The sequence below is a fragment of the Pelobates fuscus genome, chromosome 7, assembly GCF_036172605.1.
Source record: "Pelobates fuscus isolate aPelFus1 chromosome 7, aPelFus1.pri, whole genome shotgun sequence".
Taxonomy (NCBI): Eukaryota; Metazoa; Chordata; class Amphibia; order Anura; family Pelobatidae; genus Pelobates; species Pelobates fuscus.
This window is the reverse complement of record NC_086323.1, coordinates 25,621,347-25,765,525: the sequence shown is the minus strand read 5'-3', so window position 1 is coordinate 25,765,525 and position 144,179 is coordinate 25,621,347. Positions and strand designations below refer to the sequence as shown.

Sequence of the window (144,179 nt, the reverse complement as noted above, 5' to 3'; positions counted from 1 at the left end):
CACCATCCCTAATTGTTGTATCCTGTTGGATAAACAGATTAGGGCATCAGAGTTTTCTAATCTCTGACCCTCCTTTACCTGTAGGGGTAAAAGAAAGTTACTTGTCCCTTGTGGAATGGTTATGTCATCAGGTACTTGGATACTTACCGCATATGGGAGTATTTGTCCTGATTTCAGGGCGTTTTCCTCGTGTAGGTATCCACAAGGATTGCCTTTTAACCTTGTCCACAAGTTGGAATTAATCAGATCAAGGTGTATGGCAAAGCGATGTATGACATCATTGCCAATGTAAACCTGATAGCAGGGTTCGTCTATCACTAGGAATAAATGTTTAACTGTCTTATTTCCGATGGAAATAGTAAACATTTTGCTATCACATTGTGACTCTCTGATTCGCCATCCAGGTTCTGGATCCACCTGTCATGTGGGGAAGCGTACCTGATCATTTTAGGATTAGCGATCTGTTTTAACAGACTTCTGCTAATATAGCTGTTCTCACTCTTTAAGTCCAGCTTTGCATTCCTATTTCTTCCTAAGTCATTTATCTGAATAGGAAAGAATAAGCTGTCATTAACCCTTTCAATTCTGGCAAGGAATTGAGCATGACCTGCCAGATCTACAGATTCAACATAGTCCCTGTGGAGAGAAATGGTTAAAACATCACCTTCCAGAGAGACATTCTGGATTCTCTCTGGAGCAATTCTTACGGAATGCTCATCTACAGGTGCGATTGCGTCATTCACCTGCAGGATAGTCACGTCAGGTGACTGACTATTCCTAAAATGTACCTCTATCGAGTCAGGTCTTTCTTCTATCACATGGCAGTTACGATCAGATTGTACATGTGATTTCTCATAGGTTATAGGAACCTTAGCTTGCGACCATACAATTCCATTCACACAGTCAATAATTGTGTTAAGTCTTCTGAGTATGTCTATACCCAGAATTAGTAGGTTATAGGGGAGATCTACCACTATCACCGGGTGTCTAAAGGTTTTGTTACCTATTTTAAACTTTAACCAAGTATTGCCAATAACATGAAGTGCATTTCCTCCAACACTCAACAGAGCATTGGGGAAATCTCTTAGCTTCGGTTTATCCGTTGCTAAGTCCATTACCTGCTGGAAGTAGGTATTGGATAAGATCGTGGCTTGTGAACCAGTATCTATTAACCCTTTGAAAGGTTGGGGTAGCGAATCCTGTATTTCTGCAGACATGTAGTACCTTCCTTCATGTTCTTCTAATTCACATAAGAATTTAGAATGTGTCAACATATTACTTGTTTTCCATACATTACCGGTCACAGCAGTAGTTTCTACCTGTACTGAGGAATGCTCAGTCTTACCCACAGGCCCATCCTTTGTAGGAATATCTTGAACTGTCAAGCAGGAACTAGTGGTCGGCATCTCATCAGTTAACCCTTTCAGGGCTGGATCCTGGAAACTAGTGGTTGCTGGGGCTATTTTAGCCTTTGGCTGAAATGAAAAAACAGAGGAACACGTTGCGCCTCCTTCACCCAGAAGTGAAGTGACGGGATTGGCAATAGGTTTCCTAACACAACTATTGTTTATTTGACTGTTAGTACCTGGAAAGGAAACAGGGTTAGGCATTACATCTACTGATAACCTAGCCTGTTTAGTCACTGTAGCTATATTTGCTGCGGCACTTGTTGATGCTGTTGCAATTGCACAGGTGTCTCTGCAATTTGAGCTGTCCCTAAAAAAGGATTGATAGCAAAGGCTTTGTTAATCTTTGTTATTTGCTCCATTAATTTGCCCATCTGGTCTGTCAATTGACCAACCTGACGACGCAAATTATTTCCCCCATTGCCGTTTTGTCTTTGCCCATTAGAATTTGGCTGGGATGGCTGAGACTGTTGGGAGTTATTGGAAGCAGATTGGTTGTTTCTGTTTCCATATCTCCTATTTCCCTGAGGATTCCTTCTCCATTGGGAATTGCCTTGGTTTTTATTAACCCAGGGGCGTTTATTCCCATTGGAATTGGATTTTTCAGAGTTATTGTCAGAGGAGTTTGCAGAATTGTTTCTGGTATTTTCCTGTTTCTGAGGCTTTGGTGTTTTCAAAACCTCAGAATAGGTCCTCTTTTTCTGTTGGGTTTCTAAACCTAACTGAATTTTAGTCTCTGACACCATTTTATCACCAGGTTTCTTAACCTTTGGCTGATTTTCGTCATGTGCATGGTGTATGGTATACAATTTCATGCACTGACTGACTAGCCATTCTATTTTTTTTTTTTATAAATCTTTATTTTTGCGGGTAATCAGAAACATATCATGTTACAATGTGTGCCATAAAGGCTTTCAAGATAGGTTACAGTTTGCAGTAAAAACAGCGTCACTTGCATATAACATACCCAAATTTTATAATGAGAATTTGCAGATAGGAATTCCTCTCAACAATACAGCCGGATAGGTCAGTCAGTGACTGGAGGTTGCCGGTATTTAGCGTGTACACCCTCTTTGTAGTCGGGTAAGGCTTTGTCGGGGGTTAGTGTTGTCTAGGGCGCGTGGGTGTGGGGGGTAATGCAATTTGTCAACTGGTAGATAAGGTCTCAGTCTACCGTGGAGGTTAGTCTATGGGAAGTCGTGTCGGCTGGGTTGGCTGTTATACGTGCCCTGGATTCTCTCGCCTGCATACTAAGGGATGGGCACGTGTTCTAAGGGAGGGGGGGAGGGTAGGAGTAAGTAGCTGGTCATGGTGGCTGGCTTGCTGCTTGCAGAGCCAGGTGTAAGGAGCAGTATTCTAGAGGTCATTATAGTCAAACCGCATGAAGATTTAAAGCGGCACTGTCATGCCGAATTCCGTTTTTTTTTTAACCCCCCTCCCGCCTCAACTACATCCAATCGACCCCCTAGTCATCCCCAAATGCCCCTATGCCCCCCACATTACCTATTTTTTTTTCTTTATTTTCTGCCCCGATCTATATTCAGGGCGCCGCCATCTTTGTGTGGGTAGGTGAAGTCCCTGTGGGACACGTCATCTACCCACACTACACAGACTGTGAGATTCCCGCACATGCCCAGTGAAACATCTGGACATGCGAACGGGAATTTCACCTATTCATTCATTCATCAGACAGACGAATGAATGAATAGAAAAAATCAGACGAACAAACTAACACTGTGTATCAGTGTTCGTTTGTTTGTTCGGTTTATTACAAGGAGGGAGCTACCGGCGTGCAGCTCCCTCCTTGCATTATGTAAAGACAGAAGCGGCAGGGAGCAGTGCTCCCCACCACTTCATTAGCCCCCCAGGTCCTCCCCTCACTCTATGGGGGTCAATATGACCCCCATAATAGCACAAGGGAGATTCAAATCTCCCCAATGCCCCTACTCGCTATACCGCTATACCGCTATACCGCGAGTAGGGGCATGTCCACTAAACAGTGAGCAGCCTGTGGCTGCTCACTGTAAAAAAAAAAAAAAAAAAAAAAAAAGAGTAATAAGGGGGGGACGGGGGACCTACTGTCCTCCCCCGCCGGCCCCCACCCCTGGACGGCGGGTGGGGGCCATAATGGGAATGAGGGGGGGACCTACTGTCCTCCCCTCAGGCCTCCACCCCTGGGCGGCGGGTGGGGGCCATAATAGTAATAAGGGGGGGGGACCTACTGTCCTCCCCTCAGGCCCCCACCCCTGGGCGGCGGGTGGGGGCCATAATAGTAATAAGGGGGGGAATTTTCCCACGCTTGTAAAATGACACAGAGCACTGTGATTGGATGGCTTGAAATCCATCCAATCACAGTGCTCTGTGTCATTTTACAAGCGTGGGAAAATTCTTTGGAACTTTCCCACGCTTGTAAAATGACACAGAGCACTGTGATTGGATGGATTTCAAGCCATCCAATCACAGTGCTCTGTGTCATTTTACAAGCGTGGGAAAGTTCTTTGGAACTTTCCCACGCTTGTAAAATGACACAGAGCACTGTGATTGGATGGATTTCAAGCCATCCAATCACAGTGCTCTGTGTCATTTTACAAGCGTGGGAAAGTTCTTTGGAACTTTCCCACGCTTGTAAAATGACACAGAGCACTGTGATTGGATGGATTTCAAGCCATCCAATCACAGTGCTCTGTGTCATTTTTCAAGCCATCCAATCACAGTGCTCTGTGTCATTTTACACTGCTTACTAGACATGCCCCTACTCGCGGTATAGCGAGTAGGGGCATATTATTTACTAATACCAAGTCATTTTTACTTGGTGTTAGTAAATTTGGCTGAAAGACCAATTCAGGTCTTTCAGCCTTTTAGTAGATAGCTCCCTGATACCGTGGGAATTAGGGAGTTATCTACTAAGCGGCTGCAAGATGCAGCCACAGCAATGAATAGGATCGGAGTTTCATTCATTTGAATGAAATTCCGATCCGAACAAAGTACCGAATTGCATCCTAACACCAATGGAGAAACAGTGCTCATTCTGTTAGGATGCAATTCGGCAGTTTTGCCGGCGTTCTGTCTAAGTGACAGGACTTTCGGCAATACTGACAGGAAGCATTGTGGGAACAGGGAGGAAAGCTAGGGATCATGGGAAAATTGCTCTGACCAGCGGAAATGAAGCACACTTTGCTCCTCCGCTGGTCAGAGCTGGTCAAGCGGAGGAATCCTCCATAAGACAGAGTCCCTACTTTGTCTTATGATTTTAAAGAAAACTAAAGAAGACAGGAAGAAATGAATAACAGATCCCGAGAGAGGGGGAGAAGAGGAAGAGATTGAGGAAAGGTAAGTTCGGCATGACAGTGCCGCTTTAAGTGAACTTCTAAACAAAACAAGTTATAAAATACAATAAAATAAAACCAAATAAAATAAAACCAGACCCCGAATGGCAATGTAAACAACAGTAGTTACACAGTTCATGTAGGAGATTCTGGCGCGTCCGTTCTCGACCCCCTAGGCACAAATGGGTTAATGTTTGCGACAGTCCATGAAGGGCGGGTGTGCACCGGGGCCGCCTCCGCTGGTAAGCCTAGTGCTCGGAGGAACGCTGGCGCCTCCGACTTGTGGGTTAGGATGTGCATCCTGCCGTCTTTCTCCGCCATCAGTCGGTGTTGCCCCCATTTGTATGGGATGGTTTTCTCCCGCAGCTGCTGAGTGATCTGTCCAAGGGATCTCCTCCATGCCAGAGTGTGCCTGGAAATGTCCCTGTAAAAGATCAGCTGTGCTCCTTCAAAGGGGACCGTGGGAGAGTCCTTGGTAGCGCCCATGAGGGCCCCCCGGTCAGAGTCCCGGTTAAATTTAACAAGTACATCCCTTGGGGCTTCTAGAGATGCTTTAATGGCTTTGGGGAGCCGAAAGACAGAGTCCACTCCCATCTGCTTCACTTGTTTAGGCATTAGTATTGTTGCTAGCATCCGTCGGCAGTAATGAGGCAACTCAGAATTGGGAACTGATTCAGGGACCCCTCGGATCCGCACATTCCGCGCCTTCGCCCTATCTTCCATATGAGCTAGCTGTGTAGTCAGGGCTTTACATTGTTTTTGCAGCGACCCCAGGGATGCGTCTGTGGCAGTTTGGGCCACCCCGGCACCCCTGAGGGTCTCTTCCACTGTAGCCACGCGGCTTGTGAGTGTCGAGACTTCCTCTCTGACGAGCGCCATATCGGCGTGGAACATCGCCTGTATTTCTTTAATCAGCGCCTTTATATCCGCTTTCGTGGCTGGGGCAGAGTCCCCGAGTTCCAAGGGCGACGGGGGCTTGGCTGGTACCTTCGGTGGAGGTAGGTAAGCTGCTGTCTGGCTCTCATCATCCGATGATGGCGAGGTGGAGGCCTCTGCCGGCGCCATCTTGCTTAGGCCGGGCCGCGGCCGCGAGGTCGTGCATAGAAACGTCCCTATGTCTCTGGTACCGGAGCTGGGGTCGGCTTTATATTTCTTGGCCTTTTTGCCCATGATGTTAGGCACACCGAGAGCGTTGTTTAGCTTGTTATTTATGGCGTTTTTCTCCTAAATTCTGCGGTATGCGGTTTTTCGTAGCGGAGCTACTGCAAGGTGCGTCCTGCTTGCTCGGGTGCTGGCTCCGCCCCCCTCCCCTGATGACTAGCCATTCTAATGGTAGCTTACAATCATAATCTCTTGCGAGATTCATTTGTATGTTTACAGGCATGGCATGAAAATACAGATCTTTGAAATCTGTGCTTTCATACCTGGGTTTTCTTTGGGCCACGGAGTATGCATTTTTAAGAATTACTAAAAATTCTCTGGGGCTTTGATCTGGACGGCACTTTAAGTTATAAAGCGCCTTCTTTGCAGAAGCAACGGTTTTATACTTACCATATTCCATGATTATTTCATATTTCATCTTGGACCAGGACATTAACTGCATAGCTTGAAGACTTTCAAGATGAACACGGCACATTGAATCAAAGGTCCATGTAATGAACCATTTCTTTTGAATGTCATCATACATGCCCAATGAATTCATTGCTCTATCATAATTTTCCAGATGTTCAGATATGTTTCCTGAACCTCTAGAAAATTGTGGGACAGTCTCTTTAAGGAACTTAACAACCTTTGGCGATTCATAAACAGGCATCGTTGATTTGCGACTTCTGTTTCTTTTTAAACGTCTATGCGATCTGTCTGCTGAAGAGGAATTGGACCTGTACAACAGTGCAGATGGCATATCAGTCACATGGCCTTCAGAGTGGACAGTGCAATCACTTTCACTCCCATCACTCTGAGCTTCTTGTTCACTGTCACAATTCTGATCAGCATCAGAATCCTGCCAGTGTACAGAATCATGTCTGTTTTCATTCCTATCACCTTGAACTGGACTCTCCCTCTCAAGTTTGGCCAAGACAGCTTTTTCAAACTGTTCTGCCCAAGATTGCCAAGGTTGTTTGGCAATGCCAGGAGATGGAGAATTCTGTTTCACAGGTGATATTCCTGAATTACTCACCTCATTCCTTACAGACTGTTTTATGAAAACCTGGTCTGGTGTGGGAAAATCATGACAGGTGTATAGTCGCCATTTGGGCAGTCGGAATCCAGGACAAACTACCCCCATAACCTAACCCAATAACACACGGACACTAAGTATTATGGGGAAATTTGTCCACAGCTTTATTAACCAATAATTATAATAATAATAATAATAATTATAATAATAATAATAATAACAATAATAAATTAACATATTAAACATGGGTCATTGCCCCCCATACTCCGCCCCCTCGCATCCTGTTCCTTCGGCTACCATACAAAAGGCAATGACCCCCATATAATAACACATATACATATTTATAACATATTTATAACATACACCAACATTCCAAAGTGCCAACCATCCATTAACCACGGCAGGGGTATACCCGGATACCCCTGCCACACCAGGTTCTGAGTCACCTCCAGGACTCGAAACCTCTCAACCACCGATGACCACAATCTGTTATTCCACCTCACGTTCATCCAGGGGAGCCTATTTCCTCTCCTTCGGCTCCCCGTCCCGCCACAAGCTCAGACCTTGACCCCTTAAGCTGTCTGAGCTCCGCCACCCCGAAGAAACAGAGCCATCCGGATACCATCCTGCCAACCCAAGTTGAGCAGGTCCAAACCCACCTCCGAGAGGTGAACACCATCCGAGCGGTAGTATCCCGGCAACCCTTCCTCCAGCTCAAGGTGCCTTACTACCACACCCCCAACCTTTCGCACAAAGCTTGCCATCAAGCTATTTACCTTCTTCCTGCACCTATCCATAGCTACCGGATCCCGAGCGTGCCGCCACCGGCGCCTCGGGACAATCTCCGACCACACCAACATGACCCCCGGAAGCATGCCCCTCAACTTATTGATGTCCTGCTTCATCCACTTCACCAGCCGTCGTTGCGGCGTAAGGCCCAGGTCATTACCCCCAATATGCAGGACCAGTAAGTCTGGCGTGTATCCCGCCGCCAGCATCCCAAACAGTTTACCACAAACATCCCCCCAGCAGAAACCCCGATACCCAAACCAGCGAATTGCCAACTGGCCTCTCGGAAAACCCAGCTGCTGGCCTTGCGCTCGAGCTGCGGCCCTCCTCTCGGCCCAGAAGACAAAAGAATGTCCCACGATCCATGCTTCACGCCCTGGGGGGAAAAACAAATGATGAGGGAAGTCCGACAGAGACCCCCACCCCAGCCCAAATAACACAGAGAACCGTTACAGTACAGCCAGTTACAAGTCGCTCATCCCCAGCATATATACATTTTTTTTTTTTTTTGCATAAAACGGTCCCCAAACTCATTATTCCAACAGACCCAATCGGACATAGGAACGGAATCTTACTGATTCCCACCTCCCGATCCGTTTCACCACCTCGTCCCCCAATCCCAACCGAGCCGCCTCCGTGGCAGCCCCAATACAGAACGAGTGTGTTCCAAATCGTTCAGCATGAAGCCCTAACTTGCCCAAGCCCAACCGAAAAACTTTCGTGAACTGAAACCGAGAGAGGGAGGATCCGTCGGCATGCACCAACAAGGAACCCCCCATCACTGGCCTCCGTGCCAAGTACTCTGCCGTAGCAGCCAACGGGCACAAAGCCGAGCCCGGCAAGGCCCCCCCAGTGCCACGTCCCGGCCCACGCCGCGGACATCCGTTTTGGAGCTGCCCAGGTGCACCACCACCTTCCCATCCAAGACACGAACCCCCGAAAATTGCAAGCCCCCTTGCACCATCTTATTAGCGCTCACCAATTCCCCAATTCGGAATGCCCCAAAAAACGCCAAAATAAACGCCACCTTAAACAGAGAAGCCTCGAACCCATCGAAACAGATTTCAGGCAACAAACCCACCAAATCCCCCAGTAGTCGAACCGACACCGGGCGCCTGGTATCCGGCGACCTGCGTCCCTTGCGATAGCCCTTCAGGGCCTGCCTGATAATGAAGGTCTTAGTAAAGTCCTCCTTCCCATGCCATCTGAACCAAAACGCCATCGCCGCCATGGACCTGTCCACCATGGCAGGTGACGCCCTTTTTGCCAGCAACTGACAAGTGTACCACAGGAAAGCATCCCGCAGGGCCTCCCCGCTGTCCACGGCCAGCCCGTCCAGCGACCGCTCCCACAGGCCCCAAACCTTACTGTACGAGGCCCAAGTGGCCGGTGCCAGAGAAGCCTTCACAAGTCCTCCAAGCAGGATGTTCCCAGCTGCCAAATCTCGTCCGGGCAAGCCTGCCCGTCCTTCGAAGCCCCCGGCGCCACCAGCCAGAATCGGGACCACTGAAAACGAGATAGAGCATCAGCCACCTCATTCAAATAACCGGGAACATGCCGCGCGCGAAAAACAACATTCCGAGACATACACAGCAATACCAATCGCCTAAGCAGCCTAACCACCGGCCTGGAGGCCGCAGACTGACGATTCACCGCGTGAACCACCGCCATGTTATCCGCGAAAAAGACCACTTTCCGATTACGCAGCCTGTCGCCCCATAGTGCCATCGCAACCACTAACGGGAATAACTCAAGGAAAGCCAAGTTGCGCATAAGAGGGCTCGAACCCCAAGAGTCCGGCCACCTCTCCGCACACCAACAGCCACCAAAGTATGCCCCAAAACCCACACTACCCGAAGCATCCGTGAAAAGCTCAAGCTCGGCCGATGACTGGCCCTCCTGCCTGAACAACACTGTCCCATTAAAATCCCGCAAGAAGGCATCCCAAATGCCCAAATCCTCCTTCATGGCCGCCGACAACCGGATGAAATGGTGCGGAGACCGAACCCCCGCAGTAGCAGCCGACAGGCTGCGACTGAAAACCCTTCCCATCGGGATTACCCGACACGCAAAATTGAGCAGCCCAATCAAAGACTGGAGCTGCCGCAGAGTAACCTTGCGCGCCCCCGCCATAGCGGCCACCGCCCCTCGAAGCCTGTCCAGCTTATCCCGAGGCAGCCTGCATTCACCCAACCCAGAGTCAATCTCCAGACCCAGGAAACTCAGACACGTGGTCGGGCCTTCAGTTTTGTCCGCCGCCAGCGGAACCCCGAAGTGGCCCGCCACCCACTCAACCGTCCGCAGCAGGCGCAGGCATTCCAAGGAATCAGCCGGCCCCACGCACAGAAAATCATCTAAATAATGTACAATAAAACGATTCCCTGCTTCCACCCGTACCACCCATTCGAGAAAAGTGCTAAATTTCTCAAAATAGGAGCACGAGATGGAACAACCCATGGGCAGGCACAAGTCCACGAAGTAGTCCCCTTCGAAGAAACACCCCAGCAGGTGATGACAGTCCCGGTGGACCGGCAGCAGCCGAAACGCGGCCTCAATATCCACCTTCGCCATCAGAGCCCCACGCCCGGCCCGCCGGACCAAATCGACCGCCCGGTCGAAAGACGCATAAGACACCGAGCACAAGTCCTTATGAATACCGTCATTCACCGACTCACCCTTCGGGTACGAGAGATGATGAATGAGCCTAAATTTACCCGGCTCCTTTTTGGGAACCACCCCGAGCGGGGAAATCCGCAGGCCTTCCAGCGGAGGCACTGTGAATGGGCCCGCCATGCGGCCTAGCCCGACTTCCTTGCCCAGCTTCTCCCTAACCACGTCCGGGAAGTCAGCCACAGACTTCAGGTTGCGCAGCCTTCCCGATCCCCCCTCCCGCTCCTGAAATGGAATGAAAAACCCCCTCTCAAAACCCGCCCGGAGCACCGCGGCATCCGCCCTGTTAACGTAGCGGCTTAGCCATGGCTCCATCGCGCTTAGCCTCACTGGGGTTAAGCCCAGGGGAAGCGGATGCTCCCCCTCCACCGGCCGCGGCCGCAGCGCCGGCGCCACCGGACTTCCCTTTCTTGAAGCAGCGGTTGAGCCCATGAGCGCCTCCGCAGCCGGAGCACTCGTGCTTGAAGCGACAGGTGGTCCCCCATTTGCATTGGCCCTCATTATAGAGCCAACATAAGCCCTTTGGTAAGGCGGCCGACGAGGCGGACTGCCCCCTAGCGCCGGCCGAGTTCTGAAAGGGCTGCGCCTTTTGCGCCATCATTAACTTCATCCAGAGCGGCAGGTCCATTTGGTCCCACCGCATACCCGGGTTAGCCGCCAGCCGCTGCCTAAACTGCTCATCGTACCGCCACCACGCCAACCCTCCGTAAGTCCGATACGCTTCCCAAATACCATCCAAATAACAAAACAGCGAGGAGCATAACCCCGGCGATTTCTCGCCGAGCACGCTAGCCAGCACGCAAAAGGCCCTCAGCCAATTCCCGAAGGATTTCGGAATCTTGCGATACCGCTTCCTCTTCTCCTCCTCCTCCTTCTTCTCGTCCTTCTTATCCTCCTCCTTGAGGTCTATAAAGTCCTCCAAGGGGAGGAGGGAGAAGATCTCACAAAACTCCCCCTTCCATATCTTATCCTTCACTTCCTGCTTCAAATGGACCCCCAACGGGCCCGCAAACGACACGTACGCGTGCTGTCTAGCCGCGTCGGGAATGCCCCCAGTCAACTCAGCCCTCTCGCTCCCAATCTCCCCCACGTCCTGCGGCAACACCATATCCCCGCCCGAACTAGGCCCAGTGGAGTTCCCAACCCGCGAGCCCGTAGCCCCAACGCCCGTGGCCCACACCTGACCAATGCCGCTAGTGTCACCCCCCGCCCCCAATGAGTGGAGTAGTGCCTGAAGTGTGGTAATTAATGCGTTAGAGTGTAATGACCCACTGGACTCACCGGCCAAGCCCCCCGAAACCGGGACGGCGGGGGCTGCAGTGCGGATCGCCCGACATCCAGGAAGAGGAACTTCCGCTGCTGTCTCGCCGACCGGGGAGCCCACCCGGTGATCAGCCTGCAGGGAGGCGGAACGGCTCCGAGACCTAGGACAAGGAGAAGAAGTCCTGGGTAGGGTGTAACGGACATCAATACCCCTCCCGTCACGACCCCGGGAGCGCCTGCTCTGTACCGAAGCCTCCCGCTGACCTCTACCACCACGTGGCACCCTGGGACCCCTGGGGCTACGACTCCTCCCGTCTCTACTAGCAGGCCGCCCCTGCCGACCATACCTAGGGGCTGCCGCACATTCCCCTGCAGAGCTGTCCGAGGGGGAGCAGTGCCGACCCGACCTCCCCCACGCCTCCCGGGACCCCTGCGACCTAACGGGTGATGGACTATCGCTACCACTCTCAGAATCCGGGCCCCCCCGCCGCCCAACCACTACCGAGAATCCCGATCCCCGACCTCCTGCATCCTTCCGACTGACCGCTTCCGTAACCCCTTTTCCTGCGCCTATCCCCACCGCCCGTTTACCCTTACCCCCCTTCTGACTAGACCCCGACAGCCCGGACCTACCCACCACCCCTCCGGGGGACCCGCTTTCCGACCTGGCCACCTCTCGAGACCCCCCCCTGCCCCTGGAACTCACCCCTTTCGATCTACGCTTACGCTTAGGGGCTCCGGGACCCTCCCCCCTTAGGACTAAGGCCTGGGCACCCCCCACTGGCCTACTCCCGCCTCTCTCCGTGGCAGAGCTCCCCTTAACAACCTTCCCACCAAGAGGGCCCCGGCCGGAGCCCCCTGCACTTGCCTGCTGCCTCCCAGGCCGGCCATGCGGTCTCCCGGATCTGGCCTCGTCATCCTCGGTACACTCCGATGGGGGGGAAGCCCGCCCCGACCTCCCCTCCGTGGGTCTTGCAACGCCAGGGGGCCGCCCGGCCACGTCCGACCCGACAGCAGCAGCGCCCCCGTCCACGACATCCTTCTGCCTCCGAGTGCTCGTCCGAGGCTCCGTCCGCACGCGGGGAGGCAAGGCCTCGACCACGCGGCTCCCGGGCCTGCTGCCGGTCGCCACCGGAACCCCACTGCTACCAGGGACAACTTCACCGGGCTCCGTGCCCGGGCTCAGCCTCCTCGGGGGCCTCCGGGCCCTGACCGGTCTCCCGCCATCGCCGTCCCGATCCGCCGCCCCCGCCAGGGCAGGGCCGAGCTGTGCCCGTAGCCAGTCCACACCCTGATGCCGTGCTGCCGACCTGATCCCCTCCAGCAATCGCTCCACGTCGTCCATTGGTCCTGCAGAGGAGACAAAGAAAATCCAACCGAGCAAAGTCCGCGCACACCGAGGTGAACACAAACTCAACCGGGTAGAAAGTTAGAATGACTCACCTAAAATGGCTGCTCATTTAAATAGCCAATCCTACTTACCCATAATCCAACCCTTGCTTACTTCCTCCTAAGCCCGCCTCCTAACCCCTGTCAAGGCCTTTTTCCGCTTAGCTGCGCTCTAGCTACATGGGGCTACATGACAAGGAGGGGATTTATAGATAGTCTTTTCTTTCATTTTTGTGCAACTTTTTGGCACAGAATGATGGCTATCAACCTCACTGCCTGATTCCTGGCTTTCCTTTTCATACTCATGCAATTGCATTTTAAGCTGATTTATTTCCTGTGCATATTTATCCATCAAAGCTGTCATTTCTTTTTCATGATCAGCCTGATGAGTTTTATGCTCAGCAAGTAAATCTTGGAGTTTCCCATCTTGAATGCCAAATTGTTCACTGTACGTGTCCAGTTTGGTATTCAATACCTTGTTTTCATCTAACGCCTTAAGAAGTGCTGTCATAAAGAAAGGCCAAGAGTGTATTATGTACCCCATTTTTTTCCTCTATGTTCTTTTGTTCAGCAATTACTTTAAGGTTTCTTAGTACGTGTTCATCAGTTATCATCGTGCATTTAGCATCCCATTCAATACTTTTCAACCAAACATCATAGCTTAAATCATTTTTCATATGTTTATGAATATTGATTAGAGCATTTTTTCTTAGGTCTTCAATTATTTCACAATTATCTGTTACAGATGTATCGCTGCCGCTGGCCATATTTTATACAGTGATTTAATCTCAATACAAAACTCTTTTCTATATTAAGATTAATTGCATGAATTACACAAATATTATTGTATATGGAATATAATTTCAACTTAAACGATCTCCGCAGCGTACCTCCAATTTGTGGGGATATTTATGGGATAATAATTGTAAACAGAGAGAATTGCCCACTATTTCAATTCTCAGATCCCTAATCATTATCGTGTTAAATGAAATTTATATCACATAATTAATATCACAAATTGTTATAAAAATATAATTTTTATTTTTAACAATTTAAATTAATAATGATGAGTAACATGCATGATAATAATCAATGGAATTTTCAGTATAACATGAATATGCAATACAATATGGCAATAATCAATTAATATGCAGTATAAAAACAATATGCAATACAAAGTGGCAGTTTACTTCCTGGTTAGTACAGCATAGACTCCATTAGCTGTCAAGACTGATTTACGATAGGTTTCAGAGAAGGAATGTGAGTTTCACACTGAGCTGCAGTGTAGGGCAATAGAACTTAGCTAGCAGTTAGAAATAACCCTTGCAGTGCTGGCTAGACCTCCTAAGTAGTTAAGATCTACTCTTGTGTGATTTTAATTAAAATAACATTTAACCCGTCATCAACCATTTCCTTGATTTTATCCAATGAGAAAAATCTACTATGTTATATTAGCTGATATTTTAATTAATTTGTCTAAATAGATATTTTATCTTATTTTAGAGCCAATCAATACAGCTGGATAAATGGTCATGATATGCTAACGTGATATTAATCACACAAATACATTAATGGCTATATTAATCCCAGCTGCAGATAGGATGCTATAACCATATATATATTCTTTAATAATTAAGATTTCTAAATATGAAATCTAATCATGATTTATCCAGTCATATATCATGCTATTAATTTTAATTAATTTGAATTAATTAATTAAATGCCTGTATATTTACCAGTTAAGTAGATATTTTCTCATCAGATGTTCTCAGGTAGCTAAGTGTCATGGGTCTCTTTCTCTGCATGGAGTGTAAGAGTTTCTTGGTTACTCTGATTGCCCGATTCTGCCTGGATCTCTCTCAATCCCCAGAGTGTTGTAATGTCTTTCTCTTCAATCTTTGAATTTCCGACTCTTCCCTTGTCTTAACTTTTTAAAGGGGAAATTCCTCTAAGTGATAGCCAATCACAAATGTGGGGTGTGGTTGCCTTCTAGTTAACCATTCTCATATTTGGACTCTAGATGGCAGCCTTGTCCCACTACACATACCTATCCAGGAAAGAGTTAACTTTTCCTGGTGGCTATTTTTGACGTCATTTACGTTATCTTTATGGTGGCTATAACTTTATATTTTCTGTCAGATCACAGGGTCTTTTCTCAGTTTTGTCCAGACTATGCGTCTGCAAATTCTGCTATAATTCCTAAAATTGATAGTTTGTGAACTAAGTTTCACCTTAAACTATAATGGGACGTTGTACAATATCGAAAGAAAAATTTAATTATTTAATCTTCTGTCACCCAGTCTGGGAATAGAATTTATTATATTCCATTTGCAATTAGACAGTCTGTCCACCCCCATTCTCAATGTCTTATCTATTTGGTTTGTTTATATACACATTCCATTCAGCTTGGGCAAAGCAGTCAGTTTTAGAGAAAGGATAGAAATTTTGTGTCTCTTTTGTTAGCTTGAAGATACAAAATGGAGTCTGGTCTGTTTAGCAATGACTTCAGAATATACACTTTGTATTTCTATCATAGCACAAAATGTCTGCCGATATAAATACCCTGACAAGTCCTTAAGGGGTTTAAGGCACATTACTGGGAGTATTATTACTGCGGAGCTCTGTGATACACTCAAACACATTACTGGGAGTATTATTACTGTGGAGCTCTATGGTACACTCAGAAACATTACTGTGGAGCTCTGTTATACACTCAGACACACCACCAATATGGAGTTCCTAGGAAAAAGGGACAGAGGGATTAGGGCCAAAATAGGGCTTGTCCCTCCTAAACTGAGATACTTGGGAGTTATGGTTAGCAGCAATCCTGGTTCATTCAATAACAGTCAGGAACATTTACTAATGTGCTAACTGTCAGAAATTAAAAGTGAAATTAACATGTTAGGCCACAATAGATGAATTGAAGAATCAACTGTGTTATCAGTTTGATCGTAGTTTCCTAAAGTTTTAAATTAAAAATCAATTTCTGCCAATTCATACTTTAGGGAATAACTTTGTTGAGGATATTAACTAAAGTCCACAGTAGCAAACTGAAGCATGAATGGTCATGCTGTGACTATAGCTTTTTATATATTAACATATTTTAATGGCTTAATAAATGGGCCGAGGGGTAGTCCGCTCTAGTTTGGATCATCCCGATAATTACACTTCTTCTTCCATATTACATTTCTCCTGTTTTTGGTCCAAGTATACCAGTTCCCCCCTCCAACAAACACACACACACACAGCTAAAACGTACCTCCGTACCGAGGCAAGGACAAATTGAACTTCTATCACTAACATCACTCTCACCTGCCAGAGGGGGGTGGATGTCATGGAGTGTGGGCTTTAGGGAGGACATGGGTGGCATGGAGTGGGTGCCATGGTGTCAGATGCCAAATTTGCACAGAATTCATATAGGCCAAGCTGGTACTCTTGTTCCGGGCTGACTAACGACGCACCAATGATGCAGCTAGACGTAGAATTACACCTCTGGCAGCCGACGTGTTAAAGTTAACTGTCACCACTTACCTTTGCCTCTGCTACCCACCTGCGATCTCCTTACAGAGGTGGCTGTTACTGTTATATAACACCCACCTCCAGTCCAAGTGGAGAACAGAAGGACCTCCTGTGGGATGTTTCTTCTACTCTCCTGGTCCTTCCTTTCCTCTCCATTGAGTGTATGTTGAGGAATTCAGACGCAGATGGGAGAAAAAAAATATATATTTTTAAATCGGTTTGTCTCCAAATCTATACATTTGCTAGCACAATGTATAGATGGAATTTCAAGCCTTTTCTAAAAGCACTAAAGCAGTTTTGCCTATGACAGGTTCTCTTTAAACTCAAATCCCTGAAGTGGTTATGGTGGTTAGAGTAACGCTTTAACTCTTTACTCAAGTAATATAAGCAAAATATACTGCTTTTTTTTCTGCAATCACTGAAGTCTTTGGGGACTAAGTTATCCTTGGCAAAAGTTGAAACCGTAAAAAGCAAAAACAACATTACCATTGAGATCAGCTGTACATAATAAAAAAAATAATTTGAATAATGTGGTTATTATCTATAATTTGTTGTAATTACGCTGCATGTAGGCTGAGATCTAAATCACTGGCTGAATCCTACATTCGGATCATGAGTGCGGCTGTAAGTAACCCGGCTTCCATCAGCATAACAAACAGGTCGAGAGCAGGCTTGGATCAAAAGAACTGCGCCAAGTACAGGGGGCTTATTCACTAAACACCATATTGGAATGACTTAAATAAACAGTTTGTAAAATTTAAGCTAAAATAGCCACGCTGTGACTCTAGCAGAGTTGGAGAATTTTTACAAATCAACACTTTTTGCCATTTATTTTGCAGTTCAGATTTCAGTTCACTCCCGTTTACGTGTTTAGTAATTAGACCCTCAGCAGAACATGTAAAGCCCTAGATACAGTAACTACCGATTAGAATGTCCGAGCTTGAGGAGGGTGATTACACAGCGCTTCCACCATCAACGGGCTTCTAGCTGGCTGAGAGTGATGGGAGCTTTAACGGTGCTATATTTAAATACATGTCAATAGTAGCATACCGTGAAAACGTAAATAGATTTATTATTTGGTAAAAACCTTTCTCACGCTAAACCGTGTGTTTGTGAGGGTGCTGTTAGTGTGCTGTGTGTGAGGGTGCTGTGTGTGTGTTTGTGAGGGTGCTGTTAGTGTGGGTATCGTGTGTTTGTGAGGGTGCTGTGTGTGTGTGGGTGCTGTTTGTGTGTGTGTGCTGTATGTTTGGAGGGATTGTGGGGGTGGAGGTGGGGGCAGATTAGTAAATATCTCCCCTCCCTTCTTACCTTATGTAGGGAGGGGGGATCCTTGCTGCCATGTGCCATCCCTGGTGGTCCAGTGAAGAGTGAACTCCAGCCTGTGGTGCTAGAGTTCACTCTCACGAGATCTGAGCATTGCCGTTGCAACGCTCAGATCTCGCAAGAGGAACCCGGCGGAGCTGCTGGCTAGAGCTCCCTGGGTCCTCTCCTGCCTCCCTCCATGCTGCTGTGGGCCGGTGAGGGAGCTGTGAACATTTTTACCAAAACTTTTGTGTCTGTAGTTCTTTTAATGGGGTAAGAGGGGTAATATCATGAATATGCCATGAGGGACGACGATGCGCATGTCATGGAAGGGTATGTGTGTAGGACGAAGAGACAATACGGCCAAAGATATGTTTATGTTGCAAACAATGCCATCTGCTTAATAAAGGTTTAGCAATGCCTTAGTGGAAATGTTTTATATATTACATATAAAACCGCATCAGATCATGGGCAGAGATATTATGGAACTTGGCTGTTTTCCGTTTATTCCTACAAGAAAACCTGCATTTATGGAAAAAATTAAAAAAGCATATATATGCATGCAGTGAGCTAATTTACCCACTTGAAAATCAAAGCAGTGTGATGATTGGCTCCTTAGTTTCAGCCAATCAAAATCGAGATATGATACATTTTTGGCTCTGTGAACAAAATATACCCAGATAAGAATAATGTAATGACTGCATCCTGATAGATTTAAATGCAGAATTCCTGGAGCAATAAATGTAAAAATAGGCATGTTCCATACAATGTACATATATTATTCATCATATCTAAATATACTCGTTTCTATAACCTGCATACTGGCTATTTACGTTTCTATTTCAATAACGCCATAGTTAGTCTGTTCATGTTTTTAAACGCAGAATTTTAATTTGATGTGTTGTGTTTCAGGGAATTTACAATGGCTTACTTTGCCCTGGGTTGAAGGAAAACTACACATAGAAATATAAATAACGTTATTTACCTTTATAGGGAAACTGTCACTTCCCAGAATTCTTAATTTTCTGTGTCCGTATCCCCTATATTTAACAAATATTGTATGTGAGGTTTGAAAAATCTAATTAAAAGTAGAAATCAACATATATTTTATCCTGTAAATGCATGCTGTGACACACCAGCAGGTCACGCCGGAATTATGCTGGGATTGTTGTCCCTACCTCATCCCCCCCCAGAGCATCATACAGCTGCAGGAAGGCTCCACAGACACGGCGTGCCTGACCGGGAGCAACCTCTAAAAGCCCTGGAACTCTGTATCAGATTGCAGATCAGTCGCGTTTCGCTAAAACTTTACACAGAGCGCTCTCGGCAGTGGTGTATTGTGGATCTGTGCTGCCCTAGGCATGACAGAACTCAGGCACCCCCCAATTTAAATTTGCCCTACCCCTTCCTATCAAGTCCTCAACACTTCCTGTTCATGACTAGCACACACTTTGACTGACAGACACACACACTCACTGATTTCACACAATCTGACACACAATCACTGACTCACTCACAGACACTCACTGACAGACACGCACAGTCGTATTGACATACACACACAATGACTCACTCACTCACTGACAGACACCAACCCACATTCCCTGACAGACGCACACACACACACTGACAGACATACACACATTCACTGACAGACAGACACACACACACACACACACACTTACAGACATGCACACACACACCATTTCCCCCAATACTCTCAAATAATTTTTTTTAAATTTAAATCTACCCAGGCTCCCTACCCCCTACCTTTGGGAGAGCTGGGTGGATTTTTCACCTGGGGTCCAGTGGGGTTGCTGGCCGGGCTGTTTGGGCTTATGGGCAGGAGTGTGGGTGAATGGGAATGCTAAGCGGGAAACCGCTGAGTGATGCCAGGAGCTGGAGTGACGTCATATTCCGGCTCCCGGCATCACTGTGCGGCGGAACTCGACTGCCTGCCTTCCTCCAGGGGGCCCCAAAAGTGGCCAGCCGACCAGCTCTTGGGCTTCCTTAAAACGAGGCTAATAGGGCATTTGCCTGGGTATTTGGAGGCAGCGTTTTTTGCCGCCCCCTGGAAAGTGCCGTCCAAGGCAAATGCATTGTTAGCCCCGCGGTAAATACATTTCTAACTCTCGGCCTCATGACCATCTAGCAGAACACTTTTTGGAGGGGAGATAGGGGAGAGGGTGAGGCATCCAAAGCTACACTGGACTTGGGGGAACTGTTGCTTCGGGTGACCGTGACTTTCCACTTAGCACCATGAAACGCTGCGCCTGATTGAAGACTAGCCGCAACCCACTGAACCTTTGACTACCATCTATATCCTATCCAGGTGCTTTTTGGACAAAATGGGTGCCCTGACACAAGCTTCCTGGGGACATCGGTTGTGTGGGGATGGGACCATGGGAACCCTTGTTATTGTGTGTTGTATTACCCTAGTCCCGAGGTGCCTGGTGCTAATGAATTGATCTTCTCAGGTACAGACACCAAGGCGCCAGGGATGTCGCAATTCTTTTGTTCTCCCTGGGGACCTCCTATTGTGACCCTATATATAAAAGGTGAAGTGCCAATAAGAATAAGACAGTTCTAGTCCCAGCATTAAGACTCATCTAATGTATGGGGGGGGAAAGCTCTACTGGAAAGCTATAATCACTGAAGCTACTCTGGGGAAACACTAAAGGAAAGGGAATCCTAGGCAGCAACAGTCTGGTGGTCCGCCACACATTCCTCCATTGCTCTACGTTTTGCCCTTTCTGTCATTAAAGGGACACTTCACTGCCCAAATTCAAATAAATCAATGTTTAGTAGATATACCCCTTATGAAAACAAGCAGGCATTTAATTATGCATTTTTTCATTGGTTGTATATTTAAGACCAGCTGCAAAAGCTGCAGTTCTATTATCTGCAGGCTTTGCAAGCCCTCCCCTTCTAATCCCGCCCAGACTCTCTATGGCTGTCCAATCACAGACATCGCAATGCGGCTCAAGGAGAAGTTTAAAAAAAAAATAAAAATTTAATTCTCCACTTACTGAGTTTTACAGAAACACTCCAAACATCTAAAATATTTTAGCTTGCTGAAATGCATTATGTGTAAAGAGTGTTTTTCAAAAAAAATTTAAAATGGTTTGCCCGGACCTACGTAGCTGTATTGGAGAAATAATTTTAGATGGGCTATGTTTGTATTTTTAATTCTAGACAATTCTCACTTACGTGAATAAACCCGTTCGGTTTCATAAAAGATTAGGAAGTCTGGATGCCTACTCATTTTTAAATGTTAAACAGCAACATATACCCTAAGATTGACAGACTATGTATTTCCCTGTTTGATACTATGGTTTTATCTATCCTTTCTTTTTTCTCTCTCCTTTCATTCCCTATTTATATATTGAAATATATCGATCCCATGATATAACGTTACTTGAGAACCTTATCAATTCTCGTACAGGGCCCGTGTAAGCTTTCTACCTCCGTTGAAAAAAAAAAATGATTTCTCCATGTCTGTCTATCCCAGTCGCATGCTGAACTTGCCTCTCTTCCCCAGCCCCTGACAGCTGTATTACCCTAAATTATTTCAGTGTCTGTTCCCTAACTTCCATTTCCCAGTTTCTCTCCCACTGAGCTTAATGGTAGATTCTATTCCTCGCTCCATCTTTTTTATCCTAACCCCAATTATTTCCCCGTTATCATTCCTCCTTGTCAATCTACTTTACCTACCGCTCCTTTTTTGTGATGGGAAATGGGAATGGTGCAAGTATGATGGCTGCATGTGCGTGATGGGAGTTTGGAGGATTGCGTGTGCATGGTGGGAGTTGGGAGGAGTTCATGTGGATGATGGAAGTTGTGATAAGCTGCATGTGATATGAGTGGTGTAGGAAACAGCGAGGACTGCATGTGTGTGATGTGAGTTATGTTCATGACTCTGTGAGTACAGACCAGTCAGGTAGGTCATATTATCTCCTCTCTGGCCCACTTAGACAGTATTCTAGGCAAATGCCTCATTCACCTTACAGAACCACTGGCCCTCATTTAAAAATTGTAAGAAGACTGTTGGTTGTGGATAATTGTTTTCATATCATAATACATCACAACTGTTTTATCACAGTTTTGTTGGTGTGCAAATTTTTATCTAATTCTATTTAATTCTGTTACGAAAACCTGTTTCTCTCTTATCTTACTACTTTTGACTTCTAGACAATTTCAACCTCTGTTAATGCACGTCAAGAGTGCGTATTGTATTTGTGTTACATTAGATTGAAGAGACACATCGATGGTTAGCAAAAAGTACCACCAATCCTAGATCTCCTATTACCATAATCTTTCTCATCCCTGGGAATGATTCAATGATGCAGCTTTGAGGCCCAGTGTAGAGAAGACTCATAAACATTCACCACAGAGCACTTACACATGTACTAACACACACATCTTAAAATTTCAAGTTTTTCTCTACTGGTCAAGCCATGGTTACTCCAACCACCACAACCACTTCTGCTTTATGTGCAGGGTTTAAACTTGAACTGTTGCAAATCCAGTTATGTGCACTTTTGTGCCATGGGTTAGTTGCCCTCACCAGGTCACGTGACATAGACAATCCAGACTGCCTAATAACAATTCTATGAAAAAACACGTGTCGTCAGCGAACACAATGGGATGCTTGTTGTGCGCACCCTCCCACCTCCCTCATGTTAATTAAAGGGACACTATAGTCACCTGAACAACTTCAGCTTAATGAGGTTGTTCAGGTGAGAACTATAGCTCCCGGCAGCCTTTCTCATGTAAACACTGTATTTTCTGAGAAAATACAGTGTTTACATTGAAAGCTAGGAACACCTCCAGTTGCAGTCACTCAGAGCGAACCAGAGGGACTTCAGAGTTGATGGAGGCATACCATGCTTCCATCCACTCAGATCTGCTGTCAGCAGAGCACAGGGCAGCACTTTGCACAGCATCCTGTGATTAAGTATCTCCTCCCTCTGCATGCAGACACTGAACTTTCCTCATAGAGATTCATTGATTCAATTCATCTCTATGAGGAGATGCTGATTGGCCAGGGTTGTGTTTGAATCATGCTGGCTCTGCCCCTGATCTGCCTCTTTGTCAGTCTCAGCCAATCCTATGGGGAAGCACTGTGATTGGATCAGGCTACCACATGTCAGCAGACTGCTTGTTTTTCTGAATTTAACAGCATGCAGATTTACAGCTTCAGGCATGAATACAGTAAGATTTTTACTATATTTATGGAGGCATGAGGGGCCCAGGGGGGCTAGATGGTGGTGTTAACAGTATAGGGTCAGGAATACATGTGTGTTCCTGACCCTATAGTGATCCTTTAAATTAAGAAAACAATTATTCCCCTTCCTCCCCTGTCCACTCACACACCTCCCCTCACTGGTTCAGAGTGCGTGCATAAGCTCTGCGCCAGTGAAATGGCCCCGTTAAATGTTTCTCTGTAAGGTATATTTCATTGAACTGCGCAAGGGAGGTAGTGACGTCAGACGGGGCGTGGAAACCAACGCGGGGAGATTCACTTTATAATGGGGGGTCCTAATTATCAGTGCCCGGTAGAGTGTGCAAAATGTAAAAAAGTGGACATAGGACAGGGTTGGAGTAACTCTTTAAACGTTACTAGGCACTGCAAGCCTGGAGAGTCCAATGTATATTCACCAGGGGTAAATTTCTACAAGCCAGAGCCAAATTTTCCCTCGCCATGTTGGACCCATCCCAGGTGTGTATAACGGTTACCAAAGGTGCAAAATAATGTCCATGTGTAGCTGTCTAGAGAATCCTGTACAGGAGTGAAACTCGTAGAGGTCTTTTTCTAATTTCCAACACATTGCTATATATTTTATGTGTCAAAAAAAACTTCAAAAAAAGAAATTAAAATATGGTCACTTTCTTTGGTAAAAGATCCATGGACACACTGTGAAGGCTACCATAGAAGTCAGAAGCTATTGAAACTTTTAATGAAATTATGAAACTGTTTATTGGCACTGCTCCCGGGAGTTCTGCAGCAAAGTAAAAGTTTAACGCAATTCGGTGTTTAGTGAATAAACCATATTTTACAAGTGTCTTTATATTGCAGGAAATTGGACATGCTGAGCAGAGTTGCTTAATATGTTAGCAGGGAAATCTACTGCAGGCCTTTAAATGTCTGCTTAATGGATTTACAGCAAAATATCCCCTTAGGTCAGTAATTCGTTGTTCACCACAAGCCTCTGTCATGTGTCACAAATTAAACCTCTCTCGTACACTGTATACTCTGTATGGAGCAGGCGGCCACAAGCGCCCCATTTAGTCGCTGCGCCATGGGTCATAAAAGCCAAGCAAATTCAATAATACAGCTTTGGGGCATGGTGAAGATTAATTAATGCTCATCGTAGCACACATACACATGTACTAATACACACTTGTTCTGACCTACTATCTGCACTGCAAATATTAATATAATATATACTCTATTTATAATATATATATGATATATCTGATACAGTTGGTGCTTTGATAAATCTGCAGGTTGCACTAAGCTTTACATTTTGTAGAATGTTTTTGTTTTTTAAATGTCCACAAAAAAAAAAAATAGAATTATAAAAATGCAGTTATAAAAATATTGTACCTGTTATGAGCCAGAGCAAAGTGCATTATGTTAGTCATCTGGCTTTCTAAAGCAGGTGGAGTCAAACAAAGGTTCCCTAGCTTTAATTGAACTACAATTCCTATAATCCTTTCAAAGCCAAAAACCCAGAGAGTGGCTGGCAAAGGTCCCTAGCTAGTAATACAGCCAGGAAACAAGCAGTATTGGATTAGTCATGGGTCAAATAAAAAGAAGTAATAAAGATAATTAAATTGCAAGAACTGTGCATTTATGGAGTGCAATAAACGATCAAACTGTTGGGTTTATCTGCTATTTAATATCCCAAGAGGTTCTGCAGCAGGTGAGTATGTTCAAATCTGTGATTCACAACCCTTCTTCCAGACTTTGTTTCTCTGTTATTGGTCACTGCCAGGGAGAGCCACACTGGTTTTACCTGCAAGGGTTAAAGGGCTGAGAGAGAGCGGCACCCAGGACTCTGTCCCACTGAGCTTGCAATCAAGAGCTCTGCACAAGCCGACGTTATGAGAGGCGTCCAGGAGGCTGGGTGGTGGCTGTTTAAAGGGAACTCCCAATCAGGGAGCTCTGGGAGGGCACAGCCAGCCCTGCCCAGCCTGTGACTATCACTCACTCTTTGCTCAGAGCTCCAGAGAGTTTGTGGATCTCCTGGCTCCCAGCAACAGGTCAGCATGTCCCTGGATCCAGGGGGAGGGTAAGTACCATGATGGGGTAGGCTCCCTGCTATAACAATACACCTGATCTGTGCCACCTCTACCCAGTTGGCACCTTCCCCAGGACCTGGGTGGGCACATTGCTGGAGGGATTCTGACTGCTGCCAACTTGATTTAGCTTGTTTTGTGCTACTCAAGGACTGGTGTCCTCATAGGGTTAAAGAGCTCAGCTTTTTATCTTTGGGACATGGTGCCTTGCAGTCGGTCTGAGCTCCCCTGGGCTGGACACAATGGATATACAGTATTAAAGATTTATTCATAAAAATAGTAGTTAAGCTCATTCTAACTCTGTATATTCAGCTCTAGTCCCTCCTGCACCTATTTTGTTAGCTCTTCTTGTCAGTCATTTTCAACCACTGCATCATCTTGTCTATAACAAAGTGTAAGCTCTGTGGGTCACTTCATCCCAGACAGTCCAAATACCATTAATATTGTCTTTATATTCTATTGGGACATTTTTTATTTGTTGTTTACGGTCCCTGGCACTGAACCAGCCTGTGGGGCTTTTTTTCTATGGCAGATTTTAGTTTTTTGAATTGGGAAAAGTCCCTACAGATACCTTGTGACCCAAGCAGTCTGTGTTTTAGGGACTGTAGTTCTGTACACCAAATTTGAGGGATACTGCCTTGACTTTCCTTGTTCTGGCTGAGGGTGATCGGTGTTGTAGGGGGCTCTGTGGGTATCCTTACTTCACAGAGGCATGTTTATTGGGGGGGGGATAGCTGGTTAATATATTTAATGGAGTGTTTAGTTCAGACAGGATTGTTGCCTTAGGAAGTGAAAGCAGGCAAGTACACAACCCCACTATTGCCCAGAGGGTGTTTTTAGGGAGTCCTCCCAGACTCATGAGGTAATGAAGCCCAGGATTACCCTAAGGCTTGACTAGTGATAAGGTAGACTAGCTTTAGTGAACTACAACTCCTCTCATGCTTTGCCAACCTCAATGCTCTGTTTTGAAATGGATGTAATGTCAGGGTGCACAAGAGAAACATGGCTGCTCTAAACAGTTTAAAAAAGAAAGTGCCTTTTTAAATCCTCAGGATATTGCACTGATCTGATAATAATCTGTGGTTTATAGTCAGGGCCAGATTGAAATCCGGTAGGCCTAGGGGCGACCAGGAGTGATGGGAGTGAGCGCAGGACTTATCTTTCTGTACTAGGGCAAGTCTAGTAATAAGGGGGGGGGGGCTCCAAATGTCCCACCCTGGGAGCTGTGAGATACCATGGGGCGGTGTGATATAAGACCAGATAGTTTTAAAATATTTTTTAATTTTGTGTGTACAAGGTAATCCATGCAGTTTCTAATAATCTGGGCAGCACATTACTAACATTGTATTTATTGTTTTTATAAAGTGACATCATGGCATTTTTTGTGTGACAGGTGTATGTTATTGTACATTTCACAACTATGAGTTCATGAGCTCAGTGTTAGCACGTGTGTCTGTGGCCTCAAATATGAAATAATACAAATTCCCAATAATTCACAATTTTAATGAATAAAAAAAATCAGAAAAAAAAAATCCCAGCCTTGATTAGTTAATTTAATTTTCTTCTGAAACAAGTGAGTTCTATATTGTTCAGGGCAGCCCTTTTCATGACATGACACATGACCAGGAAATGTGATTGATCTGCCTACACCCATCATGGGTTCTTGAGAAACTTCTCAGTTTGTGTAATTATTAATCTACCTCTGCCCAAATGCTGTTTTTGCTATTGGTACGTGGTGACACTACAAATGAGATGGCCTTTTAATGGCGACACTGTATTTTTTATTCACTGAGTATATACAGAACATGACACAGGCGGATCCCATCTGCCTGTTTGATTAGTGAAAACCTACCAACTGTACATGGTAGTAAATCACTGGGGGACTGTGAGGTTGCAGCATATGAATACCTGTCACAAATTGTCTAGTTTAACCTTTTGGTGTTATTTACTAAACTATGAATTCTCAGGAATTGAATGGGGGGGTGGGAGGGGGGGGGGGTTGCAAATTTGACATCAGAAAAGCAGAACCGTAAAAATTCTCCAAGTCAGACACACTTCCAACGCCGTGACTGTCAGGGTTATTCAATAAATTTAAATCCAATTTTCGTGAATAGCCCGTGATTTGCTCTGATTAAAATTTGCCATGACCAACTCATTGATTTGCCCAACCTCTCCTAATATAAATCACGGATAAGCATTCCTGATGACTGGGCTTTATGAGAGTTGCAGCCTCCAGCAACTGGAAAGTTGTGTATACACTGATCAGCCACAACATTAAAACTACTGACTGGTTAAGTGAGTGACATTGATTATATTGTTACAATGGCAACTGTCAAGGGGTGGGATATATATATATAAGGCAGCAAGTGAACAGTCACTTCTTTAACTTCATGTGTTAAATACAGGAAAAACGGGAAAGCAAAAAGACCAAAGTGACTTTGACAAGGCCCAAATATTAATGGCTAGACAACTGGGTCACTGACCCTCTCCAAAACGACAAGTCTTGTGGGGTGTTCCTGTTACGCAATGGTTAGCACCTACCAGAAGTGGTGCAAGTAAGGACAACTGCTGGACCAGCATCAGGAACAACATCAGCTGCCTCGTTCAGCAGGGTAGTGCACCCTGCCACACTTCAAAAATTGTTCAAGAATGGTTTGAGGAACATGACAAAGAGTTCAAGCTGTTGCCTTGTCCTCTAAATTCCCCAGATCTCAGTCCGATTGATCTTCTGTGGGCTGTGCTGGAACAACAAACCCGATCCATGTAGGCCCCACCACGCAACATTTAGGATCTGCTGTTAATGTATTGGTGCCAAATACCACAGGATACGTTCAGAGGTCTTGTGGAGTCCATGCCTCAACAAACCAGAGCTGTTCTGGCAGCACAAGGTGGACCAACACCTCTCCTCCCCTCCTTGCTGAGAATGGCAAAGCAGCCATTGGCTGTCTGGAGGTCGCATGCTGTGCATACTAGCGTCATTTACCAAATTTGCACAAATTTCACATTATCTACCTGGACCTTCTCACTGAGCTGCATTGAGAAGTCTGTGATTGAACAGTCACAGAAAGTGTGAGCGGGGTTAGAAAGGGAGGGCTTGCGACGGCTGCAGGAAAGAGAGGGCTTGAAACCAGTGTAAAATAGTTCTAACTTGAGAAAATATTTGTTCATTTAGGAAATATAGTGACTACTCGCTATTTCATTTAGCAAGTACTGCTAGTAGGAACAACGCAAAAGCAGTAATTAATTGTTAAAGTCTATTTTTTTGTTAAGTGCAGTCAGTGTACTACAGTAGGAGTGTTGGTAATAAATTCTGTAATAACGGAAACCTACAAATGAATGAATAAATCTGTTTTTATGAAGACTTCCCTTTTAAAGCGCTGATGCAGTGAATTTATTTTATGAATTGTGACACTCAGGATGACACATATTTAACCTCTTAAAGCCCAGGAGTATAGGATGCTTAGCAATCATTGGTCCATATAAGTTTAATAACAGCTAAATAGCCAAACGTTCCCAATGATGATGAGATTACGCTTCCGTTTAGAACTGTGAGCTCTGTGTCTTAACGAATCCAAGCCTAATTATTAGCAGAATGTACAGTCACGTGGGCATCCTTCACGACCCACATTATGCCCCATATTAAGTATTGGCACATAGGTGCCATACGAAGTGATTGTTGCAATAAATCATTCATCGGAATCCCGTGCAATGCTATATAGAGCCTATTCATTCTTTGCAGTCATACTACGCTCCATCCCTTGTTGGACTTCCTACCTGTTTACTAGATGAAATAAAATGTTTGTGTTTGTTCAATCTTCCAATTCTTTATTGTAGGTGTCCAACTGATTGTAGATTGTAGCTTTTATAATGAATAGAAATATCTCTTTTGATGGCTGAGTTTTCAATAATTATTTTCTCCTTTTTACTAAAATAAATCCCAGAGCTTGCACCCAAATTGAGTGATCACCCTTGGCATAGCCCTCTGAATGATTTAATCGGTAACACACGCTAAGCATTTTTCCATAGGCATTCCAGCCAGGTTAACTTGGTGACATGGAAAAGATCAGGATTGCAAAATAGCAGATTTGGAAAAATTCTCCAAGTTGGCGACATTAGCATTCCCATCGACTCACACTTTAGTGGAAAGCCATGTCTTCATTACGGTTTACACCTGTCAGTAGGCCTTGTTATATTGATGTACATATTGCATTGTTCTGTAGAAATTCCTCAGTATGTTCAGCACTGTGCAGACACCAGTTATTCTGCTTTCTTATGTAAACCGTGAATACTATGTTTTATTGTATACCGTGTTATGTTTTAGATTGTAAGAGGAGTAATAATACTGCATATTATTCAATAGCCACAATACACTGTGCGTTGTTATACTGGGCACTGCATATTATTCAATAGCCACAATACACTGTGCGTTCTTATACAGGGCACTGCATATTATTAAATAGCCACACTACACTGTGCGTTCTTATACAGGGCACTGCATATTATTAAATAGCCACACTACACTGTGCGTTGTTATACAGGGCACTGCATATTATTAAATAGCCACACTACACTGTGCGTTGTTATACTGGGCACTGCATATTATTCAATAGTCATACTACACTGTGCGTTGTTATACAGGGCACTGCATATTATTAAATAGCCACACTACACTGTGCGTTGTTATACTGGGCACTGCATATTATTAAATAGCCACACTACACTGTGCGTTGTTATACAGGGCACTGCATATTATTAAATAGCCACACTACACTGTGCGTTGTTATACAGGGCACTGCATATTATTAAATAGCCACACTACACTGTGCGTTGTTATACAGGGCACTGCATATTATTAAATAGCCACACTACACTGTGCGTTGTTATACAGGGCACTGCATATTATTAAATAGCCACACTACACTGTGCGTTGTTATACTGGGCACTGCATATTATTAAATAGTCATACTACACTGTCTGTTATTATACAGGATCCTGAATATTATTATATAGCCCTCCTACGCTGTGAATTGTTATACAGGGCCCTGCACTGCATATTATATAGCCTTCCTACACTGTGAATTGTTATACAGGGCCCTGCACTGCATATTATATAGCCTTCCTACGCTGTGAATTGTTATACAGGGCCCTGCACTGCATATTATATAGCCTTCCTACGCTGTGAATTGTTATACAGGGCCCTGCACTGCATATTATATAGCCTTCCTACGCTGTGAATTGTTATACAGGGCCCTGCACTGCATATTATATAGCCTTCCTACGCTGTGAATTGTTATACAGGGCCCTGCACTGCATATTATATAGCCTTCCTACGCTGTGAATTGTTATACAGGGCCCTGCACTGCATATTATATAGCCTTCCTACGCTGTGAATTGTTATACAGGGCCCTGCACTGCATATTATATAGCCTTCCTACGCTGTGAATTGTTATACAGGGCCCTGCACTGCATATTATATAGCCTTCCTACGCTGTGAATTGTTATACAGGGCCCTGCACTGCATATTATATAGCCTTCCTACACTGTGAATTGTTACACAGGGCCCTGCACTGCATATTATATAGCCTTCCTACACTGTGAATTGTTATACAGGGCCCTGCATTGCATATTATATAGCCTTCCTACACTGTGAATTGTTATACAGGGCCCTGCATTGCATATTATATAGCCTTCCTACACTGTGAATTGTTATACAGGGCCCTGCACTGCATATTATATAGCCTTCCTACACTGTGAAATGTATACAGGGCCCTGCATTGCATATTATATAGCCTTCCTACACTGTGAATTGTTATACAGGGCCCTGCATTGCATATTATATAGCCTTCCTACACTGTGAATTGTTATACAGGGCCCTGCATTGCATATTATATAGCCTTCCTACACTGTGAAATGTATACAGGGCCTTGCATTGCATATGTTATACCTTTGGTGACAAGAATATATATAATATATACACACACACCACACCTAGGCACTTTAATCACACATACACATTCTAGGTCACATTATTTGTATGATGTCATTCACATGCACTCTGGTTTAATATTCTATGTTTGATGTATCCCACATGCACATTAGTCATACATTGTGTGAATGCTGTCACCACATGTGCCCTGATGGAAAAGTAGACTTGGTTTACAGAAAAAATATTTTAACCATTTGTATTTTTATTTATTTATATAAAAAAAAATTTGTTACCGCTGCGTAACTATATAATAAGGCCTGGATTTAACAAGTAAATAGAAATTAAAGGTTTAGGTCCCGTTTATTATAAAATAATTTCCATAAGGACTCTTGAGACGGCAGAGGACTTGTATCCTGCGTTGACCTCTGTTTACCGAAGGCAGGAATTGCCATGACGATTGCCCAGTCACATTATATTGTTTTATTTGGTGTCGGAACCCAGCAAAGCTCTCACAGCTTTTCACGTCGAACTGGAAAAACTAGTTTAAGACTTGGACTTTTTTTTGGGCATCAGAGCAAAGCAAGTACGAGGATCTGAACACACAAATCCTTATCACCGGAGGTCACGGCGTGTGCTAGATATGTCCCCAGCAGGCACCAATGGCCTTACCGTTGCCACATAACAACCAGGACAGCCTCAGTCCTTATTTACTAAAGGCAAATACCGCTCTCTCAAGTTAGGTGGAAGGATCCTATTTGATGCAGACCGCAGCTGTTTAATTTCACATACACACACCTCCTCCAGCTGTTACGTTGTTTTCATGTGACGTCCTGTAATAACAGCCACCTTTAAAGGTAAATGTTATGGGTGTGTTACCAACGCCAGCACGGTCACGTGGATTTGCATTTTAACTCTGTGAAAACCGTCTTGAAACATTCAGACCAAAATAGCCGATTTGGGAAAATTATTCAGCTTTACTCCAGACACAAATTGGCTATTTTAGTCTAAGTACTTTAATTTAGTATTCAGTGTTTACTGAATAAATCTCAGTGTATTATGAAAAATAACATTCACCTTTTTGCAATGCTTGTACTAGTTATGGTTGGGGAAATATCTCTAAAATCCTTAAATTTGTGTATTCTGAGTTGTGAAAGAGTATTATCTGTATTGAGCCTATGTAATAAAGTAATTAAAGGGGCAGTCGTGGCACCATAACTACTGTATGCCAATGTATTTATGGTACCACTAGGCTAGTAGTGCCAACCTCATGTGTCACTGTGGCACAAGCGCTTCAGCCCCCTGCTTCACTATTGCTAATAAAGAAGTTGCACTTCCATATGAGCAGTATCCGGTTGGTCCATATTTAAAGGGATACTATAGCTCCCCCTGCCTCCCCGGTGAATAAGGGGTTAAAAACCCTTTACTTACCTGATCCCTCGGCGCTGGGTCAACGGTCCGCTAATTAGAGCACGCGCTTTAGACCTCTAATGCTTTCCTATGGGGGAAAATCTGACGCTGGATGTCCTCATGCGGCCAAGACGTCCAGCGTCAGATAGCGGAAAAAAGGTCCGTTACAATGCAGGAAGCACTGCAGTGGTGGTGGTGGATGTGGCAATACCCAGTGACTATAACATCAACAAGAAGGAACATGAAAAGGTGGGAGCACTCGGGGCTTATGAGTCCTAACTTGGGTGAGGGGCTGCAACAGATTCCAGGGGGGGCATCTGAGATTGCCAAAAGAGGTTCTAGGAACAACTAAGGTACTGCGCAAAAACCTCAGACTCCCAGACCTCTGGTAGAGGACCCGAGAATGAGGAATAAACATACCACCCAGGAGGGGTGATAAAATCAATTTTATATTTTTATTATAATAAAATATCCTGTAACCGGGGGCGTGGCCAACTACGAGACTGAACGGACGTCTCCTAGCGGGGCTCCGGGCTACAGAAAGAATAACGAAACCATTCGGCCGAAATATAAGACTTCCCAGCATCCACACTTCACCCCCCAACAGCAGACATAATGGGGCGAAAAAATAAGAAGGCTCAGCGTCCGGAGGCACCCCGATCCCAAGATATAAGGATCTCCTTTGAAAGGCCTGTGCAGCGGCTGCAATACAAAATGGCGCCGGAAGCAGACAAAGAACAGGGGACGTCGGAGGACTCCAACGAGGAGGATATAATCTCCACGCCACAGTCAGGCGGAGAATCCGACACACCAGAGTCGGACGAAGACTCAGCCCCTGCAACAAAGGGAGACATCAAGAGGCTTCTGCTAGACCTCAGAAAGGTATGGAGGGAGGACTTACAGAAAGTCCAGAAAGAGGTGGGAGAGGTCCAAAACAAAATCCGGGCTATAGAGGCTAAAGAGGTAGCCAGAAGCAGCCAGATGCAGGAGACAAAGGTACAGATGGAGGGCTTAGCATCACAGGTGCAGCAGTTACACCGACACAGTGACAGCACTAGTAACGCGCCACAGGCGCCGAAATATACGCCTAGGGGGGATACCAGAAAACATATGCACAGAGCACCTATTACAATACACACAGACCCTCATAGACTCACTGGGAATCAAGGGGGAGTCCAATCCACCAACGATCTCCTCGGTATTCAGAGTCAGGAAATCCCCGGCGGCACCAGAGGGAACCTCCAGGGACGTCATAGCGGTGACACAGTCAAGAACGCAATAATGACAGCTTCCAGAACGCAGGGGAACGTAACCCATGAAGGGAACACAGTGGCAATCTATAGCGACATCCCGTTCACAGTGCTGGCAGAACGACGCAAATTGGCACCGGTGGCGAGAAACCTAAGAGACCGCTCGATAAAATACCGATGGGGAGTGGAAGGAGCCCTAGAGGTGACAGCCGGCGACACGACCTATACAATGACCTCGGCAGATGACCCCGAAGAGCTGTACAAACTCCTTGAAGCAAGCCCGCAACAAGGACAAGGACAGAGACGCCCGCCACACAATAGAAAGCAGGCAGTAGAGAGACAAGCTCAGAAACTGGCAAAACCATCAGAGGGGGCTACATCCTGGCACTGAGCTACAGCAGCGGCAGCAGTTACAGCTACAGCAACGTTACGGTATGACCTACCTGAAGACCCCATGATAGCGATGTTCAGAGACTCTCAAATCAACCACTAATATCTTACATATAATGGCACAGATGTGTTTTACTAATGTTTATGTTACCCATGCAAAATGCAAATTCTGTCTTACCCTTGAAACTTCAATAAAATACAAATTATAAAAAAAAATATCCTGTAACCATAGATTTGGATAACACATCTTATTGATATTGGACAAACGGGTGTACATTCACTAAACAATGAATTGTATTGGATTTAAAAAAACTTTTACAAAATGTAGGCAAAATAGGAACGCGTTGACTTATTGCTGTGAAATAATATTCGAAATCTGCTAATTTGGAGTAAGATTTGTAATTCTCTCTTCAATTCGCTACAGTTGTGAATATATCCCACCATGAATAAAGAGTTTAATTATCAGGCCAAAAATTAGGGTCACAGACCACTGGGTGTACTTTTTTTGTGTGTGTGTGTGCGCCCCATTTGGGCACGGCCATCTTACTAACTCTTCCCCTTTGCAAATGCCCAGACATACATGTTTCTATGGCAATGACTCCACCTCTCAATCTATAAGCCCCACCCCTTTTTAAAATCAGGCACTCTCTCACTGACACACACGCTTGCATTGACCCCACTCAGACTGAGCACCGCTTTGCATTTCACACACATGTTTATATGAATATTTATATGAAAGCACAACTTATAGATTACAGTAAAAGTATTGATCGCTATTAGAGTGTGCATTTCCCCTGAAATGACAGTTCCTCTTTAACCAAAACACCACACTTTCCTGTAGTGCTATGATCAAATTACCCGGTGTCTCTGAAGATAGTCAGTTTTCATAATTCGAGATTATTAGGTCAGATTCTGGAGAACTCGCACCTGCACAAATGTCCAGCAAATACCTTAACATTAACCTACTATGCTGAATATAACGGCTCCTAAAGCAGTGAATAATAATTTATCCTAATCGCTAATATAAATCATAAACCAAACAAAAGTTACTTACGCACTATCCCAAATCCCTATGCACATTTAAATAACTGTTTTTTTTTTTAGCATCACTCCAGTTTCCAGTTGAGTGTAAGCTCACCTGCCACGTCAAGGCAAACCTCTTAGGTGAGTCCTACAATAACAATTCACCTTACTTACCTTCAGCTTCAGGTAAAAGAATATCTGAGACAAAGGGGGGTATTTTATTAAAGGGAAACTCCAGTGCCAGGAAAACAATCCGTTTTCCTGGAACTGGAGGGTCCCTCTCCCTCTCACCCCCCCCAATCCCCGGTTACTGAAGGGGTGAAAACCCCTTCAGTCACTTACCTGAGGCAGCGACGATGTCCCTCGTTGCTGTCTCCTCCTCCGCGCCGCTCCTCCCTATGATTCCGTCGGCCGGTGGGCGAGACTGCATGCGCATTAGCGCTCCCCATAGGAAAGCATTGAAAAAGATTTTCAATGCTTTCTTATGGGGAAATGAGCGACGCTGGAGGTCCTCACTAGAAATCAGGAAGTGACCTCTAGTGGCTGTCCGGTAGACAGCCACTAGAGGTGGAGTTAACCCTGCAAGGTAATTATTGCAGTTTATAAAAAAACTGCAATAATTACACTTGCAGGGTTAGGAGTAGTGGGAGTTGGCACCCAGACCACTCCAAAGAGCAGAAGTGGTCTGGGTGCCTGGAGTGTCCCTTTAAACTTAATGCTTATTTATACTTAATAGGGAACAAATGGGGTGGGCGGCAGCATTGTAACATGGCTGTGTGTTACAAAAGCATACACAAAAATGTGTCCTGCGCTCCAACTCCCACTACTCTTGGGCAGCCATGGTACACATCAATCCCAATACATACAACAAAGAAAATACTTACTTGCGCATTATCCCAAATCCCTATGTACATTTAAATAACTGGAGGTGGTTAGTATCTAGTATAGCTAATAAATATTTTACTGTATTAGCTGTTTAAAATGTACTCACATTGTACACAATTGTACCGCTCATCCTGTAGTCCTAACTAGCATCATCTCCTGTGTGACTGTCCGTGTATGGGGACACTTCCGCAAGCGGGGCAATCCTCCCCTATGATGCTGACATTCACTGTCCGCACATAAGTCACCCCTCTATCCTGTTTTGCCCCACAGAGAGCAGGAGAACCACCTGTATTTTTTTTGCCTTCTCCTGTCACTCATTCCTTATGGTCTTCAATAAAGCACATGTCCCAGTGGAGTTGTCCACTGGGGTAAGTGTGTCAGTGCCCCTATGTTTTTGTTGAAATGTTGAGGGGGGGAGGGGAATCTATTGGCATTGTTAGAACTACTGAAAAGTGTGTGTTAGAAAAAATGTGTCATGATGTGCGTGATCTGGTGTTTACTTTCTCCTCTTTATCGATGGCTGAAGATGCAGGGCCAGCGCAACCATAAGGCTCACAGCACTCCTCCTCCTGTAAATCAAACCATGTAGTGTGGCCAAACGCACTGCGGTAGAACATATTCTGTATCCTCTACCCGGTCTGACGGGAAGTGCTTGTTTGGAGCAACGAACAGCTTAATGTCAGACCGAGTAGAGGACATAGAAGATCCTCTACCGCGGTCCTCTGGCATGCTAATGAATGGAGGTGAGAAGGCACGCAAAGGGGGTAGAGAAAGACGCACAAAAGGGCCTATGGGAGGGACAATGACACACACAGAATGGTTGGGGAAGGGGAAAACACCATGCAAAGAGGCTGGTTGGAGGAGAAAGAGAGAGACAAAGGTGCTGGAAGAAGAGACACAAACAGGGGTTGAGGAGAGAAACAGACACACAAAAGAGCTGGCGGAAGTAAGCGATACACAAAGGGACTAGGGGAAGTAAGACAGATGCAAAGGGGCTAGAAAGTAAGACATACACAAAGTGGGAAAAGTAAGATACTGAAGTGGATTGCAAGACGCAAATGGGAAAAATGGGTGATAAGATAGACTAAATGGGGATGGAAGACACAAAAGTGAGCAAAGATACACTAAAGGGGGGTAAGACACTCACAAAAGGGAATTAAAAACACAAAATGGGATAAAAAATGAAAAAAGGTTAAGAGACACACAGGTAAAGATGCGTTGTTTTTACTTTTTTTTTTTATTTTTTTTTGGGGGGGGAGGGGGGGGCAGAAAAAGCGTCAGCTAGTGAAGTTTAAAGATTGTGAAACACTTACAAGTGTAATTTGTGAATGCAATGAAAATTGTTATCACAGACCGGAGGCTCATTAGGCTTCTAACTTTCTTTACTACTCACAGCAGCAATGGTATTAAAGGGGCCCTCCATATCCTTAAAGCACTCAGCTTGTTGAAAAGCCTTATGTATGAAGAGTGTCTTTTTTTTTTTTTTTGCAAAAGTGCGGATTTCACTAGAAATTGGCACTTTTATAAATTAAAAATGCCACCCCCTGGATTTTCATTAGATAACCTGTCCTGCTACCTCTTGGTTTGGTTAGCTCAGTGAAGCTAAACTCAAGAGACTGCAATTGCTCAGAGCACCTGCATTAAAAAGACTTCTCATTGAGCTGCATTGGGAAGCCAGTGATTGGACAGCCACAGAAAGTCTGGGCGGGGTTAGAAGGGGAGGGAATGCAAAGGCAGCTGACAAAAAAACAACTGCCATTTTTGCAAGCTGATATTAGATATAACCCCAATGGAAAAAATGCACAATTAAATGCATGCAAGTTTTCAATTGGGCTATATCTACTAAACAGTGATTTATTTTGTATTTGGACAGTGTCCCTTTAATAACAGATGGGTACAACTAAAGGAAAAAAAATATATATCACAACCAAGCATTAACAGGTTAACTCCTTGACCAATCAGCATCAAGCACAGTCTATATAACAGGCAGCCTGCGGCAGTTACTCCTCTATATTTGCTGCTCCTTTGGACAGTTAAGTACTCTGCATGGTTTTCTCCCCTACATAATTCCTGATTCTTAATAAATTGATTTTGATTGTATGTGTTCCCCCTCCTCCCCCCAAATATGTTTCCTTTTAAGATATATTTATATAGTTTTTATATAATTTATATTTTTGAACTTTTATTTTGATCTCTCTCTCTATCTCTATCAGACTTGCCTTTACGTTCCCTTGAATTTCTGTGTAAATCTTGTTGGTTCTGCTACAATGGATTTTATTCTGCACGGTTGACTTTGTCTCTCTTTATATCTGCATACTGAGCTGCTCGCTGTTTGAGCTGTGATTGTGGCGGCCATCTTGGCCGTCTGAGATTGCAGATTTTACTGTTACTGTCCCTCTTAGATAAAAACCAAAGAAAAAAAAAGTTACCTGCGCTCTCTCCTTAATCCCTATGTATATTTAAACAAATGGAGGCCATTTTGTTACTCCAATGGCCATTGGAGAGGAATGCGCGGGCTGATGTGGACTGTGGTCGTTGCTGCCGCCCAGGAGTGATGGGAGTGAGCGCAGGACTTGTCTTTTTGTATTTGTATTCACTTTTTGTATCACACAGCTTTGTTACAATGCTGCTGCCCATCCCATGTGTTCCCTATTATGGGTTAATAAGCAAATAGGGGTGTATATAAAAAATACACCTCTCTGTCTCATTGGAGAGATCCTTGCCAGAAGCTCAAAGAAGCATGGTGAAGGGTCAGCGTAGGACCTGCTTAGGGGGGTTTGCCTTGACGTTGACAGGGGGGCATTCCTTCCAATGGCCATCGGAGTAAATAAATCTCGATTTGTCTAAGCATACATAGGGATTAAGGAGAGAGCGCAGGTAACTTTTTTTTTTTTTTTTTCCTCTTTGGTTTTTTAACTATATATTGGAGCTGATGTGTACTGTGGTCATTGCTGCTGCCCAGGAGTGAGCGCAGGACTTATCTTTTTGTATTTGTATTCACTGTCCCTCTTAGAGTTAGGGCACAGTGCTCTCCCCCCTGGGACTGTTAGGGGGGGACTGAGGCTTGATTCTCTTTTTGGGCAAATCTCGGTTGCGGTGGCCATTTTGGGGGTCCTGTCCTCTGTTCCTACTATCTGTACCCACCGCCATGACATCTCCCCAATGGCTTTTACCTTGGCTGGATTACTCTGATTCAGTCTCTATTCTCAAATTACTTAACTAAGAAACATTTGTTTTATTTTACCTCAAACCTATTTGTTTCCATCCACATCAGGTTATATCATTACAACCTTCGTCAGCTCTTATTTATTTATTTATTCCTTTTATTTATTTATTATGGCTAATAAAGAGCAAGCCAAGAAGGCTATTACTGATGCCACTCTTTCTGAGCAGGCAGGTTATTGTGAAGAACATTGCCAATCTATATTGGATCAACCTGTAAATAAAACTGTATCAAATGCTTTAATGATAGCTATGTGTTCCATGCAAGAATCTTTGTTTAAATCCATGGTTATAGCTTTATCTCATACTTTTACCATAGAATACATTTCTGATCCCACTACACCTTCTGATATTTTTTGGTCAGTAGAGGAATCCCCTAGTAACCAGGGCCACCTTAAAGGACTACTATAGTGCCAGGAAAACATACTCGTTTTCCTGGCACTACAGTGCCCTGAGGGTGCCCCCACCCTCAGGGTCTCCCTCTCGCCGGGCTGGATGGAGAGGAAGAGGTTAAACGTACCTCTTTCTCCAGCGCCGGGCGGGGAGCTCTCCTCCTCCTCTCCGCCTCCTCTCCTCCTCTTCGGCTGAATGCGCATGTGCGGCAAGAGCACACAGTGAGAAGCACGCAAGCGCCTCTAGCGGCTGTCAATGAGAGGCTGCATTAAAATGAAGGTTGTCGTGCACATGAACACTCTGAGTGCAATTTCAACATTGGGAAACACAGATTTCAAGTTGTCTGAAATTATTTCTCTGTACAATGCAGGGAGAATCTCACAATTTTCATCAAAAACCATGTAGTGCTTGAGATGCTGACATTCATTTAAAAGCCCACCTAAACCTTTTAATAAAGAGGGTTTGAATGTTCTGAATAAATCTTTTGGAATAATATACTGGAAAGCTGGCAAGTCTATGGGGCCCCTATGCTCTTAGGGACCCCGGGCAACTGCCCAGCATGCCCATGCTTTAAGACTGCTCTACTCATATCAGAGAGCTGCTATCTCACCATAGCAAGAAACAATTTTGACATTTCTGTCTCGAAAGAGACATAGTATTGGAGGCAGAATACTTACCGGGTTTATAAAATATGATAACAGATTGTAACTCTGAATTCCTAGTTGACCACAGCAATTGGCAATTAGATCCTTGGACTCTTCATCAACTTCTTTCACTTTGGGGCCCTCTGTGTGCATCGCACCTCAGCCTCGAAATTTTGGATTAATTTGCGCATGGAACAGGATCTGGGTCCCGTACATACACTTATCTCCTCCATACAAAATGTTTGTCAACATTTTGGAAACACGTCTTGGCATTGAGGCACTGGACTTAAAAGCACTGTGATAAGTGCACTTTATTATTTTATTATGGTTTTAAATAGTCTTTATTAGGGTTTTCAAAAAAAATAAGATTTTTAAGCACTTTTTAGCAGTCTGTCCACTCCAGATCACTGGGGAGTATCACCCCAGAAATTGGCACCAAGTGTTACCACCTTAGAGCCAAGGATTACAGGGCTGTAAATAAGGTGAGAGAGACTACTTCAATGAGCTGAAGTGGTCTGGGTGCCTATAGTGTCACTTTAATGCCATTAGTGAGACATGCCAATGTTTACATCTGTCTTAACAGCTGTAGTTAACCCATTACTTGTCCCTTGCTAAAGGCTTTTATAACTCTGAAATGGACTATATTTCCCAGTTTTTGGTAATATAAACTCTCTAGCAGCTTGCCATTCACCATTCTAACATTTTATTAACCTGTTTAAATTTGAATGCAAACCACAAACCTTGAGATGTTCTAAAACTTCTGACAAGTAGTGTATGTTTGCTTTATAGGAGGGTTGTTTTCTTAATAAATGATTCTATAGCAATGCTTATCATCTGAGTACCAACCATTAATCTTTCTATGATTTAAAGCCGCTCTGTCACCTTCTGGGGTTTTTGTATATTTTGCCTATAATTTTTTTAATATTAGACTTTTTAATTAATTTAATTAATCTAATATGAAAAACTTCCCTTCTCTTTTAGTGGTCCCCCCTGCTTAATGTTCCTCTCTCCCCCCTTTAGTGTTCCTCTTCCCTTCCTCTTTTTTTAGTGTTTCCCCCCTCCTCTCCAGTTCCATAGTGTTCATTTCTCCCCTCCCCTGTCCCATAGTGCTCTCCCCCCTCTCCCGTCCCATAGTGTTCTCCCCCCCTCTCCTGTCCCATAGTGCTCTTCCCCCCCCTCTCTCCTGTCCCATAGTGCTCTTCCCCCCCCTCTCCTGTCCCATAGTGTTCTCCCCCCCTCTCCTGTCCCATAGTGTTCTCCCCCCCTCTCTCCTGTCCCATAGTGTTCTCCCCCCTCTCTCCTGTCCCATAGTGTTCTCCCCCCTCTCTCCTGTCCCATAGTGTTCTGCCCCCCTCTCTCCTGTCCCATAGTGTTCTGCCCCCCTCTCTCCTGTCCCACAGTGTTCTCCCCCCCCTCTCCTGTCCCACAGTGTTCTCCCCCCCCCTCTCCTGTCCCATAGTGTTCTCCCCCCCTCTCTCCTGTCCCATAGTGTTCTCCCCCCCTCTCTCCTGTCCCATAGTGTTCTCCCCCCCTCTCTCCTGTCCCATAGTGTTCTCCCCCCCCCTCTCCTGTCCCATAGTGTTCTGCCCCCCTCTCTCCTGTCCCATAGTGTTCTTTCCCCCCGTTCCCCCCCCCCCCAAAAAAAAGTATTTTTCATTTCTGCAAATTTGACCCGTTTTCGGCCGAATTTCAGTGCACCCCTAGTTTTGACTTGCCTAAATCTGTCCTCCACAGGCGCCAATATCTTCATAGAAGGTCCTCTTCAGCTCTTGGTGCTTCATCTGCCAGGAGCCAACATTGGCGATGTACTCTCTTGCATGCGAGCGAGTACAACACTGATAATATCTATGTAGAATTCTGCGAGCCTGCAGGATCCCCATAGAAAGAGGATTTTTCCCCTCAGCTTGACAAAAGATCACTTCAAAGTTGTCCCAATTTTGTTAAATTACATTTTTGACTTGGTTGAAGTTTTATCTTTACGAAATGCTTATTTGGGGGCGGGGGGGGGGGGGGGGGTAGGTTGCGACAGAGCCGCTTGAAAGTTGTTGTTTTATATGAACCTTCTATTATGTACTTGTATTACGAAATCATTGGTTTATTGGACAAAGCATATGTTTCCATAATTAGTTTTAGACCTGCTATTAACAGCCAGTTTAATTATATAATTTCTCTACGTGTGTGTATTTCTTTTATTTGTTGAAAACCAATAAAATATTATTCACAAAAAATTACAAAATCTATCTTGTATGTGTACGTATATTGCACTGTGATAATGAAGTCTCTGATATCATTATTTCTTTTTCCAGGCAGCCAATGTCGGACTTGGAGAGTTCTCTTTCTGAATGCATGGTTGCGTTAGATCTGTTCCTCAGCAACAAATTCGAAGAGGCCTTATGTCACCTAAGGGCAAAGTAAGAAATCTTTCCAGTACTCTTCAGGGATTTTCATAAGTCGTGTGACTCTTACTTCTTGCCCAACAAACCGTAACACTGGTGAAGGAACACCCTAAAAGAGGGGTTTTAAAACAATAATTACCCTTTTCTCTTTATGATGTAGATATATCAAAGATTCCTCCAAGTCTTCATAAAACATAGAACACACATCAATATCTACAATAAAAACACTAAAATAGCGTAATACAGTTGGGTATAAACCTCAGGATACAGTTATATATTGCACTCACAAACACTAATTGATAGTAGGCCATAAGCTCCTCAAATACAAACATTCTCACATACATATGGGGAGAGAGAAGTGGACACATAGAGTAGATCTTCACTGGATATAAAAGACTAAATCTATTGTTCACACTTACAAGATTTCCATAAATAGGTGTTGTGACGGACTAAGCCTCGTCACACGTTCTTGGAGGGGCCTGCTGGCTAGCCTCTTACCAAAAGACTATGGGCCCTTTAAAAAAAACAGATCAGTTTCGCACCTGGGCCCCATGGATTGTGTGTACGCCACTGTATGTGGTCGGTCAAATTATGACTTCCAGGAACCCCTGAACTGATCTGGATTTTTGGGATATTTTGGTCACCCAGATCAAGGCATGTAACTTTTGTGGGGATGTTTTGTGTTTTAAAGGTATTATGGGGGTTTTGTAAAAATGTGTGTTTTCTTCTTTTTTTTTCAATTCTTTATTTTTGGTGTATCGTTGCAGTACATCGTAATAACAAAATGAACATTTCACAGTACATTCTTTCTGACATGGGTACAGGCACAGTAGACATTGTATGCCCCTATTGTGTAACTCCCTGTTTCTCATATGGGTTCATTTGCATATTGACGATACCCTTTTTTTTTTTTTAAAACCAAAATGTTAAAACACAATGATTTAAACTACAACCACCGTAAAGCTTGTCTTTCTCTGTAGTCCTCATTATCTCTTATTTAGAGTTGCATGTACCGTTTTGTTTGTGAGCTGAAGACCCTCGCTTCAACAATGGTAGGAAAGGAGAAGATAAATTAGAGTAGAAAGTGTAGGAGAGGGCAAGGAGGGGGAGGGTGTAGGGTGGGGGTTGTTTGCCCCCTCATGGAAGGGATTCGGAGCAGCATCGATGTTTCAATTTGACTTGGTCGGCTTGTTATATGCAGGGTCTGATCCCCTCAGGTCGGTCCGACTGGGGTTTCGCGGTGGCCATGGGATTGTATGTCCTGGGCTGGCTGGTCTTAGGCGAGACTCAGCCCCCCCAATCTCCAGCCTTCCACAACTCCTAGACCTTTTCGGATGTTTTTCTTGTGCCTCTCACTAGTGCCGTGAGATGGTCCATGACATGAGTGTCTTGTATTTTGTTGATTACCCCGAGTTCCCCCCCCCCCCTTTAGTACGCCACTGGGTCCAAGGAGTCACGCAGAGTTTTTTCACTGAAGTATATTTGACATACCGTAATTTATAATTGATGCCATTTTTGTTAACTGGCAAAACAGCCAAATTGTAAATATTCTCCAAATGAGCAATTTTCTTCAGTTTGGTTATTTTGCCATAAAGTTTGAAATGTACTTTTAATCACCACAACATCATTCTCCGCATGTTAACAAACATCTCATCTTACTGAAACATTGTGGGGTGCGTGTTTGGGTATCCCCAGTTATTATTTACAGTTTGACTCCATTTGCAGGCTGTTTGCAGGTTATACATTTTTTCATTTTATTTTTTTTAAATGGGAAAACCGTTGCTTTAGGTGGAGACTTTATTCTTTGGGATTAATAGGAGCTTCTGGGATGTGTAAAACAATTTTCAGTATAAGCCTTACTATGTGCTTGAATTTCCATCCAGCCCTAGTGATCATGGTAAATGGGATGCTTAGGCTCTTCCTGATAAATTGTCCTTATTAGGAAGCATGATACATTGGTATGTGATGCTTTGGGCACCAACCTCTATCTTCTCTTCTAAATGAACATGGTTAGAGCGGAGGTCCTCTCCAAAATATGGATGGTCCCAATATTCTAGCAAGCAGGAGCACAAACAATTTTACCAGGAACAAGGGAATGGCACCTGCAGCTTAGTGGCCCCATAAGCTAACAGCATGAAGTTGTTATGGTGCCTCATCTACCGCTTTAGTGGTAAGGTGGGTGAGGGGATTGATTACATACATGATAAAGACACTTTGAAACTCTAATGTATGAGGTTTCTGCATATTATGCTCCAGGGCCCAGGTGATAATTTCTCACAAATAGACACTTAAAGGCATACTATAGTCACCAAAACAACTTTATCTTCATAAAGCAGATTTTGTGTGTAGGTTGTGCCTCTAAAGTTTACTGCTTAATTCTCTGCCATTTGCCATTTTTGTCTGTTTATGCAGCCCTAACCACACCTCCCCTGCCCGTATGCATGAAAACATAAATGATTTTCAATTAGATGTAACTTACTTTAAAAGTCTTTTATCCCCTACTCTGTAAATTGAACTCTAATTTTATGGAGGAGGCTCCTGTAGGGTGAAGCTCGCTATTAACAGAGCCAGAGATAAGACATTCTAGATTACACAGAATTTGCAATAAAGGAAGTGTAAACATGACATGACTCTTTATAGGAAGTGTTTAGGAATGCTGTGTGATTGACATGCAGGGAGGTGTACCTAGGGCTGCATAAACAAAGTGATTTAACTACTAAATCGCAAAAAATGTACATTATCTATATACCACAACTGTTTCATTAAGCTCAAGTTGTTTCGGTGTCCCTTTAAGGTAGGCTGCATAGTGCGTAAAACAGTCACACAGAATTATTGTTTGGTGATTGATAACTCTGCTTCCCAAAAGAAATTGAAATAGACTCATTGGTTCTGTACTAGACTCAATGTTTTCAGGATCTCCGATCATAAAAACACTAGAGCTTTGGTTAATAATATGTATAACAGAATATGCACAATGATATTTCAAAGGATTTGCTAAACATGTTAAAGAGGGTATTCATTATTTTGCCGTCCTTTGCAAGGTCATTCTCTCCAAATGCCAAGGTCTGAAAGAATGATCTGTAGCTGGGACATACTAACCGTTTCAAGGTTTATATGACACTGTTCGTATTAACCCCTTAAGGACCAAACTTCTGGAATAAAACTGAATTATGACATGTCACACATGTCATGTGTCCTTATGGGGTTAAAAGATACAATTATAGCTTTACCAATACATTTAGATGCTAAACTAACTGAAGAATAATTAAGAGGTTAAAATCATATGAAATTATGGATGAGTATTGTATGATTAAAGGGAAACTATAGTGTTAGGAAAACAAATTTGTTTTCCAGGCACTATCGCTCCCTATATTGCCCCTTCCCTTGTACCCCTCTCCTCCCCCAGCTGGTAAGAGGAGATATAGCACATGCGCGGCAATCGCCTCGCTCGCATTAGGACTTCCCTCCTATAAAAACATTGTAGAATGGTGACGCTAGATGTTTTCATGCATAGCATGAGGACGTCCAGTGTCAGACGACCAAGAGTCGCCTAACATCCTGGAAGTCCCTCTAGTGGCTGTCTGGTACATGGCCACTAGAGGTGGAGTTAAGGGGATAGTTATGTTATCTCCGTATTGTGTCCATCTTTGTGTGTTATTTCTCTGTATTTAACTCCGCTCTACCTGTTGAATAGGGATCTCTGTTGTCTACCCAGCTCTGTGTATTGTATAGGTATCTTAGTATTGTTCCCACCCAGCTCAAAGAAACTGTAGGCCCTGATCTTTTGTTTAGCGGTCATGCATACTTGCCTCATATTTTCCGTGACTCTCAGTTTTGTATTTGCGCTGTCATAAAACCCAATACTCTCCCAAGAAACATTAGACTAAGGTATACAGGCAAGATTCATAAAGCATATCCGAAAAGAAGTTACACAAAGCAATACAATATATCCCAGCATGCAACGTGAATACCTGAGTTATGTGTCGAAAAACTTTAAACAGTCCTCCAAGGGTACAGGCATGTGTCTACCTGCAAATGACATCCTTTGTATCCCATAATGCTTAGCAACTATTACAGCGTCCATCTTGGGGGAAAAGTGATCTTTAGAGAATAATTATATAAACATTTTGGAATAAAATAAACATATTAAAAATCTTTAGATTTTCAGATAAATCCTGGGTTTTAGGTGTAATTAATGACCAAGGTACATTTAATTTATATATTTTCTGCCTGCAGATTACATTGCATTTGTACAGATACCCTGATGAAAAGGCGAATTCAATGAGTGAAGATCATTTTTATTTACAATATCCCCAATTAATTAGAAAAAATCTTGAGGTTTATTATAATGTTAAAGGGAAAGGGTTAAAGCATAGAGAGAAGAGTATTTTTCTAACTTTCTTCAAACCTAATGACGATAACTGATCACTTCCATGATGAAATTATATTATGTGATTGGCCCATTGTTTAATTTATTGATTGTTAAAATGTTATCTTTTGCAAACACTAAGTGCCGGAAGATATATATCGTTCTGGTATACCTAGTGTAATACACAGAGGAGAGGGAGTCTGACTAACACTGTGCCGCTCAAACTGGAAAAAATAGGAATTCACTAAAACCTATATAGAAAATAAAGGAAACACTTGAAAATAGTGTATAAAATCCAGGAGCTGACTTGTGGTAATGGCTCAAATATGATAACTATAGGTGGAAGTTACACTGAAATCACAATGGTGAAATGTAGAATGAAATATAAAATGAAATAAAATATAGGTACTGTGCCTTTAAGAAAAAAAATAATATACTGTATATCTATAATAATCAGATATACTGATGTAAATCACTAGAAGTGGATGTTAGACTGAAATCACAATGGTGTAGTGCAGAGAAAAAAAATATATAAAATAAAAAAGTAGTCAATTGAAATGTCTTATATAAGTACTGTGCCTTTAAGGAATGTGATAAGAGTCAGAGATACACAGCAAATAGAAGATAAAAATAAAATAAAATAGAGAATCTGATAAGATAAAAAGGGAGAAAAATAAGTAGATGGATAAAAATAGATAAAAGATATGGATAAGACAAATAGGTTTAAAGTGAAAAATTTTTAATAGATAGTGATGGGTCCGTATGTAGTAGTACCGGAACTCTATGACCTCCCTTGCTGTATAAATAGTGAATGATTGCTACCACTGCTGTGTTTTTCAATTCTTTTTGCCCTTTTCTTCTGTCATTAAAAAAAAAAAAAAAAAAAAGTGAACTGACTTCATATTACACTCTTCATAGTTTTAGTAAAACACAGCAAATTTCTAATTTCAGGCCAACGTACCCAACATGGAACCATAACAGACTTGCAGAATGTTTCCAATTCAGTTCCTTGGGTCTTAAATTTGAAATTCATGTTGAATTAACATTGAATTTCCAACACCGGTATAGTGAATGAACAGACAATCTGATATAATTGATCAGATTATCCATAAAGTGCACTGCCACCGTCTGGGGATCACCGTCTGATCTTGATCCGGCAGTGTCTCTTCAGAGGCGGTGTCACTAAGCGAGAGTACAGCATTGAGGTCTATGGAGGATCCCACGAGATCCTCCATCACCAGTGACAACTGCAGGAAATTGGCTGTCGGGATTCACAATTAGACTCGGACTCAGTCCTCTGTCGGGTCCGTGAAATTCCAACACAGTCAAAATTAGTATTTCATATCTTAATAAATGACGCTGTATACTGTATATGTACTGTACACTCTGTCCTTGCAAAGTATGGCTCAACAAATACCATTAGGCCGAATTGAGGCTAATGTTGTGGTAAATAAAAGTTACCTTATCTAAAGTAACAGCTGCATTGTGTCTTACTTCCAAAGAATATACCAGTAAGTAGAGTAAGCCGAACACTCTGTGACTAGAACTAGTGAGAGCTGATATATTGAGCAAAGCAATGCAATTTTGAGCCTTTTGCACAATATATACACTGTAACACGCAAATGATCATTTCTCCATAACTAACAGATTATTGCTTAAAGTGGCACTGTGGCCTCAAAATAAATTTCCATAAATCGGTTTATAATAATACACATAGGATATTATTATTTAATGTAACTGCACTCTATGATGAGTTTAACTGAAATTACCACTTCAAGTTTTTTTTTCAATGATTTAGTGTGGAGGTGACCATCTTGGAATTGAACTACAAGCTTAAATCCTCCGTTAAAAACCCCCAAAACAAAACAAGTCTGCAGGGATCACGTGATGTCATCAGCCAATGAGAGTCGGTGATTTGCAGAGTCACTGTGCAGAAAATAAGAAATGTTGCTCACAACTCTCTAATGGGGCTCGCCACCCAACATTCCCACCTCTAGCCGGAATTTTTCTATGTGTTAAAGGGACACTCCATTATAAAATAAATAAAATAGAAATCCCTATTTAGTATATATTCCCTCAATGAAAACAAGCATGCAATTATTATTATTTTCTTTCGGGGTATATCTAAAAATCATCTCCCATGTTTCTCCAGCTTCTCATTTGGAACCGCCATTGCAGCTTTCCAATGCTTCTCAGTGAGACAGGCTCGTGTTAGCCCAGCGCGAGTACCGCTTCTGTTGGCTCTGTGCGGAAGAAAGTATACATTTATACAATGCATTTAACACCTGTATGTTTATATTATTTCATATATTGATCTTTGCAAAGCAGATTGCTTCATTTTGTGAACAATCTAATTTACTGCTGAATGTTTATTTTGTGAATGGTTTAAGACTGAGCTAAAAGCCAAACTGTAAAAATTGTCAAACGTAACAAAAAAGAACTCCACCTGTGTAGAGGGGTCCTGAAGGATTAGGATCCGTCCTACTGGTGGAGGTACACCTAGCTGGACACTCCCTTAGCTGGACTTAACCCCTATTAGAGATAAAGTAAATGTACTCAGAAAGTTGGGAAATCCAACCTCGCTGAGTAGAAACTGGAATATAGATCAGATTAATAATGTTAATAGATATATGTACCAATAAACTGTATATTGATAGGGATTGGCTAGGAATGTGGATAGAGACACTATAATAAAGTGCAATCCAGCCTTGGTGGCTTACCTCCAAAGTATCCCAGTGACGAATACTAAATCACTATGCTCCTAATTGACGACTGACTAGAGACTTTAATAAACTGTATATGGTCAAGTCTAGTCGCTCTGAGCTTGTGAGATAGGTCACTTAGGAGACTGGTCACTACAAGAGCGCCTGATTGGGTTATGCTGTGTGAATGATGATGGCGTAATAAGGGCTTGTAATAAGGGCTTGTCGCCTATAGGTGCACATCATATACCAAAATAGTCAGCCATACCCAAACTTCGGCTAAATGGAACAAGTGGCTGCTTAGTTGCTAGATTAATGTAGATAAGGTATTTGTAAAAAGTGGGTAGTGCCCCTTTAAATGATGGTGCACTGGCTATTCCACTAAACAGTTAGAGCCTCTAGATAATATGCAACTGGCAGTTATTAATTATGTCCCAAACTGAACAATGTCAGAATAAGTCAGTCTAAACAGTAAGATAGTGACCAGTTAGGAGGTACAAAGAAAGAGAGGAAAAGAAAAATTAAAGTGACTCTATGTGCAGAACCATACTTAGGATGTTGGTTACCTGCACATAGTAATAGATAGCCCTAGTGAGAAAGAATAGGGAGAGCTTAGAGCCCGACGCGCGTTTCGGTGCTTTCTATGATGCACCTCCGTCAGGGGATAACGGGAGACTGATTCCTAGTCTCCTTTTAAATATGTATCGGTAACACCTTTAGCTGTTTTGTCCTATCAGAGGCCAGGATTTGTAAATTATTCGGCGCCAAAGTTCCGTGTGTGTGTATTATTCTAATGAGCTGATAGCTACCAATCACGTCAGACCGAAGCTGACGTCATTTTAGGCTCATGTTAACCCTTCGAGTGCCGTGGTTGGTTAAGCACAAATCATTACACTAAATGTTAAACTCTGTATTCTTCACACAGTATCAAGGGACATGTAAAGGATACATTTAGAGTATAAAATAAAAGTATCGGTTATGTCCGAAAGTAAGGTTGTGCCGACAAGTAGATCGTGCTGGAGGGGCAGAACTTGCTAAAAGAAGAATATATATACAGTAGGAGGAACGATGCCTCATTAAGGAAAGTTCATCTGCTCCCAAAGTAACACATCTAGGTTTAAACCAGACAATGTCTGTCTTGCATGCCAAACTTGGAATGAGAACAATTAGCCTACCCTAATATTGTCCCTGTTAATACCGGCCCTCTTAGGTATATTAGGTCTTTCAAGTAATGTGAATCCATTTATATAATGGTATTAGTTTGGTCATCGGAGTGCAGACATATGGTAATGTTAATTTACCTTATCATATGTGGATAACTAATACTAGTAAGATCCGGATGAATTAACATATCGTGTTTTCAGTGGGTCGATCCGTATTGCCAGTATTAAACTGCTATGTCCGTGGGGTGTTTCAACCTAGCGGTTAATACAGGGACGCATATTGTAGACGGAGTGCTCTAAATTGAATTCATTATCGGTTAGATGTTTCAATAGAGGACTGAGAGCATGACCCTTGTAGTAGTTAGGTCTTGTTTAGACGGCACTCTATGTAGTGATATTAATCAATTGTATAGTAATTTGGTTTGATCACTGGGGTGCAGTCCATCAGGTAGTGTTAAATTGTCTTATCGTATATAGATGAAATATAAAGGTAAGGTCCGAATAAATAAACAAGTTATATTTTCTAACCATGAATGGATCCATACTGTCAGTGTTTAGGACCTGCTGTGTCCGTGAAATGTTTAAAACCAGTGGTTAGTACAGGGACACATATTCTGTGCTGTTAATGAGGAGCTAAGAGAGGCATAGTAACAAAGCCAGTGTTAAGGTTTGAGGGTAGACACAACTACCATACATTTTCCGGCTAGAGCAATGTCTCATTCTTTACTAGTTGCAGCGTGCATCTAATATTTGGCATTAACAGAATGCTCTAATTTGAATTCAATAGCGGTAGGATGTTTCAATAAAGGAATCAGAGCATGACCCTCAAAGTCGTTAGGTCTTGTTTCAACGGCACTCTGTGAGTTCTATCCTTATCTAGGATTAGTTGAGAAAGTTTCAAAAGAAAATGCCACCACATAAGGGCCGTTAGAGATAGCCTTATAGGTTGCTGCTAAAGGTGTTACGCAAATTTATCTTACATTTGTGCCAAAGACTACAAACATATTTACAAAATATACAGTATTCGCAAAGGAATAATTATATACAAATTCTTGTATTGTAGTTAATTCGATAGCGTGCTAGAGATAGGCTGGTTAAGGTCTGAGGATTATCTGGAGAAGACTTGGAGAGTTTATGGGACTGAGTGTAGACTCGGAAGGCGTGTAGGGATTAGCCCGTTGGATATTTATCGATTCTCCTTTCTGAGTTGCTCAAATAAAGGATGTGTAAGAAAAACCTTCATTAAGTCCTGAGGGGGACAAAGATTTTAACGTATATATCCAGTAGCTCTCCCTCTGCAACAGTTTGACGTCAATGTCTCCTTTTCTTGGTCCCAGTTTAATCTTCTCTATTCCGTTGAAACGTAGACCCTGTGCTGAGCCCTCATGTTTCAATTTTAGATGTTGTGAAATGACTGTCATTCTGTCTGGAAGGGTTTACGGAGTTGACATGTTCTAAAATTCGATTCTTGAAAGGTCTGAAAGTCTTGCCTACATATTTCAGGTTGCAGCTGCAGGTAAGTAGATAGATTAGTCCTGAGGTTTGACAATTGAAAAAAGATTTGACGGTATGTGTGTAGATATTGGTTGAATTGGAAAAAGTTTTAGATTTTCTCCTAATGTATTTGCATGCCTTGCAGCGGCCGCATTGAAATTTACCCGTTGCTGGAGTTTTAAGCCACATACTTTCTGCTGCTGGAAGTGAGAGGTGGCTAGGTACCAGCAGATCTTTCAGGTTACGGCCTCTTCTAGCCGTAAAGTGACACATGTGGTGTCAAAACCTCTTTAAGATGTTGGTCTTGATAGATTAATGGCCAATCTCTTTCTAGAATGTGTTTTACTGGATTCCACCCTGCATCGTCGGTGCCAATGTATCTGATAGTACTTTGAGTGATGTCGTCTCTAGGGTGATCATCCAGCAGGGTATCTCTCTCAGTCAGCAGTGCTCTTTGGTAGGCTGATTTGAGACATCTGTTCGAGTATCCTTTCGTTTTGAATTGTAATCTTAGTGACTTTGCTTTAACTTTGAATTCGTCGAGAGTGGAGCAATTCCATCTGACACGAAGATATTGACCTATAGGAATCCCTCTTTTGAGTGGGATAGGATGATGACTCTCCCAGTTTAACAGGTTGTTGGTAGCTGTCGGTTTCCTGAAGAGAGTCGTAGAAATGCTATGGTTCTCATGTGTGAATTGCAGGGTTAGATCCAAAAAGTTAATTTTGTCTCCTCCCAACTCGTGCGTCAATTTGAGGTTCAGATCATTATTATTGAGCGCCACTATAAAGTTGTTGAACAATTCATTAGGGCCAGTCCATACAATTAGCACATCATCTATATAGCGCTTCCATAGTTTGATGTACCTATGATATTCCAAGTATCTTTGGCTGAATACAATATTTTGCTCCCACCAACCCAGGTGGAGGTTCGCATAGGAAGGGGCACACGTCGTCCCCATGGCATTCCCCCTCACCTGGTGGTAGTAGGTACCTTCAAATAGGAAATAGTTGTGCGTAAGAATAAATTTGTAGAAGCTGCAGCACAAAATCGTTGTGATCCTTAAGGGACTGGTCTCTTGTCTGGAGGAACCATTGAACGTTCTTAATGCCTATTCTGTGGGGAATAGAACTATATAGACACTCCACGTCAAGGCTACAGAGTTTCGCATCTGTTGGTAACGTCAAGTTATTCAAGATTTTTAAGGTCTGTTTCGTGTCTCTCAGGTGCACATAGAGTCACTTTAATTTTTCTTTTCCTCTCTTTCTTTGTACCTCCTAACTGGTCACTATCTTACTGTTTAGACTGACTTATTCTGACATTGTTCAGTTTGGGACATAATTAATAACTGCCAGTTGCATATTATCTAGAGGCTCTAACTGTTTAGTGGAATAGCCAGTGCACCATCATTTAAAGGGGCACTACCCACTTTTCACAGATACATTATCTACATTAATCTAGCAACTAAGCAGCCACTTGTTCCATTTAGCCGAAGTTTGGGTATGGCTGACTATTGTGGTATATGATGTGCACCTATAGGCGACAAGCCCTTATTACGCCATCATCATTCACACAGCATACGCCAATCAGGCGTTCTTGTAGTGACCAGTTGACCTATCTCACAAGCTCAGAGCGACTAGAGGGAAGTGCTCATGCCATTGTACAGAACACTGGTGAGACCTCACTTGGAGTACTGTACACAGTACTGGAGACCCTATCTTCAGAAGGATATTGATACCTTAGAGAGAGTTCAAAGAAGGGCTACTAAACTGGTTCATGGATTGCAGGATAAAACTTACCAGGAAAGGTTAAAGGATCTTAACATGTATAGCTTGGAGGAAAGACGAGGCAGGGGGGATATGATAGAAACATTTAAATACATAAAGGGAATCAACACAGTAAAGGAGGAGACTATATTTAAAAGAAGAAAAACTACCACAACAAGAGGACATAGTCTTAAATTAGAGGGACAAAGGTTTAAAAATAATATCCGGAAGTATTACTTTACTGAGAGGGTAGTGGATGCATGGAATAGCCTTCCAGCTGAAGTGGTAGAGGTTAACACAGTGAGGGAGTTTAAGCATGCGTGGGATAGGCATAAGGCTATCCTAACTATAAGATGAGGCCAGGGACTAACGAAAGTATTTAGAAAACTGGGCAGACTAGATGGGCCAAATGGTTCTTATCTGCCGTCACATTCTATGTTTCTATGACTAGACTTGACCATATACAGTTTATTAAAGTCTCTAGTCAGTCGTCAATTAGGAGCATAGTGAGTTAGTATTCGTCACTGGGATACTTTGGAGGTAAGCCACCAAGGCTGGATTGCACTTTATTATAGTGTCTCTATCCACATTCCTAGCCAATCCCTATCAATATACAGTTTATTGGTACATATATCTATTAACATTATTAATCTGATCTATATTCCAGTTTCTACTCAGCGAGGTTGGATATCCCAACTTTCTGAGTACATTTACTGTAAAAATTGTCATTCTGAAAATACGTTGCTGGCTGGTTTATCAGTAAAAGTTTTGCAGTCTAGGTTTGAGTTCACTACAATGCAGAGTTTAGGGAAGAAAGCTTTAGAACACTGCACAAGGTGGTAATATGGGCCTTGGTTTAATATTGTTGGATAAGATTTTTATCGACATATTAAAATATAAACATTTTGTACGATTTGTATTTTTTAAATATTATGTAGTATGTTGAAAATAATTATTTTAAAGGTGTAACCAAAAAATATTAAATTAATGCCATTGTCTTTATGTCCATCAACATTATACTCCTCCTTTAACAACTTCTATAAGATGAAGAATGAGGATAACGTGCAAAGTGCAAGTGTGTGTGTATATAAATATATGTAATCTTAAAGGGTCACCAGACATGGATCCCTTGTTCTCTGTGCTTGGATGGATATCTGCCAAATCTAATTGGCAACAGACTTTGTAGCTATTGTCTGGGTGTCTCCTAAAGAAAAGACTAGTCTGGTATATCAAGTCCGCACAGTCTTTATGGGTGCGACCAGTCTGGTATGTTCCCAGTAATGGCACGAGCGAGCTGAAATTCTCCTGAATGGGGACTAACCACTGAACCAGTCATAACGATTGTCTATTCTTAGCGAGTGTCTTCCATGTATTTGTTTAACACTTTTAGCGATTCTAAAAGATTTTTCATGATTGCAGAGCCATATATTAAAGCAAAGTACAACCCACTTTCCTTTTATAAAATGCCAAACCTCTACATGCAGATAATGCAGCAGTCGTGTCTTTCGATGTTGAATCTTTTCGCAGTTTATTTGTGCACATTCCTCCTTACATTCCATGACTGGATGTCACTTTAAAGAGTTTACATTCCATCTTCCAATTGTGCTTGCAGATTCAGATTAAAAAATGTCTTTCTGCTACCCATCTTAAGTCCTATATATCTCTTGTGCATTATATCCCTGTATTTTGAATTGACCAGTTATCCCTGTACTTTCTTTAATGCCTTTTTGCATTTCTCAATAATTTGCACACACAAAAAATAAAATAATAAAGTAATATTCCCTCCCCTCAGCTGGCAATCCGTTCTCAGCACATGGGCTAATGTGAAAATTGATTGACAGGTGAAGTGCAGAAGAGCCCTCCACCAGTAATGGCAATGGACGGTAGCTGCTGTGACCATTCTCTGTGGAGCGAAATCTTACAAGTGCCTCCTGATTAGCCAGGGGAATGTAGAAAAGCGTGACAAGCATCATGTCGATAAACTAGTGATGAGTGATGGTGTATTTTAGCCCTAATTTGAAAATTGTTAATGTGCCTCCCAAGCAAGACCAATTGCCGCAATCTTCTCCTTGGGTTGAGCCTCCTGTATGACGAGCCAATCCAATGCTCCTCATTGTGAAGCATTGGGGAACGTAGGCATATGCTCTGCTTTTGTCGCAATGCACCTACTATTCCTCCATAGATACGCTAGAATAAGTGAAGTCAATGATTCTCTGTTACAGTACGAGAGCTGGGAAGTAAGAAGTACCAGAGGGCTTGGAGACGTAGTTTGAAGAAGCACTTCCAAGCCTTCTGTTTAGTTTTATATAGGGTTTTAGAGAGTAGGACAGTGGGGCAGGACTGCAGGCACCATTAATGTGCCTACAGCGTCCCCTTAATAACTCCTAAAGTACTACGAGATATAATCTATCTTTTATAATCAATGTTGTATTAAGTGGAATCAGTTCTTCATTAACTGTGAGCCAGAAAAGGCAGCCTGCTATGCCATGTTCAATTTACAATGTGTATATATTTGTAACTATATCATGATATTGTACATGCTGACAAGAAAAAAAGGTAAATCTCAACGTATTCTTCCTAGTAAAACCTTTTGTATGTCAATAACTACGTGGAATTCCATTAGAGTTAAAAAACAATTATTCTAGAAATAGCCCATCTAGAGATAATTTAAAGGTTTGATGTGAGTCACCATGAGCATGCAGTATTTACAGTACAATAATGTGCAGGTTAGGTATTGATCGGAAGAAGTCTCTCCCATTAATTGTAACCTTTATTTCTCCTAATGCTTTGTGTTTTGTGACTCATGACTCGTACTCCCAACCCAGTATTGTCACTGATTTACCTAAACCTGATCGAGGAATGTGCAGCTGTCTCTACTACCTCCTCCCTAAGTGGTTTACTCCCTAGGGGCATGGAATTGATAAGAACACATTTAGCTGTTTTAATCAGTGCTGCACAGGGATAGGTTTAAAGGGACACTGCAGGTACCTAAAATGCAACACTGTAAGTAATTGTGTTGCATGGTGACACTCATAGCTTTTGCAAAAAAAAAAGGAAAACGACATTTTTGCAGCATAACTCCACCCACCAAGCCTCTCCTTTCTACCAGGAATTGTTGGGACCCTGGCAGGAAGTGACTATGTTGCAAAACTCCTACACATACGAATAGGATTTTTTAAATAATTTTTTGTTTTTAACAAAGCCCATCTGCTCCCTATAACAGTTACAGACTCTCTTGGATGCAAATGGCAAAGCATCCTTCTTTAAGAATAATCTTAGCAAGATCCAGGCACTACCTATAGCGCTGTCTACTGAAGTGGCCGAAACATTGAAACAGCAGCACCCATTTGATTGGAAGAGTTCCTCCGTCTCCTACCTGGGAACTACATTATCCAAGATGATTCACCTCAACCACACTAAGCTTTTATCCAAGATTCATACCACTGTTTCTCAGTTGTCTCTCAGTAGAGCAAATTAGAGATTTCGGGGTTTGGTAAAATACATTTGTTCAAAATTATGGTTTTACCGGCTATTCTCTATGTATTCAGAACCCTACCTCTCTTCATGCCACAATATATTATTAAGCGTTACCGACCACACTAGGTAGACTGGCTCTACCTGACTTTAAAATGTATTTCATAGATACTTCTCTAGCCAAACGATCTCTGTGCTTCGGTCAGCCGCACCTCCCCTGTGGATGTTGTTTGAGAATGAATGTATTTATCCATTTCAGATTTCTTAACCTCCAAACACTCCATAACTATATGGCGCAGATGGGCTCCTCAACTAATGTCTGTCAGCCTTCCCCTTCCTGTACCTGACTCGAGTGAAAACGTTTCAGCTCCTACCTCCTAAACTGAGTCTTCAGAACTGTACTAAGGCTGGATTGTATAAGACTTCCCAGTTATATGAGCCTATGGGTCTGAGAACATTTCCAGAGATATGGAACCAGTATCCAATCCCATGTAGAGAGATTTTTACATACTTACGAATTAAGCACATACCAAGGGGAGACAACCTTAGCCATACTAGCACTAGTGAGACCAATGACTTTGTCAACATGATCTTACTAGAGACAAATATAGAAATACACCTCTTAACATTCTACAAACAACTAGCTATCTCTTCAGCTACCCATAAACACTCTTATATGCTGCAATGGGAAAAGGAGTTGTGGAAGGGAATACTCTTTCACACCTGGCCTGTGACCCCCAAGCCACCTCCATAACACCTCCAGATGTATTACTCACTGGGAAACCAGCCGCCAGATATTTATGAGAAGGCAAACAAGTTGAGATTAGATGCCATCTATCGAGCCTTCAGAACAGCCAACCTGCTGGATATGTGGATCTGAGAGAGGCACCACACTTCATACACTTTGGTCATGCCCAGTGCTGAAACCCTTCTGGATTTCAGTCTATGATAAAAACATTGCTACTCATCATATCCTTTTGGAAGCAGAGATATACCAATTAAACGTGTTTCTATCAGTAATGGAAGCAATGAGGAGGTCCCTCGCTCATCATTACATCACCGATTGTTCATGCATAGAAATCGAAACATAAAATGCTTCCAAGTAGTGTGGGCAAATTTGGACTTGAGCAAGTTGACAAATGAAGATTGGTCTATATCTCACCCTTTCTCACTCACTATTGCTTTATCTCCTTTTTTCCACTTTTCTCTTTCCTCCCATCTTCCTTCTTAACTAATGGGCCTTTTTTACCTCCATCACTTGGCTGTTCTCTATGTCAATGCGAATGTAATCCGTTTTCAAGGTGTGAAATTTTGTAGCAATAGCATACGTGTAATCCTTGGCCTATGGTTTTTTTGTGTGCAAGTTTCCTACCTTTCCTTTATTAAAGGACCACTATAGGCACCCAGACCACTTTAGCTTAATGAAATGGTCTGGGTGCCAGGTCCATCTAGGATTAACCCTTTCTGCTGTAAACATAGCAGTTCTAGAGAAACTGCTATGTTTACAAATGGGTTAATCCAGCCTCTAGTGGCTGTGTCATTGACAGCCGCTAGAGGCACTTCCGCGCTTCTCACTGTGATTTTCACAGTGAGAAGACACCAGCATCCATTGAGAATGCTTTCCTATGGACTGGCTGAATGTGCGCGCGGCTCATGCCACGCATGCGCATTCAGCCGATGACGGGGAAAGGAGGAGGAGAGTCCCCAGTGCCGAGGGAGCCTGACGCTGGAAAAAAGGTAAGGGATTAACCCCTTCCTCACCCTAGAGCCCGGCGGGAGGGGGGCCCAGAGGGTGAGGGGGACCCAAGGACCCTCAAGCATGTTTTCCTGGCACTATAGTGGTCCTTTAAACCCTTAAGGACACATGACGTGTCTGACACGTCATGATTCCCTTTTATTCCAGAAGTTTGGTCCTTAAGGGGTTAAATAAAAATGACATATGGAAAAACAATTAATGAGCATGCTGGCACGTGGTCTTACACAGATGTATAAATATGCACAGTTATTCACCAGAATAGCAATTAAAGGATAGGCTGAGATATTTTAGCCACATCCGGGATGACCTGAATATATCCATGTAGGAGATGTATGGCATTCCTGAGAAAGAATAGAACAATGTAATGGTATATTCCTAAATGTAAAATTTATACTTATTAATGCTTTAGCTATGTGAACTGTCCTAATCCATGTATATATATATGAGAATGTTAAAAAAAAATAGATGAAATAAAAATAAAAAAATCAGTGAGATCATTTTTTCCATTCCTTGTATGTTTATCAACAGAAATAATGCATAGAACATTCTACTTTGTTTTATCAATGTGGGAATTATAAGGGAACTGGCAAGAAATAGTGAATATAAAGCCAAATTAGCCAAACTGGAAACCCAACTCAATTAGCAATTTGTTCAGTTTGTTTGCTGTAAAACTTTGTTGTCATTGCAGCACATTTCCCATTTTACGGAATAAAGCACATGTCGCTGGTATAATATATATAACATATATAATCTCAGATCTACACCTGTTTGGTCAATGTTTGGCTACATTATTATTATATGAACAGGTGTCCACAGAGATATTTGCCACTTTTTAAATTCTTCATTATTATTTTTAATTTATTATTATTTCATACTCTTTTTATTAATGTTGTTTTGAGAACACAAAGCCAACCAGGGCCAGTGCAGTCATTAGGCCATTAGACATTCAAAAGCGGGGATAGGAAACCCTAAAGTGGATCAGAAATTCAAGAGGGGTGTTTGGAGATACAAGTGAAGATTAATTTCTTTTAGGAGGGGGGTGACTGCAAAATGCACCTTCACCTGTGTAGCCAAAAATCCGTGCATCAACCAGAAGACATCACTTGGAGTGGCACTGAACAAACTGATTTTTACAATCCATTATTAATGGAAGCTTTTTTTTTCTCTCTCTCTTTTTTTGTCAATCACATTTTTTATTGAAATGTCAGCACATAACGTTAGACATAAAATACCAGTACAGTTATTGAGGCGGGTCCAGAACGCTCGGCATATTGCATTGAATCATTCATTAAAGGCTTCAACTTACTACGTCTGGCTCTCTGGGCTCAACAGTGGAGATTCCAGTGTGGCAGCCATCTTGTTCGCACCATGTGGCTTGCGGGGCTTCAGGCTCTGTGCTTTTGTGTACAGGCTTCGGTAGGCAAGGCTAGTGTATGGTGCAAGCCAGTGGGGACCGGGATTACCCCCACCGGTCCAGAGGGGCTGGGGGTAAGCGGGGTTGTGGTATTCTGCTGCGAGTGAGTGCCGCAACACGATGTGGGAGGTCGGCCGCCCCCTCACCCAGCCGTGCAGGCACCAGGCCTTAATTGATTCTCTAGCTAGGGAGGGACACTCCGCCGGGCTCTCAGAGGCACTCCAATTAACTCCGCTGCTCATTAAGACAGGATTTGCACCCGAGTTGCGCTGTATGAGTATCGGACAGGTAAAGCTTAAGTTGCTTGAGGAGCCCTCATGAAATGCGTCCGGCCGCCATGCTGTTCAGGCTCCGCCTCTAATGGAAGCCTTTTTTTTCTTTAAATAAAAAATCTAGCATTAGGAACTTTCTAGCCATTGTTATAAAGGCCAAAAATGTTAATATTCTCTTGTCCTGGTAGATGGTTCTACCTGCTGTCACACCCAAACGGTTTGTCGACTATTTAATCTGAAATTGGAGCCCGTACTGACAGAAATCTGAGTAAAACCTACTCTGTATAGAAATGTTCACTATTGGAGATTTAGCAATAAATTCACCATCATATAATATTGCAAATATTGCCTAGTGTGTCTGTGTACTGGGGACATTGAAGAGATTACCAAACACACATTGATTTCACACTTCTAAAACAATACGTGGCACTGCCCAGCGAGAAGTACTGGACTTTTTGTACCACGTTTGCTCAAAACCAAGTTTAAACTGTGTTTAAAAAAGAAACATTGTTTGATTGTCTCATTATTAATAATCTGTCTCTTTTCATTGTACGCAGATCCAAGGACAGCATGTACCACTCTCTAACCTATGCCACCATGTTGGAAATGCAGGCCATGATGACGTTTGACCCGCAAGACATAACCAATGCTGGGCAAACAATGAAAGAGGCTCAGGCTGTATGCCAGCGGTAAGTAGAGAAGATGCACTAATGGGGTAAAACATTCGAGAGAGGGGATAAAAAAAACAAAAGGATGTAAGAAATTCAAGAGTAGTATTAGGAGCAAACTGTCAGGAAACTATAAAAAAAAAATATATTCCAAATTTTAGGCGTCAATCTCAGTGTTTGAAAAATACTCCAAGTCGGTATTGAAAGTTGTGAAAAAAGGTCACTTTGAATTCTCAATAGTTTACGTTTTAGTAAATACCCGACAGTGATTACTCATCTTAAGATCTGCTGACAGGAAGTGCCATGCAGAAACGCAAAACTGTTTTGCTAATAGCTTTTTAATTAAGAATTTTTGAACACTTATTAATCAGTAAATTGATTATTCATACATTAAATAGTCCATTACATCAACCTTTTACACATCCTTGTATCTGCTAGTAATCCAAAAATGTAACAAAATTCCCAAATATGCAGAAAAATAAAAAGAGAAATGTCTCCTTGGGTCAATAAGATTTTATTATTATTATTTATATAGCGCCAACAAATTCTGCAGCGCAGTACAATGGGTGGACTAACAGACACGTATTTGTTACCAGACGAGTTGGACGCACAGGATCAGAGAGGGGTTAAGGGGTCATGCTCATGCTAGAGGGAGTGGGGTAAAGTGACACAAAAAGGTAAGGATAGTATTAGAGAAGTAGATTGGTAGAATAGTAGACTTAGTGTGTGTGTGTGTTCTTTTATTTTATGACAGTTGCAGGAGAGGAATCAGTTGGGAGCTATTAACAGTTTCATTGATACGCTTTTGTACAGAAGTGAGGTTTTAATTATATATTTTTTGGAGTGGAGACTGGGTGAGCGTCTAACATAGAAGGGAGTTCCACAGGAACGGTGCAGCCCTAGTCTTGAAGGCGAGCATCAGAGGTGGTAGTATGAACCGAGGATAGACGTAGGTCTTCAGCAGAGTGTAGGGGACATACATGTGTATTAGAGAGTATAGATAGGTGGGAGCAGCATTAAGATTTTAAAGCAAGAACCAGAATTTTAAGATGAGCCCTATATCTTACGGGAATCCACTGTAGGGACTGACAGAGGGAGGAGACGTGGGAGGACCGGAAGATGAGTCTCACTGCCACGTTCGTTATAGACTGTAACGGGGCAAGTTGGGAGCGAGCTGAGATGCAGAATATATAAGAGAGCTTGGTCTCTAGCACATATGTTTGAAACAAATCGGCAGCAACAACACACAAATCAGTCTTTCAGTTCTGGTCCAACAATAAATACAAACAGGTGAGAAGAGGGGGTAGCAACATGATGTATTTCTTAGTAGTAGAATTTTTCTCCCTCTGAGAACACCTCTATCTCAAGAAATGCATCAAGACACTACCCCCTTTTCTCATCTGTCCACATTTATTATTATAGCTCTTTATATCCTACTTAACCAAAATCACACCAAGACTACTTTTTAAAAAATATCTACTGAAAAAAATATTAAAAGATATTGACCGAATATGGTAGAACAAACACCATGAGCAGACAATTCCACATTCTGATTGTTCGTAGTGGGGGAAAAAACATCAGTAATTGGTTGGAGCAACCCTTTAATGCAACAAAGAGAAGAATAAGATGCTAAAATGCATGTAGGATCGTATTTATTTGTAAAGCACATTTTCCATATTGATGTGAATGGTGATATGTATTAAATAAACTGAATTTTTCCTGTTTTCGTTTACCCCGTCGCCTGTCCTGTTTAAGATCCTATTTGTCTTTCCCTTTGTGTATTGTGTATTCTATTTGTGTACATCCACGTACTGAGCCCATCACTCTGACACGTTAGCTTTATGTCTTCTCACCAGCTTTCGGAAAAAATCCAGCGTTGCAGACTCTTTCAACAATTTAGTCCATGGACAAAGTCTTGATCAGTTCACTGAAGGTATGTGTCATGTTTACCTACCTGACACTGTTTATTTAAAATATCTGTGAATAACAAATAGAGCGCACTGCCTCAACAGATGTCATTAAAGGAAAACGTTGGAAAAAAACGTTTGACATGAGCCTGCGATATCAACACATACTTTGTAACACTTTGTAATTTAACACAATTTAAAGGGACACTGTAGGCTAGAGCTGACTTATAAAAAAAAAAAAATAATTGTAAAAATGTAACGGTGAGACCAATCTCTATACATAACAGAAACATGTACTATAATAACAGCTGGGTTCAGCCAGAAAGGAGTGTTATGCTTACTGATACCTTAAACATTGCAATGATCTGGGATTCACCATCACCCCCAAATGATCTGGGATTCACCATCACCCCCAAATGATCTGATAGTCGCAGACACTGTTATCATCCATCGGGTGATATTAAAACAACCCCTAGATTAGAAAATGTATTTGAACTAAAATTTACGCGATATCTCATTGCTGTCAGAAAGAAATTGCGATAGAAATTTAGGAGACATAATTGTCTTCTCTACAGGTGAGGCCTTACATAGAGTTAATAGATTTTTATAATTAATAGCCACAGCGTAGGATGGGTAGCATTCAATTAAAGTACTAATTGTTTGTGTGTGTATGAGGTTCATTACACAGTTGAATTCTGGAGTCTGCATTATGGAATCACATTGGTTCTGGAAGGAGGAATTCACGTGTTTTATGAGACCCACCCCCTCCCCAATAAAGTCAACGAGCTCTGTAACTGGGAATTATTGTATGGCAATGTGGCAGTCCCTTCTTCTTCTTGCAGGAGGATCTGCACAGTTCTTGACTGTTCTAAACCTAGTGGGTGGTCTTGACCTACATTGCATCCCTGGGGACCAGAGAACAGAACCTTTTACACTACATGAGTGCATGCTTGAACATTCTTGGGCCTGCAAAAGGCTCTTCCTGAGCTTTTCTGCCCACAATAGCCTTTGGCCGTGCTTGCCACCTCAGCAGTTCTGGTGGAAAGCCTGCCTGTCAGCTTGGCCTATCTCATTCTGGCTGCCAAATGATGCCAGTGGTGTGAACTATGCCATTGTCTTCACCCCCTTTTTACCCCCATCCCAATTTCAGACCACTCACTAGCAGGAGCAACAAAGATGTCAGAGCGTTCTCTTCCAGACTATTTATTTCTACTCTGTCTATCCCATCTTATCCTCCATGTTTTGGGTATGTCAACAGTTTCCAAAAAAAAAAGAAAAGCTGGGGTGTAGGGGCTTATAATGAAGGACAATTTAAACATGGCTGAAACCTTCGATCTGAATGTGTAATTCGGAACCTTGATTTTCTTCTAAGCAAATAATTTTCTATATAAAACAAATGTTGCGTTACTAATACTAACTACTGTTTTTGTTGTGCTTTGTTCCTAGAGGAGATACACGCAGAGGTGTGCTACGCTGAATGTCTTCTTCAAAGAGCTGCTCTTACCTTCTTACAGGTCTGACGTGTTAGTGCTAAACATGGTTAATTAGAGGCTAAGTGTCCACAGGGAGTGATTTTAGAATGAGATATGAAGTAGGCACCATAACCACTACAACTCACCATAAGGGTTAGTGTACTAGAAGTCCATGGGCTAACCCACTCCCAGCACTCTCCGCCTTTCTAATTTAGGCGGATTAAAACTTGTCCACATGGAAGTGTAATTTCTACTTTCTCCGTGTGACTACATTGGTGGTCAGGCTTTTAGTACGGGAGAGAGGATGGAACTTTGTCACACAACTCCAAAAGGATTTGACAGAAAACTGGGGGACAGAGCACCATAACCACTACAAAGACATGTAGCAGCTACCATGCTATACAAAGTGCAGCTGACCCAACACTAAGCAAGTAAAATAATTAGTTCCTTACTGTGGAAAGTCTTGCGTCTCTAATGGCCATTGTTGGCACTGCAGTTGCAAATGAAGAACTACGTCTGATGCACTTGCAATTCCAACAGGGAAATTATAATAATTTGAATTTATATTCAACACACCGAATGCAACTGATAGTTAAAACACAGATTTGGGAATACAGGAACAGGTAAGAGATGATCTTATAATCTAAAGTAAGTGGGCATAATTATACCAAAGATATACATAGAAATGGGATTTATCCCGAGGGATAGCTAGATATAGTGTAATAGTTGAGAAAAGAATAGATTTAGTGAGTGACATAGAGGTGGATTTCTATAGAGGGGAGTTGGTTTGTCACTTGGTATGTTTCTGTAGAAAGACATTGGGGTTTATTTATTCATTTATTTTTTTCAAAGAAATATTTTTTTTTTCCCACTGTATTGATTTATTATATAAATAATATAATAATAAAATAGCTGATGTTTCCAGTTCGACAATTTACCGTATATACTCGAGTATAAGCCGACCCGAATATAAGCCGAGGCCCCTAATTTTACCCCAAAAAACTGGGAACTTATTGACTCGAGTATAAGACTAGGGTGGGAAATGCAGCAGCTACTGTTAAATTTCTAAATAAAATTAGATCCTAAAAAAAATATATTAATTGAATATTTATTTACAGTGTGTGTGTATAATGAATGCAGTGTGTGTATGAGTGCAGCGTGTGTGTATGAGTGCAGCGTGTGTGTATGAGTGCAGCGTGTGTGTATGAGTGCAGCGTGTGTGTATGAGTGCAGCGTGTGTGTATGAGTAGTGTGTGTATGTGTGCAGTGTGTGTGTATGTGTGCAGTGTGTGTATATGAGTGCAGTGTGTGTGTGTATATGAGTGCAGTGTGTGTGTGCAGTGTGTGTGTATATGAATGCAGTGTGTGTGTATGAGTGCAGTGTGTGTGTATGAGTGCAGTGTGTGTGTATGAGTGCAGTGTGTGTGTGTGTATGTGTGCAGTGTGTGTGTATGAATGCAGTGTGTGTATGAATGCAGTGTGTGTATGAGTGCAGTGTGTGTATGAATGCAGTATGTGTATGTGTGCAGTGTGTGTGTATGAATGCAGTGTGTGTGTGTGTGTATGAATGCAGTGTGTGTGTGTGTGTGTGTGTGTGTGATGCAGAGCCTTGGTGGGGGGTGGGCAATTTTATTATTATTTTTTTAATTATGTTAATATTTTTTATTATTATTATTTCTTCCTTATTTTTTTTATTTAATTTCATTATTTTTAAAATGTTATTATTATATTTTTTCGTCCCCCCTCCCTGCTTGATACATGGCAGGGAGGGGGGCTCTCCTTCCCTGGTGGTCCAGCATTGGTAGTTCAGTGGGGGGCTGTGGGGGCTGTCAGAGAGTTTACTTACCTGTCCTGCAGCTCCTGTCAGCTCTCTCCTCCTCTGCGCCGTCCGTTCAGCTCTTCTGCCAGCTCACAGTGTAAGTCTCGCGAGAGCCGCGGCTCTCGCGAGATTTACACTGGGAGCTGACCGAGGTGCTGACCGGACGGCGCAGAGGAGGAGAGAGCTGACAGGTAAGTAAACTCTCTGACAGCCCCAGTCTGTATTATGGCAATGCAAATTGCCATAATACAGACTATTGACTCGAGTATAAGCCGAGTTGGGGTTTTTCAGCACAAAAAATGTGCTGAAAAACTCGGCTTATACTCGAGTATATACGGTATAATTTGTGATTCCCTTCGTCTGAAATCCAGAACTGAATTATAGAAATATGGAAATGGACGCTTGAAATATGGAGCCAAATAATGGCCATCTGTTAGTCCTGAGAGTCAGTTGGCCAGTTGTGTTTTTTCCTGATACCTGTTCATAACCCTATTCAATTATTAGACCTTCCTTATATAAATAATAGATTGAAAATCTGGGAATACGGTTATTTTAACAAACGTGTTTATTTTCTGTATAAATGCCCCTCTGCAAAGCTACCTTGCGTTATTCCTCTAAATCCAATGTGAGACCATAAGCATAGGGCATCTCTGCAACAATAAAAAAATATAATGAAAAACTACATTTTTCACAGGCTAATCACATCATGCAGGAACTACAACTCTTTTAATTGGATGTGCTCCTTAATGTTTTTTTAGACTACTGGGCCCCAAATATTGCAATTAAAAACAAAATAAAAAAAATTATAAATCATTAAAACTCACCTTTTATTCTGATCCTTCAAATCAGCACTTTTATAGAATAAGCAAACACATACATACACTTACTCCCTAAATACTCCATGAACTGCCTGGGGTCCCTTTCATTCCAATACTGATTACAAAATGGTTAAAATGTCCATTTTTATTATGTTTTGGTTTTGATAATGATTTGTTCTTATACTTTTAAATAAAAACATGGTGCAGATATTTTGAAACACATTGAATCATTAAGTACAATGATTCAATGTCTAAATAATTAAAATGTATTATTTCATTGCAGGATGAGAACATGGTTAGTTTCATCAAAGGTGGAATTAAAGTCAGAAACAGCTATCAGACGTACAAGTGAGTGGATTGAAGGGGTGGCTCTTTAAAATGGCTGTAAACATTTATTCCAAAATGGATACTTTGCCTATTCTGTTTATCAGTATACTATAAAGGGTTATTCGCTGAAGTGTAAATTTTAGGCTGAAATTGTGAAACTCACCCTGAATTCTGAAAAGTCACCCTTTAGTGTATCAACCCTGCCACTGATGAGCATTTGTATGAAGGAAATATATTAAAGGTTTTCACACCTCCTATGTTTCACAATGTGAAAACTGTTACATTTGCGTTGGTCTATTGACCAAAACGCTGTAACCGACAATCTAAACTTTTGGGCCATACCGGGTAGAACCCAAAAGAAATATCTTCCCGTGCACATCCCTATTAAGAAACCAATTTTTCTAACACTATAGTGCCCTAGTCCTACATTAGATTTAGGGCCCCTTCCATAACTACAATTAAAATTAGTACCAAAAAATTTTGACTCTGAAACTGCCTCAGTGCTGCTGTCCTCTCTGCCTCTAGTAAGACAGCCACCCTTCATGTTAAACAGTACCATTTGTACAAAACTGGAAAATGTTTTACATCACAGGGTTAAAACTACATGACCACTGAACTGATTTTAGTATTACTTTTTTTCTATTTTTTACAATTCTTTATACTTTGCTGCACTCAAAAATAAACAGGCTTGCAAAGCCCCACCAGCCATGTCAAGCATATGTTAAGCTCGAGACGGCAGGTTGTGGCTTGTACTACAATGACATCTCCAGCGCTCTGTGGTAGTCGGCCTCTGGGGTCTATGGTGTCAGAGGTGGGGAAAGAGGGGGTTTGAGGAGCATGGCTTATGGCCAGGTTAAGCGTGCGCATATCTGACCTGTGGATTGGGCAGTTGGGCCACTTAGAAAATAAAGAAAGAAAAGGGTTCCGGAAAAAAAAAAAAAAGTCTAACCAACTTCGAACCGCAATTTGTGTAAGTCCCGTGCATTTATGGAGTAAGACTCAGGTAATCACCTTTCCACCTCAGGTAGTTGCTGCAGCGTATGCTGCAGGCATTGCATTGTTCGGGATGAATGGCGTGATTGTGTTCGGGGTCCCAGCGGTGTGTCGCTGATGTCTTTACTTGGGTGCTAGCCTGTTGTAGTGAGTCTCCTGGAAGGCCTAGTTTGATAAAGAGTGCGGGTGCATCCGAGATATCCATGATTGAGTGCACCGCATCGCCCTGCCTCACTTGTAAGGCTCGTGGAGATCTCCAGCGGTATTCTTTGTTGTGGCTTCGTAGCAGGGCTGTGAGGGGTTGCAGCTTTATGCGCCTTTGTAGCGTCTCACCGTATAGATCCACGAACAAAGAGAGAGCCATATTCTCAAAGTTGTATGATGTAGTCCTTTTTAGTGTCCCTTTTACCAACGTCCTGTCTGCTCCGCTGCTGTAGTATTTCTTTTAAAGATTTTTAGCAAAACATAACACTATAAAATGTTTCTACTTACAAAGCATTTAAATTCTGAGCAACAGTTTCATTTGAAGAATAATATAAATTTGCTATATTTGCAGTTTAGCAAATGAACTGTTTGTTTCTAACTCGTGACCTTGCCAAGTGCAGGTGTGCTTCTGAAAGGCGTGCCTCAAATAATATGTACAAGTTTGACCATCACAGGGCTCCCTAATAGATAGTAGAAGGGATGGAGTGGCCGTAAGGCAGAGCAGGAATGGTCGAGTGGGTTGTTGGCTGGAACATATGTCACATACATGGGCATCTCTGGTTTAGTGGCTGATACATGCTGCCCCGTATATCTCTGCCAGTCCATCGATGGCTATAACCAAGGTTGTATTTTGTTTTTATTTTTCAAGGTTGTTCTAGTCCCAAGTATGGAGTTGAGTTATATGGATATTGTATTTTTAGTGTACTGCCATTCGTGCAAGTTATATGGAAATTTACCTTGATCAGAGGGGGTTGACCTGTAGCTGGCACAAGCAGTCTTCTCAAGGAACCGATCTGTCACATGGCTGCATATATAGATCAGTAATTGATATCTTATGCATTTTCTTTTTTTTTTTTCTCCAAGAGAACTGGACAGTTTGCAGAAGATCGGCAATTATGCAAAAGGGCAGAGTCACGGTCACTTTGAGGATGGAGTGAAATTGGGTGTAGGAGCATTTAATTTGGTAAGTGTCCATGCCATACATACACCAATGTATTTTGGAAAGGGCTTAAAGGGACGTTTAGGGCAGAAAGTTATACCCATTATACTCTGATCAGCCACAACATTAAAACCACTGACAGGTGAAGTGAATAACATTGATTATATCGTTACAATGGAACCTCTCAATAGGTGGGATATAGTATGCAGCAGTTGAACAGTCAGTTAACAAATACGCAGAAGCAAAGCGCTCTCTCCCAGACGAGGATGAGTTTATGGGATATGTAGTACAGCTCAGTTGTAGTTCCATTAAGCAGATCTGACCATTCCAAGCGGTTATCAGATTATTCCTCGCCCCCATTCACAGCAGCTTCAGCTAATGGGGAGGTTGGTATTTTCATGGTAAGTCGGCACACCTAAAAATATCCTCCTTTTGCCATCTGAAAGAAAAAAATACAGTGCTATAGACCACTGTGAGCATGTTTAGAGGTACAGGGGACCTGCTACCACCTATACCCCATGCAAGGAGTGTTGAAACTTCTAACTTCATGGCAATCTATTGCAGAAGTGTTTGAAACTGTCTTAAATCTACTGTGTCTTTAAAAGCTGTAATTTAATGGAGAATGTGTTTGTCTCTGGAATTTGATTCTCTATGTCTCTGTTTTGTTCTTCGTATTGTGATTTGCTATGATTTTGTTTTGCTAGTATTCCCTGTACTAGTCACATACTGTAGATATCATCTACTCGCTTTGGGTTCCAGCCCAGCAAGTAAAGCTGACCTTTAAGTAAAGTCTGTTAAGTTATTACATTTACAGAGGTAATTACAGATGTATTGTGGGAAATTGATGAGGTAATTGCAAACTACAGCCACCTCCGCCTACCAAAAAAATCTGAGTGCCAAAAACTCCCAATTGCCCGTCTGTTCGCTAAACTAGGTGCTGCGCTATGCCATAATGTCTGATTTTTATACTTTGTCATGAAAAGCCAAACGTGGTATGAAATGTCTGAATTGTCACACACTGTACTCATTACTTCTTATTGCAGACTTTGTCCATGTTACCCACTAGAATACTGCGTCTGTTGGAGTTTGTGGGATTTTCAGGAAATAAGGTAAAAAAACAATAAACCTGTTACATACTCTGCTCTCACTGACGGCAAACACATGAGAAACCTTGAATTCTCCACATTACATGAAACGTTACTCCACTCTACCCCATCCCAGTCCTCCTTGCATGCCGGCAGTCCAGGATTTGTCCGTATTCCCTCGGAACTGGATTAAGAAACCCTAGGGTTCCACGGAACACCAATTGGGAAACGCTGCTTCAAGGGAACACTCCAAACCTCATAACCACTACAGCCCTGTGTAGTGAGTGCCCCGGCGGCTCCCAATTGTAAGTAGTCAAACAGTTTTACAAATTTTTGACTTTGTACCTGGGGTCTGCTCACTTAGAGTTGGAAGCTCTTCCTCAGCTGTACGCTCTCAGCCAATGAGCGGTCTGTAGTGGAAGTAGGGCGCGGAGCCCAACGGACCTTGGGTAGAAAATCAAACCATTCCAAAACTGTTTGACTACTTCCAATGGAAGGTGCCAAGGCACTCCTGGCACCATAATCACTACAGAGTGTGCTGGAGTGTTTCTGGAGTGTGTGCTGGAGTGTGCTGGAGTGTTTCTTTTAATGTGTACAGGAGATTTGAGGCCATGCTGCATGGTACCAATTAATCAAATGTGTCTGCATTTCCCACTCTAACTGTTGTTTCTGTACACAGGAGTACGGGCTGACACAGCTGCAGGATGGGGCCACAGCACACAGTTTCCGAGCCTTGCTCTGTACCCTACTTCTTCTGTGTTATCACACCTTCCTGAGCTTTGTGCTGGGTGAGTGACGCATTCATGGTCTTACTGCCCCCTACAGGGGAGATTTGTTTCTGCAGCCATTTTCTGGGTCCAGATGGCTGCTGTGGGTATTTTGTGTCAATATATCATCTTATTTGTCTCTCGGTTTTTTCACTCTGCTTTCAGGAACCGGAAGAGGAAATATTGAAGAGGCTGAAAATTTGCTTCAGCCATATTTGAGCCGTTACCCAAAGGTACAGGTTGCTAATTATTTAATTGTTACCTTTATTTTGTTGTTCTGTATATAACTCATCAAGGGCTATCTTTAATGTATTTCATGGTTAGTCTGTGACTGCACTGCTATCATCCCATGGCTATACCCTATTCATACAGGGAGTGCAGAATTATTAGGCAAGTTGTATTTTTGAGGATTAATTTTATTATTGAACAACAACCATGTTCTCAATGAACCCAAAAAACTCATTAATATCAAAGCTGAATATTTTTGGAAGTAGTTTTTAGTTTGTTTTTAGTTATAGCTATTTTAGGGGGATATCTGTGTGTGCAGGTGACTATTACTGTCCATAATTATTAGGCAACTTAACAAAAAACAAATATATACCCATTTCAATTATTTATTTTTACCAGTGAAACCAATATAGCATCTCAACATTCACAAATATACATTTCTGACATTCAAAAACATAACAAAAACAAATCAGTGACCAATATAGCCACCTTTCTTTGCAAGGACACTCAAAAGCCTGCCATCCATGGATTCTGTCAGTGTTTTGATCTGTTCACCATCAACATTGCGTGCAGCAGCAACCACAGCCTCCCAGACACTGTTCAGAGAGGTGTACTGTTTTCCCTCCTTGTAAATCTCACATTTGATGATGGACCACAGGTTCTCAATGGGGTTCAGATCAGGTGAACAAGGAGGCCATGTCATTAGATTTCTTTTATACCCTTTTATACCCTTTCTTGCCAGCCACGCTGTGGAGTACTTGGACGCGTGTGATGGAGCATTGTCCTGCATGAAAATCATGTTTTTCTTGAAGGATGCAGACTTCTTCCTGTACCACTGCTTGAAGAAGGTGTCTTCCAGAAACTGGCAGTAGGACTGGGAGTTGAGCTTGACTCCATCCTCAACCCGAAAAGGCCCCACAAGCTCATCTTTGATGATACCAGCCCAAACCAGTACTCCACCTCCACCTTGCTGGCGTCCTAGTCGGACTGGAGCTCTCTGCCCTTTACCAATCCAGCCACGGGCCCATCCATCTGGCCCATCAAGACTCACTCTCATTTCATCAGTCCATAAAACCTTAGAAAAATCAGTCTTGAGATATTTCTTGGCCCAGTCTTGACGTTTCAGCTTGTGTGTCTTGTTCAGTGGTGGTCGTCTTTCAGCCTTTCTTACCTTGGCCATGTCTCTGAGTATTGCACACCTTGTGCTTTTGGGCACTCCAGTGATGTTGCAGCTCTAAAATATGGCCAAACTGGTGGCAAGTGGCATCTTGGCAGCTGCACGCTTGACTTTTCTCAGTTCATGGGCAGTTATTTTGCGCCTTGGTTTTTCCACACGCTTCTTGCGACCCTGTTGACTATTTTGAATGAAACGCTTGATTGTTCGATGATCACGCTTCAGAAGCTTTGCAATTAGACCACACCCCTTCTCATTACAGAGATGCACATCACCTAATATGCTTAATTGGTAGTAGGCTTTTGAGCCTATACAGCTTGGAGTAAGACAACATGCATAAAGAGGATGATGTGGTCAAAATACTCATTTGCCTAATAATTCTGCAGTCCCTGTATACAGCTATCATCCCATGGCCATATCCTATTCATATACAGCTGTCATCCTATGGGTATATCCAATTCATATACAGCTATCATCCCATGGCCATATCCTATTCATATACGGCTATCATCCTATGGCCATATCCTATTCATATACGGCTATCATCCTATGGCTATATCCTATTCATATACAGCTGTCATCCTATGGGTATATCCAATTCATATACAGCTATCATCCCATGGCCATATCCTATTCATATACGGCTATCATCCTATGGCCATATCCTATTCATATACGGCTATCATCCTATGGCTATATCCTATACATATACAGCTATCATCCTATGGCTATATCCTATTCATATACAGCTATCATCCTATGGGCATATCCAATTCATATACAGCTATCATCCTATGGCTATATCCTATACATACACAGATATCATCCTATGGCTATATCCTATACATATAATGCTATCAACCTATGGCTATATCCTATACATATACAGCTATCATCCCATGGCCATATCCTATTCATATACGGCTATCATTCTATTGCTATATCCTATTCATATACAGCTATCATCCTATGGCTATATCCTATACATATACAGCTATCATCCTATGGCTATATCCTATTCATATACAGATATCATCCTATGGCTATATCCTATACATATACAGCTATCATCCTATGGCTATATCCTATACATATACAGCTATCAACCTATGGCTATATCCTATACATATACAGCTATCAACCTATGGCTATATCCTATACATATACAGCTATCAACCTATGTCTATATCCTATTCATATACAGCTATCAACCTATGGGTATATCCAATTCATATACAGCTATCATCCTATGGCTATATCCTATTCATATACAGCTATCAACCTATGGCTATATCCTATACATACACAGATATCATCCTATGGCTATATCATATTCATATACAGATATCATCCTATGGCTATATCCTATTCATATACGTCTATCATCCTATGGCTATATCCTATACATATAATGCTATCAACCTATGGCTATATCCTATACATATACAGCTATCATCCCATGGCCATATCCTATTCATATACGGCTATCATCCTATGGCTATACCCTATTCATATACAGCTATCAACCTATGGCTATATCCTATTCATATACAGCTATCAACCTATGGCTATATCCTATTCATATACAGCTATCAACCTATGGCTATATCCTATTCATATACAGCTATCATCCCATGGCCATATCCTATTCATATACAGCTGTCATCCTATGGCTATATCCTATTCATATACAGCTATCATCCCATGGCTTGATCCTATTCATGTCCTGTTATCATCCAATGGCTTTATCCTATTCCTGTCCTGTTTCCCTATGACTTTATCCTATTCCTGTCCTGCTATCATCCTATGGATATATCCTATCCCTGTCCTGTTACCCTATGGCTATATCTTATTCCTGTCCTGCTGTTACCCTATGGCTATATCTTATTCCTGTCCTGCTGTCATCCTATGGCTATATCCTATTCCTGTCCTGTTACCCTATGGCTATATCTTATTCCTGTCCTGTTACCCTATGGCTATATCTTATTCCTGTCCTGTTACCCTATGGCTATATCCTATTCCTGTCCTGTTACCCTATGGCTATATCTTATTCCTGTCCTGTTACCCTATGGCTATATCTTATTCCTGTCCTGTTACCCTATGGCTATATCCTGTTCGTGTCCTTTTATTACCCTATATCTTATTGCTGGCTTGTTTACATTTCACAAACATGTTACTGATATATCTCCCTACATTAGCGGATACATATTATATCCTGTGATTGTTTTACTGCTTCACTTCTTCATACCATATATTACATTATTACTTTATTAATTCATCCATTCAATAGTCCAATAGGTGGCATAATATATTGTTACGATAAATGCGAAGAAGAGTTTGCCTTTATTTTGTATTTCCTATAATTATTGCTGAATAATAAGGAGAATTATTTTATTTTTTTTAAATCTCCATTTAATCAATATATATATCTCCAATCTTTGCTGTTTTACCAGACCTTGTGTCCCCATTAAAGTTAGATCATTTCTGTAAAACCTGTATGCAGCAGTTACGAGGGTCACGTGATATCACATGACCACATTCTGTGGCTGATTGTAGTAACGATGAGGAACTAAAGATTACACGGATATCTATGGGCGCCACTGTGTCCACATCGCTCTAGCTGTAATCAGACACACTCAGCTCCATGACATATCGATACAACAACACTCTGCAACTCCCACTACGGGATGTAAATACAACTGTACAATGTTACCTGTTCTAAACTGGCTCGGGAAGCGCACTTGAATCTGTATCTAACCATATTGTCTTTGTATAATGCTACTTTATTGTATTCTTACATTATGTGGTTGGTGAGGGCCTGCGAGCTCTAAACTCGCTGCATTCACTTGATAATAAAAATTGATTATCAAAAAAAAAAAAAAAGATTACACGGAAACTACAAAGGGGAACTTGGAAAATGTAACAAAGAACTAGGATGGAGTATGGAAAACTGAATATATAGGTTAATAAGAGGGTGACGTATTAACTAGTATCACTGTACAGAGCAGATACCGGTATTTTATTGCTACATATAATAAAACCTAGTCTAGCATGGCGCATTTCTGAGAGTTTTTTTTTTTTTTTTTTTGTTTTTTTAATAAAAGGACTAATATTAATTTATTGAAAGTTCCGTCACCATGAGCATAATTTCTGTTCATTAAACACAAAAACGGCACTGAGCAACTTGGTAAATTACCGACTGAACAGTTATAATGGAAACTTCGAAAGTAAAACTAAAACTTCAGATCTAAATGATCATCATTGATAAGATAATCCCCCATCACCCACAAATACACCCCCATCATGAACAACTACCAAACCATAAATACCCCTGCGTCCTTCAAAGTCCTATTGCCTCACACAGCCATAGTCTACCCCCTCCTCCTTCTGCAGTCTACCATCAAATTAAAACAATATAGTGTGATGGACTGATAGAGGACTGATAGAGGATGTGATTTACATCTTAATTAGCCCTGCTATGTATGTGGGTTTCTGGCAGCATAATGCATGTAAGATGTTTTAGACTTCCATTGTATAGTACTGCCGAGTATGTTGTAGCGAGATCTACATAACCTTTGCTTGCTAGAACAGGCTGTCAGACTAACATCTGGAGATTAAAGACTCCTGAGAACAACATACAAGACTAAAACCACTGTCTAAAATAAAGGTTTGGGGAACACTGATACAAGTTACTAATGGTTGTTTTGGTGAAATAGAGCCTCCAGTGGTTAGTATGGATAATTGCAGTCTACCGAGACAAAGCAAACATGGAAAATCCTATATATCTGAGCTGAAATAATGTTAATAAAGATGGTCTATGTAGCATCTGCTTGTATAGGAAATAAAATTACCCCAAACTTAAAGTTACAGTACACAACCACAATTTAGAGAATTAATTAATTCAATGAGATCCTGTGGAATTCCTAGTGTAATTAATTTACTTAATTCTAGACTAAAGTAGTACCCCAGGAATGTGTTTACTTACTCTAACCGCAGGCGGTTCCCTTATTTACCGCTATAATGTCTTAAAGCATAGAACTTAGTAGGGCTAACCATACAGATATCTTAGCCATAATTTTATATAGTTAGTAAGAGATCCTCTATTTAACATATATAAATAATTGAGAATACAATATAAAATAAGGATTGTCTTGGAAGCAATAGATTTGTCTTTTAGATATTTATTATATAAAAATATAAATATAGACATATCAAATCCATTATAGCAGAGTTTATAAGATTAAACTAAATGCTTGCAAATATCATTAATAGGTTAACATACCCTTCTGAACATGTCATCATGTCAGCCTCTCAGTCATTTTAAGATGGAGCCGCGTCTGTCTCCAAGTCTCTCCTCTGTCTCTTAACATTTTAAAAAGTGCACCTATTTATACCTTAGGTGTCGTCATTTTAGGGTTACCGTAGTTCATATATGAAAAAGTAATACTTCTTTTACTTTATTCATTTTAGGACCTCCCTTAATTTGGCAAACATACAAGGCCATAACTAAAGGGTGTACACGTCATGGACATTTTCCTGACTTAGTTCAAGATGGCATCTTAAACTCTGAATAGCTTATCTGTTGTTTATACTAAGACGTAAGTGCACAGTCGTGGGAGATTCCCGGATTTGGGGAAGTTCCATTAACTTGGGGTTACCACAGTATATTGAAGCTTGTTTATGCATTATTGTTATTGTAATTCGTCTGGGACAAAATGGCGCAAACATATTATGCACTAAGGTTATTGCTTAAAGAAACATCTATGAAAAACAATATGTTCCGGGGGCGGGGCCGTACCGCCGAGCTGGACGGTTGCAAGTCTGAGCAGCTCCTGTAACCAACTGAAATATACTCTCTAAAAACCATGTCTTACCACCCAAAAATTGACCGACAGCGCAGATACCCAGAGATGAGAGACTGCGGGACCCGGGGAGAGGCTGGCTCATCGAGCTTCAGTCCCCTGGGGGAGAAAAACACGCTGCCCCAAATGGGGCCTTCTCCTGCGGTGAGTGGGGCGGACCGGCCGCTGCACCACGGAACCCAGCTGAGGGTACAGACCGGCGCAGACCAGGCCCCGTTCCCCCCCCCCCCCTTTGGACCGGTGGGGGTGATCCCGGTCCTCGCCCTGTGGCCCTGACTGTGACACTGCAATTGAGGCCGGAGAGCCCAGCCGCCGCACCTAAAATGGCGGGCGCCATGTGCGCAGATGGCAAAGGGAAGACCTGCTCCCAGCTCGCGCTCACAGCCACCAAGGCGGCTTATGCCTTCCGCTCAAGCCGCACGGAGAGACGGCGAAACCAGCGCGACTCAAGTGCGCAGGAGACAACAGCTGCACTGAGCGGATGTCACACAAAGAAGCGTACATACTCACCTGAAGTGACTTCGCAAACCGTCAAGAAAGACACCTCTGCTGGAAGACCGACCCGGCAATCACCTACAATGCAGCCTGCATCAGGACGGACTGGTAAGTGGCAGCATTCCGCGGAACACACCCAGCTCCCGACGACCAAGAGAGGCAAGCCCACTAAAGTACAGCGGCAACACTGGGAAATCCAGCGAGATCTACAAAATAATCCACGGACAAACTTTGCTCTGAAGCCTGCTCGGAAGGACACTCACCCCCTGCAAACAAGACACAGCAGAGCAGGCATCGGATAAAAAACAGGACTGCCCCTATCTGAAAAGCCTTGAGCCCGCCAGGATGCCGACTTCTTCCCACTGAGGCGGCTTGGGAAACTGATCAACCAGGGTGACAACCTTGTTAGATTCTTTGGTTTATATAAGATGTCCTAACTAGAACTAGCTTAACTTGCAGTTACTTACTATGCAACAAGTCTAAATACAACATTAAGCATGTTTAATCTTTTATGTCAGTCTCATAACAACTTAGCTAGATAATTCAGCGAAGATACACACAGCACTGAGACCGACTTAGCTACGAAAACTTTAACTGTTGTGTCACTAAACTATTAATAACATACTACCTAGGATTATCACACTTGCATAGCTACATAACTCACTAAGTCTTTAATGATAGGATGCAGGTGCATGTTTTCCCCCTTTTGTCACTCCTCTGATTTCTACCTTCTGACATGTCCTTCCTAGTAACTATCTAAGCGAGAACCTAAACTGTTATATATTGACTTTATTAATATAAAAATGTGCCTATTTAGCAAACGCCATGACGAATAATGCAAATGTAAACCAATCTACCCTGATGTCGCTGTTGTGGCGCACCAGGGCTACCTGTTAACTCTGTGCACAATAAAATAAAGAATTGAAAAAAAAACCAATATGTTCCATTTCGAACACCTTGTCAATTTGCAATATCTCTTAAAGACAAAGTACACAGTTTAAGAAATACAACATTTCATTCTAAAACTTGTAATATTTGCATTTGCCCATAACACTTCTATAATTGACGTTCTCCTATTTTAATGAATGCAGATGACTGGTTTATTCAGAACATAATAAACCGGACATGATGATAAATGTTACATTTACTATTTTTTATGTTATATTGCTTTAAGAAGTGTTCCATTCCCAGCTACAATCAATGTAACTCTCATGGCAATCAGTCAAAACCGCAGATGCATTGGCGAATTATACCCTTGTTTTAATATTGTTGGATAAGCATTCCAAATGATTTCAAATTTTTGGGTGCACTTCTAAAAGTATTTTTCAATGTATTAACATATAAAAAAATATCAAATATTTCAGAATTCAAATATTTAGCATAATATTAAACCATTTGGAAAGCTTCTCCAACAATATTAAATCGAGGCCTATGGTGATGTATCCACAGAAGGCACCATTCAAGTCTATGGGAATTTTTGTAGACAAATCAATTTGAATTTTTTTCTAACTGTATTGAATCGTTTGGAAGGCATATTAAATTGAGGCCTACATCGCCCAATCACGGCCACACACAACATATATAATTATACATTGGATCAGTCAGCTGCTAGGTAGATTGTTTCTAATTTATTTTCCTATAAATGTAATGGGAGCTCTGTTGTTGCTAGAATATGGAAGGAATTTGTCGCCAAATTTAGACACCTACTAACAATTTGTTAAGTAAATAAACCCTGTGAGTGATGGACAGAGAGGCTGAATGTGAAAATAAAAGTAAAGACAGTAGATCGATTTAAGGGAAAATAGAAATGTAATTATTTGTCATTAAGTATCAATACAAATCGTGTACAATGAAATCTGTGCATCTAATTCCAGGGAGCCATATTTCTGTTTTTTGCTGGACGTATTGAAGAGATTAAAGGCAACATTGACACAGTAAGTTACTTTAGCAACCTCTGTCTTCCCAGCTTTGTTGGATTGCAAATATCATCATGCAACAAACAGCAATAAAACTATGTGACCCTCCGTACTCTGATACCATTTAATAATTAGACCTTTCATGGTCGGTAGAATGTCACTCGCTGTCCATCCGGATATCGGTAAATAATGCGTGTTTGCCCGTTTTAGGCCATCAAACGGTTTGAAGAGTGCTGTGAGGCCCAGCAGAACTGGAAGCAGTTCCATCACATGTGCTATTGGCAGCTAATGTGGTGCTTTACGTACAAGCAGCAGTGGAAGATGGCGTATTTCTATGCTGACCTCCTGTGCAAAGAAAGCTCCTGGTCAAAGGTATGACAATGGCTGCTAGTAAGCAATTCTCTGTCTATCACAGAGATCCCACGGAAATCACACACTAATACTTATACAGACTGCCTATTCCTTATTAATGACCATTGCGCATTACTGTGAGTTTTATTTCTGTGGAGCTTAGTGACGCACTCACACTGCGCATTACAGTGAGTTTTATTGCTGTGAATCTCTGTGATGCACTCACACTGCACATTACTGTGAGTTTTATAGCTGTGAATCTCTGTGATGCACTCACACTGCACACTGCAATTTAAACAATACTGTGAGTTTTATTGCTGTGGATCTCTGTGACGCGCTCACACTGCGCATTACAGTGAGTTTTATTGCTGTGAATCTCTGTGATGCACTCACACTGCACATTACTGTGAGTTTTATTGCTGTGGATCTCTGTGACGCACTCACACTGCACATTACTGTGAGTTTTATTACTGCAGATATCTGTGATGCACTCACACTGCACATTACTGTGAGTTTTATTGCTGTGAATCTCTGCGATGCACTCACACTGCACATTACTGCAAGTTTTATTGCTGTGAATCTCTGCAATGCACTCACACTGCACATTACTGTGAGTTTTATTGCTGCGAATCTCTGCGATGCACTCACACTGCACATTACGGTGAGTTTTATTGCTGCGAATCTCTGCGATGCACTCACACTGCACATTACTGTGAGTTTTATTGCTGTGAATCTCTGCGATGCACTCACACTGCACATTACGGTGAGTTTTATTGCTGCGAATCTCTGTGATCACTCAGACACTGCACATTACGGTGTTTTATTGCTGCGAATCTCTGCGATGCACTCACACTGCACATTACTGTGAGTTTTATTGCTGTGAATCTCTGCAATGCACTCACACTGCACATTACTGTGAGTTTTATTACTGCAGATATCTGTGATGCACTCACACTGCACATTACTGTGAGTTTTATTGCTGTGAATCTCTGCGATGCACTCACACTGCACATTACTGTGAGTTTTATTGCTGTGAATCTCTGTGATGCACTCACACCGCACATTACTGTGAGTTTTATTGCTGCGCATCTCTGCGATGCACTCACACTGCACATTACTGTGAGTTTTATTGCTGTGAATCTCTGTGATGCACTCACACCGCACATTACTGTGAGTTTTATTGCTGTGAATCTCTGCGATGCACTCACACTGCACATTACTGTGAGTTTTATTGCTGCGAATCTCTGTGATCACTCAGACACTGCACATTACGGTGTTTTATTGCTGCGAATCTCTGCGATGCACTCACACTGCACATTACTGTGAGTTTTATTGCTGTGAATCTCTGCGATGCACTCACACTGCACATTACTGTGAGTTGTATTGCTGCGAATCTCTGCAATGCACTCACACTGCACATTACTGTGAGTTTTATTACTGCAGATATCTGTGATGCACTCACACTGCACATTACTGTGAGTTTTATTGCTGTGAATCTCTGCGATGCACTCACACTGCACATTACTGTGAGTTTTATTGCTGTGAATCTCTGCGATGCACTCACACTGCACATTACGGTGTTTTATTGCTGCGAATCTCTGCGATGCACTCACACTGCACATTACTGTGAGTTTTATTGCTGTGAATCTCTGCGATGCACTCACACTGCACATTACTGTGAGTTGTATTGCTGCGAATCTCTGCAATGCACTCACACTGCACATTACTGTGAGTTTTATTACTGCAGATATCTGTGATGCACTCACACTGCACATTACTGTGAGTTTTATTGCTGTGAATCTCTGCGATGCACTCACACTGCACATTACTGTGAGTTTTATTGCTGTGAATCTCTGCGATGCACTCACACTGCACATTACTGTGAGTTTTATTGCTGTGAATCTCTGTGATGCACTCACACCGCACATTACTGTGAGTTTTATTGCTGTGAATCTCTGTGATGCACTCACACCGCACATTACTGTGAGTTTTATTGCTGTGAATCTCTGCGATGCACTCACACTGCACATTACTGTGAGTTTTATTGCTGCGCATCTCTGCGATGCACTCACACTGCACATTACTGTGAGTTTTATTGCTGCGCATCTCTGCGATGCACTCACACTGCACATTACTGTGAGTTTTATTGCTGTGAATCTCTGCGATGCACTCAGACACTGCACATTACGGTGAGTTTTATTGCTGCGAATCTCTGTGATCACTCAGACACTGCACATTACGGTGTTTTATTGCTGCGAATCTCTGCGATGCACTCACACTGCACATTACTGTGAGTTTTATTGCTGTGAATCTCTGCGATGCACTCACACTGCACATTACTGTGAGTTTTATTACTGCAGATATCTGTGATGCATTCACACTGCACATTACTGTGAGTTTTATTGCTGTGAATCTCTGCGATGCACTCACACTGCAGATTGCGGTGAGTTTTATTGCTGCGAATCTCTGCGATGCACTGACAAATTGCACCTTTACTGTGTAACATTTATGTAGAGCTCTGTGATAACATTATATTCCGCAGATACAGTGAGTGCTTTTACTGTGGAGCTCTGTGCTACACTGATATACACCATATATTACAGTGAGTGTAATTGCTGTGGAGCCCTGTTATACTCACTGCACTTTAATAACTCACAGATCTCACAGCAATGAAACTCAAAGGGATATGCAGTAAATGAAGGTGTCCCTGAGCTTCATAACAATGCACACTGCAAATTCCTTTATTGGTATAAGACTCAATGATACTCATACACACTGCACATCATGTGATTCTTTTGTATTGCTGTGGAGCTCTGTGATCCATTCACACACATTGTACACACTGGTTTTTACTGCTGTGGAGCTCTGTAATGCATTCACACACATTGCATACACTGATTTTTATTTCTGTAGAGCACTTGCACACACTCATACACATTGCACATTATTATGAGCTTTATGTGATAAACTCATACACTGTGTTTCATAAAACAAACCTCAATAGTACAACCAATATGATCCAAGTTTGTGCTCAAGGTTTGACAAAGACCCAAGTGGGTTGACACACTGCAGGGCCCATCTATGCTGTTAAAACAAATGGTTTGCTACCACAGGTCGCTATTATAGAGTTTACTGTTTATTGACAAATTCAGGAACTGTATACTGTATGGTTATATTGGAATAATAGCTATCCTGCATCTCTATTTAAAATATCATTGCGATTTACAATAGTTTTGTTTTAATTCGATATGAATGCCACAAAACTGCTGGGTGCACTCTTCATGCACAACATAGAGCATTTGTATATGTCCCACAGCAACACTGTATTCTTCTGTAATCTGTTTACAGGCCACGTATACTTACATGAAGGCATCCTACCTCAGCATGTTTGACAAGCAGGACTGCAAACCATTCGGAGATGATGAAGTTAAACTCTTCAGGTATGTGTAAATGATTCTTAAAGCTCTGTCGAATCCGTGTATATGTATGTATGAACTAACATAGGCCATGCACAAGTGTGCTCACATCAGCCGTGCCGTGTGGACATGCGGCCATGAAAACTCACCCTCTTGCACCTTAGAGACTTCCTAACGAGGGCTGAGGGGGCTTGGAGAGGCTGAAGACACAAGGTCGGCTGTTTTTCGTTATACCCCCAATAAATGCATGCATATTTTTACTGGCAGGTATATCTACTAAATTGTTAAATAAAAAATTCCTATAGGAGTGTTCTATAAACTAATCCCTGCTACATATTGTCTCACTCCCTTGTACAATGGGCACATTAACAAAATGTAGGGACTGAACAACGCTGCCGAAAGTTTTGGTACTTTTATAAATAATTGTAATAATAAATATATTTTTATATATTTGTTTTGTTGTGACTTTCCTTGCAGTATTGCTTTATTACGTTATATTTGTGCAATGGAAATAAAATACAACATTTCAAAACCATTTAATATTTCTCGTCATTTTATTTTTGTAAACATATATTGCTATTTAAATTAAAAAAATTAAAAATTGAAATATAATATGCGCCCAAGTACATAGACTCATGCAGCATCTCCTTCTAAAACCATGAGCATTCTTATCACGGCAGTCACTCTGTGCTGCTGTAACGGTCTACACTTTTTTGAGAAGGTGGAACATTAATGCATGAATTCCCTTGAGCTCGCTCTGATAAACGTTATTATAATTCTTTATTTTTTACGAGGTAGTATGATGAACGTTATTAGGCCGTGATATTGGGTGTTTAGGCTAGGTGTGCGGTTGGCATACTAATTTGTCAAGTTAAAAACACGATTTCTGCATGAAGCTCACTTTTTACATGGGAACTTTGTCATGCTGAAACAAGCCTGAAAGAATCTTCCTGAAACGGTTGCCACAATGTTGGAAGCACAAAATGATCTAAATTGTTAATTTAACTGCAGAGTTCTCTTAACTTTTGAACTGACAAATGAATGCTAAAATAAAATGTAAGTTTTAAAATTTCCACTAGATGTCACTGTTGGGATTTGTGCATCGTTTACTGAGACATTGCAGAACAATGCATAACATGCTTTGTGGAAACTGCACAACTGGATTGAAAGGGGCGCTGTGTAATGAATGTAACCTTTTTATAGAATGGTTGTCACATATTTGTTTTCTAACAGACAAGATATGGCAAAGGGCGAGATTTGATTTATTTGGATGTAATGATATCTGTTTGGTTTTATTTGAATGCATTACAGCATGACTGGCAGGCCCTTTGTGGTCTAAATGATTCTCAATGACCTGGACCTGAATTCAGCCAGGGTCATTTTTTCCTGGGTGTAGAACAGGAGTTTGTGGGAGAGGCGCAGGATGTGATGAATGCTTGGTCAGAGCTATAACAGGACATTCTGCCGCAACTCTGACAAAACACAATAAAAGATAGAGCTTCAAACAGACATAAAACCCAAATACAAATAATTATTGTATTTATTAAGTTTAATACCCTAAACATATGTTATGCTCATGACTGCGCAAACAACCTTATCTAAGAAAGAATTGTGTGTGTGTGTTTTTAAATTTTCTTCTATATGTCTTCCCTTCAGGCGCAGCTCCCCTCCTCCTTACTTTTTTGACAAACTTACTACCACCTACCATTTCCAAAACAATCCACCACCTCCCTCTCCTGCAAAACTCCATCACGTCTTCCTCAGCCATTTCCAGGCTTGACGCACTCTATTTTCAAGTTCACCTCCACGGCTCTTACATTGTTCCCTCCTTCATGCACTCCTTCCTCTTCCCCTACTGTTAGTAAAACCATAATCGTCACATCCAATCACCCACTTTCGTCATGACTGTGCTCATACGTCTGAAACCCCGCAATTTCATAAAGCATCATACATTCTCCATAATTCAAGTCCCATCAAAATCGCGACTGACCTCCTTACTACCCATGCACTCTTAAAGGGTTACGCCATGTCACATATGTCATGTGTCCTTAACTACAGCTTATTGAATTTGTTCTGGTGAGTAGAATCATCACCTTCAGGCCTTTTGCTGTAAACACTGTCTTTTCAGAGAAAATGCATTGTTTACATTACAGCCTAGTGATAACTGCACTGGCCACTCCTCAGATGGCTGTTAGAGATCCTTCCTGGGTCATGGCTGCCTAAAATGCATCCAAACATTCAGTATCTCCTCCCTCTGCATGCAGACACTGAATTTTCCTCATAGAGATTCATTGATTCAATTCATCTCTATGAGGAGATACTGATTGGCCAGGGCTGTGTTTGAATCATGATGACAGTGGCCCCTGATCTGCCGCCTTGTCAGTCTCAGCCAATCCTATGGGGAAGCACTGTGATTGGATCAGAATAACACTTCTGATGATGTTAGCAGGTAGCTTGCAGGTCTGAGGCAGGCAGGGGTAGAGCCAGCAGCTTCAGGCTTGCATATAAGTAAGATTTTACTATATTTATGGAGGCATGAGGGGCCCAGAAGGGCTTGATGGTTGTTTTAAACACTATAGGGTCAAAGATATATGTTTGTGTCCCTGACCCTATAGTGCTCCTTTAAGTCCCCGCCTCCATAAACTCTAAAATTTGTAAAATAAATACAAAAGTAGAAGTGACCTTGATTAAATATTCTGATCTCTGCTCCCTCCACTTATTTCCTAATTCCCAGCATTGTACTAATATCCCCAACCTCCATGTATTATTTCCCCGATAAGTATTATCACTCTAATTCCACCCAGTTATATTTTTTTCTGAGCTCTTGGCTGTGTCATTAACATGACAAATGACATATTTTGAACTAATATTTGTTAAACAGAATGCTCTGTATAATGTTGGTATTTGTGTTCGCATGAGTTACCTGACATTTCCGTGTTTCTTTCAGGCAGGTTCCAAGTCTTAAACTCAAGATTGCTGGAAAATCTCTCCCCACTGAAAAATATGCCATCAGGAAATCTCGGCGATATCTTCAGGATAATCCTGTCCTTTTGCCAGTCCCTCCCTTGGTATGTCTCACTGCGGACATTTCTATTGGTATTGGTGAATCACACGAGATAGCTCAATTAATGCCACACATTTCCATAGAATATAATATTTTATGTAATGATACTGAAAATGATTTTGCTGACAGATTCATTTTATTTTCTGACCTTTTTATGTGCAACCACCTAAGTCTGTTTTTCTGTCAAAAGAGGATAATGTTCACTTGCAACAAAAGTGATTGTGTCTAGATGTTTGTTCATGTGGCAAAGAGGTTAGGAGAACAACACAAGTCACTTTATTGTTTAAACTAGTGGTTCCTCGCCTCTAAATTGGGACCCAGAAGAAGTTCCCAGCATCTAATGTCATTTTAGTGGGTTCCCACTGTTAGAATAAATAAATTTAGACATCCCAACATGCAAAAACTAGTTTCAGGGAGGTGGGTGCACCCCTTCCTGCCCCCCATGTGCGCCCCCACACACAATCACAACATATTTCAACTATTTACACACACTATTAACACAAAGACACATGGGCACACCTTGACACACAGATATGCACACTGATACACACATACCTTAACACACAGATATACACTGGCACATACACAGACACTCAGATACACGCACTGGCACATACACAGACACACAGATACACACACTGGCACAGACACTCGGATACGGACAATAGCACATACACATACTGGCACATACACACATACAGATGCACACTGGCACAGACTCTCAGCTACACATACTAGCACATACACAAATATATACACACTGATACATATACACATACAATCTGGCATACATTGCAGCCACCTGTTAGCTTACCTTTTGGGGTCTGGGCTTAGGCTGATGGGAGTGAGCATGCAGCAGCAGCTCACTCCAGCCTCTCCATACTGCCTGCTCTGGTGCTGCCTGCAGCTTCCTCCTCCCTCCCACGCGGCTGTCTATTTAGCTGGGAGGAAATGACAGCACACCACTTCCTCCCAGCTGGCTGATACTGCAGAGGCCCGGTCAGGCTCTTAAAGAGCCGGGCACCTGTTCATGAACAATACCTATCAGGTGAATAATGAGTAAAGAGCGTTTGAAATATGTAATATCCTGGAAATCTTTCACACATTGTATGTCAGATTGTGTGTATGATTTCCGGGATATTACAAATGGTGTGCGGGTGCCACATTAAATATGTGGGAGTCTCCCGGACCAACCGTCTGATGTCTGCTTTTATTGCATTGTGGAAAGCTGCTACAGTGGCAGAGAGCCCTCTGACAATATGATGTTACTCTAAAGAATGTTTTTTTTTTTTTAAAGAATAATATAATTAAGGAATGGGGTCACTGAGAAAAGTGGATCTACAAGCAAATACCTTGTACGGTATTTTTGGGTCCATGTCCAAAGAGTTTAGGGGCCTAAGATCTAAATAATTGTCTAAGCACTAAAACTACCTTTCCATACTGAACACACAGAAATATGAGAAAAGGCCAGTCGTTGTTGATGAAAGGTCTTCTTAAACTGTGAATTTTCTTTTCTCGTGTTGCAGGAAATGATGTATATTTGGAACGGGTACGCTGTGATTGGAAAGCATGCGGATGTGACAGAGTCCATGTTGGAGACCCTGGTCCGGGCAGAAGAAGCTCTGGAAGGAGTCGCAGGTAGCCAGTGATGTAGTTTAAGGCAAGCACTCATTCTTGGGGCGTACTTGCATGTGGGGGCATCCGGCTCATTTATTTTCCATGTCTGAAATCCGCAACCACACAGGATTCCTCTTTATTCCCAATTCACTAAGTTAAAGAGCTGTTTAAATGCTGTGTTCATTTATTTGCCGGTGGTTGCAAAACGAAAGAAAAAAGCTGCAACTTACTTTCCACATTTGACAAACTTTATATTTTTAAAGCATCCCCTGATTAAAAGAACATTTTTATAATAAAGATGCTAGAACGTCCTGCAACATAAACCAACCAAAACCTTTTTAAAATTGTGTTTTGCGTAATGCTGGTGTCGTCCAACCCTTGGTCTCAGAAATAAATAGTGAGACGCCAGGAAACTAACAACATATGGAGCAAGTGGTGACATCCCTTAATTTTATCATTACTACCCCGATTGGACAGAATCTCATTTAACATTGTGGAATGTAGTTTCCACATTATTAGTGTGCAGGGGAGGGCTGGCAATGTGTGGCCTGAGGGATAGTACAAATCAATTGGTTTCTTTGTTTTATTTTTTGCAAAATCCACAGATCCCATTGTGTAAGGTTCTGCTCACACAGAGCATGAGATACATATAGATTTGAGAGATGAAGCCTGCTGTAAATTTGAGTTATTCCATTGTACATCCCAGCCCCCTCTAGTAGTGTTACCTGTGCAGTATGATCCCTTTCCCACTGATCCCTTTACCAACAATGACAACTGGCGCATGTTGTGAATGTTGCGATCACTGTCTTATCTCACACTTCCAGGGATATTGTACATACTCATTGTAGTCTGTAGCCTGCTCAGCCTCAGATACCACAGTCCACCCCCAAATGGCCCAGAGGACCATCCTAAGCCGTGAGAGCATTGAGAGCACAGGCTCCAGCCTAAGCACAGACCCACACCGTGCTGGGCTATCAAAGACCCGATACAATTCCTGCCTGCTGCTTCACTACTGCAGAACTGAACAGAACAAACATTCTAACACACCACACATTCTAACACACTCATTTAATTTTACAAAGAGTGTTTTGAAGCAGCAGCTAACCACCCCTTTGCCAGCCCTTCTATGCTAGTATGTCAATGGGGCCATTGCCTTCCAATCCTCTCATGGCGGTGCGTCAACAAAGGGAGTCTGTTTTGCGTCAGAAGAGAACCCTATTTTAATCATTTCTTTTAAAAACCAGTCAGTTTGTCAAAAATGAGGGAATGCGCTCACGGACTTACTACAATACAACCATCTCGCTTTAATGAATCAGACCTTTACCAAATGTCTGCATTCCTGTAGCATCACAAATTCCTAGGAAGCCAGGTATAGTTAGCCTTAGATGGACATGGTTGGCTGACAGGTCTCTGCTGGTTGATGCAGATGTTTCTTGAGAAAGATCAGAGCTGGATAATTTACTGAAACAGAAACAGATGTTTAAATAAATTCTTTAATGTGTAATAGTGGGTGGCACACCTTGGAGTGCCCCATTAAAGTGCTGATATAGTGACATTAGTGTTAATGGCTCTGTGTCATCATACATTATTTTGACTTCCTGCTCAGTATTATATGTCACTTATAATGGCACGCTATTTAAATTCCAAGTCATTTCAGCTTGTATGCAAAATGCTGTTTGAATGGCAGAAGCAATTTAAAACTTGCCCGTCAGCTAAAAGCCTAAAAAGTAATTTTCCCCAGAAATTAATATTGGACAGATTGTATTTCCCCATAGAGAAATGTCAGACAAACCAAGGTTTATTCACTTAAATGCTCTAGAGTATTTTAGATTCTTCATTCATTTTAATCCCTAAAATTGGTACATTTTTATGATTTATTTGATCTTTATTTCATGATTCAATAAATGTGTGCTATCTATTGTCTGAGCTACCTCAGCAGGCAGTAAATCATAATAATACCAAGCAGGGGGTACAATTTGGGAGAACCAAGCATTGTTGAAAGCCTTTTTATCATCCGTGATAATGTGATATTGCTTGACCTTCATTTGTTTTTGTTTTTTTTGTTTGATTTCCTCCCAGGAAAATAAGTCCACACTAAAATATAAATTGCCTAGATCTCCAGGTGGATTTCACAGTTTTGGCAAAAATAAAGAAATCTCCAAATTGTCTATTTTTGGTTTTGGCATTTAAATTGGAAATTCATTTTGTGTGTCTTTTTTGCTGACTTGGCATAGAATAAGGGAATAAATTTCCTTTGTAATATATTTTATTTGTGCAGTTTCCGAATTCAAGATGGACGATCAATGTGTTCTAAAGCTACTGAAAGGCCTTTGCTTGAGGTATCTGGGAAGAGTTGAGGAGGCAAAAGATTGCTTCAACTACATACATGTCAAGTAAGTATTCAGGATTAATGCACGGAGAGGTTTTCCCAGATATGCTGTCTGCTATCCTTAGTTGGGCTCATGGTTGATTGTATTAGAGAGCTCCTGTTAATGTTGGAGTTATGTGTAAGTGTTTACTGGATAAACCACGAGAGAGTAAACATGACTTGCGTGTTGGACAAGTAGAAGAAATATACACGCACACGCACGCACTCTTTCCCTACAGATCACACAGTTGCATAACATAAACCTGATATCTATGGGATATTACAATAGGACTGAATTTTGTCCAATGTCCCGTGTTATTGTCATTCTGCCTCTGGACTCAGCTAGGGGAAGGATTTTCAGAAACACATGATTCACTCGCTGGCAAACTCACACAAAATGTGCAAAACATGCTTACAGTCATGTTTTCTTACTGTCAAATGTATATTTACTTTCACATGCTTACTTATCCCCTTTCTGTAATTGTATATATGTTATATATACAATTGAAGAAAGAAGATTTCGTCTAAGGCAAAGGAAAGGTTTTTTAATGTAAGAACAATCAGGATGTGGAATTCTCTGCCTGAAGAAGTGGTTTTATCAGAGTCCATACAGATGTTCAAACAGCTGCTAGATGCATACTTGCAAAAACAGAATATTCAAGGATATAATCTTTCAATGTAGGGTAATAACTGCTTGATCCAAGGATAAATCTGACTGCCATTCTGGGGTCAAGAAGGATTTTTTTTTTTCCTACCTTGTTGCAAAATTGGAAGTGCTTCAAACTGGGTGTTTTGCCTTCGTTTGGATCAACAGCAAAAAACAAATGTGAGGAAGGCTGAACTTGATGGACGCAAGTCTCTTTTCAGCTATGTAACTATATATAAAAAAATACTGATAATCAGAATAATATAGTCTTCCTTCAGGATCATGAAATGCTCTGACTCCCACTTTGCAGGAAGCACTTTCATGTAGTAAGAATCTTATAAATGCAAAATGAATGATTCTAACTACTTCTCTGAGCTGGATTCCAAAATCATTTTATGTCAGATGTGACCGTTTTTTCTTTCGTACAAGTCGGGTAAAGTTGGTCATGCTGTTTAATTTGAAAGGAACATGTTTCTCACATCCATGTTTAAAACCGAGCTGATCGTTCTTCTCTTGGCCTGAGGCTGGCAGATTTATTACCGTATGCGATAATATGGTCATATGTGCATTCTGGAATGCTGATGTCAGCGCAGCTCACTGGTTTAGTAAATCATTTTAATATTGTGTTAGAGGAAGTGTATCACTGATGGAACATCAATTCATCTATTGCAATCAATGTAAATAGCCCCCTCTTCTCCTTCCCCTTTAACCCTTTATGTACACGGTGACAGACGTCTGCCGACTCGCTGTATAGTCTGGGACACTGCTTAGCTTTTCTGTATTCCACAATTCACTGACCTCAGTAGTGTACTTTAATTGCACACCTTACGATAAAGCAGTGTACATAACGGCTAGTCTGGGGTAAACCAATACGTTTACAACAGACAGGAAATCTTCTCACAATCCCAGGAACTTCGTATATCGAGGGCAACATCTTAGACTTACAGTCAGTCCACTTTTTTCACATAAGTGTATTTGCTGTACAGAAAATATATTCCTATTGATGCCTGCTATTGCAGATTTTGCAATGTTTATTCCCACATAAAAGTGCAGATTAGTTATTAGAAATTGCGAGCAGGATGTGTATATGTAATTTTACATCTTTGACATGGTTATAACTACCATAGCTAAACAACTCTTCAGAGAGATACCGTTTATTTCCAGATACCGAACATTTCCAGAGAGATACCGTTTAATCACCTACCTTCTTGTACCTATCCCACAGAATAATAAAAAATAACTGTATATGTATCTGAATTCTCTCCCTCCCCTATAGTCCTTGAGGTGTCAATACATTTTCGATGAATTGGCATGTCGTAAATATATTCGGTGACAGTATCTTTCGTTACATATTTGATTTTTTCCCCCTGAGTTTTGTTAAATCATTAGTCCTTTAATTTACTTCTCTTCTTTTCCACTAATTATGATACTCAATGAAGTAGGATTTTCGAATACTTTCAAATCACTCTTTAAGTATAGACAGTTATAATTATACTTTGTTTTATAGGCATAATTATAGCTCGTAAAGCAAATCATAAACCAAGACCATCAAGCATGAGATCTGTATTCAAAATACAAAAGCATACGGTGAAAAAATAATAAACACTCTGGTGCTGCAATCACCTTAGTGGGCCACAATAAACCACTAAAATAGACACAAGTGATATAATAGAATACAAATTGGTGAGAGCACTCAAACAAAAGAGAAAAATATTACCCACTTTGAGGATAACACTGAAAAGGAGAAAACACAATATAGGATAATAACGTCAAATAAACGAAAAATAAAAGATGGGTAAAATACACTCACAAACACGGAACCAATTGGAAGCTGGCTCAAGCTAAGCGCTTTGAACAGAGAAAATCTCCCAGGGACTGGAACAGGAAACAATTCTTGATGGGTGTCTTCCCAGAATTGGTGCAAAACACAGGAACGCAGGTTGTAAATTGCACATCAAATTTAATATAAACTCATTAAAACAAAAATGGATTCAAACAAATGGTTAAAATTAGGAAAGTCCCATATGTCTGGAAAAAAAGTCCCAAAATGTCCTCAGGGTCCACCTTACGCGTTTCGGCACAAAGCCTTCATCAGAGGTGCGATTTTCTGTTCTGGCATGGAGCTCCTTTTAAATCCAAAATTTTGGCGCCGTTTTCGCCGATTTACTGGCAACTTCTCTTCCGGGTTCTGACGTCAGGACGTCCTGCGTCATCACGTCCTGACTCTACTTCTGGTTTCGGCGAGAATGACGTGTGGAGACCGTCATTCAAAAGAGTCCATAACATTGCAAAATAGAGGGCATAGGAAATACTCAAAACCCCCCATAAATAGAAATAGAGAGGAGGGAAAAGAGACATATTTAAATAGGCAATATTTCCAACAACTTTCTCCCACATCTTAAACTTTAAATAGACTATACTATAAAACACATATATATAATATAAATATATAAAATAATATGCATACATAGAATTGTAGATAATAAATTATTATACATAAAGCAAAATAAAATTAAAATGTAAAAAAAGGGTAAAACAGGATAAAATTAAATATATTTATTAATTTCAAAATCAATGTTTAGCCCATTGGGGACCATGGTTTCCAGCTCAAACATCCATTTCATCTCGGCATATCCTAAATTATATTCTTTACCCCCCCCTCTCCAATGGGTTTTGATCATATCAATCCCCATAAAATCTATACCTCTTGGGTCCCCATTGTGTACTTCAGCATAATGTTTTGATACATTGTGATTTAGGAATTTGCGTTTTATGTTATATATATGTTCTCTGATTCGGGTTTTAAGATTACGTATTGTCTTGCCAATATATTGAAAACCACATTGGCAAGTAAGTAAGTAAATTGCCCCTTTGCTTGAACAATTAATAAATGTATTTATTTTATATTCTTTTTTGGTAACCAGTGATGTAAACTGAGAAACTTTTCTATTTTTATTTGTTCTAAACGAGCATCCTTGGCATATACCACAATAGTAGTGGTAACCTTTACTCCCCTTCAAAAATGATTTGTCTTCCGCTTTTTCTTTATCTAAAAAACTATTTGTTAATAACTGTTTAAAATTATTCGCCCCCCATAAAATAAATTTCGGTTTAGAACTTAAAAACTGGACTGCATCTGAATCTTCTTTTAAAACTTACCAGTGTTTTCTGATTATCTTTTGTAAAATTACCGTATATACTCGAGTATAAGCCGAGTTTTTCAGCCCATTTTTTGGGCTGAAAAACCCCAACTCGGCTTATACTCGAGTCAGAGTCTGTATTATGGCAATTTACATTGCCATAATACAGACTGGGGGGAGAGGGGGGCTGGCAGAGCTGTACTTACCTCTCCTGCAGCTCCTGTCAGCTCTCTCCTCCTCCGCGCCGTCCGTTCAGCACCTCGGTCAGCTCCCAGTGTAAGTCTCGCGAGAGCCGCGGCTCTCGCGAGACTTACACTGGGAGCTGACAGAGGGAGCTGCACAGACCGCGCGGAGGAGGAGAGAGCTGACAGGAGCTGCAGGAGAGGTAAGTACAGCTCTGCCAGCCCCCCTCTCCCCTCACTGAACTGCCACTGGACCACCAGGGAAGGAGCCCCCCTCCCTGCTATGTATCAAGCAGGGAGGGGGGACGAAAAAAAAAATATAATAAAAAAATAAGAAATAATAATAAAAAATTTATAATAACAAAAAAAAGAGGTATAAGGACAACTATGGGAGGGAGGGGGGGTATAAGGACCACTATGGGAGGGAGGGGGGGTATAAGGACCACTATGGGAGGGAGGGGGGGAATAAGGACCACTATGGGAGGGAGGGGGGGGGAATAAGGACCACTATGGGAGGGAGGGGGGGGGAATAAGGACCACTATGGGAGGGAGGGGGGGGGGAATAAGGACCACTATGGGAGGGAGGGGGGGATAAGGACCACTATGGGAGGGAGGGGGGGGATAAGGACCACTATGGGAGGGAGGGGGGGGGATAAGGACCACTAAGGGAGGGAGGGGGGGGGGTATAAGGACCACTATTGGAGGGAGGGGGGGATAAGGACCACTATGGGAGGGAGGGGGGGATAAGGACCACTATGGGAGGGAGGGGGGTATAAGGACCACTATGGGAGGGAGAGGGGGGGATAAGGACCACTATTGGAGGGAGGGGGGGATAAGGACCACTATGGGAGGGAGGGGGGGGGATAAGGACCACTATGGGAGGGGGGGGATAAGGACCACTATGGGAGGGAGGGGGGTATAAGGACCACTATGGGAGGGAGAGGGGGTATAAGGACCACTATGGGAGGGAGGGGGGTATAAGGACCACTATGGGAGGGGGGTATAAGGACCACTATGGGAGGGAGAGGGGGGGATAAGGACCACTATGGGAGGGAGGGGGGGTATAAAGACCACTATGGGAGGGAGGGGGGGGTATATGGACCACTATGGGAGGGATGGGGGGGGATATGGACCACTATGGGAGGGATGGGGGGGATAAGGACCACTATGAGAGGGAGGGGGTGGGATAAGGACCACTAGGGGAGGGGAGGGTAAGGACCACTGGGGGGGGGTGAAGGAACACGGGGGTGGGGAGGTAAGGACCACTGAGGGAGGAGGAGGGGAAGTCAGGACATATGGGGGGGAGGGGGCGGCAAAATGTTTTTTGCCTACGGCGGCAAATATCCTTGCACCGGCCCTGCACACACTGCATTCATGCACACACACTGCACTCATACACACACACTGCACTCATACACACACACTGCACTCATACACACACGCTGCACTCATACACACACACATACGCACACACTGCATTCATTATACACACACTGTAAATAAATATTCAATTAATATATTTTTTTTAGGATCTAATTTTATTTAGAAATTTACCAGTAGCTGCTGCATTTCCCACCCTAGTCTTATACTCGAGTCAATAAGTTTTCCCAGTTTTTTGGGATAAAATTAGGGGCCTCGGCTTATATTCGGGTCGGCTTATACTCGAGTATATACGGTACTCAGAAAACACTGGTAAGTTTTAAAAGAAGATTCAGATGCAGTCCCGTTTTTAAGTTCTAAACCAAAATTTATTTTATGGGGGGGCGAATAATTTTAAACAGTTATTAACAAATAGTTTTTTAGATAAAGAAAAAGCGGAAGACAAATCATTTTTGAAGGGGAGTAGTAAAGGTTACCACTATTGTGGTATATGCCAAGGATGCTCGTTTAGAGCAAATAAAAATAGAAATTTTTTTCAGTTTACATCACTGGTTACCAAAAAAGAATATAAAATAAATACATTTATTAATTGTTCAAGCAAAGGGGCAATTTATTTACTTACTTGCCAATGTGGTTTTCAATAAATTGGCAAGACAATACGTAATCTTAAAACCCGAATCAGAGAACATAAAACGCAAATTCCTAAATCACAATGTATCAAAACATTATGCTGAAGTACACAATGGGGACCCAAGAGGTATAGATTTTATGGGGATTGATATGATCAAAACCCATTGGAGAGGGGGGGATAAAGAATATAATTTAGGATATGCCGAGATGAAATGGATGTTTGAGCTGGAAACCATGGTCCCCAATGGGCTAAACATTGATTTTGAAATTAATAAATATATTTATTTAATTTTATCCTGTTTTACCCTTTTTTGACATTTTAATTTTATTTAGCTTTATGTATAATAATTTATTATCTACAATTCTATGTATGCATATTATTTTATATATTTATATTATATATATGTGTTTTATAGTATAGTCTATTTAAAGTTTAAGATGTGGGAGAAAGTTGTTGGAAATATTGCCTATTTAAATATGTCTCTTTTCCCTCCTCTCTATTTCTATTTATGGGGGGTTTTGAGTATTTTCTATGCCCTCTATTTTGCAATGTTATGGACTCTTTTGAATGACGGTCTCCACACGTCATTCTCGCCGAAACCGGAAGTAGCGTCAGGACGTGATGACGCAGGACGTCCTGACGTCAGAACCCGGAAGAGAAGTGCCGGTAAATCGGCGAAAACGGCGCCAAAATTTTGGATTTAAAAGGAGCTCCATGCCAGAACAGAAGATAGCACCTCTGATGAAGGCTTTGTGCCGAAATGCGTAAGGTGGACCCTGAGGACATTTTGGGACATTTTTTCCAGACATATGGAACTTTCCTAATTTTAACCATTTGTTTGAATCCATTTTTGTTTTAATGAGTTTATATTAAATTTGATGTGCAATTTACAACTTGCGTTCCTGTGTTTTGCACCAATTCTGGGAAGACACCCATCAAGAATTGTTTCCTGTTCCAGTCCCTGGGAGATTTTCTCTGTTCAAAGCGCTTAGCTTGAGCCAGCTTCCAATTGGCTCCATGTTTGTGAGTGTATTTTACCCATCTTTTATTTTTCGTTTATTTGACGTTATTATCGTATATTGTGTTTTCTCCTTTTCAGTGTTATCCTCAAAGTGGGTAATATTTTTCTCTTTTGTTTGAGTGCTCTCACCAATTTGTATTCTATGAGATCTGTATTGTGAGATCACAAATATGAGCTTGGGGCACACATGGTATATAGGCAGTGCAGGGCTTAGCTCATTGGCTGAGAGTGCCAGGAAAACTAGCTTAAGTGTGTGCTTAGTAGCGGATGTGTGGAGCGGTGCCCCGTGCACCCCAGGTAAAGGTGGAGGGTCCCGGAAACTCTTGGCACCATAACCACAACAGTGAGCATTAGTGGTTATGATGCTTGGAGGGTTCCTTAAAATGCATTGCTTGAACACAACATCATGACATCATGCAGGTGGCTCAGACACATTGTTAGAACATTATGATGTGTGTCAACATTTCTATCCCTTCTGTGATCTTTCTCAGGCACCTGAGCATCATCCAATCACTGTGAATCCATTTAAATTATGACTTTTTTTTATTTTGCAGTGAAAAGAAGATTAAATATGATCACTATTTGATCCCCAATGCCCTGTTAGAACTTGCTCTGCTCTGCTTGCAACTGGAAAAGAGGGAGGAAGCAATTAAACTTCTGGAAACGGCAAAGTGAGTGACGACAGGAGGCATCAATATAAACAGCGGGACAAACACACACAACACATACCATGTCTCATACAGCACGATCAATGGAGGGGGGTAATATATGTTTTTATTAAATGGACATAAGAGTCACCAGAGCAACTACAGCTTATTGGATTTGTTCTGGTGAGTAGAATCATTACCTTCAGGCTTTTTGAAGTAAACACTGTCTTTTCAGAGAAAATGCAGTGTTAACATTACAGCCTGGTGATAACTTCACTGACCGTTCCTCAGACTGCTACTGTGTGACTGACATTCAGTGTCTCAACCCTCTGCATGGAGACACTGAACTTTCCTCATTGAGATGCATTGATTCAATTAATTAATCTCTATGAGGAGATGCTGATTAGCCAGGGCTGTGTTTGGCTTGTGCTGGCTCTGCCTCTGATCTGTCTCCTTGACAATTGTAGCCAATTCAATGCTTTCCTATAAAAAAACATTGTGATTGGCTGAGATCACCACTTCTGATAATGTCAGCCAAGAAGGCAGATCAGAGCCAGCAGCAGCAGACTTGAATAAATGTAAGATTTTACTATATTTAGAGAGGCAAAGGAGGCTAGATGGTGTTTATAAAACTATAGGGTCAGGAATATGTTTGTATTCCTGACCCTATAGTGTTCCTTTAAAATGACACCCTTCCGCAATAATCAAAGATTACAATACTCCTTACATTGGGCTATAAGGAAAAGGTTTTACTGAAATCCTTTTGTTCTATACTATGTTACATTCAAATAATTGGTCTCCAAGCAGAAAAAGTGAGCAATTTGAGTCCCTATATAAAATAAATTTTAAAAAAAAGGTAATGAAGACCTGACAGTCAAATGAAGATCAAGGATGCTGAATAATAATTTCTCAAATGGCAGACTTTACTTCAGTAAAAACAAACACCATCTATAACATGTTTCTACCATAATATAATCATATTGCTTATGTCACATTTTTAATGCAATAGAGATGGTGTATGGCTGTATTCAAACTATGGATTTCTGCTACCCAAATGAAATCTCATTTTGATGAATATTCCGCCTCCATTTCCTGGTCTACATTCTCCTGTTGATAGTTGTCTATGTCTGTGATTACTGTGGCGACTTAAAACACCGTTAACACACTACACTCCATAGGATATTACTGGTATACCACTGATTACCTACTGAGCAATATAGCCTCTTCATCCTTCCATTATCTAACAGTAGGAACTGGAACAAAAGAATATGGGTTCCATCGTAAGGTATTATTAAAAATAATCGGCTAGGTTTCATTTTTCGCATATTTTACAATAGGGCAGTGAAAATGGGTTTTAAAATAGTGTTTACAACTAGTCAACATTCATGGTGTTATTCATAGCCCCATTAAAAAAAGAATGTCTAGATTCTGACTCACCGGTGGCCAATAATGGATCTGAATTGTACAACATCCACTTCCTGGCTCACAAGCGCTGACCGTTGGACCAGATTAAACTAATCCCTGAATCCTGTTGGTAGCACTTAGTGCAACAAAAGTGAGAAACTTCAAAATCTTAGACTATAGGTCCCCATCAAGGTCATTTTCTGATCAGTGATAAGGTTTGGAGCCAGGTTGTACTTGTTATAAGTATATCAATCTTGCTGCATAGCATATTTTGTAAGAGACCCAATAGATGTATCAATCATGCTGCAGGTCTTATTTTTCTTTCTTCTATGTGATAAATTCTAAATCCCAGAGTGCTGGCTTTTCTCAAATCTGTAAATCCTGGACCACATGTTGTTCTAATTGGAACAGAACTGGGTAATCTACTAATCTGTAGCTTAAATCCACTGTTCAGGACCTTCACTGGCCAGAATTTAAACAGATATAGCTATTGACATTGATTTTTCATTTACAATTTGTCATGAAATCACATTTAAGTTCTAAATTCTCCTGTTCTAGACACAACTACAAGAATTACTCCATGGAATCCCGCACACATTTCAGGATCCAGGACGCCTTGCAGCAAGCCAGATCGGTTCCACTTAATGGATGCAGTTGACTTCTGTGAATTCCAGTTCTATTTATTGTTTGTGATGTCAGTGGCAAAGACGGTGTCTGAAGTGGGTTAAAATACTGGTGGACATGCAAAACAAACTTTTTAGGCTGCAGCACTAATAGTTTTATCACTTGGATGAGTTTGGTTTGGCATCAACCTTGTAGGATTTTCACAAAAGGTCTTTTTCCAAGCTTGCCCACTTTCCCGCCTGATTTAATTTTTAAAATTGTCACTACATTTTACTAGTGAAAACATATTTAATGAAAACAAAGATTACCAGGATGATTTATAATTCCCCCAATCTCTCTAGTGTGGAGATTTAGCAGTGTGAGTGAACGCCGACTGCTCTTTAATCAAACAAAAATGTAGAAAATGTGGTTTTAACTCATAGGCAAAATGATTCAGGACTGAAATTGAAAACAAACCATTTAAAATCCAGAAAGTGCCTATTCTGCAACAAAAGGAATGTCGCAGACTCTACATCTACACAGTGATCAGGAATCTTACTTAAAGGGCCAGTATATTAAAATGTAATAAAATGTATGCAGTAAACATTTTATATATGTCACCAATGATCTATGTGGTTAAAGGAGTTCAATCTCACTCTTGATCAATCTGCAAGCTAATTCGATTTCCTAGATTGATTCCAAACCTCACTGACTGCGTGGGAACTCCTAGCTGATGTAGTAAGATGGTCATTAACACTCCGCTAGGTAGGTCCGATCCCTTATGGTTTCCTTAGACACCTGATCATACGTATTGATGAGGAGAGAGAGAGAGAGAGAGAATATATATTTATAGACTGCAGTGTGCAGAGGTTCATGTCATGCTCATTAACGTGTAGTAACAAATGAATGGTCCAGGAAAACATGATGGATCTGGCAACCCTACTCTTGGTTGTTTTACTATAAACATTTGGAAACTTAGAGGAAAAAAAACCCACAAGTATAGGCATTTTCTTCTACTTTAAAAATAAAAAATCTAAGGGTTACTTCTAATAGGCTGTGTTTCTGTAAAGAGGAATCAATGTTTAATACAATTTATCCACCTTCAATGAGCACCCCTGGCTGGTAGATGTTAGATGCAATACACAGGATAGGTTAGAATTAGTTATGCTAGAGATCTTAGGTTTATTTGTTTTCCTTCCAAACCTACAGGGTTTCCTTTTTGCAGGTCTATGTGAGTTGTAGTTCAGCAGTTAACTTTGTGCATCACAAATCTCAGAAACTTCTTGCGTGCCCAAGCCCTGCTCTGGGGAATGAGCTCATCGGCGCTACAGAAAATGAGCACCAGGAGTGGCTGAGTCACTTCCTGGTTTGTTAAAACTCACTGCAGAAACTGCATAGCCAGAAGATTTGTCACAATTGCAGGACTTCAACTTTTAACCTTTTTTATTTTTGCACATTTCTTTTTCATGCATTATGCTCATCAATAAATGCCCGGTACCAGTAATTCTAGTAGGTGGAGACACTGCTTCTTTATACTGGAAATCCCTTTATTCCATACAATGTCAAGCCTAGCAAGATATAAAAGGGATAGGACTACTCTTTGCTTTAAGGGGTTAAACATTTGGCTTCATAGTTTAATTCAGTGTTATAAAGAAAACCACTGAATGAATAATGAATGTTTTCTTTTATTTCTCTCTGCCTAGCAGACAGAAATAAAAATGACAGTCAAACAGCTACAGATTAGACCCCTCTATCCAGAAAGCACTTAACACAGATGCTACCAAGCAGTGTGCATTTTCTGTGCCCTCGTACCTCAAAAGAATGGTAGATTAACCAAATAACTCGTTTGACTTAAATGTAGCGAATTTCTGGTGAAAACCCAAGAACAGTCATAAAGTGTCCCAAAACCCAACAACTAACAGAGCTGAGTCCGTGGGGGTCTGGTCCTATAAATGCAAAATCTGTTGCAAGCTGAACACCAAGTGCTTAATGATAGTAGTAGTAAATAAAGTTAGAGGAATCTGGAATAAAACGTTGCATCTAAAATCTGTTTTACTATTTATATAATCAGTAGGCAAACACCAGTAAAAAGCAGGGGTGCCCAAAAGGTTGATCCCCAGATGTTGTAGAAGTACAACTCCCATTAAGCCCCATGGATGCTGTAGTTTTAAAACATGTGGAAGTCTACCTTGCGGGCACCCCTGCAGTAAAGGTTTCGGGCTTTGTAATGCCAACCTGATGTGAATTTTAAACTGGTCTACATGGAAATGTTCTCTTCAAGAAGAGAAATGCTTCACCATTGAAGTTTCTGTAGATTTAAGTCTACCTGATTCTGCAAATAACCGTATACCATTAGGATGATTATTTTTTTTTACCATGGTAGATTTCTCGCTAAGTTTATTAGCTTTATCTTAAGGTGTACGTAGTTTAAGACCATCCCAATTTCTGCATTATAGAAAACTTCAAAGCAGTACGAACATTTTAGATTTTTGTAAGCATTTGGTACCTTTAAACGTATGGTAAGGTTATGATCTTCTTGGATATATTCAGGTTTATTCAAAATCTGTTCTTTTCTGGAACACCTTTCCAAAGACCATCCTGTTCCCTCCAGTCATAAAATGACCAAACTGTGGATAGTATACTTTCAGTAAACATGCCTGGGTACACTGGTTTCTCGATCATGGTGGACACGGTAATATGGAGGGTGGCAGAGATCTGAAGACAAAGAGGTAGACCCATACATTGAATTAATCGTTATAAGCCACTCTCCTTATCCGGACATCCAGAAACCTGGAGAACATTGATAGATTTATTATTTTTTTGTATCTGGGTTACTTGCAGAAACTTTGCGAGAAAGGGAATCCTATATTTTTTTTGGAAAATCGCACACATGCCTGGTTTCTGCACCCTGCTATTTGCCTGTACAATTCCCATAGGGCTTTGTCATCTTTGGAGGAAAGGGAAAAATTGGAGTTTTATGGACAGCTGTGCTTTGAAGTATCTGCTAGTGAACTACAGAAACCAATACCAACTTCTCAATCAAAATCAATAACGTAAAAACTTGTCTGTAGGCTGGAAAGATCATGTACCAAAAAAAAGAAAACCGTAACCCCTCCCTTTTTTTTCCTCTTTAACTAAAGATGGCCATTTTTAACTGCCTACGTGCTGGGTAGCATGCTTAGAGTGTAATACATCTTTTTACGTCAATGTATTATCATTAGGCTATTACCAAGTGGGGCTTGAGGCTCATACCTGTTTCAGACACAGAGTCAATAGGATCAATCACTTGTGCCTCTAATTCTGCATTCTCATCAAACTAGAACAAGGGATAAGAGGCCCAATGTCATAAGCAGAAGCAAGGACTCAGCTTAACCCCTTCAGGCTGGAAGGATTTGTTTTGCCAGGACGTGTTAGAATTTTGTTATTTTTTTTAAATCATTTGTATGACGTTTCAGAACAAGAAATTTGCCTGTATTTTTGTATTTGTTGAAGAAAATAAATAGCAAAAGAAAAAAAAAATGAAACGAATAAAGCAAAACAAAATTTGTGTTTTTTTTCCCCCCACTTATGGCAGAAAGCTGAGAATATGTAATGAATGATGAAAGTATGATCTAAAGGAGAAATGCTGGAAGGTATTGAATAGAGAGAGAGAGTGTGTGTGTGTGTGTTTTCTTTCTGCTCCTCCCTGCAATGTTGCCATAATTGCTTTCAGGATACTATGCCACTGTCCTTATTTAGTTCCCCTGTGTCCCACATCTGGGTACACCAGATACTAATCAGGCAGCACATAATTACATAAGCTTGCGCTGTGAAGCAGGCACTGTCACTGAATGGTCCTGCAAGTATGGGGGCTGCTGGAAAGCTGGTTGTCAGTACTTCATAGGCCCGCCTATTGTGAGTGTTGACAGTGACACAAGTTGTGTTACTTGTGGTGCCTCCTAGAAGGCCCCCCCCCACCCGTCCCCGTTACAGGCGATCCAGTGATGGGAGGTATTGGGAGACACACAGCATTATTCATTAAAGTGAAACTCCAAAGTAAAGTCACGGTGAATTTGAAATTTAACATCAAGATAACTGGACAGCAAAATATCTTACTCTATGTTTCAAGTTCAGCTACTCATGTATAAGTCGAGAAATGTCCGTCGTAAACGTCATTTTAAAATGCAGAGTCGACTTATCTGTGGGTCAGTGCTAGATAGAATTTCGACTCCCGAACGCCGTTCTCCTAGCTGTTCGGGAAGTCGAACAGTCAGGGGTACAAGTTTCAGCTTGGTTCGCGTAGCCGACTCAAACATCCATGCCGTCAACGACCATGTACCGCTGCCTGCGTTAGTGAACAACCCTGAAAGTGGTTAAAAGCCTTTTTCCCGACCCTTTTAACTTTTTTTTTTTTTTTTTTTTAAATGCAGTAGAATTGCTCATTTTAGTGGACATTTCTCTACATTCACACTATAAACAAACAATGCTTGTGTATCTATATTTCATAAATATTAGAGGTTACCAGGGCTTTCCAACATTTCCATTTAATAGTTTATGTCTATCAATTAAAACTTGTATCCCTTTGCATATCGTATATTAGACAGATTGTTAGTACTACATAAAACAGATTCCATAACAAACAGCCTATAATAGGCAGGAATAGTAAAATGTAACAATTGCATTTCTAAGTAATTTTGGTGCTTGGACAAGGGGATAGTGTCATTTTAAAGGAAAACTCCAGTGCCAGGAAAACAATCCGTTCAGGTCACTTACCTGAGACCCCGCCGATATCCCTCGGCGGTGGTTTCGGGTCGGCGTCGCTCCTCCCAGTAATCACGTCAACGGTGGGAGAGACTGATCCCGCCCGCCGGCTGAGGAAACCTAATGCGCATGCGCGGCAATGCCACACACGTGCATTAGGTCTCCCCATAGCAAAGCATTGAAAAAGATTTTCAATGCTTTCCTGGTGAATTGAGCGACGCTGGAGGTCCTCACACAGCGTGAGGACGTCCAGCGACGCTCTAGCAAAGAAAATCTTTGCTATGAATCAGGAAGTGCCCTCTAGTGGCTGTCTAGTAGACAGCCACTAGAGGTGGAGTTAACCCTGCAATGTAATTATTGCAGTTTATAAAAAAAACTGCAATAATTACAGTTGCAGGATTAAGATTAGTGGGAGTTGGCACCCAGACCAATCCAATGGGCAGAAGTGGTCTGGGTGCCTGGATTGTCGCTTTAGACTTTTGAAAATAGTTGATCAGATGCATTAATTTCAAGGTTAGAAGAGAGAAATATTTTTTCTTACCAGGGGATTCTCCCCCTATTACATCCATCTCATACCTCGGAAGATGTAAAAAAATAAAAGTGTATCTAGTACCATACAGACTGTGTTATAACAGCTTTTATGAACAATTTATAACTTAAAAGTGTAATGTGTATCAGATCTTAAGTATGGGACATAACCCCACTTATGTCACCTACATGTAAATATATTAGGCTTGGAACTTAACCAGATGTCCGAGTACCACCTTTAAGTATACAGGAACTTCAATGTTCAGTTGTTCTTGTTTTTTTAAACACTTTTTTTAATGTACTGTTTTAAAAAAGTCAGTTTTCTCTAGAATGTAAGCTCATTGAGCAGGGCCCTCCACCTCTGTTCCTGTACGTTGAGTTGTCTGGTTACAATTAAATGTATGTTAGTCCACCCTTAGTACAGTGCTACGGAATCTGATGGCGCTATATAAATAATAAAATAATAATAAAGGAAATAGATTTCCTGCATTAGTCTGTGTGTATTTTTCATTGATACACAAAGTAAATCTCTTCTCAGTGCAGTCAAAAGCATCAAAGACGATGTGCAATTGTTACTGTCAAAGCAGACTGGTTGTGGTGCTTGCTCATGGCATTACAACCACACATAATCTAGTTGTTCCCTAAATGGTTTTCATTTGGACAAGCAGTGCTTCAGATCAAATAGGACAAAGACTGCAGTGGAGGTGCACAAAGCAAAACCAAACTGATGAAGACAAGCCAAAGGGGAATTGGGGGCACACCCTGAACATGCATTTCTAAGTAGTGCTGCTGTAAATCCCAAAATATATTCAAAATACAAACTAGGGAACAGCACGCACACAAGAAACACAGTATTAAATTTTACAAGGCTACTTAAGATCACCTATCTTAGCAAACACATATGGGGATTCAGTTGGTTGTATAGGGAGAGGTATTAGCAGTAGAAAGAGGGAAGTGCTCATGCCATTGTACAGAACACTGGTGAGACCTCACTTGGAGTACTGTACACAGTACTGGAGACCCTATCTTCAGAAGGATATTGATACCATAGAGAGAGTTCAAAGAAGGGCTACTAAACTGGTTCATGGATTGCAGGCTAAAACTTACCAGGAAAGGTTAAAGGATCTTAACATGTATAGCTTGGAGGAAAGACGAGACAGGGGGGATATGATAGAAACATTTAAATACATAAAGGGAATCAACACAGTAAAGGAGGAGACTATATTTAAAAGAAGAAAAACTACCACAACAAGAGGACATAGTCTTAAATTAGAGGGACAAAGGTTTAAAAATAATATCAGGAAGTATTACTTTACTGAGAGGGTAGTGGATGCATGGAATAGCCTTCCAGCTGAAGTGGTAGAGGTTAACACAGTAAAGGAGTTTAAGCATGCGTGGGATAGGCATAAGGCTATCCTAACTATAAGATAAGGCCAGGGACTAATGAAAGTATTTAGAAAACTGGGCAGACTAGATGGGCCGAATGGTTCTTATCTGCCGTCACATTCTATGTTTCTATGTTAATTACACCATATGTAACTATACCAGACCGCCCCTTTAAAAGGGGACTGCCGAACAAAAAAAAAAAGAATGCATCAGATCAATAAATTGTGAATCCCGATGAGATCTGCTTCTGTAACTGTATTCGGAAACCTGAATCACAAACTGGTCAGTACAAAATACATGATATAAAAATAGAAATGATGTAATCTCAAAATAAAACTAATGTAATCAGAATAGTCAGGCTGGAACAAATACTTTGATGTCAGATAAGAGCCATCTGGCCCGTTTAATCAGTCCACTCTTCTTCCAATTATAAAACTTACAATCTTCCTTGATCCTTGACCTTGCATATCCAGGCCATATGTCTATCTTATGTGTGGTTAAAATCCCTAAGTGCTGGAAGATTTGCCATGTCTCCGCATCTCAAGTAAAAAGAAAAATAGAAAATAACACCTATTTTTTTTTTTTTTGTAGAAATGCTTCAGTGATGCAGAGACAATGAGAAATAAGTTTCAAAAGCTTAGAATTAGGAACATGTCTGCCGTCTGGGAAATGCCGAAAGCTGCCCTCCCTTCCCGCTGGGTAATCTGGAAGTGTTCATAGTATTAAGAATAGCCAAATAAAAGAATTAAACCTCAGGAATACACAGCTTTATTGTGGTGCTGAGCTAGCAGAACCATATTGAAGGATTGCTGAAAATACAACTTGTGTATACACAAAAAGAAAAAAAATATAACAAAAATAACACATACTGTAGTGATTATATAGACATAAAAGAAATGTTAGTTAACCCCTTCAAAGCCAAACTACCCTGCACTCAATGAACAAGAAGCTGTGGCAGTGAAGGGGTTACCATACACAAACAAACAAGTACGCATTCTTTGTGTTTCCTCGCTTTGAACACACGGTTTTACAGAGCAGTTCATGTTTGGTTAATGGATCACGTTGAGATATTGCATGATTTTAACCTGCAAACACAACATAGCTCTCTGACCACAATTCTTACACAAATGGTAAGGAGCCTGTCCTGCAAAAAGTTCGCTTTGCAGAGACCTAAGGCCATGAAATTCCATTTCCAATGGAAAGAATAATTATATAATATCAATAATAATAATTATTATTTTAATAATAAAAGGTGCAAAGAATCCACCTCTGTGAGAGGGGCCAGGAGCCCAGTCTGGACACCTGCAGGAGCAGAGGGGTTAAATCTACTTGTGTGCCAGTTTCCTAAAACGTGAAAAGTAAAACCTCTAGCGAGGCTACGGTTTCATCGCAGACTCCTTTGGCACAGAAGTGCACTGATCGAATGTGTCTGGGAACGTTCTTTTTGTTTTTCTTTGAGGAAGGAAACATAGAACCTGCAGCAGAAATCACAATAGGTTTAACATATGACTGCATATCGGAAAAGACAGACGTTCTGACTGCCATTCTGTGCTTATAGCAGCATCTCCTTTCCTTAATGTTCTCACGGAATACAGCTTGCGGCAACATATCGCGGTGCTGCGTACAGCCTGCCGTTTCCAGTACAAGTGTCCTTGGAAAGAAATTTCCACAGCGATGGTTTTATAGTGTCCACTCCCACAAATATAGACACGGACTGTCACAAATCCACTAGGAACAAAAAGACAGATCACTACGTGACATGGGGTGGCAAAGAGACGGTGGTGAGTGTCTGTGGAAATAAGGCAGTGGACGGACAGGACACATACGTGAACACAGATAGAGAGGATTTAATCCTGTGCACATGTCAAAATGCAAAGGTACAGACTGCTATCCAGTGAGTAGGAGCTGCTGATTTAATACCCCGGGCTGAGTATTCAGTTACATTCCTCCTAGGTTTCCTTTCCGTCTATTGTAACCTAAATTTTCTACACTGCCGGCTGATAAAGGTGTAGGAACTTGTGTGTCCTCCTAATCCCTATGCTGTGGTTCTTTGGGCTCAGAGACAAAGGAAAGAGAACCGTCAGCAGCCATGGCCTGTGCATGGAGTCCACAGGTTCTCAGTTAGTCTCGTAGGATGAGAGAAGTGCGGCATCCACTGGTTCCATACAGGAAGGGCAAGTAAAAGATCTCATCAGCCAGTCGTCTATACAGTCCATATGGTAAATATGCATGCAGGGCAGAAATCGTATCGGGTCGCCATACACAAAGTCCATCATACAGATCACGCACCTACAAAGATAGCAAGGGTCAGTTTACATAACACTAGACATGTATACAGCTTAACAAAACAGATATCCACTTCAAGATTTATTAATGAGAATATTACAATATTAAATCAGGAATGGTACATTCATCATTTGCAAGTTTACTGACTCACATTGGGGTGTTTATATTAAAACAAATCCATGGCACATTTGTGGAACTAATGCAGGTGCAAGTACATTTTTGGCCGCCCCCAGAGCAGGGAAGGCCAAAAGGAGGATCCCTCAACCACTCCACACATTTATTTATTTCAACACATCCTGCCTCTCTGTTATTCCCCCCGCAACCCGTCTCTCCAATTTAATCCCTCTCCACCTGTATCCACAAATTGACTTTCCCCTTTTATAACCATGGTGCAGTGGTGGAAATAATAGAGGTGCAAGGTCCAAAGAGCAGAAGTGGGGAAAAAAGAAGATTTCTCAACTACTGCCTCTCCCCACTGCACGCCCACAACCCGTCTCTCCCCACTGCACGCCCACAACCCGTCTCTCCCCACTGCACGCCCACAACCCGTCTCTCCCCACTGCACGCCCACAACCCGTCTCTCCCCACTGCACGCCCACAACCCGTCTCTCCATGTTATTCCACCCTACCGGTCATCTTTTCCTACCATTGTACCTGGATTTTCTTGTGATGTAGCTGTGCCAAAGAGGACTGTGAGGGTCACCTGATTGCCCCCCACCTTTAGTAGTTCCTCCTCTGTAATAGCATATTGACTTCATAAAGTTAAAAGGCTGAGCCGAGAATTAAACATTTGACTCAAATACTGCAGTCGGACGATGTGTGCACTGAAATGCTGGAAGAATAGTCCTAACAGCTAAAACTACAAAACAAGTGCAAACATTTAAAGTTGTGAGTCTTAAACCAAGGCTCTTAAATTCTTTACTCCATATGTTGATGGCCTATAACTCCCAGAATTCATTAAATTCAATAGATGGACAGAGAATCATGGGAGTTGTAGTTCAGAAACATCTTGTTTGAGATGCCCATCCTAAACAATCTTGCCCCATAACCAATCAACCAAACATAGGTTTAAAAAAAAATAAAAAAAAATAGGGTTTAGTTGTTATTTAAAAAAAAATTATAAAAAAAAATAAGGAATTGCTAGGGCAACATTAGAATAACTAATTTATTTCTTAAGTGATCCCTTGTGTTCTAACAACAATAATAAAATTATTAGAACAGCTTTGTTGGAAAATATAGGTTTATTCACTCAAGTGAAAATTGCAGAGAAGGCGGTGAATTAATATTTAGGGCAAAGAAAAAAAAGTCAACCGAAAGACAGAAATGCAAAAAAAAAAAAAAAAAACTCGGATTGATTATTTTGACCCAAAATTCACTACAATTCCCGATTATGTGAATAAACATCATATGTGTGGGTTTATACATAGAGATACCACAAGCTATTTATCATCACTGGCAGTTCTCAGATCTTCATGAAACAATTCTGCTACGAAAGGATAACAGCAGATCCATAACCAAAGATATCAATATATATTGAACGGTGAACAGGAAAACTCACTCTCTGATCTTTTTCTCGGATCCGTCTCGGCCGGGATCATACACTCCTTTAGGCAGATGCTGTATGAGACCTATTCTTTGAGCTATTCTGATTTGCTCCTCTTCAGTCAGCTGTGTTGCTAGGCGAGTCTGACTAGGAGTTGGGTGGTACACTGGTACTGGGGCCTGTTCCTGAAAGACAAATACATAGAACGGGTTAAAGAAAAAAAAAAAGGAAAGTCACAGACATATGATATTAATGTGGGTTGCACACAATCCCAGCACTGTCTCCCTAGCTCTCCCCTCCCGTTCAATACAATGTTAGACAATGTGTATAAGCCATTCTTTTTTTCCCTTCCTTTTCTGCTGGCTCAACAAAGAGCAGGGAAGCCGTGGGAGGGAAAGATCTTATTCTCCAAAGAAAAGCTATAGGTTTAAAGGTTATATTATCAAACACAAAATGAAGGGGGGGGGGGGGGGTGAGCTGTCCTCACTATTCCTCCGTAAATGGTGGAAAGTTAACCCCTTAACAACCAATGCCATTTTATGCGACTGGGCCAAAACATGCTATGCCACCATGAAACGTACATAATTACTGCTGACAGTTCTGCAGTCAATGAGAGGGAATATGAAACCCAGATTGCAATGATAGGACTGCATCGCTACTGGCATTAAAGGGACACTCTATGCACTATAACTAGTTCATCTCAATGAAGTCCCTGGAGTCCCCTGACACTGCCCATTCAGTCAATATTAAACCATTAACGTGTAGTTTTACATTGAATGAGAGTCCCTGGCCAAGCACAGCCCAGCCCCTACTGAAGGTATGGCTAAGGCAGAGATTACACTCTTCCCTCACGCCATACCAATTCATACCAGCATTGGTGGCAGACAATGCAAATCACCACTGCCTACTGCTGCTTTGGCTAAGACTTCCTCATTAGCCAGAGCAGCACAGAGGAGATGGGGTGCTGTGGACTCTCATTTAGCATAACACTGAATGTAAGGACAGTACCAGTGCACTCCAGATCTGACGCAAGCACAGAATCTACTTTGTCCCTATAAAGGAAGTAATGATTTATACAAAAAGGTACCTATTACTGGTGCTATACATTAAAGACCTCAGATCAAAAGCAAAGTCACAGACTTCACAACCGTCTCAAGATGCACAGTGATGGCATTTCATTCAAATTACTTTATTCCAATGATCCATTTAATGTTTGTAAATTCACAACATTTTGGTCGATTCTCAACTCTTGGGTAATTGACACCCCTGAGAAAAAATACCTGTTAACAGTTCTCAAGATTGATAATTGCACAGAGCAAGGATTAATATTCTGAAAAACCACCCCATTCCCATCCAGGAGGTTCCCCATCTCAATGATAATCTACAAAGACAAGATAAAGAGCTTCTCTGCACTGAGCTGCCAACACACCCAAGTTCTACTATTTGCTGTTGTACCCTTTTATTCGCTCTCCCCCCGTCAGGAACACCTTTGCAGAACGGACATCTTTTTATGCAATGGTGCACCTTAGCGGAGCACCTTCATTGAGTTATTTCTGAGCCAAACAAGTTGCTCCTGGCAAATGATCCTCTTCTGCCATCCAGGTACATGTATCGTTGGGAAGATGTGCTGGGGCTGGTTTTCAGCAAGGAACAGTAGACAAACTTTTTTATACTGAACCTTCAGAGCACCATCTCCACAAAAAATACAGGAGACAAACTACAAGCTCCTCTCGGGGTGGTATAGCACACTTCATTTTCAGAAATCAGCCAAGCGCTTGTTGGCGCTGTGGGACAGAATAGGGTACTCCGCTGCATATTTGTTGGGAGTGTTCGGAGTATTGCAGAAGCATCCACTCTGCTGTGTGCTGCTTACTGGAGAGCCTACCCACTTTCTGTCCAACAGAACATTTACCGCATTATACTAAAGTGGCCAACACCATATATAATTTTAAAAAAATAAAAATCTCTACCCGAACACTTCCTGAATGCTGAAGACTCTGATCCCAGTCCTCTGGAGGTGCACTCTACTCAATGAGTTACTAAGATCGAGGAAATAAGGCCTCCCTATACGAGAGACAGGAGCATTATTGCTCCACTTTGGCCCCATGGTTATTTAATGGGGGATGTCTGGGGCCATGGAGTTGGTGGGTAGTCCCCTTCCTATCTCCTGATCCCTCTTATTCTCTTCGTCTTTTCTGTCTTTCCCCCTCTTTTCTTCTCTTCCCCATGCTCTCTCTCATGCAGGTCTGCGTTTTAACCTACCCCACTTTATTTTGCTCATTATTCATAGTTCCCTACTGAAACACATCAGTCCAAGGCTTCCTCCTGCTGTACCTGAGTCACGTTAACTTGCATGTTAAGGCTACAGAATGATGTGCAACCCTGGTTTCTTCCCATGAGCTCTTTTTGGAAATTCTTATTACATTTGTGGGATTATGACCTCTTGGTTTCGGGTTGCTTTGCCCCCCACTCCCACGCGCAGAATATTTTCTCCTGATGCATTTTTGAATTGATTAAATAAATCTTAAATAAAGATTGACCATAAAAAGATTCCATCCTGTTTCCATGTGTATGATTGTGCACAGTAAAGAAATTTCAGAGGTATTCTCGAACATTATAAGAGCAGGTTTTTGTTCTTGTTGGATTTAAACTTACTCATTTCTCCATGTGACAAAAAAAATAAAAGTTACATAACTGCTGTCTGCAGCCTTTGCAAGGTCTCCCTTTTATCCCTGGAGGAATGAACGATCACATACCTCCCAGCAATCATGACTGGATAATCAGGACAGGGTGACCAGCGGTGCAACCCACGTCAATAGCACATAATGGGCAGGCATAACCCAAAAAAAGGCATGGCTGGCCTCCAGCCTTTAGGACACAAGGACAGGATCCTGAAATCAGAACTGTCCCACCAAGAGCAGGACTTGGAAGGTCTGTTATCATCGGCTCTGTGCGAGTGCACACACATATCAAGACTTTACAATGCTTCTCAATGAGTTGTAATAAAGCTAATTGAGAAGTGGGAAAGGCGTGCTCGTGCTAGCCCAGTGTGCCTCCTCTGTAGAGCCAACATAAGAGGAACAAAAGCTTCCCTGCTGTCTGATTGAAATGCTTTGGTAACGTTTTAGTCTCAGACTCTTCTCTTACCAGAAACGAACAGAGACTAGAAAGGTTAACGATCGAATAGCTTGCAGCGCGGCCACTCTAACACCCAGAAGTGCCTGCTGTAAATTTCACGAATGAGGACAGTTCAGACCTTTTAGCAGCATCCTCTGCTTTTTTGGCACCGAATGCACAGCTTCTTATTTGAACCATTATGTAAAGGAAACTTACATCCTGAGCAGTATAAATCGTTTGTTTTCAACAAAGCTTAAAAGGACCACTCTAGGCACCCAGACCACTTCAGCTTAATGAGGTGGTCTGGGTGCCAGGTCCCTCTAGGATTAACCCTTTTTTTTTATAAACATAGCAGTTTCAGAGAAACTGCTATGTTTATACTGAGGGTTAATCCAGCCTCCAAAACCTCTAGTGGCTGTCTCATTGACAGCCGCTAGAGGCGCTTGCGTGCTTCTCACTGTGAAAATCACAGTGAGAGCACGCAAGCGTCCATAGGAAAGCATTGTAAATGCTTTCCTATGCGACCGGCTGAATGCGAGCGCGGCTCCTGCCACGCATGCGCATTCAGCCGATGACGTCGCAAGGAAGAAGGAGAGGAGGAGGAAAGCTCCCCGCCCGGCGCTGGAGAAAGAGGTAAGTTTAACCCCTTCCTCCCCCCAGAGCCCGGCAGGAGTGGGTCCCTGAGGGTGGGGGCACCCTCAGGGCACTCTAGTGCCAGGAAAACGAGTATGTTTTCCTGGCACTAGAGTGGTCCTTTAAGGTTTGTTTACTAAAAATAAATATGCCAATGGGTTTGCACAAAGCTTATTAGGCAGGAAGCAGAGATTCAAATTTAAGCGTGAAGAAATCTGCAACTTTTTAAATATATTATATATATATTTATTTTTATAGTTTTATTGTAGCTTATAAAGAATCATACAGACAGTAATAAGCAGAATACGCTACATTTTAGGTGCATTCTATAATTGTAGACAGAGACTTCTCGTTCATATCAGGAATTACAACAATATCATTTGCCTGTCATTGGGAGGCACAGCCGCCCCCCCCTCCCCAATTACATCCGGGGAGGCACCCTTTGAGCGCATAATACATCTACATCTTGTGAGTGCATTTTTGTACAGTGCACATTATTTGTTAAAATTGTATTACACAATGTTTTGACTATGTTCTATTTAGATTCCACAGCAGTATCCCAGATGTGTTTTGTTTGTATTCGGAGCTATAACAGAGGCAGATTAACCCGGCAATTAAACAATGCAACTTTGCTTTCTTGCAGAATGGCAATGTTTTCAGTTGTAGGGTTTAACAGACAGGGACATGGCACGCTGATTACTTCACGGAGATAAACTGGTCTGGGTGCCTATAGAGTCCCTTTAATATGATCTACATTTGGGGAAAAAATAGTTTTCATATATTGAACAGGGTTGTGATGTGGCATAATTCCATTGTAGAAGAACAAATAGTTGCTTTATAATTAAAAAAAAAAACCAATAATTGTGATATATATATATATATATATATATATACACACATACATACACACACACACAAATTCATTTATTTGATTTAAAAAAAAACAAAAAACAGGTCAACATTTCAGGTCTAATTAGGAACTTTCTGTAGGACGATCAAAAAAAAATTATATATAAATATATTTTGACAAATATATTCAAAACAATAAAAAAAAAAAAAAAGGACAGAACACTGGCATGTCAAATGTATCTCACAGACATCTTGTCCTACAAACTGGATCTCAAAGTTTCTCTAGGAGAGGCATTTGACTAGTCTGGAAGGTCCTCAATAGTGACTGTCTCCTGTGGCTGGGCAACGAGATTAAAGGGGATGGAGATGAAGCTAGATCTAAATGGTCAACTGAACACACCAGCATTACAATAACTATATTTATTTCTAATAGTATAATGTTCCTTTAATCTTTGGCTGCAAGACGTGTTGTGTGGTCTGATAGCACGCTATGCCCTGGTAAAACAAACCCCAAACCTCTATGAAAGCAGACAAGCAAGACATTCACTAAACATATCGATTTTGTAAACCTACAACTGCAAGTCACAGGCGCGGAGGTTATTCAAGCCAAAAAGAATGGTGGAGTGCTAAGGATTTTCACACTGGCAGTAATTAGCTGATTAAGCAGGAATCGATTGTTATTTGGATTCTTTATGTCATTCTTCCAGCTGGAGAAAGGATGGCGAGGGCCGACACACGCAGTAACCTCAGGAGCCAGCCTGGTCTCGCTACCCAGGCTTACAATGTTAATATGCCAGACGGCAGAGCCTCCTCCCAGCCCAGCTGTCTCCTGAGGCCATGCCAGTTGCTGCTGTCTTACACCATTAAATCACCAGTCTGCTGACACACATACAACACAATAAAGAGGCTTCTGCTTCTAGATCCCTCCCAGCAATGTGCTAAAGAAATTCAAGTTCATTTTATTGTAAAAGAGTTCTGTAATGGTGATACAGTTCAGCAGGAACCCTTGGGGATACATAAGAGATTAGATACCAAAAAGATCAGATTAATACTAGGGTCTCAGCCACGCACCTGTGCAGCCGTTTCATAAATAAAAATGTATCAGAGCGTCAGCTCACGCTCTCAGCCAATGAATGTGGTCTAATTTAGACGTATGATTGTTCCCTTTATCACAGGAAATCAGACCGTCAGTGCTTGATACAGCAAAGTAAATCTCAAACCATTTGTAAACCATTAAACAGATTACTATCTTTAACCTCTTAAGGACCAATGGTCTTCGTCACCATCTTGTCCCTACATGTCAATGTGGACTGTCCTGCTAAGCTACCACTGGTAGGACTACAGCTTCTGCAGCATTCTGTCAATGTGTCCTTTGCAAAATTATCTGTAGAAGAACTCGATGCATCATAACCTATTCATTGAGAATATGTAGTAATGGTGCTTGAAGTCAGCCTTTAATCTCTACATATCATTATCACAAAGTACATATTATATATAAACCTGTCTTGCATCGAATTGGATGACAGGTGATATTTAAAACCTATGACAGCCAATGGGGACCAAGATGAACTAATCCCAATGGAATTGAAAACTGACTAATCTTTGTGGATCTGCTTTAACTAGGCCAACGTATAAACACGATAGTTAACAAAACATTGCCATCTTGTTGTATTTGTACATTATTATTTTTATTCAACTTGATTTGTATCAAACGCAAGTCTGTCCACACCAACCCTGACATTCAATGCATATTTCAAGTCCTTGTGTGGGCTGATCAGTTTGGGGAGATGGGGGGCATAGATACATTTGTTATTCCGTGCTGCCCCTCTCCTCACTAAGCTCAGGAACACACTACCTTGATAGGAACATGAAACCTTGGTGAAAATGACCTTCAAAACATCATCTTGAGTAAATGGGTTGTGCATACCTAAAGAACTGAATTCAGCCAACGCACATACAAAGGGGGCTCGAGGAGACGTGAACAATTAATTTAATCTTCACACCTTATAAAATGCCACGCACGGTTACCCCGTTTCAGTGACCAGATTGCTTAGCATGCAGGAATGTGTATCCCATGGGGGTAACTCGCTACCTACTGAATGACAGAGCCTAGAATCGATACATATAGTGCAATCCACTGACCTAGATCTGTCAAGTATATAAAGACAGCAAACTATTAGATGTTGATTATACAAGCATGACATGTTCAAATCTGTAATGCAGTTCGAAGGCCACAGAGGTCAATCTAATTACACGTAGCTCGGTGATGCTGCTTGAATATGTAAATCAGGAAATACTGTGTGCTATGCATGTTTCGTGCTTGTTGTATTTTGCTATTTGACCCGGTACAGTATGAATGGTAAAATACTGATAGTTTAAAGGAATTTATCATATGGGATGGGATGTATCTTTTTCAAAGAAACGGTACTTCTCACTGCAGCACCTCATAAACCAGTGACAGGCAAATTGTATCAGCCCTTTATCATACGGACTAGCAAAAGGCACTCAATCAAATGATAATGCGCAGGTGTCTCCATTAAATCCGTCCTGTTCTCGCTGCACCAACACTGGGAAGGTGACTGGCACAGCGCGATATAGCAGCTATTCCTCAATAATATAGATTTAAAATACACATGGGCACAAAATGGTTTGATTGGGTGTCTTTATCACAGATTATGGGGGTGCATTTTAAAATGTGGGATTACTTAAGTAACCCAGTGTAAATGTTACACTGCAAACACCATAATCACTACATTAAACTGTAATGGTTAAGGTACCAGTAATACCCGCCATTATAAACAGTCAGGCTGTTTGACTTCTTACTTGGGGTCCATCAGGCATCGCTCCCCACCTCACCTCTGCAGCTCTCCCGCTTACATGCTCCCGTTAGAATTTCTGAGCTATGCTCTGCAGTGCAAAGCCAGCTCGTTGGCTGCAAGCGTCAACTTCCAGCTCTTTGAAAGATGTAGTGGAGGCAGGGAGTGTCATTCAGCAGACCAAGGTAACAAATCGAACTATTCAAAATTGCCTCAGGGCACTCCTGGCGCCATAACTACTGCAGTGTGCTACCGTGGTTATGGTGCTTGTATCATTATGACAAATGGCAGGTGTGTGGTAATTTTTGAAGAAAAAATAAATCTGCATCCCCAAGGGGCTAAAAGTGGTAGCCCAGTCTACTTGTCCTGACACAAAAAAAAACAATTACAAGGATCCCCCCGTCTTGTCTAGAGCCGTGACATTAACAGGGCTCTTTGCTAAACTCATTTTTACAAATTAAATCTGAATGGAGAAATGGAGGTAAAATTAGTCTATGTGCCATATTTAGAACAGGGGTATTGTTGATTACATTTTGCCATTTGGGTTTATTTTACAAAAATTCCAAGTTCTGTAAATTACCTTGAGTGTAGTCTCTCCTTTTCTCAAAGTGTGTGTGTGGCTGTAAGTAACGTGTGTGTGTGCGCGTGCACTGCCTGTATGTAAAGTGTTTCTGGTGGTTGTATGTACAGTGCGTAAGTGGCGTCGCTGTATGTACAGTGTGTAGACGTGGACCCGAGTTTGACAACCCAGAAAGCCAGCTCTTCCTTCTTATGTATACATAGTATCTCCATTTCTACGACGAAATGGAGTAAAGTCTAATGTGTAATTTACAAACGTACAAATTTGTTTCCTGAATAACTAGTCATTCTATGTAAGGTACATTTGTGCATGAAATGTAATGCCACCCCTCCAAATCACATGCCCCCAAACATGTCACTATGTAATAAAGTTGTAAAATTTCCACAAATGCCTTAGTTTAGTGAGGACAAACGGAACGTTTTATTTAAAGTTTATCGTTTTAGTGCACCACCTCGAATGGCAAACGATTCTGTCTTTTTATTTGGTACAGTGGAAAAGAGGTCAACCGATGTTCTACCCGGACCTTGATGGTAATCCGAGGGATAAAGATTAGAATGAGATTACTGGGCTCTGCACTGCAACACAAACAAATGCATTCTGTCCAATTACAAAGGGAGATTTCCTAACAGCACAAACTAAATGTGAAGCGGTCAACGTGTGCAGAAAAACACAATTCCTAATGCAGGTACCCAGAGTAATGCGAAGCAGGTGCTTTAGAAGCAGTCTTATTCACATGGGATTCTCTCTCTCTGGAGAGTGCACTCTTGTTTTGAAGTCGACCAATACAATAATGAAGGATGTTGCAGACGGTTGAAATGCCTTATGCCCACAGAATGAGAGGAACACAGGCAAATAGGTAAAAGCTGTGTAGAAGAAATAAATGGAAGGGGAAATGCTGTATTAAGAAGTGGAAAAATCCAGTTCCAATCAAAATTACATTTTAATTACAGGATAGTATGATATATAGCACTATGGCACACAGTATACAAAAAAAATAAAAATAAAAGGGACATTCCAATGCCCACAAAAAATGTTTAAACAAATTGTTTAAGTCATTGCATAGTAGATATTCCCCAAATATGAATGCATATAATTGAGGGTATATCTAACAGCTTGCACGAAGGGCAGATCTCTTGTCTGAAGCCTTTGCAAGCCCTCCCTTTCTAACCCCACCCAGACTTTCCGTGGCTGTCCAATCACAGACTTCCCAATGCAGCTCAATGAGAAGTCTTTGAAAGGCAGGTGCTCTGGGCAATTGCTGCCTATTGAGTTTATATGACAGTCAGGGAGTGCAACAAGGTTAATAGACAAAAGTGCCAATTTCTATTGTAATTTGCACTTTGAGAAAAAAAAAAAAACAACACATTCTTCACACATAAAGCACTTCAGCAAACTTAAGTGCTCTAGTGGTCTGGAATGTCCCTTTAAGTTAAAATTGTCATCACTGTAATACACAATAAGTCTCTTTTTAAAGGTTTTATGGACTTCTGCATTTCTGAAGCCCCCTCACCATGAATAATTGTTATATGCAGCACTATCTAAAAGAGCAGCCACATAAGAATTATGGATCATTATTTTCAGAAGTTTCAGGAAGTGTGGCTACCCGTTAAACCATTGATTTCAAAACACCAGCTTCCATGCATCCGTATAAAGATATGTCCCCAGGTGTCAGTCTGTAACCCTTCTTCTGTTTGGGATAATGTGGAAGCACTAACGTGAGCAATAAGGCGTTGCCAGCATTAAATGATACTCTATGCCGATCACTGGTTTTACTTTAAAACGGTAAAACTGCCCTGGGGACTCCAGACACCATAACAACATCATCGAGATGAATCTGCTATGGCACCCCAAGTGCTCCTTTAACCCCTTAAGGACCAAACTTCTGGAATAAAAGGGAATCATAACATGTCACACATGTCATGTGTCCTTAAGGGGTTAATGCATATGTTTCCACACAAAATACATACTTAAAGATGCAGAGTACACACTCGTTCTTGCATACCTTCTATCTTTCAGGCAAAACTGGATTATTTCCCAAGGTTTATTTTGAATCAAGAAAATGTGAGGGTTAAATAAAAGGTGTTTATACTGGGAATAAAGTCAAAGTACTATAGAATGCCAAAAACAAAAATCCTTTAAATCATCTTTGTGCCACAAATAGCGTTCTGTAGTGGTTATAGTGCTTAGAATGCCCCTTCAATTCAGATAGTCTATTTTAGGGAGAGCAATACCCAGAATGCAACACTCACTAATCTTATACAGGATGGGACATGTATGTCCAGTGAAGCCCGAAGATTAGGGTCTCTTCACATTGTCAGTCAGACTGTGTGTCACGGTTTTCATTGGAAGGTGTAACATTCTATGTAATCTCAGGCAGTATGGGATTTCAGTGAGTGATCTGTATACGTACATATTATATAAGGTTACTGCTCCACACGGGCTACAAAAAATAAGAAGGAAGAACAAGTCACCCTGGCTAATTCAGCTTGACTTGAAGACATTTATTTTTTTAAACAGCCAGGTGATTTCCAGAAAACGGATCTTCTGATGGCGATGACTCTACACTGTATGCTCAAAGTCCTTTACACAGGCTCACAAAACTGAGACGTTCTTTCTTAAACAGAGCGAGCCAACCCTCTAACTGACCCTGGCAGATTGTAGAACAGGCCAAGCTTGTTACATGACTTTCACAAGAAACACAAGTATACATGTTTTTGCACGAGAAACAAACAAGAACCCTTACTGAGATTGACGCCTCGAATTCTTAGATTTTTATTGGTTGAAGCTGTTAAAACATTCAGGTCAGGGCTGTGTAATATCAGCTGACTGTGCGTTTGTCAGTTTTGCTAATCAAACAAGTCTTTACGTGGTTTGTATAATTAACATCATGCCTCGCAATGCATATTTTGTCATAACAGTTATAGGATCAAGCAGAACATATCAGTGTCTTAGTGAAGCACACGCAAGTGTAAGATTAACACTGGTGATCAAAATTCTGGTGTCAGGTTGTGTGATATCAAATGCAAGCATACATTAATGAATATTACACTTACTGTTTGCAACTGAAGAAGATCCATCACATCTGAACCTTAAAGGGACACTCCAGGCACCCAGACCACTTCTGCCCATTGGAGTGGTCTGGGTGCCAACTCCCACTACCCTTAACCCTGCAAGTGTAATTACTGCAATTTTTTTTATAAACTGCAATAATTACCTTGCAGGGTTAACTCCACCTATAGTTGCTGTCTACAAGACAGCCACTAGAGGGCACTTCCTTGTCCATAGCACAGAAAACCTGTGCTAGAGTGTCGCTGGACGTCCTCACGCTGTGTGAGGACCTCAAGCGTCGCTCAATTCCCCATAGGAAAGCATTGAAAAGCATTTCCAATGCTTTCCTATTGAGAGCTCTAATGCGCATGCGCGGCAATGCCGCGCATTAGGTCACCGCGGCCGGCCGGATCAGTCTCGCCCACCGGCCGACGTAATGACTGGGAGAAGCGGCGGCGACCCGAAACCACCGCCGAGGGACATCGGCGTGGGTCTCAGTTAAGTGACTGAAGGGGTTTTCATCCCTTCAGCAACCGGGGATGGGGGGTGGGAGGGAGAGGGGACCTGCAGTGCCAGGAAAACGGATTGTTTTCCTGGCACTGGAGAGTCCGTTTAATGGTGGTATGTGGGGGGGTCCCTGGACAAAATCACAAAGGTTCAACCCTCCGATAATGATACAGGACCCATGTGTCTGTGTCTATCTCCATGATCTACCAGCAGGGTAGTGTAAACTCCAGTCTGAGAATACTAGAATACTGTCTGGGAAGAGAAATTATCCACTTTAAGCTAAGGCTCAATGATAAAGGTATGCAAGAACAGTTATTAGATAACAGGATCCACAAACATTTACATTTTATATTTGGGATCCACAAATCATTATTCTATTGCCAATGCCGATACAGATCATCAGTCGCCTTTTGGTCTGATTGCCAATAACTGGTGCCGATACGCTATCCATAAAAGTTTTGAAAAAGTAACAATTTCTACAAAAATCTGGAACTAACTGAACTTACTAACAACAAATGTACTTGCCTTTTCTTCCTCCTGACTCTCGTCGACATAATCAGAAATAATAAGCTTTTGGATCAACAGCAAAATACAAATGTGAGGAAAGCTGAACTGGATGGACGCAAGTCTCTTCAGCTATGTAACTATGTAACCTCACCCAATAGAATACTTCTTCATAGAGAAGTATTGCGGGGCCTACTGTGCACATCAGCATTTTCTTACAGAGATGCATTATAAAAATGGAGTGTATGGTGTCTACATGCTGTGTATGAGGGTATCAAACGTCAGTCCGTTGTAAGGATGGGAGGCGGAAGTGTTTCCAGTGGCCGTCTTACAGCTCAATGCAAACACTGCTATTACAGAAATGGTAGTGCTTTCAAACAAGTCTACACAGGAAGGCTCTTTATGCAGCGGACCTACTACAGCTTAATTGTGTATAGTGTTCTTTAAAGTCCTACACATTTAATTATCCATTTTAATTGTCCAACACAGCAAATGTGACCTGTAGATGTACTATAACACAGGCACATTTGGCTTATTTCCAGAAACAAATGCCCACTACATGTAACTGCTTTATCTGTGGACTGGGAACATGTGTGGTTCTACCTTAGCACTGAGTGAGCTACATACTATATACTAACTGTATACATGTCACTTTCTCTCAAACCAAGTTCATTTGAAGGGTAATTCACTGAAATGGGAGTTGTTGACAATCTGGGAAAATGGAGAAACTTCATATATGAGCATTGTTATGTTTTGTATTCGATTGGTCAGTTTTGGGGGGCTTTAAATTAATTATCTATAAAAAGCATGAAGTCAAAAAGAGTCAGTTCCAGTCTGCATTGTCCTTTTACATTCCAGACATACAAGGACAAACAGTTTGCACTGACGAATATTCAGATACAGGTAGAACGATTATTGACACTTGTTGAACAAACAGTTTGCATTGACGAATATTCCGATACAGGTAGAACGATAATTAACACTCGTTGAACGAGTTAAACAACATTCAACTCTGCCAACTGTATACTATACAGCAGTGGCTACCAACCAAGTCCTCAAGTAGCGCCTAACAGTCCAGGATTTAGGGATTACCCTGTTGTGTCTAAAGGGTTTTCTTTCTAAAAACACCTTAGACACAACAGGGTAATCCCAAAATCCAGGACTGGTAGGGGGTACTTGAGTACTGGGTTGGGAAACCCTACTATACACTATAGAGGTTATGGTGCCTTGAGTGTCTTTTACAATATACAACTTCTGATAACAATAAGTCACTTGGAACCTGCAAGAGAAAGAAAATAAGTTTGCTAACCAGGAACGGGTTTGTTTTACTTCCGTAATAGATCGCATTGCAATTATGAAACCAAAGTGCTCGACAGTAGGATATGATTAAGTCAGACTCACAAATCGATGTGGAGTGCTGCGTCATGATACAGGCACTCGTGCTTTTTGGCCTCTTAGGCGAGAATCCAAAAGGCAAACTTAAAGACACGGGCAATACACACTACATCGGTTGAGGACTACAACTCCCATAATGCTTAGCCAAAAAAAGCTAAGTCTCAAAGAAACCACCCCACATATGAAGAACTGAAACAAAATGTATGTTGTTTAGCCTTGATGTAAGATTCCAATGCAGATTGCATTCACATAATTGGTTCCAGATAGTGAGCGCCCATGTTACTGTCCAAACCAGTCTGTTAATCATTTAAAACTTTAAAGGGTTAATAATGTGTCAGACTGTGGAAAGATTATAGTGTTATAGGAGAATTGAACCCATGGACTTACGAATGACAAATGAGGGGTTTAACACATTCAAACACGCTTTCTATACTAGAAAGCAACGGGGGTGGGGTACAAGCAAAAACATACATGTGGCAGCTTAAAATGTTATCTCAATAAAATAAGTAAATAAAAGCTTTTCTCATTTTGATTTGATACAAGTTGTTGTGTGAGCATGTATAGAATCAAAGGGATATTGACAATAGTCAGAACTGCCCCACACAAAGGGGGAAAACTATTCAGTGACATACGGGGGGCACTAGGACTGGAAAATACAAACATTGTAAATACTAAGCACAATGTCCAGATTTCAAACAGACTGAAAGCAACTGGATGGTTGAAACCTGAACCCTGATGGCCAATTCAGTCATTTACACCAAATTTTGTCCATCTAGGTAATTGCAAATATAGGCCAAAGCAGAGCTTATAATATCTTAAAATCATTCATTTGTGAAGGGCAATGGTTTTAACATTAGCAAATGTATGATATACAAGTATAGAATATGACTCCAACATAATATACAGCAATAAAGAATATAAGAGCCATCATAACTGCTACAGAATTCAACTCATAGTAAGTAGCCAAATTGTTTTCAAACCATATCTTCTCTGCTATACCTAAAGTGAAAGTACGTCTACTGCATGATGTGTATGAATATTGCCCCTATTCGGAAGGAATTCATTGGCAGAAATGTCAGCCAGTGCTCTCTAATAATTCATTCCATCCAGAAACAAGTAACCAATATCACTAATGGGGTATGTATAGACTTCCTTAGCAATGATAACCGAAGAGGATGCTGTTGTAGTTATGGTTCTTATCGTGCCCTTTGAAACAGGAACAATAAGGAACTGTTAATTCGGAGGGTGAAATGTTCTTTTCAGTTTTTTGAAATGTAAACAAAGTTTCAAATCACTGGGACTTTCCCAACACACAGAAACAATGTACAAGCAACATGATCCAGTGAAACTATTTTGCTTTAAAAAACAAACAAAAAAAAACACACTTTGAACATCATATCAGTTCCTTACAAGTAGTGCTTGTTTGGAAAAAGGCCCAAAGTAACCTTATTAGCAGAAATTTGAGCTCTTAAAGAGTTACTCCAACCAAAACTTCTTGAAACACTGCTTTTATTCAAAGTAACCCTTCCTATTCTATTGCCCCCACCAAAAAAAATCTAAAACTTATTATGCCTGATCCTCTTCTGCTGACATCACTGCCCCTTGCTTGTGGAAGACTGGATGTCAGAGAGGGCAGGCTGAGGGGAGGACATGGGCAGCATGATAACACCACATGTGGAATTGCCTTTCAGGCAGAGAAGGGGTTAAACTCTGTATGTATGTTTGTATTGAACAGCCATGTTACAGTGCTGCTTCCCACCCCATGTGCATCCTATGAAGGTTTAACAAGTGTGAAAGGGTTTATAACACATAGCCATTTCTGGCTCAGCGATTTTACCTTTTAACAGAAAGCAGCAAGGAGAATTGCTAGTGTACGACTCACCTAAGAGGTTCTGCCTTGATGTGGCAAGTGAGCTTACACTTTAAAGGCCATAGGAGTAATACTAAAAAATCTCCAGTTATGTAAATGTGGGTAGGGATTTTAAGATACATGTGCACATGTATCTCTTTTTTTATTCTCGTTTTGTGTGTGCGCAGAGTTTCATAGAGAAATTCTTGACATACTAACATCAGGCACCATGACCGCTTTAAATCACTGAAGTGGTAATGGTGCTCGGAATAACCCTTTAACTTGCTTCTAATGCAGAGGCAAGGGTGTCGTCTCTCGCTAGTGGAGTTCTCCAGGCCAATCCAGTTTCTCACAGAGAATTGGGACACAATGTGTGTCAGTCACAGCACTGAGTCTGCAATGCTCCTGACAGAAAAGCCCAATGCCAGGGGTAAAACTGACTGTTTTGAAATCTGTACTTCTATAAAGTGTGAAAGAACAAACAATGGAAATGTAACCAAAACTATAAACAGAATCCCTTAAATAATATGGCACACCCACAATCACAATACATGTTTAGTAATCATTTTCCATAACAGATTAGAAATTCCCATACAGGTAAATGTAGCTGTGATAAGGGAAACTAATGAGGACAGTTTGGGAGCACAAAGAAGTGACCGTCCACCCTTTGTTCATAGTTCCAATATAGCCACACAAAAAAATCCACTTGGTATTTCTCATCCCCTCCCCTCCCTCCCACATGTAACATAACCATGCTTCCAAAAGGAGCGAACAATTAACAATAAGAAACCTGCTGACCAAGCTCAGAGTTCTGATATTTAGACCACCGCCCCCATTGCAAGGCTCAAAAAACATGGGTTTCAGAAAATCTCCCGGCTTAATTTCTTTATCGTAGTACAATCGAGCATGTTTACAGGAAACAACTGCAAAACCACCTATAAAACACAAGTAGTCATTATCTGCAACAAACTCTGGATTGTGGGCATTTAACCTTTTTCAATGACTAGGCCACTGTCGAGTAAAGTGCTAACTGAGCACACTTCTAGCATTAAAAGAGTTGAAATAAACAAAAAAAAAATAAACACCCCCAAAACCGTAATCTTCCAATCCTAATTAATTATCGTGGCCAGTCCAAACAACGAACTACTTTTCACATGCTAGCAGAGCACCCTGAATTATTGGTTCGTAACTAGTAACTCGTAATGGATCTCGTGATGTGAAATTGATCAGGCCTAATTTCTGTTCAACACAGAGGTCAATAAGTTGCACAGCTGCCGTACAGGAAACTACTTGTGTTTCTAAATGGAGAAAAAAAAAAAAGAGAGAACTGCGGCAGACAGTGAGATCATCATCCTGAACATAACAATGGCAGCTTCACAAATAACCACTAAGCAGGCCGACCCTGCACCCAAACACAGGAGGCATGCTGACCTTACTGTCAACTCCCAGCTGACTAATGTGTTAAAGTACAGACACAAATACTCTCATCAACTGTCTAATCCCAGACAAGCGAATCAGTATGAAATAACAAAAAATTGTGGAGGAGGGGGGAATCCTCTTAATCTCTTTGTCTCTTGTTGGGCCTGTAAAACAAAGCCCTGCAAATAAGGATCATTCCTTAAAATGCAGGGATTTAAAGGGACACTAAGCACCATATTTTCAACAGTGTTTATAATGCAAATATTCTTTGAGTAATGCGCCCTTAGGTTTCAACTGGGCTTTTCCAGGACTCAAAATGTACCCTTTCAAGATTATTAAGTATTTTGGGTCCTCACTATCTGTCCACATATTCAAGGACATAAAAGGCTAGGGTAAATGTAGATCACAAAATTCTGCGTATTACAGATAGCGAGGGCAAGTAATGGGTGCAGAAGAGAGTCCCAATATTTGACAAGCTCCTCACAAACTTTAACAACAAAATACACAAATGGCGGGGCTGACCAAAAGACTCCTTGCAAGAGTTTGTAGTAATAAATGGTATTCAGAATTACCATTTACATAGCAAGAACAAGGTTATGACTGATTCTCCATGTTTACTGCGTCATGTATGTCATATAAAAACAGTCTCACCTAGTTTAGCGAAGTAGAATATACTGTGCAAGACAAGTTTTACCAAGATTTGGCTGGGCTTAACAGCCCTGTGCACAATGTTATATACCAAGATATCACCCAAACCTATTCCAGGTGTCATATGGCTCTACCCTGGCCAAAATACTCCCACACAAAGAATGACACCATCTACAGGCCTTTATTTCCCCACAATCTGAGTGTCAAATTCTTGCCAAAGATCCAGCAACACTGCAAAGTTGCCAAAGACAGAGGAGTGTTGAAAGATCACCGCTGTTAATTTTGGGTTGATACATGTCCTCTGGGTCACTATTTCTCTGTGGGTTAAGGCTCATGTTAAATCATCTCACGTGCAATGCAGCACACCCTCTGAAGACTTCTTACATATAATCTTTCTCAGTTTATTCTCACAGCACATCACAAAGAAACATGCGCTTTGCACCCCATTAACACAACAAAATAAATGCATTTAAGCATCTGAAGAGTTATCCCAATTGCAATGCTTGATGCCTGCCAAGTATGTCTGAGAATTACAGTCGTTTCTACTTAAATATGGCAGATGAGTTGAAAATCTACAATTTTATGGTTCTAAAGGTCCACATAGTGAATATTTATTGTACATCAGGAATGTGAGATCTTAAGCAAGAATAAGACATTCCCAGTCTGATTGCATTCATTCATGGTGTCGTCAATGCACAATCACACCTAGCCAAGCGTTATGCTTTGTGTATCAGTATGCTGACATCGCCCAAAGACAGCCACAGTAACAGGCCTAGGCCATAAAATATGTGAGCAACCTATGGTATTATACATATATTCATATGTGTGTGATTATGCACATGTACACACACAATTGGCAAATATGACTGCATAGCATGGAGATGAGTAATGATCAGAAATATAGATAGGTTTAATAATAGAGATTTAAAGGGACACTGGTAGGTTTTTTTTTCTTCAAAACAAAGGCAAACAAACACGTTAATTGATGTTATCAGTACAGGTGATATATATTATCTATGCTGATAACACTATTTATCATTCCATAGTCATGTGTAAAGGACTAACCACCCTTCTGTTTACCACACATATAATGAATATTATATTTAACAGTAAATAAATCAGTCCGGTGAAAACCTAGTGGACTGTACCTAACTTTTACATTAACAAAAAAAAAGATCAATCAAACTACAGTAACGGGAATATACCAACATTATATATGACAAGCCCTGAATGATCAGCCAATGGACCAGATGCCCCCAGTTGGTGCCAACACAAAAAAACAATGCTGTAAAATATATCATTCTTTGGTGTTTATGAAAAGGAATGGAGTCATAAACACTAATGTACAAATAAATCCGATTTTCCACAGATACCGACTGCGATATACCAGATAATAAAAGCCAGTTTCTGCTTTTGCCATCAAGATACAAGTGCAGATATGCCCATATTCTGTGATGCCACGCTAACCTCATGCATCCCATCTGTGGAACAAGTTTAACATTAATCTCAGCCAGGCAAAGAAGCAGAGACACAGAATATGTATTGCCAAAGGTTAGCTATAACTAGTCAACATAAGAAAGGATACAAAAATACCCTAATTATTCACTTTGGAAATATAATATGGAGGTAGCCCAACTCCCATCATCAGTGACACGTCTGGGGGAGATGACTGCTGCAGTCTGAACACAGTTTAGGTTTTGGGGGTATCCAGTAATAAGTTTTCCAGCTGTAGAGGGAGTCACACCATTATAAGTGAACTGCAGCCCAGAAAATTGGCAAAGACATTACTGGTAGAGGTGATCAAAAGGGAAACACTGTGCACCCCACTGTTAATACACTTTTTGAGATCATGCAGAAAACCATAACGATAAAAAGAAAAATTATATATATATATATATATATATATATATATATATATATATATATATATTTCAATAAAAATAAATTAACCAAAAAAAAAAAAAAGGAAACACTGTAAGCTTTAATTGGACATACAGCAGGACTTCCATCTATTGGGGACCAACAATTCCCATCACTATCAGTGAGCTGGCTAGGATAAATGGGAAATTGAGCACAAAGAATAGAAATTACTCAGCTGTTTACATGAACTATCCTGCTACTTAAATAGTAGGCCATCTATCTGTAAGGAGTCCCTGAACTCCCATCACTCATTCCAGGCAGCTGGCTGAGGTTGATTACAGCTGCAATCCAGAATCACTTGCAAAATACCATGACTACCTCTGTGTCTCCAGTGAATGTTTTCTAGCAGCAGAGAGATCATAACTCCTACCCTGAGAGCTGGTTGAGGCTGGCACAGTTTAGCCATAATAGTTAATCCAAGTAATACCCTTGTTTTGTGGATTTTAACAAATATACAGCTGGTCAGCAGAGACCACCCCTCCTCCCCTGGTTAAGGCTAATAGGAGCGATACAGGTTAGCCAGAACATGCAATTCCAAGAACTATCCCTGTATTGGGAATTAAAGCAGGCCTACTTCTAGGAGATGAGAGACCCTCCTCACTGTGTTGGCTGTGGATGATATGAGTGGCACTGGTTAGCCAGAACTGACAAACCAGATAATATCAGGTAATATCCCTGTATTTGTGATTACAGCAAGCATAGAGCTGGTCAGCAGACGATACAGGTTAGTCAGCAGACACTGAGGCTGATAGGAGTGATACAGGTTAGTCAGAACTAGTCATCCCTGTAACTATTCCTATATTAAAGCTGGTCTTTATCTAGTCAGCAGACTCCCCAGATCCCCTCACTAAGCTGGCTGAGGCTAATAGGAGTAATAAAGATTTAGTTAGTCCCCCCCTTGCTGGCTGAATGTAAAAGGAGTGATACTGGTTAGTGGCTGGCTGAGTGTAATAGGAGTGATACAGGTTAGTGGCTGGCTGAGTGTAATAGGAGTGATACGGGGTCGTGGCTGGCTGAGTGTAATAGGAGTGATAAAGGGTCGCTGCTGGCTGAGTGTAATAGGAGTGATACAGGGTCAAAGCTGGTAGTTGCAGTTACCCGGTAGGGTGGCTGGCTTTGTTGCTGGGAGTTGCAGTTACCCGGTAGGGGGGCTGGCTGTGTTGCTGGGAGTTGCAGTTACCCGGTAGGGGGGCTGGCTGTGTTGCTGGGAGTTGCAGTTACCCGGTAGGGGGGCTGGCTGTGTTGCTGGGAGTTGCAGTTACCCGGTAGGGGGGCTGGCTGTGTTGCTGGGAGTTGCAGTTACCTGGCGGGGGGGGGGGGCAGGGGCTGGCTGTGTTGCTGGGAGTTGCAGTTACCTGGCAGGGGGGGGGGGCAGTGGCTGGCTGTGTTGCTGGGAGTTGCAGTTACCCGGTAGGGGGGCTGGCTGTGTTGCTGGGAGTTGCAGTTACCCGGTAGGGGGGCTGGCTGTGTTGCTGGGAGTTGCAGTTACCCGGTAGGGGGGCTGGCTGTGTTGCTGGGAGTTGCAGTTACCCGGCAGGGGGGCTGTCTGTGTTGCTGGGAGTTGCAGTTACCCGGCAGGGGGGCTGTCTGTGTTGCTGGGAGTTGCAGTTACCCGGCAGGGGGGCTGTCTGTGTTGCTGGGAGTTGCAGTTACCCGGCAGGGGGGCTGTCTGTGTTGCTGGGAGTTGCAGTTACCCGGCAGGGGGGCTGTCTGTGTTGCTGGGAGTTGCAGTTACCCGGCAGGGGGGCTGTCTGTGTTGCTGGGAGTTGCAGTTACCCGGCAGGGGGGCTGTCTGTGTTGCTGGGAGTTGCAGTTACCCGGCAGGGGGGCTGTCTGTGTTGCTGGGAGTTGCAGTTACCCGGCAGGGGGGCTGTCTGTGTTGCTGGGAGTTGCAGTTACCCGGCAGGGGGGCTGTCTGTGTTGCTGGGAGTTGCAGTTACCCGGCAGGGGGGCTGTCTGTGTTGCTGGGAGTTGCAGTTACCCGGCAGGGGGGCTGTCTGTGTTGCTGGGAGTTGCAGTTACCCGGCAGGGGGGCTGTCTGTGTTGCTGGGAGTTGCAGTTACCCGGCAGGGGGGCTGTCTGTGTTGCTGGGAGTTGCAGTTACCCGGCAGGGGGGCTGTCTGTGTTGCTGGGAGTTGCAGTTACCCGGCAGGGGGGCTGTCTGTGTTGCTGGGAGTTGCAGTTACCCGGCAGGGGGGCTGTCTGTGTTGCTGGGAGTTGCAGTTACCCGGCAGGGGGGCTGTCTGTGTTGCTGGGAGTTGCAGTTACCCGGCAGGGGGGCTGTCTGTGTTGCTGGGAGTTGCAGTTACCCGGCAGGGGGGCTGTCTGTGTTGCTGGGAGTTGCAGTTACCCGGCAGGGGGGCTGTCTGTGTTGCTGGGAGTTGCAGTTACCCGGCAGGGGGGCTGTCTGTGTTGCTGGGAGTTGCAGTTACCCGGTAGGGGGCTGGCTGTGTTGTTGGGAGTTGCAGTTACCCGGTAGGGGGCTGGCTGTGTTGCTGGGAGTTGCAGTTACCCGGTAGGGGGCTGGCTGTGTTGCTGGGAGTTGCAGTTACCCGGTAGGGGGATGGCTGTGTTGCTGGGAGTTGCAGTTACCCGGTAGGGGGATGGCTGTGTTGCTGGGAGTTGCAGTTACCCGGTAGGGGGCTGGCTGTGTTGCTGGGAGTTGCAGTTACCCGGTAGGGGGGCTGGCTGTGTTGCTGGGAGTTGCAGTTACCCGGTAGGGGGGCTGGCTGTGTTGCTGGGAGTTGCAGTTACCCGGTAGGGGGCTGGCTGTGTTGTTGGGAGTTGCAGTTACCCGGTAGGGGGGCTGGCTGTGTTGCTGGGAGTTGCAGTTACCCGGTAGGGGGCTGGCTGTGTTGTTGGGAGTTGCAGTTACCCGGTAGGGGGCTGGCTGTGTTGCTGGGAGTTGCAGTTACCCGGTAGGAGGGCTGGCTGTGTTGCTGGGAGTTGCAGTTACCTGGTAGGGGGGCGGTGGCTCGTGGTCCCCGTCGTTGCCGTCGCCGTAGCTGGCCCGGTCTGACTGGGATTCGTGCAGGAGGGAGATATCGTCCGAGGTGGGGGACTTCAGGCAGTTTCCCATGGCGTCCCCGGGCTCTCACTCAGTCACAGTGCCGGTATCAGTGTCTCCTGCCCCCGGGGCCGCTCGCCCGCTCTCACCCGCCGCTCTCCGCCGCCGCCTTCCCAGCCGCCATTACCGAGCGCTGCGCTCACAGACACAGTGTGACGTCACTGCCCGCCGGCAGGCCACGCCCCTCACTGTGTCTGGGCAGGCTGGGCGGGGGAGGAGCCAGCGGCCATCACGTGACCTGTGTGCTGCCCTGATCGGCCTGCAGGGGGCAGCACTGAGCGCTCTGCTCACTGAATGGTGACAATTCCCAGTGAGTGAGTTAAAAGGGAATTTTACATTGAAGGTCAAAATAGCCGAACTAGAGAAATTCTCTAAACTATGCTTTCAGTTCGACTACTCTGGCCTTAAATGAAAAAAGAAAACACTTTAAATTCTCACTTTATTGATAACTCTGAATATTGCTGACGTGGAGATTTTTTTTCTTTAAATCTTCTACTTTGGACCTAAAATAAAAAATCCTCAAAGGGACACTATAGGCACCCAGACCTCTTCAGCTCATTGAATCGTCACTCGGCTCTTTGAAACGTCACTCGGCTCATTGAATCGTCACTCAGCTCATTGAATCGTCACTCGGCTCATTGAACCGTCACTCGGCTCATTGAATCGTCACTCGGCTCATTGAACCGTCACTCGGCTCATTGAATCGTCAGTCGGCTTATTGAACCGTCACTCTGCTCATTGAATCGTCAGTCGGCTCATTGAATCGTCAGTCGGCTCATTGAATCGTCAGTCGGCTTATTGAATCGTCACTCAGCTTATTGAATCGTCACTCGTCTCATTGAACCGTCACTCGGCTCATTGAACCGTCACTCGGCTCATTGAACCGTCACTCGGCTCATTGAATCGTCACTCGGCTCATTGAATCGTCACTCGGCTCATTGAATCGTCACTCGGCTCATTGAATCGTCACTCGGCTCATTGAATCGTCACTCGGCTCATTGAATCGTCACTCGGCTCATTGAATCGTCACTCGGCTCATTGAATCGTCACTCAGCTCATTGAATCGTCACTCAGCTTATTAAACCGTCACTCAGCTCATTGAACCGTCACTCAGCTCATTGAATCGTCACTCAGCTCATTGAACCGTAACTCAGCTTATTGAATCGTCTGGGTGCAATGTCCAAGGTCCCTTAACCCTACAATAGTCAGGGCCGTCTTTAATATTGATTGGACCCTGGGCAAAGCATTTGCCTGGGCCCCCTGGTACCCTCTCCCCAGGTGTGCAATCCCGTCCTCCACCCCAACGCAGTGGCAGTCCTAATGTAGAGAGGTGCAAGAATTTTTTTGAGCCTCCCTATCGCACGGGTGATTAAAAGGTAGTTCCCCATCTGTCGTGCAACTCCAGCAATGCATTGACAGCTGGGCTCTACCATTTACCCATGTTTGAAGGTTTGTATTTAGCACTAAGCTGTTTTTATGTGTTTGAATGTAAACAGGTTTTTGTATGGAATGTATGTGGTGTTGGCGTACTTGCATGCATGTATTTATGTGTAGTGTTGGTTTTTGAATGCAGGGGTGTGTTTACATATAATTTTGGTGTGTGTTTGTACGTAGTGTTGGAGTTTGAATGCAGGGGTGTATTTGTATGTAGTGTTTGTATATGTGCATACATCTCCGCATTCACACACTCACACACATAGATATTTATACACACACACACACACACACACACACACACTGAAAAACATGCAGACACACCGATATACACACTGGCACATGTAGATATACAGACACATATACACACATGCAGATATACAGACACATATAGACAGACAAACTGACACATACATACTGACATATGGATACCGACACATACACTGACAGACATGCTGACAGACACACAGACACATACTGAGACATACTGACATACATTCACAGACACACACACAGACCTACTGACAGACACACAGACATACACACAGACAGACATAGTGGCACACACACACAGACATACTAATACCCAGGCAGACATACTGGCACACTGACACACACACAGACAGACCTACTGACAGACACACACACAGACAGACCTACTGACAGACACACACACACACAGACCTATTGACAGACACACACACAGACAGACCTACTGACAGACACACACACACACAGACCTATTGACAGGCACACAGACAAACTGACACACATAGACCTATTGACAGACACAAACACAGACCTAGTGACAGACACACACACAGACCTAGTGACAGACACACACACAGACCTAGTGACAGACAGAAACACAGACCTAGTGACAGACAAAACACACACCTAGTGACAGACAAAACACACACCTAGTGACAGACAAGACACACACACACACAGACTGACACACACACACACCTATTGACAGACACAAACACAGACCTAGTGACAGACAGACTGACACACACACAGACAGACTGACACACACAGTCCTACTGACAGACATAAACACACACATACTGATGGGCAAACTGTAAATACACATGGGCAAACTGTAAAGCCCCCCTCCAGTTTCCTACCTTCCCTGGGGTTCAGTGTGCTGCCTTGGGTGGTTGGGAGTTGGGGACTGGCTCTCTTTGCTCAGTCCCCCTCCTCGCTGCCTCCTGGCTCAGCCTCCCTCCCGCGCGGGTCATCATCTCTGAGGGAGGAAGTGACTCCCGGACGTCACTTCCTCCCAGGCTGCCGTAAAGCAGGAGGCCCGGTCGTGCTGTTAAACGGCCACAGCATCCGACCGGGCCCGTGCTGAAAAGTGCTCACCGGGTGGCCCTAAGTGTATTGGCCACCCGGTGAGCACCCTTAGAGTATGGGCCCCGGTGCAGCCGCAATACAAGCACCGCGGGCCCATGGGTAGGGAGGGAATTTTTCTTATGCAGGCTATGGGCGGCGGGGCCACGGGGCAGCTGCTTTGGGCCCCCCAGGAGTAACTGGGCCCGGGGCAGCTGCCCCGTTTGCCCCGCGTTAAAGACGGCCCTGACAATAGTAATGATTGCAGTTTTTAATAATCTGCAATAATTACCTTTGTGGGTTACCTCCAACTCTAGTGCCTGTCTATCAGATAGCCACTCGAGGAACTTCCGGGTCGTTAGGCGACTTTTGGCCTCCTAAATTACGCTGGACGTCTTCACGCTATTCATGAGGACATCCAGCGTCACCAGAAACCCCATAGGACTATGGTTCTTAACCCCTTCTGCACCATGTGGAGGGGGGTGCACTATAAGGAGCTTTGTTTTCCTGGCACTATAGTTTTCTTGAAATTATCATGTAGTATATTCACCAAAACAGTGAAAATGCAGACTTCAGTTTGCAAAATTCTCCATTTTAGTTATTTTTATAAAATGGTCACATTTTCAGTACACTGTTATTCCCTCATTGTCGGGTTATTTAGTAAAGTGTGAATTGTCATTATTAAAGGGACACTATAGTCACTAAAACAACTTTAGCTTAATTAAGTAGTTTTGGTGTATAGATCGTGTCCCTGCAGTCGCACTGCTCAATTCTCTGCCATTTAGGAGTTAAATCACTTTATACACAGCCCTAATCACACCTCCTAAACACTTCCTGTAAAAAGTAATCTAATGTTTATACTTTTATTGCAGATTTTCTGTTTAATTTAGAATATGTTTAATTCAGAATATGTTATCTCCTGCTCTGTTGATAGTTTGCTAGACCCTGCATGAGCCTCCTGTGTGTGATTAAAGTTAGATTTACACAGCAGTGAAATAAAAACTTTTAAAGTAAGTTAACATCTGATTAAAAGTGAACCATTTTGCTTTCATGCATGCTGTCAGTCACAGCCAGGATGTCACGATACCTTACCTTGGTCCCACTAGCCTCGGGTAGATGCTCCGGCAGCCGCCTACTCCTGGCTTCGGCACGGCATGCCGGTCGCTCCACACACACCCCGTTTATGACGCGGCGCATACGTCAGTGCCTCAAAAATCTGGATTTAAAGCAAAAGACGCTCCCCTATAAATGAGCGCCTTTTGCTTCAGTTCAGTGCCGTATTGTGATTCACTGGTTGTTGCCTCTAGTACTACAATGTGTGCAGAATTATTAGGCAAATGAGTATTTTGACCACATCATCCTCTTTATGCATGTTGTCTTACTCCAAGCTGTATAGGCTCGAAAGCCTACTACCAATTAAGCATACTAGGTGATGTGCATCTCTGTAATGAGAAGGGGTGTGGTCTAATGACATCAACACCCTATATCAGGTGTGCATAATTATTAGGCAACTTCCTTTCCTTTGGCAAAATGGGTCAAAAGAAGGACTTGACAGGCTCTGAAAAGTCAAAAATAGTGAGATATCTTGCAGAGGGATGCAGCACTCTTAAAATTGCAAAGCTTCTGAAGCGTGATCATCGAACAATCAAGCGTTTCATTCAAAATAGTCAACAGGGTCGCAAGAAGCGTGTGGAGAAACCAAGGCGCAAAATAACTGCTTATGAACTGAGAAAAGTCAAGCGTGCAGCTGCCAAGATGCCACTTGCCACCAGTTTGGCCATATTTCAGAGCTGCAACATCACTGGAGTGCCCGAAAGCACAAGGTGTGCAATACTCAGAGACATGGCCAAGGTAAGAAAGGCTGAAAGACGACCACCACTGAACAAGACACACAAGCTGAAACGTCAAGACTGGGCAAAGAAATATCTCAAGACTGATTTTTCTAAGGTTTTATGGACTGATGAAATGAGAGTGAGTCTTGATGGGCCAGATGGATGGATTGGTAAAGGGCAGAGAGCTCCAGTCCGACTCAGACGCCAGCAAGGTGGAGGTGGAGTACTGGTTTGGGCTGGTATCATCAAAGATGAGCTTGTGGGGCCTTTTCGGGTTGAGGATGGAGTCAAGCTCAACTCCCAGTTTCTGGAAGACACCTTCTTCAAGCAGTGGTACAGGAAGAAGTCTGCATCCTTCAAGAAAAACATGATTTTCATGCAGGACAATGCTCCATCACACGCGTCCAAGTACTCCACAGCGTGGCTGGCAAGAAAGGGTATAAAAGAAGAAAATCTAATGACATGGCCTCCTTGTTCACCTGATCTGAACCCCATTGAGAACCTGTGGTCCATCATCAAATGTGAGATTTACAAGGAGGGAAAACAGTACACCTCTCTGAACAGTGTCTGGGAGGCTGTGGTTGCTGCTGCACGCAATGTTGATGGTGAACAGATCAAAACACTGACAGAATCCATGGATGGCAGGCTTTTGAGTGTCCTTGCAAAGAAAGGTGGCTATATTGGTCACTGATTTGTTTTTGTTATGTTTTTGAGTCTTTTACTCACCTCGTTCCAGCGCCGGGAGCCTCGTGAAGCCGCGCCCCCTATTTCGTCAAAATGACGAAATAGGCGGGCGCGAGCAGGGTGCAATCAGACGCTTCCATTTGGAAGCGTCATTGCTCCCTTGTGCGCATACGTCACATACGTTCATGCCGCCCTCTGAAGTCCTGAGCGCACTACCGTGCATGCGCGCGGTGTGCGCGGCCGCGAGCTGAGCTGACTGACCGCTCAGCTCGCGGTCTTTGCCCGCCCCCCTCCTCTCTGACAGGCTGGAGAGAAAAGGCGCGCACACAGTGTATTTTAATACGTCTGACGTGTACATGACCTTTTTAGGGCCCTGCATGATAGGAAGTCCCTCTGGTGGCCGTCTGAGTGACGGCCACTGGAGGTATTCCTATCAATCAATGTAAACACTGTATTTTCTCTGAAAATACAGTGTTTTCATTAGATTGCCTGCAGGGAGCTATAGATCATACCAGGTGACTATAGTGTCCCTTTAAGCTAAAGTTGTTTTGGTGACTATAGTGTCCCTTTATTCATTGTCTGTGTTTATCAGTGTATTTTAAACAGGTTTATTGGAAAAAAAAACTGAATTGTTGTAAACAAATTCTGAATTGTGAGAATTAGCCTACAATAGCTGATTTCAAAAATATCTGCTGCTCAGTTAAAGTCACAGTTGGACTATTTTAGAATACGTCCCAACATGCCAGTGATTCATAAAAAATTATTTAAGTTGTGCCCATTGCCAAGAAATGTCTACATTTTCAGAACCCCCATAAGAAAAAGTAACTCCTACTTTATCTTATGTATATAAAGAAAAATAATGATAATTTCACAAAAATTTGTAAATTGAATGAATTAGAGAATCAAAAATGGATTAATTAAAAAAAAAAAAAAAATCAGATATGATTAACATCTCAATACTCATATTAGGGTCAGAATTCTATTTTACAGATATTTCTTGATTAAATCAGCAAGCCCCCTAGTGATGTTTAGTGATATTGCACATTAGATCCAAAACGTTTGTCACAATTTAACTGTTTTTTATTAAAGGATAATATAATCTACAATACATAAAAAATATCTAAATACAATCTTTATAATACAACGTCTCTTGATTTTAAAAAATTGAATGTATGTTGAAATGTTTGAAGAAATCACTTGCCTACCTTTCTGACTACCTTGTTCTGACAGCCATCTTGCACCTTGGGTAAAATTGTTAGTTTATTCCAACCAAAGGCCACTATATTGTAAATATCCATAGCTTTTCAAAATCATGGACCGTCTCTGACTGCAGAATTGAAGATTATGCTAGCGTCAGTGTACTGATAATCTTAATTTTAATAATGACAGGAGGCGAATATTTTGCATAACTCTCTTTACTAAACTCCACAGCAGTAAAGAAAGTAAACGTTTAACCAATCAAAAATGCAATAGGGAGTAAGGTGTACCCAGAAAATAGGCTCGTCCTATTTCAGAAGCGACATCGTAACAGAGAAAGTGCAATATGGTAACATAGAGAAAAGTTCATCAAACGACATCTGGAAGGCACAACGGTGAACGACCAGTAGTGTGATGATCAAACTGCAATCAACACCAACAGATGAGTGTGTAAGAAGAGACGGTCCTCATGGGGGTTAGTCGTCCTGGCAGTTCGCCAAAGTGGCTCTCGAAACTCCAAAAACTGATGAAGTTAAACTGAAATGAGAGTGTGAAATGGGTGAGACTCTGGTATCTTACTGGTTGTTATAATGACAGTGACCCAGCAATGGTATTAACAACATATAAGTAAATTATAGAATCAATTGATAACAGTTATTGTCCCTGGTTGGTGAAGGGATAGCGTAGAGACAGATATAAGATCAATATGAGGAAGAAAAACTGCAATTATAGTTCTAACAGTTCCATCTTCCCCGGGTGGGAAAGGGAGGGAAAATACTCGCCTCCTGTCATTATTAAAATTAAGATTATCAGTACACTGACGCTAGCATAATCTTCAATTTTATCACATGACAGGAGGCTTCCTATTTTGCATTTTTAACGCTGTAGTAATAGTGACATGGCCGCGTTGGAGTTCGGCCGAAAGTAAAAGGTGCGAAATGTAGATTCTCTCGACCAGTCCGCGGAGCGTAGGATGTCCAATAAGGAGGCGCCCGCTGTGAAGGCTGAGGAGGCAGCTGCGCCTTGTACTGAGTGGGCCCCGAAAGAAGCGTCCACGCCTGCTAATGATAGTATCCGATTTTGTGCGGCGTGATATGTGGAAAGTGACTCCCTCTGGGGAGACCGAGAATGCGTCTATGTCAATCGCCCGGACGTCTGATACTCTGCGGAAGGACACCAGGCAGAGTAGAATCGTTAGTTTTGCTGAGAGTTGTCGAAGTGAGAGTCTATTGTTGGTCGGCCATTCCCTCAGGAAGCGTAGAACTAACTCGACATCCCAAAGTCGTGAATATTTAGGTACGGGGGGTCGTTTTAGGCGGATGCCCCTGAGAAGTCGACATACCAGTGGATCTTTACCTACTGGGATCCCTATAATAGGGACGTGGGCCGCCAAGATGGCGGAACGGACCACATTAATTGACCTGTATGATCGTCCTGTTGAGAACAGATGGGTTAGGTAGTTTAAAATGGAAGGGATAGAGGCGGTAAATGGATCGAAGTTCCGTTCCATGCACCAATCGGACCAGGAATTCCAAGCGGACAAGTAGGATCTTCTGGTTCCTGGAGCCCATGAGTCCCATAGGAGGTCCTTAGCAGCCTGCGATAGTTCGCCGACTTGCCAGGCACCCCGGAAAGTGTCCAGGCCACCAGATAGAGTCGGTTGGCCAGGATCAGTGGGTGGGGGCTCCCTTTCGGATCCCTGAGGGTATACTGGTGTGAGGGTAGTAGGAGGGGATCCCGGTAAGATAAGGCTAGGAGGTCTGGAAACCATGGTTGTCCTGTCCATAGCGGTGTGATGAGTAGAAGAGACACGCGTTGTCGCCTCAGGTAGTGTATGGTCCTGGCTATCATGGCAAATGGGGGAAAGGCATATGCCCCCGTGGTCGGCCATGGTTGGAGGAATGCATCTGTTGCTTCGCTCTCCGGGTCTGGTAGCCAACTGAAATATGTCCTTGTTTGCCTGTTGTTGCGAGACACAAATAGGTCTAGGTGAAATGGACCTCGATGTTGTTGTAGACTTTGTAATATTTGGGGATCCAGTTTCCAATCGCTGGTGTCCCTCCAGTGTCGTGAAAACCAGACCGCCGTGAGGTTCGTGTCCCCCAGGAGATATTCCACTTTGAGGGAGATGTTGCGGGGTAAGCAGAAGTCGAAAATCTCCTTCGTTATCTCTGACAGGATGCGGGATCACGCTCCGCCAAGTCGGTTGATGTAGCGGACCGCTGATATGTTGTCCATTCGTAGAAGGATGCAGCAGTCCGTCTTTTCATTTGCGAGGCTGCGAATGGCAAAAGATCCTGCCAGGAGTTCCAGGCAGTTTATGTGCATGTGGAGGTCCTGGGAGGTCCAGGCTCCGCCTGTTGATGTACCGTTGCTTGTGGCGCCCCAACCCCAGAGGCTGGCGTCCGATTCCAGGACTATGTCGGGTGTGTTCCCAAAGATGGCTCGACCGTTCCATGCTTCCATGCTGTCTAGCCACCAGCTGAGTTCTTCTCTGACTTCCTCTGTAACTGGGATCGGTTGATCGTAAGATGGGTTTTGTCTGAGGAAAGAAGCCTTGAGGCGTTGCATCGCCCTGTAGTGAAGTGGGCCCGGGAAGATAGCTTGTATAGAAGCTGAGAGGAGTCCCACGATTCGAGCGAGGGCACAGATTGGAAGCGGATGGTTTTGCACAGTTCTTTGCGAATGTTTGAGATCTTTGACGCCGGTAGTCGTAGGGTGCTTGTGGTGGAGTCTCTCGTATCCGAGGAATTGTACTGTTTGAGATGGTGTCATGGCTGATTTGTGGAAATTTACTAGAAAACCCAGGGATGATAGGAGGTCCGTGGTATAGCTTGTGTGTTGTATCAGTCTGGACTTGTCGGAGCAAAACAGTAGGAGGTCGTCCAGGTGTATGATGCACCGAATTCCTTGTGCTCGAAGATGAGCAACCACGGGCTTCAGTAATTTGGTGAAGCACCACGGGGCCAAGCTGAGGCCGAAAGGAAAGCATGTGAATTGCTAGGGGTGTCCCTGCCAGTGGAATCGTAGGAATTGTCGACAGGAATGGTGGACGGGTACTAAGAAGTATGCGTCCTTTAGGTCCAGTCTTGTGAACCAATCTTTGTCCTGTAATAGGTCTCTCAGGAGATGTATGCCTTCCATCTTGAAGTGCCTGTACGTAACGTATACGTTGAGACTTTTTAAGTTTATGATGGGGCGAAAGTCCCCTGTTTTCTTCTTCACCAAGAATATGTTGCTGAAGAAACCTTGTGGTCCGGAGGCGGGTTCGATCGCGCCTTTCGCCTGTAGTTCTTGTAGCTCCTTGTGAATGAGTTCGGTGTTCTCTGTCGAGCATCTGATGGGGTATGGGGCGACCGTCTGTCGTGGACGGGCCGTGAAGTCGATGATGTAGCCCTGTACAGTTTGCAGGATCCAGCTGCCTGAGGAAATGGTTCGCCATTCCTGAAAGAAAAGGGAGATGCGACCTGCAATACGAATGGGAAGACAACAAATTAGTTGCTTGCTTACCTGTGGAAAAGCGAGCTCTGCCGCAGGTACGTGGTCCACGTCCTCTGTCTGCCCCTCTGGTGTAAGAGAACTGTTGACGGTATCCCACTTCGGGGTAGAAAGGTTGGGGCCTT

General features: G+C 42.3%; 2 protein-coding genes across 3 annotated transcripts; one reads left to right on the top strand and one right to left on the bottom strand.

Annotated features, from left to right (window-relative positions):
• The first annotated feature begins 25,074 nt into the window (after positions 1-25,074).
• TTC39A (tetratricopeptide repeat domain 39A) lies at positions 25,075-103,249 on the top strand. 2 transcript variants are annotated; one of them, XM_063427805.1, is made up of 18 exons: positions 25,075-25,141; positions 42,595-42,699; positions 61,652-61,783; positions 63,619-63,695; positions 65,116-65,183; positions 68,062-68,126; positions 70,167-70,266; positions 71,286-71,351; positions 72,007-72,115; positions 72,260-72,327; positions 80,728-80,787; positions 80,980-81,141; positions 84,469-84,560; positions 87,484-87,604; positions 89,127-89,238; positions 91,496-91,610; positions 99,140-99,256; positions 101,195-103,249. In XM_063427805.1, the coding sequence occupies exons 1-18, from the start codon at positions 25,119-25,121 to the stop codon at positions 101,292-101,294; spliced, it is 1,692 nt and encodes a 563-aa protein (XP_063283875.1). In that variant the 5' UTR covers positions 25,075-25,118; the 3' UTR covers positions 101,295-103,249. The 2 variants fall into 2 exon arrangements, with proteins under 2 accessions (XP_063283875.1, XP_063283876.1); XM_063427806.1 differs by lacking the exons at positions 99,140-99,256; positions 101,195-103,249 and having other exon boundaries at positions 89,127-89,260; positions 91,496-91,574.
• A 5,389-nt stretch (positions 103,250-108,638) lies between these two features.
• Positions 108,639-134,206, bottom strand: RNF11 (ring finger protein 11). Its single transcript, XM_063427804.1, has 3 exons — positions 133,964-134,206; positions 111,738-111,907; positions 108,639-110,182 (listed from the first exon to the last, which is right to left on the bottom strand). The coding sequence occupies exons 1-3, from the start codon at positions 134,084-134,086 to the stop codon at positions 110,011-110,013; spliced, it is 465 nt and encodes a 154-aa protein (XP_063283874.1). The 5' UTR covers positions 134,087-134,206; the 3' UTR covers positions 108,639-110,010.
• Positions 134,207-144,179: the final 9,973 nt, after the last annotated feature.

What these genes read in the sequence shown, in the direction of transcription:
- TTC39A (XM_063427805.1), top strand. Translation starts at nt 25,119, where the DNA reads ATGTCCCTGGATCCAGGGGGAGG. An exon ending in GCTCAGGCTGTATGCCAGCG is followed by an intron (nt 61,784 to 63,618) that starts GTAAGTAGAGAA and finishes TCTTCTCACCAG; the next exon opens with CTTTCGGAAAAAATCCAGCG. An exon ending in TTCAACTACATACATGTCAA is followed by an intron (nt 91,611 to 99,139) that starts GTAAGTATTCAG and finishes TTTATTTTGCAG; the next exon opens with TGAAAAGAAGATTAAATATG.
- RNF11 (XM_063427804.1), bottom strand. Translation starts at nt 134,086, where the DNA reads ATGGGAAACTGCCTGAAGTCCCCCACCTCGGACGATATCTCCCTCCTG. An exon ending in AGCCACCGCCCCCCTACCAG is followed by an intron (nt 111,908 to 133,963) that starts GTAACTGCAACT and finishes TTTGTCTTTCAG; the next exon opens with GAACAGGCCCCAGTACCAGT. An exon ending in TCCGAGAAAAAGATCAGAGA is followed by an intron (nt 110,183 to 111,737) that starts GTGAGTTTTCCT and finishes CTATCTTTGTAG; the next exon opens with GTGCGTGATCTGTATGATGG.